The 123,663-nt window shown below is 39.5% G+C and overlaps 4 protein-coding genes across 4 annotated transcripts; 2 read left to right on the top strand and 2 right to left on the bottom strand.

The window, feature by feature from the left end:
* Nucleotides 1-2,395: 2,395 nt before the first annotated feature.
* LOC137297785 (atrial natriuretic peptide receptor 2-like) lies at nt 2,396-15,900 on the bottom strand. The gene is made up of 15 exons (XM_067829733.1): nt 15,819-15,900; nt 14,776-14,953; nt 14,492-14,569; nt 13,671-13,775; nt 12,078-12,149; nt 11,385-11,547; nt 9,633-9,782; nt 8,917-9,085; nt 8,290-8,442; nt 6,370-6,493; nt 5,671-5,739; nt 5,281-5,455; nt 4,429-4,527; nt 4,131-4,222; nt 2,396-3,010 (listed from the first exon to the last, which is right to left on the bottom strand). The coding sequence occupies exons 2-15, from the start codon at nt 14,950-14,952 to the stop codon at nt 2,948-2,950; spliced, it is 1,689 nt and encodes a 562-aa protein (XP_067685834.1). The 5' UTR covers nt 14,953; nt 15,819-15,900; the 3' UTR covers nt 2,396-2,947.
* On the bottom strand, nt 15,802-45,145 carry LOC137298589 (atrial natriuretic peptide receptor 3-like). The gene is made up of 8 exons (XM_067830885.1): nt 45,056-45,145; nt 27,815-28,186; nt 26,979-27,136; nt 21,823-21,957; nt 20,551-20,686; nt 19,959-20,047; nt 18,350-18,485; nt 15,802-15,818 (listed from the first exon to the last, which is right to left on the bottom strand). Exons 2-8 carry the CDS (start codon nt 28,152-28,154, stop codon nt 15,802-15,804), a joined length of 1,011 nt encoding a protein of 336 aa, XP_067686986.1. The 5' UTR covers nt 28,155-28,186; nt 45,056-45,145.
* A 2,742-nt stretch (nt 45,146-47,887) lies between these two features.
* Nucleotides 47,888-82,399, top strand: LOC137299015 (glutamate decarboxylase 1-like). Its single transcript, XM_067831485.1, has 15 exons — nt 47,888-48,010; nt 61,802-62,023; nt 63,278-63,514; nt 65,228-65,318; nt 65,880-65,986; nt 67,029-67,144; nt 67,917-67,996; nt 68,852-69,023; nt 70,724-70,788; nt 73,947-74,025; nt 74,823-74,972; nt 76,766-76,815; nt 77,888-77,942; nt 78,233-78,322; nt 79,652-82,399. The coding sequence occupies exons 2-15, from the start codon at nt 61,804-61,806 to the stop codon at nt 79,829-79,831; spliced, it is 1,692 nt and encodes a 563-aa protein (XP_067687586.1). The 5' UTR covers nt 47,888-48,010; nt 61,802-61,803; the 3' UTR covers nt 79,832-82,399.
* A 1,270-nt stretch (nt 82,400-83,669) lies between these two features.
* LOC137298357 (serine-rich adhesin for platelets-like) lies at nt 83,670-93,410 on the top strand. The gene is made up of 5 exons (XM_067830577.1): nt 83,670-83,887; nt 88,352-88,537; nt 90,982-91,059; nt 91,201-91,297; nt 92,209-93,410. The coding sequence occupies exons 1-5, from the start codon at nt 83,836-83,838 to the stop codon at nt 92,978-92,980; spliced, it is 1,185 nt and encodes a 394-aa protein (XP_067686678.1). The 5' UTR covers nt 83,670-83,835; the 3' UTR covers nt 92,981-93,410.
* The last annotated feature ends 30,253 nt before the right edge of the window (nt 93,411-123,663 follow it).

The raw sequence follows: 123,663 nt of genomic DNA, 5'->3' as shown, positions 1-123,663 counted from the left end.
GCTTGTCAACTGTCATAAATGTTTTACGTCTAGTACTTCATCCACTGTAAACGTTTCCACAAACACCGAGAAATGTTACAACTGCAAAATGAAAAATTCTTTTGGTAGTTTCACTGCCTTGCGTGGAGCTACATTGTACTTAATGAAAGTTGTTTAGGTGTTTTAAGGCTGACGTGAAATACATTCCTTCTGTTCTACATGGGCGGATCCTGCCTATATTATCCGTGGATTAATAGTATTTACCCTGTGCGCTCCTTTTCAAGCCATTGTGATTTATATGATCTTGGTTATTTTCAGCTATACCACACTCTGATACGTTCGTTCCAGTTGCAGAGTATTTAACCCTTGGCATTTACTGACATGTTGTTAGGGAAGTAAGTACCATTTCTCTAAACATATTTCAGTTTCTATTTCTCAAACGTATGTCTGTACTTATAAGCATCAGAATCTCTTCTACATCTCATCTACACAGCAGTCGTAATGTAATGATCAACTGATTGTCTGGTTTATTTAGAGGCCGTTGCCGAGTGACAACACTACTGATGTGCAGAATTAGGCAAAAACTGCTCTGAATTTTAGGTACATTGTGTGAATGGCAGGTACTAATGTTGGGACAGGAAATGATTACCATTTTCCGGAGCATCGGATGTGGACATTTCGAATGCAACCTCTTTCTCGCCTTGACCTTTTTCATTGTGTTCATGTCAGTTTGACTTCTTTTGCATTAGGTTCATGTGAATTTTGACTTCTTTTGCATTGTTTTTATGTCAATTTGACTTTTTGCATTGTTTTTATGACAATTTGACTTTTTTTGCACTGTGTTCTTGGTACTACGAGCATTTTGTTTTGTGTTCATGCCTTTTCCCCCTTGTAATCAGACCACTTTAACTTTTTTGCATTGTTTTCATGTCAGTTCCATTTCTCTTGCATGATGTTCATGCCACTTTTGCCTTTTTGCATTGTGTTCATGTCAGTTTTGACTTTTAACATTGTGTTCATGGCACTACGACACTTTTGCATTGTGTTTATGTCAGTTTGACTTTTAGCATTGTGTTCATGTCACTTTAATTTTCTTGCATTTGTTCATGCAACTTTCATTTTCTTGCACGTGTTCATGGCACTGTAATCTATATTATTGTTCTTGGTATTTGTGACTCTGATGCTATTCTTTTATTCTTTTATGTCTGATGAGGATGTGATGTCTGCACAGAGACACCGGTGATCTGTTTACCATCGATAAACAGCTAAAAAAAATCACAATAAAGGCTTATGGTCTTGCTCTCCTGGTATCCACGTATCAAATACAAGCTTTTATCCTTTTGCCCTCTTATCTCTTTTGCACACGACAATGTAATATGTAGAATACTTAAACGTTAAATCTGGATAGCAGTTATAAGGTGTTAACAAACTATTCAAAGACAGACACCTCATGAACGCACTACAATTTTCCCTTCATCGCCACCCCTCAACACAACGCACGTCATGCATGTGCAGAATACAGTAGCCCCACACACGCGCATGGGGTGTCATTCTTGATTTTGGAAGTTGTCGAAGATCGATAAATCACTGTAGTATGGTAGCTGATTTGGGCCATCGCTTTCTCATCGCCTTAAATTTTGGAGACGAGAAAGCGATAGCACAAGACGAGAAAGCGATAACGTTCGTGTTTGTTTCTAGGAGTTGTTTTCGGTTTGAAAAAGAAAATCGTACACATGCCAGTTTGTCACGTTCAAGAGTGATAACTGTTCAAACAATTATGGTTATCAGGAAGTGCAAGTGGTGATGCTCTCTCACAACATCCATTATTATCATATCAACACATCAACCCCCAAGTTTTTCAATCCAAAATAATCAGTAAATGTGCTCCACGTTTTAAACAGCATATAGTTACTTTATTTCTTAATTTTTATAACGTACTCAACAATCTATTACAAACACATGAAAAGTGTGACTTTACTTCCAGATTTCAACTTTGAAATGGAAAGCTTTCCTTTTTTATGTAACTTTGGAATTTACGTTTCAATTTTTAAACCTCAAATCTACTCTTTCTGTGAAAGCCACAAGAAACATTATACTAATCGGGCTAACATTGGTTTGAAGAGGGAAAAACATTCAAGAGGACATTAGTATGACCTTCAACATACACATGGAAATGTTTATAGAATGCCCAACGTATGCTATAAATCGCAATAAGACACCCAGATCTGTAACTGACGGACAGTGACTTGACGTGAAGAGAAAACTGTATAAAAAGAAAAGGGACTTTTGGAATGTCGAAGTCAAATGGATGCATTTAATTGTAATATCAGGACTTCCATCATTAGGATTTCCATCACTCGCTCACCTCATAAGCATTTACTGACAGAAATCAGTCAAAACCAATACAGTCAAACTGTTGTCTATCAACAATATTTATTCACCAAAACACAATGACAATTTCGATACATAAACAAACAGTTAGATGCACAGAAAAGTGACAATGACGAGTATCTTTCAAGGTTACTCTTCTATTGTGTTGTGCCAAATTTCAAACTCACAGCGACGTATAACATACAACATGCACACAGCGTATGCGATTTCGTAACAATATATTCGTTTTTATAATCGGACTGGGTGAAGGACTTTGCTTGAAAAATACACACAATTTCAGCTCACTGTCGAGAAGTAAAATTTCCGATGAACTAGTTCACAGCATCATTGGAGACTTGAAACCAAAAAATATTCATTATTATTTTCTTTAACCCAAATGACATTTGGTGAAATGCAACGTTTTCACCAAAGCTGGAATCGTATCAGAGCTGTACATGCATATATTCAAACCAATAAAGATCATGATGTAACAATGACCCTGTCACATAAAAAAGAAGCAAAACTTTGCAAATGTGACTATTTGTTGAAGATTCGGTGTAATGTCATGCCATACATTGCGAGATAGCAGGACAAACGTTCAAAATAGCTCCATTTTTTGGTCCTCACCAAGCAGCCAGTACGTGTCCATCTTGCCTTTTCCCTGAAAAGAAAGTTCAAAACAGTGTCATACGAGTGTTGATCAAAATGTCTTGGATCAGGACTACCGCATTGAAAGTCCCAGTGCTGCGGTCAGAAGGCTATTCTGCAGGGCGATCAAAATGATGCCCAGTGCATTTTCTAATTCTTCTTGTACATATGGTGAACACGCGCCTTTCCTTTGCGTGTGTTTGTGACACGTAGACTGACAAGCCAGGGTATGGTCAGAAAGTCGCATCATGGCATTGTGTGTTCATAGCTTTTCGTTGGAGCAGTGCCAACTCAGCCACAACATGATTAAGAACCCGTGAAGATCCGGGCTTGAATTAGTCTTCAGCAACCCAAACTACTCGTAAGGAGGTTAGGCTCGTAGATCGATACTCATGATGTTGATCAGTGAATTGTCTGGTCCAGTCTGGATATTTAAAGACCGCCACCCTATAGCTGGTATATTGCATCATGGAGACTACAAGGAGTCAGACGTCAAAGTTGCGTTCTTTCGATCAGGTGAAATTGAATCCCAAATATCTCTGAGCTTAAAACAAGTACATCATCCCTCCCTTACTGGGACAATTTAATTCCAAATACAATACACATTATATACTTGAAAATGCTTCTTAAACATATACTTATGATTCAGTAGGACTTGTGTAATAGACTCTGGTATCATCACTAACTCAAAGTGATTCAGAAACACATGCATATGCTTAAGTGGACTTTGGACAAGAAGTGACTCAACTTTAACTAGAAAAGCTGTTTGTAGTTTTTGTATGCATTTATAACGAAAATATACCACTGGGTTTGGGTTAAATATATTCAGAGAAACACGGAATGGGCATTTTATCAGCTGGTTATAGATTGTCCATTTGGGGCTACATTCTAATTTCTTAAAATTCAGATTTGTTGAAATCTTGTGTTTCAGTGTAAACAATTTTGACTCACCTATTGTTTCCCCTAGACATCTTATATATTAGTAAAAACACATTGTAGATTGTTTCAGGTCTGGGGAGTGAGCGAGTTTAGTTTTACGCCGCTTTCATCTATACCCCAGTATTATCGCGGCTGGGGACACTGGGAATGGGCCCCACACATTGTACTGTCGACGTTTTTGGAGATGGACTCACCTTTATGTAAATGTTTCCACGTAAGGCCACTTTGAACGATCCATGTTTGTCCAATATGAGCTTAGTTTCAGCACTGATGTGAATTTTGCATTCTGAAACAGAAATAGCCAGGTATGATTCGCGGATTAGTCACAGATACGTGCAATGGTATGCAGTAACGTTATCTCTCGCTGGTGTTTTCAGCTTGGAATTATCATCCATACATAACTATTTGTTATGCCGCGAACGCGAACAGCAAGAAACGAAAGAAGCAAGCACAACAAGCACTTGTTTTGAAGAAAAAGTGATGCTCGTTTACCTTCCCCATGAGATTCCATCCGGGAGGCAGTATTTACTGTATCACCGAACAGACAGTACCGGGGCATCTTGATTCCCACTACACCGGCACAGACTGGACCTAGACAAAAATGAGTGAGTGAGTTTAGTTTTAAGCTGAACTCGGCCAAATATCAGGTATGGTTCAGTGGTCTGCAGATAATCGATTCTGGACAAATGAATCCCGTCATCAACATTGATCTATGCAATTGGTATACGATGACGTGTCAAGCAAGTCACCAAGCCTGACCACCCAATCCCGTTAGTCGCCTCTAACGATACGCATGGGATATTGAAGATCAGTTTAAACCCGGTCTCCACAGGTGGACCAAGAAAAGAGTACTAGTAGAGGCGTCAAGGATTAAGAACGCCGGAATGTTTTCATGCTTGTTATGAACGGAAACTCAACAATCAAGCAATCGATACATTATGTAGAACGTGAACACCATATGCAAACGTTGCTTTGCATTATGCAATATTTCACTTTGACCACCTACATTCTGACAGTCGGATCCTTGTATTAACTCTTTCCAGCAATGCAGTATAAAACGAACTTTTACGTCCATTAACAAAGTCCATACAAATAAAATATGGGTGCCTGGTTTCGATTTATTAGTAAAGCCTCGAAACCATAGAAATAGGTTTGTCTGTAATTACTTAAGTCTCAGACAATACAGTGATCAACATCATGAGCATCGATCTACGTTATTTGGAAACAATGACATGTGTCAACCAAGTCAGCGAGTCTGACCGTCCGTTCCCGTTAAGTATGGGAAGTTTTGAAGGCTAAATATATCCCGGAAGTGTCAATAAATAAGCCATAAGCCATACACACCTGAATGTAATCCTATCCTGAGTTTGAGCCTCTCGTGAGGGAGATGGTGGATCTTTACGTTGTCAATTTCCTGGAGCAAGTTGAGCGACATCCGTGATATCTCAGCAGCATGTCTGTTTTCACTCCTCACCGGAAGTCCTGACACGACCATGTAGGAATCTCCGATTGTTTCTACCTGAACAAACACAGATCGTCAGTAATAGCAATGCTGAGATCGGTTTTCTGTGATCATATGGATAACCCTTGTATGTTCAGGAAAACATTTTTAAACACATACCTGTCTCTCATTATGACGGCTATTGTACATAAATGCACGCACACACGCACGAATAGTCACAACACTGCTTTGTGTGCAGTGGTGACTTATTAAATTGACTTTTGGCAGCATACCTTGTAGACGTCGTAGTTTTCAATGATGTCGTCGAAGCAGGAGTATAAGTCGTTCAGGAGGTCGACCACCTGACAAAATGATTGTTCAAATGTATACTAAAGCTGTGCAGCGACAATAAATTCACACTATTACGGCACACTTCTCAAAAAACCAATATTGCTTTTCTTTCATTAATACTATCAGACTCCAGTGAAGCTACTATACATCTTAACAACCCCACCACCTTTCTCCACCCACAACCCCCCAAAAAAGAAGAAAAAGAAAAGAAGTACATTGTTAAACGTAGCATCGACTCTCATGCTATTTACCGAACTATATTTCAAGCAGATCCCCAAGAAATATGTTCCCCCAAATGCTCCTTCGGATAACTTATAACGCAACTTGTGATTGAGTCCAGTTCGGCAAATACTGACAATATCGTGTGCGACAGTGTACATTTGATCCATACAGAGTGGTCGTGTATTCGGGTTGACCGTGTATTCCGTCAGATTGTAATGTCAGCCTGATAATGTGTACTCTCATCAAATATTTTGTCTGATTGTGGTTTATTCCGTCTGATGCCATATTTACTCTGATCGTTATTGACAGTTTGTACAATCCTCTTTTCTGACATAGATTCCCAAAAGATAATTTTGTAAATAATGATTTTTATGTAGTGAAAGGTGAAATGAAGATGCAAAACTCCTGTGTGTGAATACCTGCATTGGTGTGGACTTGGACGACAGCACTGTGAAGCCGCAGATATCGGTGAAGCAGACTGTGACAGATTCGAATGCATCTGGTTTTACTCTTTGACCCAGTTTTAGCTGGTTGGCAACCGGTCTGAAAAAACGTTGATATGAAATCTGTAATTTGGGATGACTTCATATACCTTTCTCATTTTCAAGGACAGTAAACGGTTCTTCAGCAACCACGTGCACTTAACGGTTCTTTATCATTTCATGAATATAGCATAAACGTTTCTTAAATTGTAATCTATAACCTCCTCCAATGGTTTTGTTGCTAAATCTAACTTTCTTAAGTGACAGTTAGAAGTTGGTGTGATGAACAACGGGTAAAGTTATATCGACATACAACTTCTCTATTATAATGTAAGCGAGGTTTCTGTATAACTGCTAGAGCCGTTATCGAGCTAGGGATGAAATAACGGTGTTATAACGCTGCTAAACGTCTCTTACCTTATCGTAAATAATAAACTCCTCTCTGTATGCTAAGTCTAATTGTATCGATTGGATTCCAGTTAGGCAGAAACAGGTTAAACAAGATATATACTCACCGCCAAAAGAAACGCGAATTCATTGATATGAATCCAATGTGTTGAATAGCTTTATGATAAGTAATTGATTCGGTTAATACTGTTTTGCACGGCAAAAGAAAAACGTTTACCCCAAACGCAACATACGCGACGTCACACATCACTAAAATGCGCGCTTAGTGGTTTCATTTTGACCGTGCAGTGACAGGTCGTGAAATTAGAATTGCATTCTGATGATGATGTTGCTCTTGCGAGCGATGCTTCTGAAGGAATGGATACCGCTTAACGTCTGCATTCGCATTCTCAGCAGTCAGAATGCCACGTTTAAGTGCTAACGAACGTCAGCGAGCAATAGGGAATATTGAAGCAGCTTGGAGCATCCAACGCCACTCCAGGCATTATGGGAGCACATCAGTCTACGATCTACAGACTGCTTGATCGCCATCAGCAGACAAACACCGTCACTGACCACCCTCGTAGAGGACGTCCACATGTAACGTCGGACTAGAAAGACTGCTACATTGTAACCTCTTATTTGCGAAATCGCTTCCACCAGCTATCACAACACCCCGTAACACCATAGGAAGACACAGTGGACCTATCAGCGATAATACTGTACGCCGCAGTCTTACTCGCTGCTTTACGTTGCCGTCGACTATACGTCGGTTCACGTTTGACGCCACGACACAGCCATGCACGACTGAACTGGGCGGCAGTCTATCACAGCTGGCGCAATGGACAGTGGCAGAACATCGTCTTCTCAGATGAAAGTCGCCTTTGCATCGATACCGCAGATGTCAGAGTGAAAATATGGCGTCTTCAAGGTGAAAGATTCTCAGAACCATGTGTTTTGGAGAGACATCGCTTGGAAGGGCCTTCCTTAATGTGTTGCGGTGTCATCAGAACAGTGGACAAGGTCATGGTAGGGGTGTTACTGCGCAGCGCTACATTGCCGAAGTGTTGAGACCAGTAATTCGTCCAATTTTGCTCTCGAAGACGTCATCTTCTGACGCGAGAACGCACACACCCAGACTGACACTGACCTGGACTCTTACAATAATATTTTCAGGAGGTTGATTCGACGTCTTTTCAACAGCACGGGGAGATCTGCAGCTACTGCTGATGCCAATAATGCAAAATTAAAGATCGTAGAAAAAATGCCATGATTTCACTCATTGTCAAAATTATTATTTCACCCTATCCACGTTTCTTTTGGCGGTGACTATAGTTTAACACCATCTTAACTATGGCCGTTGAAACAATGTCAATGGGATTAATAACGCCATATGTTTGATCAGAGCCAGTCACTGTGGGGTAAACACAAGTGAACCAGTTGTGCTTAGGCTGACAGCGGTGGTTTTACCTAGGTAATATCTGATCCAGCAAATCCTCCGTTTTCTTTTTCTCTTCCCTTAACTCGACGGTCTTCTCATCCACCAGCTTCTCCAGGTTATTGGCATACTGCTCCATCCGACGGAGAAGGCTGTCCATGAGACTCCCGCTGGCGCCCACCTGACTGTAGAGCCTCGCGAGTCAATAAATGCTGACACAATTCATAACAAACGAAATATGATAATCGAAAGTTTAAAATTAATCGAGAAATAGCACTTTGGTTTGATTGATTGATTGGGTATAGTTCAACGCTGATTATAGCAATATTCCAGCATTAGAAATAACATCAAATGATCTTCACACATTGTACTCACGCGGGGAATTGAACCCAGGTCCTCGGCACGACGAGCGAACCCTTTACCCACTTGATTAATGCATGTTGAATATGTCAACAATACATTATACTCATGTTGGAATCAATCCGAATCGTCGGCGGGAGGAGCAAACGCTTTAATCACAAGACTACCACACTGGCCCTAAATGTTCCAGTTATCTAACAACGAGAGTAACATTAATGGATAATATTATGTTTTACATTCATCGGGAAAATGTCATGCATGCAATAAAGTGATCAAAATTACTGATATATAGTATATACATTGCCAACTCGTTGATGTCTCTCTTCACGTTGGCCATCAGAGGGCGGTGATGAGGCAGCTCTGACCAGCATCGTATGGCCAGCTCCTTTACTGGCTTTAGCCGATCAGTGACATTGAACTCGGGACGAAACGGCTCTCCTTCCGTATCCATGATATTCTCGATAACATCTAAGGAATAGTTTTTTGGAAAATGTTAGAAACAGGACATGTTGAGTATGTTTAAAGCATTCAGGCTTATAACGGTTGCTTTCGGTCACTGAGGTGAAGCACCGATCTTGTTAGTCGCCTCTTATGACAAGAATGAGTTACTAAAAGCCAATATTCTAACCCGGACCTTTACGAGTCTACGTCTTGGTCAACACATTTCATGGACGCAGAATTCTGTATCTTAATATGTCTTCTCAGGTGTCAAATATTTTGGTGATGCTGTTCAATAACGGAGACGGCTAGACGGACAATGTCACGCTATCAGAAAGAGTGTTTATCAGACTTTCATGATCAAAATTATTGTGATCGAGAACAGAATTGGGTCATGAAGACCCTATTCAAAACCAGCACCCATAGACTAGGTTGCCTTAGGGCTAGGCTTAACCAGCCCGTGTATATGGATTTAAAGACTATCGTCTAAATGTGTAAAGTGTTGAAACAGTACCTACTGTTGTGACAGACAAACCAGACAAAAAATAGAACGTTATATGACATCTGCTCTACTCACACTCGACGCCCATTGTCACAGTCTCTATCCCGAAGGGTGAATCGGTGGTGAACACTTCCTGTAGAATGATTCCAAAACTGTAGACGTCTCCCTCCTTGGTGCCGACGAGATCGCCAGTCCGAAGTAGTTCCGGGGCCCTCCACAGACATTCTGTACATTTGAAAACGATTGCAATGTGTATACCGTACATACACTTCCTGGTCAAAATACAACTATTCTCGAAATATATTTATACTATGCTCAACTGCAAAAGAAACGCAATTTTCGAAAAAACATAAGTCTCATAAAACTAAGCGTTAATATTTATGTCTTATACATGAACATTTGACAAAAAGCCAGAGTTGGGTTTCTCTTGTTGTTCAGTGTATGTTTGAACTTTCAGGACAAAGAACAATCGGTGAAGTACTTAAATGAATTGCTTGTTGTCAGGTGAAGTGAGTACACCCAAAGTTCATACTTATACAGTTGACACCGAAAATAATTTATCAAGTCGTTTCTTATTCGAATAAATGCGCAGCAGCTGTTACTGTTTAATTCATTAATGAAACTGGTTAAAGAGTTTCCTAATAATTCTATATATCCGTGAAGATCCGAGGTAAAACTCATCGTCATAAGAGTCGACTTACGGGATCGGCTTGTCAGACTCACTGACTTGGTTGACAAATGCCATCGGTTCCCAATTGCGCAGATCGATGCTCATGCTGTTGGTCACTGGATTGTCTGGTACAGACTCGATTATTTACAGACCGCCGCCATATAGCTGGAATATTGCTGAGTGTGGCATAAAACTAAACTCACTCACTCCATTCTTTCCCAAATGCGTAGTTCGATGCTTACCCACACCATTCTCACCAGTGTTCCAGCTACATGGCGTCGGTATGTATATAATCAAGCGTGGGTGACAATCCGGTGACCAGGAGCATAAGCATCGAGCTACGCAACTGGCGATGAGAAGTGTCAACCAAGTCAGCGAGCCTGACCACCCAATGCCGTTAGTCGCCACTTACAACAAGCATGTGTTTGTTACGAGAGTGTATTTTCTGTATATTTTTGTTATTAATTAAGTAATAATTGGGTCAGAACGTTTAGTCTTTCGAATAATAATTATGATGGGTCACATTTCGTATGATAGATGGTCAACACTTTTAGGATTCTGGTTTTCCGGAAATTATCTGCTCTTGGGTTTCTATTTGATACTTCCGGGAAACTGCTAGAGATTTCTCCAGTGTTGGCGATGGTCGTATGTGCCCAAACTTTCGGGAAATGACTGAGTATATGTAAATAGGCTGGTCGCCGTGTTGCGACGGACATTCACTGACATCATCGCCAACAATCTGTCAACGCCTGAATCTTCATTAACTGCTGTCAGACCGATCGCTGTGTTTACATTCTGCATAAATGATTCTCTCTCGCACTAAGACTTTTGTGAGTTTGCTATGTTGCAGTTTTGTGACCCATTGCCTTAGATTTTGTCTCACTTCTATTATATTTGAAATTGGTATTGTGAAAGTGACTTGTGACTTTGTATACCTTGCTCTCGTTGCATAATAATACAGAATTTGAACGTTTATGACTTGTGTTTGTTCTGTTTTGCTGGTTCACAGGGTATTTCTTACATCGTTTGTCACGGCAAATTCATAACCGTAACAGGTTACTGAAGGTCAATTGTTACCTGGATCTTCAAGGGTTAGCGTATGGTGATGAATAGTAAGTAAGGTGCGGAAGAGACTGTTCTGCCTTTGTAAATCCCACCTTGCTTGAACTCCTGGGAGTCATCGCTGATCATGAGTCTAGAGAAAACAGTAGTGGGGCCAAAGTCTGCCAGTTTGACTCGGAACCTGTTGTCGACCAGACAAACGCCACTGGTAAGTCTTCCGTGGTGGTGGAGCAAACTTTCGTGTATGAAACACAAGCCCTAAAACAGTATATCCATTCAAATATATTATGCCCAGAAAGTTATAATGTACGCCTTCTCAATAGCCTTAGATGTTTCAATGGCGTCAACGATTTGAGTGCTTATTTGGAACTGAAATATTATAGCCAAATACATATTATTATGATAAGATTCTCATCAATTTTAAATATGCTTAATTCATCGCCTCCATGTAGCTGGGATATTGCTGATTGCAGGGTACAACTAAACACACTTACTACTTACTCATTTTCATAAATTAGGATCGGTTACTTTATCATACGAATATTAATATTGCTTGTCGTAATGGGATAGGGTGGTCAAACTCGCTGACTTGGTTGTCACATGTCACCGGATTCCAGTTGCGTAGATCGATGCTCATAATGTTGATCACTAGACTGTCTGATCCAGACATGATTATTTACCGACAACCGCCATATAGCTGGAATATTGCTGACTGCGACAAACAACTCAAAGGTATCGATGCTAAAAGGTATGACTATTTCGTTTAAGGCAAAAAAGGCTTACAATACCTTGATAACATCAATGCACAGGGCGAATTTCAGTTCGTCATCCATCTTGACTTCCGTGTTGCCAATCAAGTCCTGTAGTTAGAAACATATCTGCGTGAGAGGGGTATTCTTGTGTTGTGCACCCTGGTTTTACCCCATGTGTTGCGACTTCCCCACCGCCCCTAAATTTTGTAATTAGACGATACAAACATATATCAAAACAGAAATCTGATTTTCTGCTGCTAGTTGTGACGAGTTACTTGACGCCCCAATACATCAGCAATGACGTAATCAAGTAACAGGACACCTACAACTGACAGTTGCAGATGTTTCACTGTACAAACAGTTACATGCTCTCTTTTAAAAACCTTGTTAAAGTTAGTTGTATACTCCCCAGGGAGCTGAGATTGATAATAGAAAGTGACGTTGAGATTGACATCTTATGATCGTTGGAAAAACAAAGCGCCTTTGAGCAGTCCGGCTGGAACTCGGCGCTATATACATAGCTTGACCAGAAGGATCATGTCTGATAACAGAACACACCGCCCTCGTTCCTCTCTTAATTGTTTATATATGCCAGTCAATTCAGGAGGTAGGGGTTTCATTGAAGTGGAAGCTCTTCGTGATAAGATTTATTGTGTACTTTTGCACATATTTAGTAATCGGGTGATCCTCTGGTGATGCAAGTCAAGACTCACGATGAAAGCAAGTAATTCCACATCTATTTCAAGCGTGCCAAGATGGTTAGGCACAATTTGAAATTTGCGGTTGATTTTGTTGATGGTGATGTACTGCTGAACAGTACAGCGATGGGAGTAAACAAGGTGAAATTGTTCAACGAATCTACTCAGAGTCGGTCCTCCGGGGAGAGACAGTCTGAGGAGCCGTTACATCGTGTGTACATGCGGTGTATGGAATAGAACAACAATCCAGTCTTGATGAAGTCAGCTGGTCTCAAAGGTGAAACTGAGGGCTTCCTTTTGCTGCTCAGGACCAGTTGCAATCGCAAGATTGTAATTCATAATGAGGATATCAATCTGAAATGTCGTCTTTGAAATGAATTCACAGAGACTGTCCAACAACTTGTTAGTGGATGCCCTTCCGTGGCACAAACAAATCTGAAAAGACATGATGGCATGGCTCGTTGCTTTGACTCCGAGGTCCATCCATCGTACAACCCTGAACATGTCCAGGGCGTCATGGAAAATGACGCTTTTAAGCTTCTATGGAATAGGCCCATATACAGCGTCAGAATTCCTGCCAACAAACCTGATCTTGTCCTTTGTGATAAAGCCAGTGAAAGTTCTTGGTGAGTTCGACTAGGGAGTCTCTCCTGGGAGAAGTCCCATTCTGGGCTGCGTGTAGAGGGGGCGAGAACCCTGAGCTGATAATGAACCTAACCATCCTGTTTGTCCCAGGTTCACCCGAACCCTCTCTGCATGATTCTTATCTTAATCGGTCAAACCAAATAATATTAAAACCATAATGATAGTAAAGTCACCCGATCAACACATAAGGGCAATTAAAGTAATCAGTTACAAATATGTTCCTCTCAAAGGAGATATCTGGATACATATTTTAAGTCCCTATATATAATTTAAGAGCGATACAAACCTGCAAAGTGCCTTTGGAGCAGTATTCTGTCAGGATATATTTCTCATCACCTTGCACACAAGCACCAATCACTCGCACCAAATTGGGGTGACTAAGATTCCGTATCTGAGGACATTATGAGACATTCCATTAATTTATCACAAGTACAGTTATTTACAACAGCAGTCATGTAAATCGTTTCGATTATTCATGTAAACATACACGAGGTCATTCAAGAAGGACATCAATTTCTTAGAATTTTTAAAAGAAATAGATCCGAATTCTAAATGACGTATTTTGTAGGTAGATTGGTTATTTTGCAGTTGGGGTTGTTAGGATAAGCAACTGAGATTGTTGGTGGCTGTGCTTTCGATTGAAGTAGCGTAAAATAATTGTCCAGAGGGTAAGAGTACATTCAAAGTAAATTAAATCTACCAGATTATTAATCGTTGGATGCTTGTAATTTCAAGCGATGGCTAAATTTGAGCACAATCGCCAACGTGTGAAGGGATTGTGTAAAGCCAGCTTGGGTCCATGCAGGTAACAAAGTTACTGTCAGTCACCACGGTCCCTTGTATGGTGATCTACCTTCAGTTGCTGGCGAACTATGGCCAGTTTTATATTGCGTATTTGTGTATATAGTGCTATTATTTTATCATTAAATGGTGCTTTTAAATCTCACCGTGATGCTCTTGTTGTGTTACTGTCCATTGACGACAGGTTTTGTGCTGCATATATATATATTCCCAATTGTTAATTATTTCCCGTCACGATATGGCTATATTGCCGATGTGACGTTACATATCAACTCACTCATTCACTCATCCAGAGGGTAATCTCACGTGCTCCAACTCATCCAGCAGTTGTTTGTCATGATTTATATTTTTCATTGTCAGCGTCTTCATGCGAACCGGCATTCCCTGAAAGGTAAGAGAAACATCCCATCGGTGCAATGGTTTTCGAATTTGTAACATTGCCGAATGCGGCGGTCAGAACTAACTAAAACCTTTCTTCCTTGTTGTCTATGTACACTTTTGGATGAATTAACATCATTTGGACTGAAACTGAAAGTTCAAGTTCCCCTACGTTTTTAAGAGTGGACTATGGTAGCTGTGGGTTATTTTACCTTGTATACTGCCAGATTGGCTTTGTAGTCGGGCATGACGTCGCTCTTGGGTGTAATGGAGCTGAACTTTGACGTGAGGGACTGGGCCGACAGTGAGTCGCTGTTGGAGGCAGTAACTAACTCCTTCTCGTCAACCATCCACCACCACCTCTCTATGCTGCTAGCCCTCTTCCACATGCTACCAATGAGGCAAAACGATCAAAGTCATTTTAGCTCTACCCCGCTTTTGGCAACATTCCAGTAACATCACAGCGAGGACACCAGGAATGGCCTCCATACATTGCACATGTGTGAGGATGCGAATCCGGGTTTTCGGCCTGACGAGTTTTAAAGAAGAGACTACAACACCGCCCCAAAGAAGAAACGATCAGAAGATTGCAAATTTCGATTTGAAATGAAATATTTGCATCATTAGAATCCAATTCACATATGAACTTTCATAATGCCAGGTTTTTGTTGACAATGACGTAATGGTTTATCAATGGAGGCATTGATTTGGTGGAGTAGTTTGGTAACTGAGGCGTTTTCACGTCACTCCGATGACCAGGGTTCGATTCCCATATGGCTACAAAGCCCATGTCTACTCCCACGGCATTATTGTTCGAACAGGCTTAAAACAAGCGCAAAACAATTCTCCCTCTGAAATAAAGTTATTTTATTCAAAACACAAGAAATTGTCCGCCCTTGTGAATGAATCACTTAGACTAATATTCGTATGATAAGGTAATCGATTTTAATGTATGAATATAATTGACTGTTGTTTAATGTCACACTCAGCAGTATTATAGCTGTATGGCAGCGGTCTGATAATAATCAAGTCTGGACCAGACAACCCAGTGATCAACATTAGGAATATCGCCCGACGTAATGGGAATACGATGATATGTCACAATGAATCAGCGAGCCCGACTAGCCGATCCCATTACGATAAGCAAGATAAATATTTGTATGGTAAAGTAACCGATCCTAATTATGAAAATGAAGTTAACATTAACAACGCTTTGATTACATTGAAGATTTTGGTGATCACCTACAAATCTCACCTGAAAAGGAGCACAAACAAAATGGAGCCAATCAAAATTAGAGAGGCTACTCCGCCGGCCAGTCCACCGATCAATTTGACGTCGGCTGCTGAAACAAGGAAAGTCATCTTCAGCGACTGTGGATGTTTTACTTGCAACATACCACGTATCATGTGTGGTTGATTATGTTACGCTTTACGACGCTTTTAGCAATATCCTAGATTCTAGATATAGTCTGGCAGAAAATGTTTCAGGACGGTGTTTGGTAACTTTACTCTGAAACTATAAGTGCTATCCGTTTCCAGTTTGGTATGAGGCTTTATAATTCTTCTACCATTGAGGATTTTAATTGTCATAGTTTATCACTTGATAAGAAGAAAGTTGTCTATAAGAACTGTCATTATTTCAAGTCACAACAACACCTCCCACATCGGAGATGTTGAGCTACTTACCGGAACAGCGACCGGGTTATGCAAATAGGCAGGTCACGTGTCAAATTCTTACATTATGCTCGGTATATCATGCCACGTGACTTCAAACACGTGCATTTCACGAAGTGCACACATATTTACACATAGAGAAATGTCCACATCCAAATGGTCTGCTGACGCAAAAGACATTACCAGAAAAATCTATCATTATTTCAAACGAGAAAGTGAAAGGGACCGTCCATTTGTAGCTCCTGAAAAGTATTTCAAACGGACCCAACATGCCTTGGATCTCTCAAAGGGCGAGTTGAGTGAAATTATCCATGCCTCGTCTACGGACTTTCCCGGGACCATCTCAAAAGTTGGTAGGAAATTAAACTGGATAGTTTTGATCACAGGCTTGTCAGGGACACAATTAGAAAACTAACACGTCAAAATGAGCATGTGTCGGCATGGCGATTGAAACAAATCCTTGCTCAAGGCCACCAGCTTGATGTCTCTCGTTATACAAATTGTTGCTGAAATGTGGATACAAATATAGAAGTGTTCAGGGGATATAACTTGCCATGTGTGAACGGCATGACATCATAAAATCAAGAATAAATTACATGAGAACAATTCGAAAAAACACGCTGATGGTTACGAACCGGTGTATCTAGACGAGACATGAGTAAATACCTCCCATACAGCATCTTAACAATGGCAGCATCCTGACAGACAGGAGCCGGAGCGGAAGCTACCAGCTGGTAGAGGACAGAGGCTTATAATTCTGCATGCTGGCTCACACAAAGGATTTCTGCCTAGGTGTGATTTGGTATTTAAGTCCACCGACGGGAGAGACTACCATCCGGAAATGAACGGGGCTGTCTTTACACAGTATGTAGAAGAACAACTGATCACAGCCCTTCTATGGTACTCATGGACAATGCTCCATACCACAGTTGCGTGAGTCCGACAGTGGGTGTCCAACATCCAATCGTCGTAAAGCAGAGATCGTTGAATGGTTTGACAGAAACAACATCGTAAGACCTGACAAAGCCACAAAACCAGTGTTGTATGAGCTTGTGTTACACCACAAACCACCACCTTCCTATGCCATCGACAACATGTTGAAGAACGCTGGTTACGAGGTTGTACGACTTCCGCCATATCATTGAGATTTGAATCCAATAGAACTGATATGGGGGGATATCAACACGACATTCAAGTTATCTGATATTTAAAGAAAATTGTTCACACGGCAAAAGGGGAGATTGATATCAGTAGGTGTCAAACGTGTACTGGCAGCTGAAAATGAGTACTGGAAACTAGATGATATTACATATATTAGAGAAGGGACCATCCCACCAATCTCAATACATCTTGGAGATGAATCAGATACTGACCTGTCCGAGGAAGAGATCCTTTGCAATTAAAAAATCTTGAAAAATTCGAGGAAAACAGGTAAGTGATCAACCCCCAAAATACAAATCAAAGACATACTTCAGTAATGTGGACATGCATAGTTTTACAGATATATGATTAATGAACTATGAATAATGCCTAGAAAATAAACCTGTCCCCTAACTACTTCCAAGCTCAAAATATTTTCCTGGGAACTAAACAATTAAAATTCTCCGTTATTTACATGTGCATGAAAAGACATCGCAATAGCAATTACCAAATTGGAAACGGATAGTACTTATAGTTTTAGAGTAAAGTTACCAAACACCGTCCTGAAACATTTTCTGCCAAACTATAGCTATTAGTTAAATTCATTAAATTCATTTAGGTGAACATCCCACGTGGGAAATCGAGTCCAACGTCACCGGGCCTCGCCACCCAAAACTTGGGTTCTTTTCACAACTGCAGACTTAATGGGATAAGACCAAATTTCTTACATCTTTCGCGTAAAGTTACTGTGTACGTATAAGAACGTATTTTCACCTCTGGAAACGCCAAATCGAAGTGACGTAACATGCACAACTGATGAATAGTCCAAACATGATGGACTCAATCATAAAATGAGAAGACACTCCGCCGCCCACCAGATTTATGTCGGATGATACAAAGTAATGCAAATGAGATATAAGAGGACGATTCTTTGGAGAATCTCTAAAGGTACCTTCTGACAGCCCCTCTTACCTTTGTATTCGCATCTGTATCCCTTGAAGCCACACACTGGCACGTCCAGAGGAGGACTGCTGTTCTTGGGCCATATTATTTCCCGGTTCTCAAGCTGCTTGTAGACCCGTTCTTTACCCATGTACACTCCCACCACCTTAAAGGTAAACAAAGTATAGTTAGTGAGTGGGTGGTACTTCACTTATATCACAGCTTGTCCGATTAATGATAAGTGAATTCAAATGTAGGCAGACTAACCATCGATTTTCATCTTTTATCGGAAATCAGGGGTCCAGATGGTTATAACAAACCCAGGAAACCCAGGAGGACTAGCATTCTGATTGGCTGGGGGAATATTTCTACGAGTAGGGTGCTAGTTTTCTTTCGGGCTATGGAAAGGGATGAGTAGTTACGAATGGGCAAATCTAGCAACCAAACGCGTGATTATAGGTTTCTGGCACGACACATTTCAACAAACTACTTTGACCAAATTTCTTCTCTACATACGTGCATTCTGGTTGACTGGGGGAATATTTCTCCCAGACATGGCTACGAGAAGAGTACAGTCTTCTTTCATGCTAGGAAAAGGGACGGGTAGTTACGAATGGGCAAATCTTTAAACCAAACGCGTGATTATAGTTATCCTGACAGACACAGGGAGGCAACAATGCAGTTGTAACTCCTTAGATGACTGCTTACACCTGTGAGAGGCCTATTCTATCAATTCACAATAAGGTTGCCAATATACCTGCGAATATATCCAGGTTTTTTTCATTTTTTGTAAATATGACATCCAAAATTTGACGTTACATTGAGACATTGTCGGGGAGAAATAAGCTGCATATACATGCCTCCTGAACCCCAGAAATTGGATCCACACATTGTACACATGTGGAGAATCGAACACGGGTCTACGACGTGACGCGAAAGTCCTTTAACCATTAAGCTACTCCTTGTATCATAACGTCACGGTAAGAAGTTATAGGCTAGTTAGGCTACCATAACCGTTTAAGATTTTTAGCTGCATCAAGGAATACTTGTGCCTCAGTCACAAATATTCATCAATATCTTGGCATTCTGCGAAAGGTCTGATTTTCGATCCGCACACTCAGCACGGAGATGGATCTAGGGATTAGGCAAAATTTAATAACACTGGAAATAAACCTTGAACTGCTACAATGAGTATTTAAAGCTTCACGCTGCTTTCAGCAATGTTCCAGCAATATTGCGGGGCGGGACACCACACATGAGCTTCACCTATTATGCATCCATGTGGGGAATCGAGCTCAGGGCTTAGACGTCATGTACGCGGGAACGCTTAAACCACTAGGCTACAACACCACCCATGTACGCATGGAGGATAAAAATCTCTGTCACGCCTATAACCATTTCATGTCTGCTGACGAACACACGTCTATCCACCAAACAACAGAGTGATGTCTTGGGGCTCCTTTCGCGAAGCAACCTTTACTACAGTTACCCTTAACTTCCATTCTTTAACATTGCACTAAGGTTACCTTAGTGACTTACAATCACCATAGTGCTTTGTGTAAGGAGGCCCTGGTATAGCCATAGCTCTGGTATAGGTATATAGACTACCTTGAAACTTATGTGACACTGGAATACTTACCACAATCTCCCCTGTATCTGAGATGTCATGCAGTGCCAGGTTGGAATCTCTACCGTTATTTTCATTCAGAGTGATGGGACCGGCGATTCCTGTTGACATCAATTGCACTCACTGACACACTTGGGAAATGAGCTTTAACTGCGGCATGAATTAAAAACGTTTTACCAACATGTATGACAAGAAACATTTTAACCAACTGGACATGTCCTTATTGTATCGAATACCATATATCATGTCCACTATGTCAACTATTTTCAATAATGTAGCCCTCAGCAAGTCTCACCTATTCGAGACTCCAAAAGCTCCAAGCCAGTATCAACACCTTCAGACAGTCTAAGCAGTTTTAGCAGCCTCTACAGTTTAAGACTGTTTCAAACAATCTGTGGCATTCCAGCTATCACAGCCATTACAACATCTGAATCAATCACAACTAAATGAGCTATGTTAAAATAGCCCCAGTCTTTCTAAACAATCTTGACAATTTCAGCCAGTCACATTCAACAGTCTCAGCCAGTTGCAACAATTTCAGCAATCCAATCCAATTTTGCCAGTCTAAGTACTCAGTGTCAGCTAGGGCCGGTTTATTGAATACCTTCAAACGTCCTGTTCCTCATTCTCCTGGTCATCTGGCGTCCGTCATAGGGATCGTCGCCATCCGCCAGAGTCTCGTTCAGGACCCTGGCGTAGATGCTGAATGCGTTGTAGTACCCCGTTATGCCACTGATTTGCTTTAATGATACAAAGGAAAGAATTAAGGAATACATGAGCACTCTACATCATTTTAAAATACGACCGTGTTCTAAACATACTGACTGAAAAAAATAAGCGGCATATTCCCATAGTACCATGTTGCTGAAAATATAAGAAATGACGTATTGACAAAATACAGTCCCAGATAAAGGAAAGTTTACCGTCATGTTTGATAGTGGCTTATAATGGGGCAAACAGGAACGGCCATCCGGTAGAGATGTAAATGATAAGGGATAGGTCTACCCATCGTATTGCTGTTGTTGTTGCGTTAAAGGTTTTGACTAGGTCAAATCCCGTTTACAAGGGCATATTTCCTTTTGACGGCAGTGTGGGTCACTGGCGGAAAGCAGTCAGTGGTTCAAGTCCTGCTAAACGAAATACAAGTTGCTCCCTGAGTGAGCATCGTACGTAAACTTTAGTTCTTATGAAGTCATGTGACAGCTGGATGATTGGACTGATTGGATAGTATTGTGTGAGATATTTAAGTGTTTTCAAATGTACACTCGTCCCGTCATTAAACTTGACTCACTCCATACTGTGGATATATGAACATGTCATGGCTTTTAATGCCCTGGTTATTTTTAAAGAACATATAACGTTACTATGAAAGTCTACGGGAAAACATTTGTTTTGTCATGTCATCAGATATCCATCGCTGGGTGTAACGATATCCATGTGATGAATTTCTTCGTATCCCAAAGTGTGAGATACACTGACAAAAAAACAACCCCTTGTGACGAGAAATAAATACTCCACTCAAGGTTTCAGGAGAGTGGAATCTCCGCCATGCAAAGACTGCAAATTTGCCGTGCTTGCTTTTGAACTCAACTGGCATCTACCTACCCAACCGCCAATTTCAATGCTAGGCCATATATAGAAATATTCTTGTTTCATATTACAAAGATCTATATTTTTTACACCTGAGACAGTTGGACATAAAATAGCATGAATGCAAAAAAAACAACAACTACAACCACCCTCCCCCCCTCCCCCCTCCCACACACACACACAAAAAAAAAAACAAAAAACAAAAAAAAAACAATCCGCCCGTCCGACCCATGTTTCCGTTTAAAAAGTGTTGAGAAACAAGTGGCCATAATTTGCCGGGACTCACTTCATCCTCGCGTATGTCAATACTGTGTCTGTTCAGTGCCATCTTCCTCACTGATTCCGTGAACGTCTGGAACTCTGATTTATTTGAGTCCAACAGCGAAAGGAAGAAGGCGCTCTGAAATGCTACCAGGGCCACCTGTAACATAAAACCGTGTCATCACATGTGCGACTGGCTGTTGTAGCACAAATGGTATACAGTCGAAGCTGTCGAAACCGGCATCTGTTCAATCTGGCAAGTTGTCAACACTGGCATAAAATCTCAGTCATATCCGTGGCTTGTACTTTTATCACCAGTGCTTCAATCCGGCACATTGTCTAAACCGGACAATTTCCTCAGTCCCAGTGAGTGCCGGTTTAGACAGCTTCCACTGTATGTCATTATAAAGAAATAGTGCTAGAAGTCACAAACATTGTGAGCTTGTTGTCAGCACACCACGAATATCCTGACATCCTGACTATCAGAAAAAAAGAACATTCGGGTTAATTTATTTATTTATTTATTTATTTATTTATTTATTTATTTATTTAAAATCAGAACCTTATCTTTTACTTGTTAAAGTTAACACTTTCTCGATTTGGTTGTAGCTTAGAAGTTCGTTTTAAAGTACGACAATGATAAATTTGTGGACGTGGCCGATAATACCGCTTACCGTTATATTGCCATACGAGCTTCACAGTACCGGTTCACCCGATACGATCTGCCATTTTTGTGAAGTAGCCAAACTACTAATAATATTCGTATTTCCTTTATATCATTATATATTAATACACTCCGTATTGGGTCCTCTTATATTCCTTGTTTAGATAAATGAATCACTTATTGGAATCAAGCAACATACTTTTATTTGCTGATGATACCTCCCTTTACATAATCATACGTAACCCCACAGATGCACAAAGAATATTGAACAGTGATCTTGCTAATCTGTCTGAATGAAGAAATGAATTGCAGGTGTCGTTTAGTCCCCCAAAACCAGTGACTACGTTATTCACTGAAAAGCAATACCTAGAGCGAAAACAGATTTAATGATGGATGACTATCATAAACATTTAGGGCTACGATTTCAAAGCAATGATATATAATATGCAAATCGAATATCAAGTAAAGAAACTAGTCCTATAATATATTGCTTTTTGGAGTCTTAAATATGAACTAATAAACTAAACAGAAAGACTGCATGTATCATTCCTCCTTCCTGTCTTTGAATACTGTGACTTCATTTGGGACAACTGATCCCAAGACCAAGGATCAGTACTAGAAAGATTACACCTTGATGCTCATTGTACCTTAAGTGAGGCCATCATGGGTATCAGTCATTAAACAAATGACGAAGAAACATGTATGCCATCTCTCTTTCAAAGAAGAAAGAATCATAAATTGTTTATTTTTTATAAGATGGTACATGTTTAACGCCAGAGTACTTAACAAGATAAGCTCCACAAGAAGTGGGCAAAAATACCCACTATTTCCTTCATAATGCCAAAGATACTCAAGACAGCCAGAACAAAAACAACTGGACGAGTTTAACACTATAGCACTCTCTTCTTCCATTAGTCATACAAGGCTACAATAATCTGGACGAATATGTAAATCGGCAGTTATTGTCTAAATTTTAAATTATATCTTACTTGTTACACTCTCATTTTTCAGAGCTATAAATACTTTAATTATTGCCACGCGCTTTTTCCAAATTATCATGTCCAAACTGAGACTGGGTGTAGTGTTTTAAACTTACACCACTTCGAAAGACATATAAAAGAAAACAGTTTATACCAATGTGGCTTTTTAATAGAAGATACCCCGTACTTCATTTTTTGCCCTGTATGTCGTCATATCAGACATAATATAACCAGTACTTCTACCGCAATAGATTCTCTGTTGAAGAAATAATCTGTGGCAAAGATAACGTATCCAATATTCATGCAGAATTACTTCTTACATCCATTTATCATTTCATAATTCAACTCCAAACGTATGGTTAAATAACACATAAACTCGTTTTCTTGGTTTTGAAAATTGCCTCATTGAATTATACATCCTTTTACAATCTCTTAATCGTGTTTAATTCGTTTAAGCTGTTTTCTCTTGGGAGAGGCATCAATACAGGCCTTGTTCGATCCGTTTGCCACTCCTTTTTAAGGGTTCTCTGTTATCTTTCTGATGTCTTTTTTTTAATAAATACTGTTTAAACCGCATATTGTTAGTTTCGAAAATGTTTATTGGTCATGTGATTGTACTAGTATGAATTTCAAACCATGTGAATTAAAGAAAATAGATTGGTAGGGCACTTGTTGTGGGTATAAACAAACCGAAATGGTGGACCCTGCTGCAGACGCTTTTTGTCGAGTTCCAAACATTAGAGCAAAGCATTCAGAAACATGTTCATTTGATCTCTCCTACAATCACACCTGATTCCTAACTGGCTAGTGGCATTGTTTCAAAAGAAATGAAACAGTAATTTCATGACCTTAAACCATGTGTTCCACTTTCACAATGTATTGCAATACATACTGCAGTACGCCAACGTATATCACAAAACATCGCAATACGAACATTTTGGAAACACCCAACCCTGCTAATGACTATTTAGAGAAAATCGGTAAATATCTCAAACATTTCTACATTTAGTGTAATATTTTTTGTCCTTGTGTATGGAACAATGTGTCGACGTTGTTCCATTATTCTTTAGTTAGTGGTAATATGACGCCGCAGTTACACAGATGGTAAGAGATAAGAGATAAGAGGTACGTTTTAAATAGTAATAACCACCCAACCATTCAAATACAACATTGACATGATCAGAGAGCAAACAAACAAACATGTTTTATCTGTTTGTTTCCAAATCGTTTACCAGAGGGATCATGCTATAACAACTACAAGACCTACACTTTCTTAATCTATAAATATCTGTAGAGACAGATTGAAATCCATGTGCATTAATCATATACATTGTGTTTTATTAACTAGATGTTTCACCCCAAAAACATTTACATCCCCGTACATGTACCTTTCCAGTAAAATTCTATTGCTCTAGCCTTAACAAACCTAAACTAAAGTCAATTCCACCAAATTTTGTATCAAATTGTTTAATCTAATCATGTGTAATATTGTATCTCGGACTGTTTAATTGGGCTGTCTCCTCAAACGCTGAAGGTCATCAGTGGGTCCACAATACTGTATTCGGCGATAAATATATTTTGCTTTAAATTCTTTAAATTCTGAGAGTGACTTACTATACTTACTGAAATTAATTCATTGTACAATGTAATAGTTTCTTATTTATAGATACAAGAATAAAAAGTCTTCTACAACTTTTCTTTATGATCATATTTTCATTTCGTAAAGAAGAAAAAAAGGGACGGTATGATGCCAAATCCGTTCTGGTGAAATCCTATAGTCTACAAAGTTAGCATGACCATGGCCTGCACAACTATCACAGTTTGAAATATGTCATCACTCATCGTGCTTTTGGATGATCTATAGCTATTTCTGTAAACAGGATGGTTTTACAAATGCGTTTATCTCACATACTCCACATATCAGATTCTAAAACTGAATCAGCTTACCCGCTTTTCCATATTTCATAAATGGAAAGGAAGCAATATCGCCATATCGCAATGTCGCCTTTTCACGTTATCGCAATGTCGCTGTATCGCCATATCGTGTCTCTATATCGCCATGTCGCCTTTTCGCGTTATCGCCATATCGCAATGTCGACCAGTTTTATCGCCATTTCGTGTCGTGATATCGCCATTTCGTGTCGTGTTATCGCTATATCGTGTCGGGTTTTCGCTATTTCGTTTTCCGGCCGTATCGCAATATCGCTATATCGCGTTGCGTCGTGTCGTGCTATCGCTTTGTCGCAATGTCGCCTTGATTTTACAGGGCGATAAAGTGATGGCCCGAATCAGCCACCATAGCCTCGACACAGCGTAAAACTTACGTCACTGACTCCTTCATGAATATCATGAAAAACACTGATGTGGTATCTCTGTTAAAGGCACACTCCAAATACCAAGTGAGTGAGTGGGTTTGGTTTTACGCCGCTTTTAGCAATATTCCAGCGTTATCACGGCGGGGGACACCAGAAAATGGGCTTCACACATTGTACCCATGTGGGGAATCGAACCCGGCTCTTCGACGTGACGACCGAACGCTTTCACCACTAGGCTACCCCACGTCCCCCAAATACCAAGAGTGAGTGAGGAATGGCATGACCCTGATGGGGTATTACCACAGCCACATTCGATTCAGGCAGCAATAGTACGGTCGAATGTACAAGGCAGAAAAACACCAGACTAATGAGACGTGTTAACAAGACGCATCAGACATCTGACAGTCCTAGGACTAGACGTCAACCTGTGATCACCCCCAACATGATCTCCACTTTCACACAGGCATCCGGGCCTATCGACTATTTCTCATTAACCTGTCAACATCGACTGAATCGTCTACATGGAGTGGGAAGGTGGTTATCATCGTTGCAACTGGGTACTGTACAGTGTTTGGCAACAGGTACACAATGTTTGTTATCTTACCTCACACATGAATGTCGCTTTCTTATTGGCTAAGCGCTATTCTAGTATTTTCAATGTACCCCGCTTACAGGCGATGTATTATTTTCATTGTACACTCTTCAGGTGTTTCATGGTAGTACTTCTTTGTCTCGAATAACATTGAATCACGCATGAAGCACGGAAATTGTCGATGTTTTGCAATTGAAAATCGATCGAAGGGGGATAACTCTGAATCTGTTTACCTTGTGTCGTCTGCAAAATGGCGATTGGCCTCGCATTCAACAGAAGTGCTTCAAACAGTTCAAAATTATAATTCAGGTGTTCGGTAAGATAAATACGTTGTTCACTGGTCCCTCGGCGTACCTCCCCCCTGCCCCCTCCCCTATCCCCCAAATTAGACAACTATGTCACCAGCTGTGACAGTCAAGCCTGGATGTACACTTGGTGTGGTAAAGTAAGGCCATATTTGGAACCAGAACTGGTTCTTTATACGCTTGTCACCGGAAATCTGGTCCCGGAGGTGGCTTGTGCCCCGTCCTGCATATCACAAGTAGGCGCGCGCAAAAGGAGCTGTGAACCAGCTTTGTACCGGAAGTCGCGCCTCGCGATGCATTCTAGCCCTATACATGATAAGCGTACCTCATCCTTGCCATCGCCTCTCTTCCACACCGCCTCTGTGATGGTTTTCCTGAGGGAAATAGTGATGATGAATGCGTACTCTCCAGCTGTATAGCCCAGCTGGTGCGCCACCAGCAGCACGTCCCGTACATCCTCCAAGGTGGCGTGGATGATGAATACTGAAACGTTAGTTCTGAATCATATCTTGTCCCCAATGAACATCACATACTGTTTCCACGCCTAGAATCGATCGTTCCCAGGACGTGGGTGTGTCAGTTAACCATCCCTAATCCCGAAAATCAGTATATCTCACCCGGACCCCACCTCAGGATTGACATGCATAGGAATGTTTCTAAGGAGTTCTTCTGAAAGAGGACACGCCGCAGTCATTCGCATCTTCGAAAATATATTCTCATGTTCATCATGGCAGAATGTTTCCAGTTCACTTGTATTTATGACTTACTTGAAATAATGATGAAGATGATAATCGTCAATATTCTCAAGAAAGAATGTAAGGTTCTGGGAGACGAATTTTGACCTTATTTAGTTGATATTTAATACCCGTACACATGGAATTCTACCTTGATTTTCAACGCCAAAAGTGCAATCATTAATTCTTGTCCTGCTTTTGTGATTTTTTGGACAATTTATTGTAAGAATGAAGATTTTATGGATATCAACTTCTTTATTATGAGAACACCTGATGAAGGAGTAAGCATTAACTCCGAAACGTTGTGTTCTCACAATAAAGATATTGATATCCATAAAATCTTTTCTTATGTATTTCACTTGTAAATGCCCTTCAAAGACTTAATTTACTGTAACTTATCATCTTGTCGAAAGTAATGAAAACATACTTCTCGCATTCTCCGCAGCCTCTTTGAGGACATTCTCGTAACCCTTGCTGTTCATCTCGTCGGCTGTCATCGGAAAGTGCGTCCACTCATAGTCCGTGTCCATGAAGAAATCGACGTATGTGTCCCCCATCAGACTCGACATGGCCGTAGGTTCACTGTTGTCGTAGATGATGGCGATGTGGCTCCAGCCGTAGGAGTCGAGCAGCTGGACTGTGAATTCCGCGAACTGTTCTTGCCCAAAAGGAGAGAGTCGTGTCAGGGTGGGGAAGAGGGTCTTGTTTTTCAACGTACCCTTGTATCCGGCTGGTGTAATGACGGGGATGTTCCATTCCTTGGCCATATAGCCCAGAGTTTGTACTGACACTGGACACGCTGTGACATATTCACAAGGTGGTCATAAGTACATAGATAATTTACTTCCCCAAACCAGCAATATCTTTTGATTTGTTCTTTAGATAGGCAGCAATATTCCCCCTATATCTGGACGAATCTAGACTAGACAAACCGGCGATCGACATTACGTTGTTGATAACATGTTCATTAAGTACTTTGGAGTGAATGAGTAATTAATAATCTCGCGGCTGTTAGCGCTTACATTGCAAAGGTAAACAACACGGCCCGATGCCATAAAACGTTATTGTTGTAAGTGGGTTTGCTTGAGAGAGTGAATGAGTTTAGTTTTATGATGCACTCAGAAATATTCCAGTTATAAGACTGTGGTGTGTAAATAATCGATTCTGAACCAACGCAGTGATCAATAGCATCGATCTGCAGAATTGTGATGCAACGTCATGCGTTATCAAAGTCAGCCTGACCACCTGATTCCGTTAGTTACGTCTTACAACAAGCACGGGTTGGTGAAGATCAATACTAACCCGGATCTTCGTTTTCGGTTGAGCTCATATATAATTGGATCTGGGTCATATGACTGATATGATAATCGGCCCGAGTCTTCACGTTACCTGTTGATTGATTAAGCTTGTCTATGTGCAGGACCACTGTCGGAAACAGAAAGAAATACTTTTCTCGTAAATTTATCACTACAATTTATGCAGTTGATATGCGAAAGTGTGAAATATCTGTTAAAATACGAAGGTCCCAGGGTAGAATAGGCCTTCAGCAACCCTTGCTTGCCATAAAAAGCGACTACGCTTGTCATAAGAGGCGACGAACGGGATAGGGTGGTCAGACTCGCTCACTTGGTTGACACATGTCATCGTTTCCCAATTGCGCACATCGATGCTCATGTTTTGGTCACTGGATTGTGTGGTCCAGACTCGATTATTTACAGACCGCCGCCATACTCGGAAAATTCCTGAGTACGGCGAAAACCTAAACTCACTCACTCACTGGAGAAATACGTTCGGCCTAGCTACACTTCCAGCAGTACGGATATAGGACACGTGAAAAAATGACATTTACTGAGGAGAAATTGGTGCAGGAATGACATTTACTCCAGAGACATTGGTGCAGAAATGAGCATTGCAGTCCTAAGTGACCTATTTGGAACAGACCATAGCTTCATGCAAATTAGTGTGCAATGATATTCCAATACAAAGGACACTTCTTACATGTCCATTTTGAAATCAGACTTAGCTTCATTATAAACGATAATAAGAAAAAATAACTGCCATGCTTAAACTATTAAGGATGTAGCTACCATGGAGTCTCACTGTCTCTACAAAAAGAAACGGGTTGTCTTAAAAGCAAAATCAGGGTGGGTGAAGCAGACGATGCTTTCTATTTCCGACAGTTACTTAGTAAGATACATGGATAGATAGATAAAGTCTGGATTCAATTTGAAATCTCACTGTATATTAGTGAAAGCCGTATAGGTAAGCCACCCGATCCATTACAAACGCTAACTCCGTGATAATATATATGACAATCGTAACAATACTACTTAACACAACAAATATAAATAAACGCCGTAGCTCACCTGGTTCTATACAAACGTCGAATCCATGATAATATTACAAACGTAAAAATATTGACGTAACATAAAATCTGAATGAACTCCACAGCGCACCTGATCTAATGAAACCGCTGACACCATGACAATATGACAAGCGTAAATATATTGCTTAATGCAACATATCTAAATGAACGCCATAGCTCACCTGGTCAAATAACAACACTGACCCCATGATAATAGAACAGATATATGCATCACGATATAACAAAAACGCTGTAGCTCACCTGGTCCAATGAAGAGGCTGAATCAATGATACTATAACGAGCCTTAAGATATTAACGTAGCACATCATAAAAAGAGGTCATCTGGTCCAGTAGGTTTGCTGACCCCATGATGATATACAACAAATATAAATATGTTACCGTCACGAGAAATTTGACAGCAGCTGTATCTCACCTGGTCCAATAAAAACGCTGACGCCACTTCTATGATAGACGTCAGCTGCGATGGAACCTATTTTGGCAGCATTACATTCAATACCTCTGTACTCAAACTCAAACTCGATGTGACCGGCGTACATTTCTCTGATGTTGTCAAGCGCAATGTTGATAGCTGGACGAAAGCGACGGATGTCATTCTCGTCAGAAGTATTGTTTACTTCTATCGTTGCTATCTTCGCAACAAATACTGCATGACTCAAAAAGGGAACACTGCTGACTGCAATAACCCACAGGCAGATAAGCGAAAACGTTGCCATGTTGCAGTAGACGCCGAATATAGTCGACTGAAGAAACTCCTACTGATGGGGGTGACAAAGATAATCGTGACCTGTTTTGTAATTATCTAGTTCGCAACCACGCGTCATACACACAGGTGTATTAAACAGTTTGTCACAAATATTTAGCCCTGTTATAGTAATTTTCATCTTGCTGCAAAGTGGGGATAATTAGATATGTTACATAATGTGGTTCATTGTAATCTTACGTTTTGACACAAACGTACACAAACAGCGTTTAGTCTTCACATTTTACAAAATATATTAATCTTAATATTACTTTTCTATGAAGAGAAAAAAGACCATTCAAATGTTGTTTGTAAAATTTTCAGTAGTTTGTTTAAAGACATATCACGACCATTTACAAATCCGGTGTATCTATGGGATTCTAGAAGGGACATTGTCGCGTTATGACTCTTACAAAAACAAACAAGACGTGTTTAATGCGACAATACTTAAGACGATATTTGATAGTTTTAGCATTGTCACTTTGCCGCGCCTTAGAAATATGTTTCTACCCAACAAAAGGGCGACAATGATTCCATAGGAATCTGCAAGGAAGCAAATATCCGATTCATTGATTCTTTTTGGCAGACGGTGAAGCTGTTAGAGCGTCCGCTAGCAGAGCGGAAGATTGTGGGTTCGATCCTCGGCTGCATGCATCATACCAAAAGACGTTAAGATATGGTACTTGTTGGTCCCTACCTGGCTCTCGGTATTAATATGTACAAAAGAAAGGGCTTGTCGCTATTGTAACTTTTCGTTTCGTGATATAACATGAACTGATTTGGAATGAATATTAAGAAAGTTTGACACAACTGAAGCAACTTTTTCAGATATTCACCATGCATAAAATATGGTATACACAGTTACATCAGACTATGGGTTCAGATTAGATGAGGACTAGATTAGAATCTGTGCTTTATATAGAAGGTGAAACTCCAAATTTAGCATCTGTTGTACATCTGACCACATTTTAAATGGCATTGTGTAATAATAGCTGTCTGCTTTCAGACCCGAAATAAATACTTGTCGGGGGTTCACAAAGTACGTGATCTAGACTACCAGTTTCAGACTTTTATGGCAGCCTTGGTGGGTGAGTGGATTAAATCGCTGCCTTCCCGACTCTGACAGTGCGGGTTTTACCTTTATAATGATCTTTATAAAATGATTCAAATGCAATGTATTCTTCGCAGCGTCGTATGTCGGAAGGGGCTTTGATGGCGCTCCAACCAGCGTCTGGAAGAAGATGACCTTTTCATACACAGACTACGGTCTCTTTGCATAAACGATGTGCATTTGCCCTAAAGCGGAGACGATGGTGGCATGTTAAATTTCGCGGGTTTTTTTCTAAATATTTTATACATCATGCACACAATTCAGAGCTATAACAATAGCTGGTGGAACAGTTTTATAATATTTACATAAATATGAAATAGTGATTAGCCGAGTCGCCCGTGACGAAGCAGCAGTAAAATATCAAAGCATTTTGGAAGACAGAAATCTGAACATTTATCTATAGTATTGCCTGTTGAAATGAATACATTCAAGTGCTCCATTTTCCTTAGATTACAAATGGGAATAACTGATATTTTTCAGTTTTAGGATCTTGATCGAGAATGTAAAGGCATTTGTTCATCATGAAAATTGCAACTTTTGCATTCTATTTAAACTATGTCAAGCGTTCTTCTTGTACACAACAACAAGTCCTGTTGTGCATGATGGCCGAGGATGGACATTGCTTTCTCGCCTTCATTTACGGCCTCAAGAAAGGAACGGGTACCCGGTGGGATGTGGTGGTAATATGACTATTAACCATCAATCGTGTCTGATAGGCCGCTTGTATTGTAAACGCCAACGAGATTGTTGTTACAGAAGGTGGAGGTGGAACATCTTACATTAACATCAGTAACAGCATCAGCATCAACTTTAACATCAACATCAATATAGACATCATCACCAGCACAAACACCAGCACAGGCACCAACATCGACACCAGCACCAGCACCAGCACCAGCACCAGCACCAGCACCAGCACCAGCACCAGCACCAGCACCAGCACCAGCACCAGCACCAGCACCAGCACCAGCACGAACATCGACATCAGCACCAACACCGGCAGCGGCAATTCATTTGTTAAAGAGATTTTACGTCCGCTTTGTATGGACCGACGGAGGCTGTCGGAAGACGGCCCGAGGTTCTTCCATGTGAGAGACATGTTCACATTGAGAAATATTAATTTTTTACCATAGATAAACCGTTTGTTAAAACAGTACAGTTTTTTATATCTAAAATTCCGAGTCGTATTATCCGACTTTGATAATTACAATACTTAAGTAGTATGGTAATCTTGTAATCCATATGGCAAAACATACAAATACAGAATAAATATCTATATCTATAATGAAGACATACAGAATATCTTAATCATGGATAATGTTCCACGTTGGTACTTTGTTCAAAGTGTTGTCAAAGAAATATTTGGTAGTTTAAAAATATTCTCAGAAAAGCTGTATCTTTGACACAAGAACACTGAAAGTATTCCTCGCCCTGTTTAAACATATAGTATGACAATCTTCACACTAAAAAGAGTTTTACTGGTCATCACAGTGGGTACTCCAGAAGTATCCCTCGCCTTAACCTTGTTTCAGCCTATAGTATGACAGTCTTCACCACTACAAGGAGTTCTACTCCTTCATCACAGTGGGTACACTAGAAGTATCCCTCGCCCTGTTTCAGCATATAGTACGACAATCTTCACCACTACAAGGAGTCCTACTCCTTCATCGCAGTGGGTACACAAGAAGTATTCCTCGCCCTGTTTAGAAGGCTCGAGGCAACACGGGCTGCAGTGTCGTATAAAGAATGCTATCTCTATTTCTTCCACTCTAAAGGACACAATTGTCAGATTCCGGCAGAGGCTACAAGTGAAAGTCGACGGGGTAAGGTTGACACTTGGGCAGTAGATGGCTCGATTGGCTGGCCTGATCGTCCCCCGGTTGGCCTCTTTTGCCGGTCTGTCCACGCCCTTCCCGCAGTCTGCCGGCGTTGACTTACTTGCCTATCCTCAGTTCTTATATATACATTTGAATGATTAAGAATTTGCTTAGCCTGCTACAGTCAGCACTTCCTTCTGGTATGATCAGCCGAGGTCACCATGTTTTGATTAGCCATATCCGAATGCCACGGCTTTAGCAAAAACACATTCTTTTGCAGTGTACCTTCTTGTTAAACATTGGTTCTTCTACATCGATACCGTTCACGGCGTTGTTTTATTAACTATACCCAGATGTCAGAAAACTGATACTAGTGAGTGAGTTCTCGGCCGCACTCAGCAATATTCCAGGTATATGGCAGGAGTCTGTAAGTAATAGAGTCTGGACCAGACAATCCAGTGATGAACAAGTGAATATGGTTTTACACCGTTTTTAGCAATACTCCAGCAACATCACGACAGGGGATACCTGGAATGTGCTTCAGACATTGTACCCATGTGGGGAATCGAACCTGAACTTTTGGCATGACGAACGAACGCTTTAACTACTAGACTACCCCACCACTCAAGTAATAGAAGTGTTACTAAATAATGGGAATAGAAGGATGGAAATGACTAAATTTAGATCTGTTGGAATTAAGTGAAATCTTGAATCTTCTGGAAGATTTGTAGCGGCGGTGTAGCTTAGGAGTTTCTGCGTTCGCTTTCGGTTTAATTAAGCCGACTCAATTCACTCACCGACTAGAACGGCTATAGGTTAAGCCAATATTGCACAGAACGACCCGGAAGGTATTTCACATAATTCACATTGGCCAGCCATGTCCGTCATATTTCATGTGATATGTATTTAAAAACTAGCGGTGATATGAAAATCATTGCCTCTTGGTGCATTCTATTATCATACATGTTTGTGCTGTTACAACTGCTTCATATTGGAGACTTAATAGCTAAAATCTGTCATCCAGTTGCATCGTAATTACTTTGCATGAATTTGTGTAATTATATGAAAATAAAGAATATTATTACAATATTATTACAGTAAAATTGTTCATTGAGTAATAACCAACAACCCATTTTGTTGGGTTCTTTTACACTGATTGCTTTTGGATATAGATTTCAGGGTTTAAATACTTTTCCCATTCGTTCAACATGTAACATAAGATAGAATGGAGAAGGTTATTGCTTTTGGAAACAGATTACAGGGTTAACGTACAGTTTCAATTTGTTTAACAAATAACATAGGATAGATGACGGTTACAGCTTTTGGATATAGATTTCAGGGTTTAAATACTTTTCCAATTCGTTCAACATGTAACATAAGATAGAATGGAGAAGGTTGTTGCTTTTGGAAACAGATTACAGGGTTAACGTACAGTTTCAATTTGTTTAACAAATAACATAGGATAGATGACGGTTACAGCTTTTGGATATAGATTTCAGGGTTTACGTACTCTCTCAATACGTTCAACGCGCAACATAAGATAGATAAAGGTTATTTGGACACATTGTGTGCAGCGTGCTTGTTTTGCGAGCAGTTTGCTTCTCTTGGTGAACTAGTTCCTTGTCTGGGCCAAACTATATTATAGGGGTTGCCGTTACATAACTGTATTGTCACCGATTACCGCGAAAAGCATCAAAGAAGTAAACACGATAGGACGCAACACTGATGATCATAACATGGAAAGCAGCCTTTAATTTTGTAACAGGGAGATTCAGTCTAGATGACACTGCCATAATTTATAACTGGGTCGGGTTTCGCGTACTGCAACGCAATAATCAAACACATCCTAGTCTCCGGTGACAGATGTTTCGGAGCAGTGTATATGATTCAGTTGTCATGTGCAAACCTAAACATTTCCAACTTGCCACTCATCATTGCGGCAAACGTCTGAGATCTGTATGACTGCTGGCTTTCTCAAACATCGCTGTGATCCTGATGTAATTAACTAATTCATTTTTATCGACTTCCTGAAATAAGTTACTGTATATTACGCTTTCTATTGGCTGCTGGATCGGGGAAGTGTAGTCTAGTTGTTAAACCGTTCGTTCTTCACGACGAGCCCCATTTCTGGCGTCCCTCTCTATGATATTGCTGGAATATTGCTAAATGTGGAGTAAATGTGAGTACCTGACTCACCCATTCTGTTGGCCTCTTTTTACCAACTAGATGACGTAGGTTTGTAAATTATCGAGGCTGTACCAGACAGCATCAATCGTTTGGGATACAATGACAACAGTATCGATCTACGCAATTGGGATACGGTGATCGGGTGGTCAAGCTCGGTGACTTGGTTGACATGTCATCGTATCTCAGTTGCGTAGATCGATGCTCATGCTGTTGATCACTGGCTTGTCTTGTCTCGATTACTTACAGACCCCGCTATTGAGTTGTACTATTATTGAGTGTGACGGAAAACTAAACTCTCTCATCGCAATGAGTTGCTAACACGGATATTATAATATCTGAGAGTTCAGGGACATTACATAATACATTTTGCAAAGTCAAGGCATAAACTGAAGGAGTCCCAGGCTTTGCGAAATTTGGCACACTTAAACAGATCTGTAACACCTGGACTCCGATTCATAAAGCGTTCGTAACCCAACGATATCCGTAAATCATGACAAACTGCAGAGTTACATTAGGTCATGAACTGAAGGAAATATATAAGGGAACATGTGAAAGTTTGTTCTTCTATTTTGTGCCCTCAGTACATCACTGCTCATGCTCAGACTCAACCACCATTACCCCTGACTTTACATGTATAAGAATGGATACACCAGTGACATGTAACATGCAAATCTGTATTTTTCCCTGTCTCATTGGTCCAAAAAGTCAGCCATTGTTAAGTCATACAACAGATTCATGAGCCTGTGTACGTGTAAGTGTGCGATATAGGCCGTATGTATGTTGTCGTGGTTTAGTGCTGCAGTAAGGAATAAGTCAGTAATTGATTCTGGATCAGGCAATCCAGTGACCAGTCATCACCCAAATTTAACTAGCCGATCCAACTTGCTCGGGACCGGAGTTCAATGCTACGCTTTGTCAGTACAAAACTCAACAAAACATTGAAGGCAAATTAGCCTACGGTTATCAGCGATCGCACAGAAACAGAAGCTTCACTCACCAGACACAACCTAATGTCTCAACGCCAGCGTATTACGTCCCCTCACATAAATCCACTGAGCTTCTATATAAAATATTCCAAATGTGTTTTTGTCCAAAGTGTGCAATCCAGTATCTCCTTTTTAATCGGTCTAAATGTTCTTGGCAGATCGTTAATTCCGTTGCACACAAAAACTCGGAACCTATCGTTAAAGACAGTTGGATTTACAAATTAGATTTTAAATGTATTTGAACACCGTGCAACAAAGAAATACGACATCTAATCTCAGAGGTCTAAGAAAAGCACTCAAAGAAGGATCAAGATTGAATCAAAGGCGGCGTCTTCCCTCTGTAGCCACCTAACGCAAACCCACGCATTCCCTCCTCGCTCTGCTAATCGGCTGCTTCAAAATGCAATATTGGGTATTAATTTTTGACCTAAGAGCGATTTTCGATTTTCGAGGGATCAAGAGGCAAAGTGTCCAAACTCTCAGACTATCCTGGGACTTAATAGACGTTTCAAAAATCAATTGGACGGGCCCCACGATTGTCGCAATCGATTATGTGCAAATTTCGAGCTCGTTACCGCCGTCACAGCTGCCGCTAATGGAGAGAAAATGCCCCTTTCTCCCCCCTCACCCGGGCCTTGTGTCATGGGGAAGGATTTAATAAAGCACCTGTCTATTAATTCGATCTTAATACCCCTGTCAATGGAGATCGCTCTACTCAATTAGCTTCTGTGCATACAGCAAAAATAAAGTGACGAAGATTTTCCAATAATCGGTATCTCCATTGTAGGGACAGTCTCAAAATCACAAAATCAATTTGCGAAATATTGCAGCATCTTACTGTTGATATGAATGTTCAAAAGATCTGATTTTCCTCATAATACTACCTATCATTGAAACAGACCCGCGTATAATATACCCAGAGATATAAAACAAAATATTTTTAGATCGCAAAGGATATTTTTAACGGATGTGTGTGAACCAAACGGGCGCTCCTACTCTTACCGAAGTGATTAATGTCTAAAACAGGTTACTTCGGGTTTTCTTCCCACAAGACGCCGTGATATAACTGGAACACTGCTGAAAGCAACAACTACCTTCACACGCATGCTTCGAAGTTTGTCACGAACGAGATAGGAACATTGATATACTAGTATATCATGGTATATTTTTATCACGGTACAAATGTCGATCGACCACGTTCTGTGAACGTTACACAGATTAACCAGAAAATAGTTTCGAAGAGTAAGCGAGTTAGCAATATTCTGTCTATTTGGCGGTAGTCTGTAAATATTCGTGTTTGGACCAGCCTTTCTAGTCATCAACAGCATGAGTAACGATTTATGCAGTTGGGATACAACGACCCGTGTTAACCAAATCAGCGAGCCTGACGACCCGATCCCGTTAGCCCCCTTTTAGCCCAAAACATTTCAGAAAACAGGTTAAACTTGCAAATGAAACGATATTTAAAAATGTGTAAATGATACATATTGCTAAAAACTTTCAATTACATATCCCGATCTCTTTTTATACGTCCCCTAAATCGATACCGCCAAAGGACAACGATGTGGTAACATGTGCCTGTGTAAAGTAATTGCGCTATGAACGTCTAATATGGATCTTAATTACAGCATCAATTACAAACAGAAAGAAAGCGTTTGCTGTACTTTTCCTTAAAAAGGGGACATTTTTCAGCTCAAAGAAGTATTTCTTTTGACTATTTTCCGGATCGTCAAAGGAGACCATTTAGGTTTACATGTTGGAGGTTTGTGTCATACATTTATGCTACTCCAAATGGTGCCTGTCCATGAGAACCATCCACATGTTCGTGCCAATCACCCGACACAAGTTCTATTCAAATGATGCTGTAGATGAACAAGCTGATGGAAAATTAAATTACAAAACTATCACGCGGCACACTGAGCTGTAGATGGAAGAAACTAATGGAAAAGTAGATTATCGCCTCAGTACTCATCACTTTGAGCTGTAGATGGAAGAAACTAATGGAAAAGTAGATTATCACCTCAGTACTCGTCACTTTGAGCTGTAGATGGAAGAAACTAATTGAAAAGTAGATTATCACTTCAGCAGTCGTCACTTTGAGCTGTAGATGGAAGAAACTAATTGAAAAGTAGATTATCACTTCAGCAGCCGTCACTTTGAGCTGTAGATGGAAGTAGCTAATTGAAAAGTAGATTATCACTTCAGCAGTCGTCACTTTGAGCTGTAGATGGAAGTAGCTAATTGAAAAGTAGATTATCACTTCAGCAGTCGTCACTTTGAGCTGTAGATGGAAGTAGCTAATGGCTATTTCGATTATCATGTGTTAAATAATGTTATAATTGAAAGAGAATACTACAAATGATTATCAAGCTATCATGCGTCATATTAGGATGTAAATATAAGATTCTATTGACCAATGAGCTTATGAAGTTATTATGCGTCATATTAAGATGTAGACGGAAGAAACGAATGGATAATTTGATTATGACGAAATTGAGTGTCACATTAAGATGTAGAAGGAAGAAACGAATGGATAATTAGATTATCACGAAATTAAGCGTCACATTAAGAGATAGAAGAAAGAAACTAATTAATAATAAGATATCAAATTATTATGCAGATGGAAGAATGTAATAACTAAAAAGCTTGTAACCTTAATGCTATTCCAAATGGTGCCCGTCAGTGGAACCGTCCACCCTGTACATGTCAATTATCCGACATAAATTGCAGTCCAATAACGATACAGATGGGGGAATCTGCTGGATAATTAGATCATCAAGCTACCAAGCGCCAAACAGTGCTCTAGGTGGAAGTAGCTAATGGAAACCTAGATCATCGAGCTATCACAGTAAAGCTGTACATGGACGAATCTAAAGGACAGTGGCTATTTTATGTAGATGTACAGCAGAACTTTTTGAGCAACTGCAGCTACAGGTGGCGCTGATTTTGTCGGTATCAATGGGTCAAATAAAGCCAGTGGATCAAAAAGGGTCATTGAATCTATCACATTTACTGGATCTGAATCTACGACGTATCCAGAACTGCCACTGAATTATTTTCAGCAAAGATTTGCATAGGTGTGCAATGAGTTGTTGTACGCTGTTTTCAACCAGTCAGCCCAAGCGCCGTCGTACAAAGCGACCTTACGCTCAGGTGGCCTAAAGGTAGACTAATGATAGAGTTAGTGCTGGTTCATTCTGCTATGTCCAGTGTTTAAAAATACACATACACATGCATGTTACTTGTCCTGACGTTTCTGAATAAAAATGGCTGGAATACACTGACGTTCAGCAAGTTGTACAGCTGTTGGAGACTTCGTTCCTGAGGAGAAGCTGAAGTTCATGAGAACACTCCGAAACGATCCCCGGGGGAAACGAACCCCGTGTGATTAATTACGTCAATAAAATGACACTAGGATCCCCTCTTTGAACTCTTTTCTCAGCGTGATGACTATAGATGTCTGCAGCCTTCTCAATAAGGACGGACACCCATCTTGACCTTATTTCTCAGAATGGTTAGTAAAGAAGTCTACAGACTCCCGAGAAGGAAGGTCTTCCCATGTTTTAAAAAAGTTATACTCTATCCAAAAGTGTTGTTAAATTATCGGCTATCAGGCTCGCTGGCTCATGATATCAGTCACACAAATTGAAATTATATAGACAGCTTGCAGTAATACAGCTGGACTATTTCTGAGAGTGTTTTTCCTGTAGCTTCAACATACATTGCACACTGGAATGACAGCTGCTAAAACGAATTTAATGTAGTTTGCGGTATTCCAGATAATTACGGAAACAGGATTGACTTCACAGAGATCCCCAAGAAACTAGTACGTTGGTCCTCACAATCAAGTCAGGAGTGTGTACGTGAGGGAGATCAGGGAATGAAGCATGCCCCTTGTGCATTCGCCGTTTATTTGCTGTGATAATTGTCATGATAACTACTTGACGTCTTTCTTTGTCTCGCCTCAGACTGATTACTATAGCTGGTTATTCGACCTTTCGCAGGCGAATTTTCTGCCTAATACGTATACACCCCTCCTTTTTTCTAACCATGGTTGAAGCAGAGTCTGCGGGAAGCCAGAAACAGACTCAACACACTGACGTAGGCAGTTCCTTGGTTTGCCGTTCCATCAATATGGCATTGACGTATGCAACAACCAATTTCAGTCCTTTTATCAGGACAGTCCATAATGAAGGTTACAAAATGTATGGTATATTACTTCAGTATCCAAATTTTCATTCAAAACTGACTGAGTTTGGTTTTACGCCGCTTTTAGTAATATTCCAGCAACATCACGACGGGGAGCACCATAAATGAGCTTCACTCATTGTACCCATGTGAGGATTCAAACCCGTGTTACAAGAACGCTTTAACCACTAGGATACCCCGTCGCCCCTTTCATTTAAAGGATAGCGTTATCCATATGTAATCAAACATTAAGACGTTGAAACTGATATTGATGCTTCAATTTATTAATTTAGATAAGGCATTTATATTCTAACAATATACGTGTCTGTAGTGTAAAAATGTCTCAATGTTAAATACATGCATTGCAGTAAGCTGTTACAGTCTCCTACCTTATAAGGTAAACCTAAAGTATGGCTTTAAGATTTTAAGAACATGGTCTTTGTTATTCCTATATCGCATATTCTCTGATTGTAAAAACGCTTATTCCATATTCTTTCAAAGTCAGGCTTGAAGCTGTATACCATGTAGGTATTAGGTAATCAAAGAACTATGTCGTCTTGGGGGTTCGAATATGGATGTGGTTCTAGCATGGAAAGACACATTTTCTCATTTCAATGCGTGTCGGTATATGATGAATTATGATATAATGAGAGTGATTCGACAACCGAACTGAACCGATGCATATTGAAATGAGGTCACACAAATGAAATACACTGCGTCTCCTCACATCGACGCAATATCAGATCACTCCATAAACAGTCCCAACTGAGTTAAGACAGAGGCTACCGAAAATACCAAAGCAATATATGTCTCAGCAATGTGTTTTGAATTGCGGTGTGTCGAAAGTTGTTCCACTACATGAATTCAAACAATTGGATTCATTTGTAAGACAAACACATATTCATCTGTGTCATAAATAGCATATTTTCTAGATACAGTTCTTTTTCTTAGCGTACGGTTTATGAATGATTACAATTGTATTCATGAATCATGAATACGATGCTCACTTGTGTGAGATGAATAAGGCCGGTATGTCTGCGATATGATAATGGTGATACGGAAAGATTAAATTTTAGATCTCATATTTCCTAAACGGAAACTCACCCAAATAACAACCTTAATTTACACTCTTCTGCAAAATAGTTCCAACTAACGTGGATCATCTCTAAACAACATGTGATTTTAAGAAGCATTAGATTAAACATAATCCGTGAGGAAAACGTTGCTGCAGCGTATTCGGGTGTAACAGTTTGATGTAACGGTCTTGACTTTAAGATACAACATTCTCTCATAAACACATATGTAGGCCCTAATTGTATTCTGAGCGCAGAGGGTAAAATCAAGAAATCTTACCGAAATATTATGATTTATAATTTCATGAAGTCAAAAAGAAACACAAGGTCAGCCTTTCAGTGAATTCTGGCGTTGACATTGAAGTTGACGTTAACGTTAACCTCGATCGATACGAAAATACATTGTTATCAGTATTCAGGTTTTTAAATAAATACGCACTAATAATATTTTTGTATGAATGCCAGATATGTCCTTTTCGGTGCAAACACAATCTGAATCGTTGAAATGACACATTTCTTTATTTGGTTTTAACAATTTGAATGACATATAAAACACACCGAAGAAAGCGACTGTAATCATTGAGAGCGACAGAATTGACAGTTCACCAATCAATGAGTCAAGTTATTCCGCGTTCGTTTCTGCAAACACTCTTCGATGATGATCCCCGTTGCCAAGAGGTCAAGACGTGTTTTCTTCCACACTCCCCAGTTTTATTGGACAGAATCTTTTAGAACTTTCCTTGCACAGTCGGGAAGTTAAATTTACCAACGTTTTTACAATTTTTAATTCTCCTCCACAGAATTCCAAGCAGTTTAATCAAAATTGTCAAATCATGATGAAGAGGACTTCAAGAATGCATACTGGACACACTGACATATATGACGTATGCATAATCGACCAGAAGATATTTGCACTATTGCAAATTAATGAAGTTGAAGTTTATATGATACATGTATTTCCGATGCAAAATATGATATTTTCCGTTGTTATAGGTTAAATATTAATACGGTTGTATAGTATTATACTTGTTATACTTCAGGACGGCCATGTCCAAATATTTCTAGAGACCAAAAACTATGTGGCCAGGCTATATGATATTTAGTTATTATTATTCAATGTACAATCTTGATCGTTATCACTACCGCAGAGTACATTGTTTTGTCAGCTACCTTGTTCCTCTTTGTCACTTCCATTAATTACTGTAAATGACATTTATGGCCTTTATTGGTCATCCCCCTTGGCTATGTCTGTCATCACATCAACTGTAGAAGGAAGTGCTATTAGTTTTTTTATCTGTCCATTGTTGAATCTTTGCCTGTCTATTGTTGTTAAAAACTATATATGTGTATGCTCACATCTATATTGGGTGTGAGAGGTGAGATGTGAGTGTAGAGACCGGCATTCCGACAGTCTTTGTAGGGACGACCGCGAGCAGGATAATGCCGCTCGCTGGAAAGGCCCTGGGGTTGAACTGGAAGTCCGCTCACCTCATTCATATATACTTGTTAGTCATGTCTTGTGAAACCAACTAAAGAAGTTTGAACAACTAAACTATGCCTTCATTCGTAGTCACCAACGTAGTGTTCATCTAATCACGAGCTAATTCTCCAGTCATCCTATCCATGAGCCGATCCCCAGTCGACGCACCAACCATATATGAATCCGTTGACACGGTGAACATAACACACTAATTAATTCATACCAGCATTAACTAAATACCGAACTATCACGTCTTATGGGGCAGCAAATAAATAGAAATACTGGCCATTTTCATAATCTTTATACTGATCTCCTAAAGACCCATATACGAATCCATGTATATTCCAATATATGAACACAGGTATGTGAATTTCTTTCAAATAGAAATGATACCAGGTGCTCACAAAAAAATCGCATACCGTCAGAAAATAAAGGCATACTTTCGGCACATTCTTTTGCCAGGGATATCTGAAGAATTTTTTAAAAGCTCAATATAAATGCATCTCGTCGGAGATATTGCTACATATATTCCTCAACAGTCAACGTCAAGTATTCCACTTCCTCTGACATATTTAGATACGCAGTGATTGTCAAGGGTAATAATCAGGGACCTGATCGGACAATTTATTCAATTAAAGCATCTTTCAGACACGTGAGTGACAGGCTGGAAATGACACCTCGCCTAGCATGTAATATATGTGTCACTCTTCTGACAGGGTGTGATCAACACACTGTCACTGCACATCACGGTCTGAGACTCTTGACAACCTGTTTACTGGAGAGTATATATTTAGACTGTTTTTCCCTATGATGGAATTTACGTTTAGACAGTAAAATTTGGATGGATGTGGGCTTAGGCAACAACTTTAACTGGTGCAATTTAGAATTTAATAGTGTGAATTATGTAAATTGAAAGACTTTCTATGTTTGTTCCATCTGGTAGAAATTGCTGATCTTTCGTTCGAGTCCTAGAATATGGTCTGCAATGACTGCTGTTTTTAACAATTGTTATGCCTTTGCGTGTGATTCTGACGTGATAAAAATCTTGTATATGAGCTAGTAGATGAAGCATTTACACGCAATTGTGATATTGTTGGATTATTATTGTGGAAATATTTGGGGCTTTTCTCCTGTGAACTTTGAGCTTCTCACCTTCTTTCATCAAATACATGATATGGTATGACAGCCCTAATGTCAGTAGAATCGTTAAACAACTCTCACTCAAGTTGATTACACTTGTAGGTATAGACCGAAATCCATATTGTGTGTGTGCGTGTGTGTGAGTGTGTGTGTTTGTGTTTGTGTTTGCTTGTTTGTTTGTTCCACCACATACAAAATTATGTTTATTTTGTCCTATACCTACACTTAGTTATAACATATCTCGGAAGTATCAATGCCATTAAGCAATAATATAATTTGCAAGAATAAAATCATCATTGCCCGGGGACCATCATTTTTGTATACATGGCACCAGGTTGTAAATTTCAGAACTGGAACCAAAGAGCCACGACAAGTATTTGTCAAATATATGTGAACATTGGGAAAACTGCTACACCTTGGCATAAGAATTTGACAGATGAATTGGAATCCAGCCAGCATTTGAAGATTAGTTGATTGAATATTTCACAATCAAGCGAATAACTAGGGGCAAAATCCCACTTTGAGATCTATGCACTGAAATTAATTATCGAAGAAACTTACTTTCTGTGGGTTCTTGTATGCTTGGAGGACGAGGTCACAGTTGACTCAGATGAGCTTATCGATCTATAACTCTTGATGACTAGCGACGACAACTAGCCTACGGAAGCCCACCAGGGACACATTGAACTGTTGAAAACTATGGATAAGTGTGACGATATCTACACTTGGCAATATCTGTCTGAAAGGTCATGACTTCAGTTTTGAGAATATATCGTTAAACCAATGTCTTGACTATTGGGGCATTTTACACACAGCAGCTCGACCTTTGGGACGAAAGATCGTAGTATTGTTTCCTTCCCCCTTCCTGTAGGCCGTTTTTAGCAATGTTCCAGCAATATCACGGCGGGGGACGCCAGATATGGGGGCTTTACTCACTGTGCCCGTGCGATAATCGAACCCAGCACGCTCTGCATTTTAACATTTATTCTAATTTGTAATGCCGGAACCATTTCTTTCTTCCTCAATGAAATGTGCCCTCACGTATCTCTAATAAGGTGAATGAGTGAGTTACGTTTTACGCCGCACCCAGCAACATTGCAGTTATACCGCGACAGTCAGTAAACAATCGTGCATAAAAAAGACAATCCAGTGAACAACAGTATGACCATCGATCTCGACAATTGGGATACGAGTCTTACCACACGGAAAGCATGGGTAACTGAAGATCAATTCCAAGCCGGATCTTCACGGGCCTTACTGATACACGAGAGCAAGGTTGACTGCCGCTTTTAGTAATGCTTGAAACAGTGAGGATCCGGGTTAGAGATGGTGTTCAGTTTGTAAGAGGCGACTAACGAGATCAGATGGTCAAGCTGCATCACCTGGTTGGTTCATGTCATCGTTTCAAAAATGCGTACATCGATGTTGCGATGACAATCACTGGATTGTGTATCATATTGTGTACATATACAGACCACCTCCATATAACGGCGTTAAGCAACGAAGCAACAAAGCAATACTTAAGTGGAGATATCAGGATAGGGTACCACTGTCTTCCCATTTTCTCAACTCCTAATGTTTCGCACTTTTTAAACAGTCAAGCGAAATACTTTACATGAACAAAACCTTTTTTCTCTGTATAGCCGACTATATATAATGGGTGCAAGAAAGAGGTAAAGACAGATTCCAATATATTAAAAAGTAATTCATTTAGAAATGCAGGAAAACTATATAAATGGTAATATATACATATCTAAATTATAATACACAATAAACGAATATAATTACTTCTATAAATGATATCAGTAAATACATAGAAATTCACAAAACCCGTTGCTATTTTATTATTGCTGTCATTATTAAAGTTTCGCCGGAATAGCCTGGTTCCTATGGAAACAAAGGACCTTTCAGTTCTACTGAGTAACCAGCTGGTGCCGACAAGGTCATGCAAATCTGGTAAAATTATAAAGTATACTCAAATTGTCTCTTGGAATTTACCTTCAAAATTTTTAAGCTTGAATATTTAAACCCGCTTTTTGGAAATTACAAGTTGAACTATAACTAAACTTTCCATAATGATGAGATTTCCCAGCTTAAAGCAAAGAGTCGAACTGTAGAAGAATCAGTAAAAGTTAGGTAGGTAGGTAGAGGTCGTGGTGTTAACTGTGATGGTAGTGATAGTGGTGGTGTCTTTGGCGGCGGTAGTGATAATGGTGGTGTTGGTAGTGGTAGTGGTAGTGGTAGTGGTAGTGGTAGTGGTAATGGTAGTGATGATGTTGATGTTGATGTTGATGTTGATGTTGATGTTGATGTTGTTGATGATGTTGTTGCTGTTGTGGTGGTGGTAGTGATGATGTTGATGGTGATGTTGTTGTTGTGGTGGTGGTGGTAGTGTTAGTGTCTTGTGTTGGGTTCACTATCAGATCGGGGACCTACACGCAGCCAAGTCAATTTAAGTGCGCTTCTTACAAGAACAGCTGCCTACCAGCTGCCTAGTTGGAGTGAGTGTGGTTTTACGCCGCTGTCTCGACTATTCGAGCAATATCACCACGAGGGACGCCATAATTGGGCATAATTTATCCATGCAGAGAATCAAATCCGGGTCTTCGGCGTAACTAGCGAACGCTTTAATCACAGTGCCCCCAACTGCCCATCTAGACGTACCAACAGAGAATATGGAGACTCTCCAGGATTACTTCAATTGCAAAAATATAGATCATAGATCTTTCACATGATGATTATCTTCTTCAGATTATTCTTTTAACATTTTTGGGGCGGTGACATAGCCTAGTGGTTAAAGCTATCCCTCATCACCTCGAAGACCCGGGTTCGATCCCCCATATGGGAACAATGTATGAAGACCATGTCTGTGTCTCCTCGTGTGATATTGTTGGAATATTACTAAAAGCTGTGTAAAACTAAACTCACTCACTCACTATCAACATTTACCGTTTGTGACAATGTAGCCAGGAGAAACCAAAAGAAACAACTACCTTATAACTTTTGTTTAAAGACGTTACGAAATAATTATCATCAGTGATAAAAGCAGTGTATCAACAATATAATCACAAAATGTGATTAGAATTTTTAACCACTCTTGTCCATTCCTCTATGTGATACAAGCTGACATCCTGCCGATATCTTGTGAGCTAATATTGGAGCTTGTTTCTATATCATGCTTAAATAATATGCAGTCTGCATCAGTGTGGAAAAATACAATACAACCACGAATGTGTAATGGAGAGGCGATTTTAAGAAGTGTGTTATAAACTCATAGAAATATTGATACCTCATTCTGTGTGTGGGTGTTTGGGCTAGTTGCTTCAGGTGTGGCGCCAGTGGACTTCCATAGTTGGACAAATCGTATGCTGGGAGTGCGGTGGATTCCACCTTATAGCGGGAACACAAGTACGATCGAGAAATCGGTTTGAGATTTCGACCCCGACTCCCTCTGGTGTCGCCGAGAGATTAGCACAAACTTTAACCACGGCACATTGACTGCTTGCGGGGGGAGAGGTAGGTCCGCTTCTCTGTTGTTTGTCGACAGTTGTGCATTAACATGTGTGTAATTCTTCATGCCCTCATTAGCTACTAGTTAACTTAATGATATTGGTAATATTTGAAAGACACATTTCTCGAAAACAAGACGAGATAAGTATCAATCAGAAAACGTACGTAACGGCATTCGAAAAATAAACGATAAATATTTCTTAATATTAGAAAGTATAATAAAATTGTCACGTGGAGATTTCTTGAACATTTATCTTTTAAATGTTTAAGCGTCTTAAAACCGCATTTTGGGAAATGGTGAAAAAGCAGCAAGCCATAAGACAATTCCCTTCCCCCGACCAAATGTAAGCTATTGTTTGTGCACTGAAAAGCAATATTTATTTACCTCATGATAGGATGATAATTAACAATGAAAACGCACAAAACAAAAATTTAGCAGGAAGGTTTATCATCATTTCATGTTTCTGAATCACATTCCTCCTGAACAACAGCGTTGTTTATTGAACGAGTGAAAGGGAATTTTGCTGTTAGATGTAGAATACAATACACTTACGGTAAGTACTCTGTTGATTCATTAAACAGATGCTAGTAAACGACAATGTAGTTTCAGAAATGTCATTATTTTAAAAAAAAACAACCAAAAAAAAAACAAACAAAAAACAAACAAAATACCCGTCAATGCAAAGAAACAACTAATGTTTAACTAACTTCAGAAATAGAGTTCATTTGCTGTAACGGGCAAATATCAGTAATGAAGCAAAAGGGTAAGCATGTCTAACCCTTCTGGTAGCACCCGGTGGTCACGCTGTTGCCCACAAAATGTAGTATTTACCACACAGCAATATTCTTGGCAGCTTGGACACAAACCACACAGTCCCGAAATGAACAAACAAGAAACTGCAGTTGTTGTTTTTAATGAAAAAAACCCGCTAGTCACGTAACGCAAACTAGAAAACTTGAAATAGATTCTTGTTAGAACACAGTGGGAAAGGGTTTCAGATATAATTTTCGGACCTGATAATTCTCTCGAAGTTGACGCAGCATAGTTAGATACTATTGAGCTAGTGATGAATCCCGGACACTTCAGTCAGAAGTATTTACAAAATGACAACATATATTGGAAAGTGGACCATGATCAAAACGCATGCCTGATGTCTTATGCTCGGATATGCTGCGTCTCTTTAAATTAAACATAGTGCGAGCCACGTTTGTCATTTTGTGTGTACACTTCCAGCAAGGTGAACGTCAGTGTTTCTTTCTTTCGTCAGATGCAGTGGTAGTTGCGTGTAATATTCGGTTGATCCAATACTTACCACTTACATATAAACTTCTGAAATACGCTCGTGGTTCCAAAGGCTACGGTTTCTGTAGTTTGATTTCGTACAATAATTGTATATTAACGGGTGTCTCAATGTACAGAGTTCAGTATCAAAACATATCCACCTCGAAGGGCATTGCCGTAAACTGTACTATTATTGATATCAATTTAACATACTGGGTACCATCATATTAATTTTCTGTGCATGCGTTATCGTCTCTGGAAACATAGCATTATCTGATATATGTGTTTTTCTGCTCTAGGGTACCATTTAATAACTGGAAAGCAGTGTTTAAATTTCATGTTGCGTTACATATCAATGGGAAATGTTTTTGTCACAATGGTGATGATGTGGTCTGGTATATGGATCCAAACCAAACCTGATTATTTCATTTGTCAAATAATGATTTAGTGCTTACTCTTCATTCAACATGAAGATTCAATGGATGTAGTTTAAGCCATAACAGATTTGCTACACATGGGGGTCAAAACTATTTTCAAAGACACAAAATGTATTGTCGGTACAGTGGAGATAAAGACACCGACTCTACCCTTCCTGGTGTTCGCGAAAAGGTAATTTTTGGGACCCGCAGAGGCGAGTCTTTTGTTCACCTAAAACAAAACCCCAACAAAACAATTTTGTTCAAATGAAAATAATCACATCCATCGTCACCGTTCCGTCAAATTTCATGTCCTCCTGTGACTATAACCAAAACTTTGCTGACGCCTTGAATGTTAACACCTTAATCAAACCTAGTAGCTATATTCACACGCATATCTGTCACGACTCGCTATCGATATGTTCCTTTATACAACATAATATCACATCGCTGATTATGACTGTTCCTGCTCATTATAAGTTATAACTGATTTTTTTTCTATTTGAAATGAAGGCGCAACATGCTGAACGAATCATTCAGTAGTGGATATACGGCTCAGTGTGTAAAAGCTTTATCTGAAATAGCAACGGAATTGTGCCAACGCTCTCTATTTAAATAGCGACAAAATCCTCACCACAATATTATCCTCACAGCAGATATGTGCGGTGGAGTAGCCTAGTGGTTGAAGCGTTTGCTCGCCATGATATTGCTGGAACATTGCGAAAAGCGGGGTAAAACCTAACTCACTCACTCAAAGCAGAGACCGTTATACTATTCCGACTTCCTGATTGACTTGTTTACGAACCACGGAAATCGTATCTTGCCCCACCGATGGTAGCCGTCACAAACCCACGCAAAGTCTTCAGTTGAAGAGAACAAAACAAGATGGTATTAGGTGCAAGTCGAAGTAGGGAACTGCAACATACACTTATCACACGAAGGAACAGTATTTGGCCAGTAATATATGCGTCATTGGAAGTCCATAAGACCAACGTCTATAATGAACATATCATTTGGCCATCATCTAGTCATTGAGGTTCTGAAAGAAACCCACGTTTGAGAGACACTCACCAATGTCTTATTTTTATGACTCGTATGAATGTGTTTCCATTGAAATACATTTAATCCAAGACCCGATCCAATCAATTCCAAAGTAAAGTTGAAGATCCGGGGTAGAACAGGCCTTCAGCAACCCATGCTTGCCATAAAAGGCCACTATGCTTGTCGTAAGAGGCGACTAACGGGATCGAGTGGTCAGACTCGCTGACTTGGTTGAATTATGTCATCGGTTCCCAGTTCCGCAGACCAATGCTCAAGTTGTTGATCACTGGATTGTCTGGTCCAGACTAGATTATTTACAGACCACCGTCATATAGCTGGAATATTACTGTGTGCAGCGTAACATCAACACACTAACTCACACGCACACTCAAAAGTAAACTTAGGGTAATCAGTTTAAACCTTACACGGACAAGCAGTGTTATAGTCACTCAAATTGGAACTGCTCATGCAGTTACCAAGCACACATTATGTTGCAAGTCCTCTTAAAGAGCTGATAATGTCCACAATACATACATATTTTAACCGTTAGTTCTCACATGCAAAAGAGGAATTGTAACGACTATAGAGGTATATTTTCCTAAAATATTCACTTCTACACGGATGTCGCTCAAACAATATACGATTGCAAAAGCCTCGATTTTAGTTTTCAGAATTATTTTCCAAAGATGGATTCGAACGTCTGTGTGCTCTAACCACTACATCATGGGGACGGCCCATTTGACGGCTAGAATTGTCTCGATTGTAAGATTGTCTTGAAGAACCGATGACGTTTTAGACTAATTCTGTTAAGGCTAAATGCAATATTCAAACAATGAAGGGAAGTGACTACATTTGTTTTATCAAATATGTGTCAGATGCGAATACCTGACTGATAAAGACCATCACATTACGACTATGGCTTGATCTCATTGCGCTGTTAATTTCTCCCATTTGAATGTTACAACAGTGGATCTGTCCATGAAGATTCCGGTAACAACTGATTTTCAGTAACCCATGCTTTTCGTAAGAGGCGACAAACGTGATCGGGTGGTCAAGCTCTCTGACGTGGAAGACACGTGCCATCGGTCTCAAATGCGTAGATCGATGTTCATGCCGTTGATCACTTGATTGCCCGGTTCAGATGGCCACCAAAGAGCTGGAATATTGATCAGAGCGGCGTAAAACTTAACTCACTAAGTTAAGTCAGTTACTAACTCGCAGCAGTGGATCTGCTTGCATATTGCTCTTTATGATTTTCGAAAGGGACATATGACTCTATTAACCATATTGAATGGTTTTCATAAATATATTTATATTTATAAAATGTTGACTTTAGGGTGTAATGTAGAAAACATTGCATTTGGTTTTCACTTCATAACGTATTTCATCATAATATACTAAGCCTCTGTTCCTTTTGCCATTTTCAAAAATCTCAAATGTAACTGATTTAGGGTTGAAATGTAACGTACTTGTCAGGGTGTCCCATCACAGGTGTCAGTTTTTAGTGGTGAGGTTAGTTTACGCAATATTCTAGCAATATCATGGCGACTGACACCAGAAATGGGCTTCACACATTTTACTGATGTGGGAAATCGAACACGGGTCTCAGGCGTGAAGAGCGAACGCTTTAACCACTAGGTTACTCCACCGTATGATTGCGTAGGTATTTTCAAATTGGAATATTACATTTTAGTAGATTTAACGCATGAAACAATCTCAGAATCAAAAACATATTTTCTTATGACGTAAGCGCTTGTACACAACGGGACAATTTGATCGTTTTCACTGGATCGAACTATAACGGTTGATATTACGATGATGCATTTAAACAATTATTACTAAACATGAAATCGATCCCGGGAAGCTCTTGATCATATTACACAAAGCTTCTATACGCATTTTCACAGAATATAAATGTGGTAATCATTTAGGAGCGGGACCAATACGACAAGATAAACTGAATCAAAGTTAAACACATTTTATATACGAGGGTCGGTAAAGAGTATTCGGTCTAAATATTTTTTCTATGTCCATTGTTTGACATGAAAATGGAAAACTATCTGCCATTTGGCACCTCTTGGATATGGTATGCCTGCACATAATAAAACAATTTCAGTTTTCGATGACTTCCCGTCATTATCAACAGTCAAAGATTTGGATTGCTTGTTTTATATTTAGAAGGGCGAACCTTTGTTTAAAGGACACACCCATTTTAGTCTTTTAAAAACATTGTGTCAAGATATTCAAGCTGGCACTGTTTACAATATATTGTGAGCCAACACTTGTGTGACCATTCATTATTTAGTTTGAACCCTCGGCAGCATGTATGCTAAGTACAAACATTTATAATAAATTATGTCCTTATGGATATGTCATCTGAAATGAGGTACGTAGTGTCTCCAAAACAAACTCTTTCCGTAAGCATGAAGGGAAAGTTGCTTGAACAAGCGATCAGAGTTTCAAATTGCTCCTTATGCATTGTGATATTTTAGCTTGATGCTGTCGGACTTCTTCCTAACCCCAAAACACAAAACAGTTCTTGCATATTTTCCTTACAGACGTTTCTGATGCATTTATTGAAGATCTTGTTTTGTTTTTTTTTGTTTTGTTTTTTTGAGGTACCAAGATCAAAAATTATACAAAATATGGGATCATGAGGCTGGAACATGGCAAACCCAATTTGCTTGAGGTTGAGAGATAGTATGTAAAAACAAAAACAACAACACACAAAAAACAAACAAAAAAACCCCATGAAAACAGCTGCATTTGCATCACAGGCAGGTGGGTACGAATACTTTGTGACCGACCCTCATAATCTGAAGAATGTTATGTTCAAAAGATACTATTCATGTGTGTACTTGTAGAATCACAGATGCGATACAGGGAACAACTAAACGCATACGCACAAACTAAAAGTATAATAACCCATTACTCTTTAAGTAATACCAAGTCTTCCCACAAGTGTAATTACAATGACGAATCACCACATGCTTCTAACGAAACGACTGCTTGTAGGCAAGTGCATGGTGGTTCTCCGGTTGTCGCGATTATCTCTGCATCCAACCTGCATTCGTCAGGACGAGTACAAGAAGTCGGTGAGATTTCTTGTACAGGGAAACTGATAGGTGTTTGTTAAAGTCGTTTTATTACAGGCAAACCATATTGCATAAATCTCCGCCAAAACGTTGGATTTGAAAGACATTACGTTGCAGTTTTGATGCAAGCTACTCCAATGAGTCACGAGCTTGTTCTGGGGCAACTCTCTGGCTCATTCTGCAATCCATCATGTCATAAACAAGCTCTGTGGGATTGAACTCCGGATTCCCGGCGGACAAAGGTAGGGTTGCTATCGCCTCTTGACTTGAGAAATCACAAACGACACCGGCAAAATGTGTCTTGGCATTGTGATGTTCATGAAGACTTGCCTTGTGTTTAGAAGATGGTCATCGAAATGTGGTACAACCACCCTCTCCTGGATATCAGAGACGAGCCATTGTCCATTCAGATTTTGTCTGATCTTCGTCAGAGCAAGTTTATGGTATTGTGTGTGGCACAGACCAATGCACCTCTGACAAACGGTAGCTGCTCCAAGATATACCATTGTGCATTTGCCGTGTTTCTGCTCCGCCAAACACAAGCTCGGTCATCTTTCGTCTGACTTGTGTTCCTATCCCAATGACCTTTGTTCTAATGACGTCAAGCCTGACACCAAACCAGTTGTGCTTCGTTGTGCAGTGTTGTGCTCTGGGTCTAACAATGGCTGTATTTCAGGCGATTTCGGACCCTTATGTTAGACAAATAACGATGTGGAAGCTACTGTTACCTAGATCGTTATCTGATGACAACTTAAGTCCTTAAAATACAATGCAGAATTCCTTAAATCAGTGATCAGTCAAGGACATGTTTCAACATTATTTCTGAGGTCAAGTATGCTGATAGGAAATCACTGACCTCTTTTTATAGCCGAACCACCACTGTTCAATGTTGGAATTCTCTTTCCGGCCAAAACGTATAATAGATCTTTTAAGTACGAATTTGGTTGGTTGACATAGATCAGCTATTTTTACAAATAGCTGCCAATTGAGGTTCAGGCGGGGTTGTCACGTGACCGTGAGAAGATTATTACACCAGCTTAATTACCGTTCGTTTTACATCGGTCTGGATGTCAAATTAGCTGACGAGACATGACCTTGACACAACACAAATTGGGACTAATATTATATATTTTACTACAACTATGGTCTGGAAGTCTATTCAGTGACCATTTAGAAAGTTACTGATGCAATAAACTGTAGATTGGATTTTAAGCTGACGCGATCGGTGGTATATGGCTTGTGTTAATTATCCTCGAGAAGTGCGTTACATCAGCCTGAGCCATGGAGGCAAACAAAAGTGACATTTCATTATTAGAAATGGATGTGAACTTTTGGACAAATATATAGCAATACATGCATGCTGTAAAATATACAAATATGAAGAAATATGTCACACTAATTTGGTCTTTTTCAAAACGCTACATGAAGGGATGAAGTCTTGTGATTCTTATTGGGTCTCTGTCTTCCAGAGGATTTAACACTCGTTGTCGACCTCATTGATGATGGTCGAAGGATCACCACCATCTTTTGCAATAGCCTTCATGCCTCCATTTCGCGTACCAATACCTTCCCATCTTGAGCAATTGTCGATTGAGGAAGCCACACCACGAAATCAATTGATTTTTCAAGTAATCGAGCTGTGACAAGGGTTTTACTGAAAGCTGGCATTTACTCAATGACCTTTACACCTTTTGCAGGTGAAGCTCGACCTTGATTATAACATGTACATATCTACATTCAGTGTATGGTGTGTATGGTGTTATCATACAAACAAACAGTTTCATGACTTGAAGTAGCAGATGGCACATGTAGCATTGGCACATGTTCTAGGTATATATTATTATATACATTATATATATTATAGTTTGCCTTTGCACATGTTTAACTTCACCTGATTTACGGGTAATTCAATATTTACATTAATTTAACACCTTATCTCAGTCTCCGATTTTTAATTCAGGGCTGGTTACAACAGAAACCAGCATCAATTTAGGATTTTTAAGGAGTTTCATGCACTGACTATTGCAAGGAAATATTCAAGTTGGTGACCGAATGGAAACGTGTTCGTTTCCTTAACATGTTTTACTTACCCAGACCATTATCGGCAGAAGCTTAATGAAGTCATCTGAGCTTCGATGACAAAGGTCTCAGCATTTGCCGAAACATAAAAACTTGAACCTTGTATGTTAACCGGTTGGACATACCTGTATTCAGCTAAAATCATGTACAAATACATACCCTTAATGTCTCTATGTGGGGAATGATTTCTAAGACATAAAAAAAGAATTTACAAACGTTTTACAATCTAAGGAAATATATATATATATATTTACAACGCTAGAAACTTAGAAAAGATTAAGGAATTTCAACTCTTCTTACAGTTAATAGGAATGTATTGGAAATACTTCTTAATCCATCATTTACAGGGGACATCAAGATTTGAATGGAAGTTTGGTATGACTCTACAAAGTGCTTGTGTATAGGCTGCATGTGTATACAAAGAACACATGTATCAAAGATACAGCTTCATTTGAAATAGATCCCAAAAGACATATTTGGCAAGTAAACGCAAATCTTTTCACAGCATGTATTTTCGGCTGGTTTTTTTTTTCTTCTTTTGTTTAAATTATATAAACTTCCGTGTTTGGTACCATAACTAAATTTGAAGAACCTTTAATAGAAGCTCTTTCATCAAATATTATTTTCGTTTTTGGTAGCGTTAGATGCTGCATTAACAAGTTGCTTTATTCCAAGAAAATATGCAAATCAGCCATAGGAGCAGGTTGTAAATAGATGTGAGTTAATACCTGTCAGGTGACAGGTGGTATTTCAATGGGTATTTCTTCTGATATCACATTATTTATTAACACGCTTATTTGATACTTACTCAGCAGTGACAGCTCGTTATTTATTATTAACACGTTTATTTAATGTTTAATCGGTAGTGACAGTTCTTCTGACGCCAAAAGTTGTTTTTTTCTGACACAGTTACATATATATGTGACGTTATGGACTTTCAGCTATTATTCACTTAAATGCTGCGGTTGCGGGTTGGGGTTGAAGCGGCGGTGAGTGTGAAATGTGGATTATGATATACCTTTAATGCGACTGCCCAACACCTCGTTAAAGACAAACCCGGTATGATCGTGGTATATTCTTCTTTGACAGGCTTGTGGTTTGAGATCCATCCATTGAAAAATATGTAGAAGGTGACAGGGAAAAGGACATTGGGTATTGGCACGTGCATAACATTCTGTTTTGTTCTCAACCCACTTATGCATATCGTCCCATATTTAGACGGGTACTTCATAAAAAAACATTTCTCTCCTAGTACTGAAGATGAAAATGAGACAAAATGAAAATGGTTTGCATTTTTCCACACTCCAGTAGTTATAACACATTCCATGTTTGTATCGTTTAAATGAATTGGAAGGGAGTAATAATGTATTGCATATCAAACAGACAATGTCATACCTTAGTGGGAATGGGCACAGTGGGTCTTTTTCTCCATTTTGTCTAGAGAACTGACAACTTTTTGCAGCCTCTTAGTTATATGACGGGCTTGCAACTCCATGTTATAGCCAGTCCTGTAGGCCCGAACATTTTTCCTAGGGTATGCTTTTGCACATGTTTAATTTTACGTGACATACGGGTAATTCAATGATTACATTATTTTAGCAACTTATCTCAGGTTCCTATTTTTTATTCAGGGCTGGTTACAAGTTAACAGGACCAGCACCAATTTTGAGTTATCGGCCCCGGGGCCTTCCTGGGATATTTTAGGAGTTTCATACACTGCCTGTTGCAAGGAAATAATTAAGGTGGTGACCGAATGGAAACGTGTTAGTTTCCTTGACATGTTTTACTTACCCAGACCATTATCAGCAGAAGCTTAATGAAGTCATCTGAGTTTTGATGACAAAGGTCTCAGCATTTGCCGAAACATAAAAAACTTGAACCTTGTATGTTAACCGGTTGGACATACCTGTATTCAGCTAAAAACATGAACACATATATACCCTTAATGTCTCTATGTGGGGAATGATTTCTAAGACATAAACATATGAATATTTATAAAAGTTACAAACGTTTTCCATTCTAAGGAAAATATCCATATTTACAACGCTAGAAACTTAGAAAAGATTAAGAAATTTCAACTCTTCTTACAGTTAATAGGAATGTATTGGAAATACTTCTTAATCCATCATTTACAGGGGACATCAAGATTTGAATGGATGCCTTTTATGACTCCACAAAGTGCTTGTGTATAGGCTGCATGTGTATACAAAGAACATATGTATCAAAGATACGGCTGTTTTTTTTTCTTTTTTCTTTAGTTTCAACGATGTAAAATTCCATGGTTTGGTACCGTGACAGAAGCGTAAAAGTTTGAAGAACCTTTCGTAAAAGTTTGAAGAACCTTTAATAGAAGCTCTTTCATCAAATATTATTTTCGTTTTTGGTAGCGTTAGAAGCTGCATCATCAAGTTGCTTTATATATTCCAAGAAAATATGCAAATCAGCCATAGGAGCAGGTTGTAAATAGATGTGAGTTAATACCTGTCAGGTGACAGGTGGTATTTCAGTGGGTATTTCTTCTGATATCACATTATTTATTAACACGTTTATTTAATACTTACTCAGCAGTGACAGTTCTTCTGACACCAAAAGTTTGGTTTTTTTTGTTTTGTTTTTGTTTTTCTGACACAGTTATATTTGTGACTTTATGGACTTTCAGCTACTATTCACTTAAATGCTGCGGTTGCGGGTTGGGGTTGAAGCGGCGGTGAGTGTGAAATGTGGATTATGATATACCTTTAATGCGACTGCCCAACACCTCGTTAAAGACAAACCCGGTATGATCGTGGTATATTCTTCTTTGACAGGCTTGTGGTTTGAGATCCATCCATTGAAAAATATGTAGAAGGTGACAGGGAAAAGGACATTGGGTATTGGCACGTGCATAACATTCGACTCACCAATGCTAATAAGCCTGACCTTGCATGTTTTGATAAATTCAATGATAAAGTCTTATACCATTGAGTTGTCTGTTCCATCTGACACGAGTGTGTCTGGCACGATTCAGGAAAATCATGGATGATATTTGTTAGACTTGAATCACAAGCACCAAGTTGTTCGGCTCTGTTTTGTTCTCAACCCACTTATGCATATCGTCCCATTTTGAGACGGGTACTGCATAAAACATTTCTCTCCTATTGCTGAAGATGAAAATGAAAAAAATGAAAATGGTTTGCATTTTTCCACACTCCTGTTTTCCTCTAAAGTACCGTCCGCAAAACTGGGACACTATATAAAAAGAGTTAACTTAAATCAGGTAATACATTTGGCTCAGATGGTGGGAGATCACCTTCTTAAATCTTAAAATTCAAACTGGCTTTCACCAGCAACTATGTGTATTAACAAATGGAAGCCTGGACGCCTCATGGCCATTCTTGATCTCATAAAATGTTTCCTGATGACCCAAACATCATAGTTGATGAATGTATCCCAAAGTCCTCCGCTAGGAAAGATAATAATGAAACTTTTTCTAATCATAAGCTTCATGAAGCTCCTAAACATGCTCAAGATACTGCTGCAGGAAGTGATAACATGTAGTATCAACTCCTGAAGCACTTACAGAATCGTGTTTAGAAACCCTTTGTTTGAAAGCTATTTCCTTCTTCAGGGTGTGATGCTGTAATTGTACCAGTCCCTTAACATGGACGTGACCATTGCGATGCTTTAAATTTCACTAACCAGCTGTATTTGCAAAACCAAGGAACACGTGATCAGTAATTTATTAGCATAACACTTAAGCCCGAATGGTCTACTTACTGGCATACAGTGAGTGTGTGAGTTTAGTTTTATGAAGCACTCAGCAATATTCTAGCTATATGGCGACGGTCTGTAAATATCAAGTCTGGACTAGACAATCCAGTGATCAACAACATGAGCATCAACGTGTGCAACTGGGAACCGATGACACGTGTCAACCAAGTCAGCGAGCCTGACCACCCGATCCCGTTAGTCGCCACTTACGACAAGCATAGTGGCCTTTTATGGCAAGCATGGTTTGCTGAAGGCCTGTTCTACCCCGGATCTTTACGGGTCTACTGGCATACACTCGGATTCATAAAAAAGCCAATTTCTTTTTATTTTATGGACACTTTCAAGAGGAAAGGGTAAATTGTAAGACTTAAAGAGTTTGATTTTCTCCACCTAAGACTAATGAATTCACTAATTTAAGTTAACTCTTCTGCATATTTTCCATTTTTGGGACGCACTTCTGCAGTTTGAAAAAAGTGAGGAGAAATGCATTTACAGATAAAATAACACCCCACTGCTTGCCAAAACAATCCACACACCTTGATGAAAATCTAACATTCTATGCATAACTGGATTACTTCCTATGGGATTATGGATGAGTACCGTGATTTGCTCTTTGAAACACAGTTCTTGTCGAATGATGTGACTAACGGAATCGGATGGTAAGGCTTGCAGACTTAGTTGACACATGTCATTGGTTCCCAACAGCGCAGATCGATGCGCATGGTGTTGATCGTTGGACTGTCTGGTCCAGAAGCGACTACTTACAGACCGCCGCAATACAGTTGTAATATTGCTGAGTGCGGCGTAAAACTCACTCACTCACTAAAGCCAGTGTCTGTCAATACACTTTCGTTCCCTTTTGACAGCAGTGCGATTGGCAGGATTCATAGTAAAGTATAATAAAGATGTTGACTTCGGATTTTAAATACCTCGCTTGCATCAGTTGCCAGGGAGGTAGTACATTCCATACACTGGAAAAGTCCACTATGAAGTGGAACTGAAACCGCCAGTCGCTGTAATACAGCCCTTGTTCTCTGATGTTTAAGCGTTGCATCACCTTTTGAGGTGACATGGGGTAGCCTAGTGGATAAAGCATTCGCTCGTCTCGCCGCAGACCTGCGTTCGATTCCCATTGCACATGGGTACAATGTGTGAAACCCGTTTTTGGTGTCCACCACCCCGATTTTGCTGGAACATAAAAGCGACGTAAAACCAAACTTTTTGATCCATGCACGATAACAACTGTGATTTAGGACCCATTCATTTTATAGTTTCTAGTTTTTACCTCTGGTTCAATAGGCACTATTTATAAAGGCCTTACTTTTAGGGAACGATGACTAATGTTTACTGATTCGGATTTGGAACATATCATTTGGAAAAATAGCAAATAGGTTATCCATCTGAACTTCATGTTGTTCCCAGAAATATTCGCATTAGTCTTGGTTGGATAACCAAATTACCATCAACAATACACATCAGTAATTGATGTGTATCAACGTACAGCAAAACTGTATTAGTTCCTGTAAGCTGTGACAGCAAGTGTGAAACGGATTTTAATAGAAATTTTCTTCTTGCGTTTTTAACGGTTTGACGTGAATGATTTAGTGCGTCATGTGTGACTGTTCCATCAAGATGGACATGTGGAAACGAATTATGGTGAATTCAATGTACGTTGTAACTAAAAGCAAATGTAGAAAAAAATCATGTCCATACTATGGCAAGTGCCATAAAGTAAAATCGGTAATGTATGAATAATTTATATAATAATTTAACATAATGACAACCATAATCGATACATTGACGAATGTACATAAAAAACATGGCATTTTTAAATTTCAGTTAGCTGAAATAATGTGTGGAGTGAAACTAAATTCACTCTCTCATGAATACATGCTTTTAGCATTTTTCCACAGGTTTTATGTGTAAAGGTTTTATTTCTTTTATTCACTAATACTGGTAAGTGTAGTGGCAGGACTCACGGATTCACAAGACATATTGTGTTATACTCTCCGATACGTCACTGATGCTTTAAGCTTCAGATCTGACATAGCTTAGCCACATTATCATGTTTTGAAAATATTCCAAGATTGTATTTTTCAGATAGCAAATGCCGTGACTACTTTATCTGTTTCAGATATGGCATTTGATTGTGGGGTATTTCAGAAGTTAAAACGAGCAAGAAGCGTCCAAGAACCCAAACATTTGGAAGGAAACACCATGACGACTGCCAACGATGACGTTACCAAATCAATGGCTTCAGAGCTAACCTTCAGACCACCAATGACGTCAGAAAACAGGGTTTCCAAGTTCTGCCGAAGCCCTGATTGGTCAGAATTTGAGGGCATGTATGCAACTGGTAAATATAAAACATTGCTCTATATGCTTTTGGAACGTATAAACATTATAAACGCGTTCTTTGTGCATAGTAATTCTAACAGAACAATGTAGAAGCCTCTCCTGCTGGTAATCTATCAAAGCCAAACAAAATCTTTAATTTAAAAAAAAACCTTCCTTTTTCAAACCATACCGATAAGCAAATTTAAAAACAAGACAAAATTTGCTTAATACAAGCTTCTTATGTACCGTATTGTGCTTCCCTAGACATAGTTTCAGGCATTAGACAACGTGACAGACAAAGTAACAAACACGGATTGATTTGACCTGCAAATGATTCATCAATTCAAAAGAACATAATATATTGTACACAAATGATGTCCAATGTGTCATTTGCACTCATCGGTGTTTGCATTAACTACACTTAAACCTTTGCAAGGAACCAACCCAATAACAAGGAATCATTCTGATTTGGTTGATGGTATTGAAAACTGATTGAAGCAAAGCACAGATCGTAAACAATACTGTGGATACATGAAATAACTTCTAATGGTTCTTCAAGATGAGATTGTATCTGATTATATTCCCGTTTTACTTTTTTTTTTACTTTAGGACTATGATAGGAAATGAAATCGCTGAAGTTTTCGAACTTCAGAAAAGATACGTTTTAACTTTGTGCTCATCATGGATAAAAGATGATTGTTTACTACTTTTGCAAATCAGTTGCCAGCTTCTAAAGAAAGATCAGATCAAAGATCTGTTCAAATTACAGAAACACTGAAAAGCAACCCACTCGCCATTCCTCTACGTTTGCATTATTATGACTAAAACTGAATGTATTTTAAAGAATACAGTTTCAAAACAAATATTTTTGAAAGGATTTCACTCTAACGTTACACTTAAAGTTGAAAACAATGTGTTTGGAACTTTAAATTTGCAAACCAAGACTAAACATGCGAATTTTGTGAACAATATTTGTGTAGTTACTATATTTACATTTGCGATCGACGTTCATGGCTTTGACGTACGGTAGGACATTGGGTTAGTACTGGACTTCATCAACCCAAGCTTGTCCTACGAGCCACTTCACGGGTGACCAGGCTTGGTTCATCGCAAATGCTTATCTTGATGCTCATGATGTCAATCCCGGGATTATCTAGTCCAGACTCCATTTTATTACCGACAGCCATTACATGGTCGTAATATTGTTGATTGCGGCGTTAAATAACGATTTAAATAACATCTGTAACAGAACAGTGCATATTCCTGACAACAGATTTCCTAAAGTCTGGAGGTTCGCAGAAGATGTGCCGCTTCCTCCACGAAATAGCTGACGTCCTGCAACAGTATCTGGTGAAACAAAAAGACAGAGGAGGAAAGGTCCTTGACTTCCACCATCCTCACCAACTCCGCGAGATGATGGCGCACTGTCTCGACATCCACGAGAGTCCACGAGATCTGGAGCAGATACTCAGCGACTGCAAAGAGACCCTAAAGTACTGCGTTAAATCAGGTGTGTTTATCTTTCGTCTTGAAGATGAAGACGAAGACGCCCAAACCAGTTGTTGAACCCGTTTACGTGTCTTATTGACAGACATACGACCTTGACCGTACAAGCGACCTTGACATTGACCTTTGCATGTGATCTTGGCCTAAAGAAGTATTGTAAAAATATGAATGAATAACGTTGATGTAAAACATTCACTGAATGGAATACTCTTATCATACACATTGTTTTGGACATCATTCCACCAACTGCATGCAAAAGAAACCATAACGAGCGAAACATGACGTCCTTAGTGAAAGAAGGATCTGGGGTTTCTTGTTGCAGTCAGATGACATCTTTCTAAACCGATGCTGTTAACGTTCCTCTTATTACCAGCTCGGTTTAGAAATTGTCTATATGTACAAATTAAAACCCAGACAGTACACAAATAGACCTTCGGTGCTATTTCGTTTAGCTACAGTTGTCATGGCGATCGGAAACGTCTTGTTGAATAAGATATCCACGACAGTGTAATAGCGCTGCACTGTAACACTGGCTTTGGGGAAACCATTTGAGTTCGTTCAGTAATGTTCTGCATGAATGCTGACTCGACGTTGATAAGCATTCTTTTTCAGTCCTGATACGACTATGATCTTCAGACTCCGTCCCCTTAGCTAGACCTTTAAACGGAGTAAGGAATGTGCATTTTAAGTGGTTGTCATTCTAGAAGTATCTACATTCCGACGTAAACATTGTGTCTAATGACAAAGGCAAATTTGTATTATTTAATTGTAATAATGTCCATGTGTATTGTAATAATGTCCATGTGTACCCTATTCGCTGTGCAGAAGATACTTCCAGTTCCAGTTCTCCCCACAAAATCTGACATGACTGGTTACACCTGCAATTTATCAAAATAGACCACGGATACTCTCTGACACATCTCGTGTAATATACTGAACATCAAAAGAAACGCATTTTCGAAAACAAAATGAAATCTCATAACACTAAGCGTTCATGTTTATCTTGTTTCAAAAAAAACTTGATAAAAGCCAAAGTTGCGTTTCTTTTGCTGTTCTGTATATTTCAGCGTTGTGCCTCTGCGAAAACTAATCAGAAGGATCCTAACGTCTCTTTTTTATGGAATTTTAAATGCAAAGTTAAATAATATGTAATAATTTCTTGTCATGTTTGATGGTGATGATACAATATACGTCAATTAGAATCAGTTCCAGAACATAATCAAGAGTATTTATTACGTTATAGTATATTTACATAGCATTTCCTTCCCTAACAAAATCGGTACTAGAATTTATCTACAGTACCTAATGGCTGGAGAAAAAAGGCGAAAAAAGGTTCGGGTGGTCAAGATCAGTCACACAGATGATGCATGCAATGACACTGTAAATGTGTAGATCGATGCTCATGACGTTAATCTCCTGATTGCCTGGTCGACTAGATTGCTTTCATTCATATAGCTGTAATATTGCTGATTGGAGCGTTAAGCGACGAACAAACACAGCATTCAGAATATATCATCGGTTGAGGCAACAAATGATGATAATTCATCCAGCTGAAGAGTGCAGCAGAAGCTGACTGTCAACAAATGCTGTACTGAAATTCTTGGAATATCGTTCGTCCTTTCCATCTCTGATGTCGAAAGCATGTTGTCTGTTGTAATTGTCCAGCGTTAGCAAAGCTACGACTTTCCAGAAATCAGTCCAGAATGTCATCTTGCAGGGCATCCCAGATTTCTCAATCAGCTAGGAACTGGAGTGGACATTATTGGAGTAGCCGGGGAGTGGCTTGCTGCAACGGCCAACAGTAACATGTAAGTACAGCTAGGCCTGCCCACAGCACAGTGACGGTGACGGTTTTGGGTTAGGAAAGATTCCAGACGTTTCATGGGTTACTCGTACTACCTTGACTTGACTAGTTGGTTAACGAACAAATGTCGATCGACCACTTTCACGTACAGCGAACGTTACACAGATGAACCAGAAAAGATGAACCATATACACCACTTCTAGACCAAACAAAGAGTGAGTGGATCAGAGCGCCGCACTCAAATAATTGAGTCTGGACCAAACAATCCATTGATCAGCAGCACTGACTTGGACTAACATTTTGTGAGTAATATGAGGTTCATGACTTGCTGGTCCAGTTTCTATTATTATCCGTCGTAATAAAACTGTAACTTTGTAACTATGTGAAATACATAAGTTTTTGAAGTAATTACTTCCTTTTGGAACTAAACTTGGAAAACATGTAGAACGTATTACTGCCCATATTTTATATTCAACACATTTTATAATTAACGTATAATTTGACAGTTGGGGGGTTGTTCATACAAGGTATGAAAATGGTAAACAGAATGATCGTTGTCTTGTAGGTTTACGTATGAAGTTGCTCCTGTGTTCACACTCATGGAAGAAATAATACTGAAGCGCATGCGCAGTCTTGTTGGATGGGAAGAAGGGGACGGAATATTTGCTCCCGGTGAGTAATCATTATATCTTTCCATATATTCAGTCTATATGCTCAGTTATTCCGAACTGGAATTTTTCTGTCAGAATTATACAGGAATGTGGGAACATATAGGAATGTTTATGACTGAATTTAGACAAAGATGTCGAGGTACTGAAATTCAAAACTGTCATTCTAAATCAAAATCATCATCATTTCTAAAATACTATGGAGCAATCAAATCCGCATTGGAACCTGAAAAATACATGCTGGAATTTTGTAATAAAAAGGGATCTTATACGCATTTTATGCAAAGTCCGCTGTTTAAAACATAAATTAAATGTTCAACAACAACGTTACAATAATAATATAAATACCAAAGCACTGATATGTAACAAATGTGAGTTTAATGTTACATAGGATGAATTTCATTTTTTACTTGTGTGTCCATTCTATTCTGAACACAGACAACTGTCAAGATTTCCATCAAGATCACAATTTAAGCAACCTTTTAACAGCAACAAATGCACATCTGTTGAAGTATATTGCAATATTTCTCAAACGTAACTTGACCGTATGAAATGAACTAATTACATTATCCTTTTCTGCCCATCCGCTAAACATTGTCTCTACATGTTTGCACTCTGGGCCATGTGGCCTCAAATACAGAATAAACCTCTTCTTCTAAGATACGTTTTCAAATTTTGATAATTTTCAGCTAATTCAATGAATCAAAGAACAATGACAGGAACACTATGATGAATTGAGGACATGTATTTCAAGCTTCTGCCAATGATATGTCACCACTTTAGGACGTGTTAAGAGTGAACAATCGAAATCGTGCATCGAAATATTAAGAGCTTGACTGTCTCATCCTTTCTTGTCATATCCTTCTCTTTCTGTCAGGGTTCCAAATGTAATTAATGTAAATATGTATTTATATGACGATGACCAAGCAAATAATTGCATAGTTTTTGGTGACCATCGATGACAGTTTAACTTCACTTTTCACGTGGTACAATGCATCCAACCGCTATTGGTTCCTGCTTACATTATCATGCATGTATTCCGTAAGGTGGCGCTGTGTCTAACTTTTACGGAGTTTTGATGGCGCGACACCGCACGTATCCGGATGTGAAGAGAGATGGGATGATTGGCATCAGGCAGCCTGTTTTGTTTGTATCTGAACAGGTGAGTTTCAGCTGCAAATTGTGGATTGTATTATGCACTTCTTGTCTTTCCTCTTCGTGGTGAGGAATACATTATGCAATTGGTGGCTCATACGCGTCGAAATGTCAGTCAAGGACAAAGTGAGTGAGTTAATATTTGTCGTCACATCGGCAATATTGCAGTCATAGCGTGACGAGCAATCACAACTTGAAATTGTTTTTACTCCAAACTGTGTTTGACAGTTTGAAACAGCTGAATTTCGAAAGCAAACAATAAAAACAACTCGAATTACCTGCCTATTTAACTTAAATTGTCTACTATGTTTCTTGTGGTTTCTCAAATAACTGAATCAAAACTCAGACGAAAAATCGGGGCCAAATCTTAGCAAACCTTTATAACGGCTTGCTGAGGTGGGTCAAGTCTTATAACCATATTGAATGTTACATTGAATAAATCTGAAAAAATAAAACCGTATGAAACCGTAGCTTATTTACATTGTGTACCATTAGAGGACGCTTTGGTAAACACTTAATACAACCCCAGAGCGTGCTTCTCTTACGATTTTCTTCTTCTTTCTGCTGGTATTGTAGCAGAGTCAGTTTTAGCAGAATTTTCTCCCCCCGTGAAAAGATTTTCTCGAAGTGCCACAGGTGTTTTGGGAGAATATTTAACGTCAGTGATGGTGCCAAGGTGGTTTCTTTGGAACTTCTAAAAGTGCATGTTCCTATTGCGTAGACGGTCTTGCTTTGAGTTGAAATATGTAAACATGAGTTGATTCCATTCTTCATTTCAGAGCCATTATTCTCTGAGGAGAGCAGCTGGACTTCTTGGAATTGGTACCAACAATGTCATATCAGTCAAATGTGACCAAAGGTATGTTCGAACATTCGGAGAGCTTACTATTACCTGCAATATATGTGACCATTTCGATCGACATGTTGGTATTCCAGGAGAATATTCCCAGTCTCTATTGGTGTTCTTGAAGCCAACGACAGCTCATCCAACCAGAGCTAGCTCGTTGCCATCGCGCACCAAATGTTTTGCCATAGACTTCTAGAGTAACGTCATATTTTTCTTTAAATTCTTAAACAAAATCACCCAGGCTGTAAACAGCTATTCCATGTACACATGCGTACAGTCAGACCTTTAAACTACAATAAAATCACAAATCCCGGCTAACTTATCTTGCCAATTTTCCAAGTACAGTAAGTTGAACATATCAAGCCCGGTTCCGCATCAAATGTCACCAATTGGAAAATTCCTGTACACACAATATGCATAGTCATGGTGATGAAAATGATTGTAAGATTGTAGCCAGTTTTGATTACTGGATGGATATGCCTTTAACAACCATAAACATCTTACACTATTTCATCCAATCACAGGTGTCACACGTCTCTACCTCTTCAGATGTTTACATACGCTTCTCGCTTAGGAAGCATGCTTACTCCATTGTCTGTACCACCATGCCATGCAATGCTATGCTATGGCATTTATGGTGTTTGTGGATATATCACTGTAATTATGATGTATATTGAGTCATGATTACTCATTGTATTCACCTGTTGATTGATTCATTTTTTCATCACTTGAATCAGACCAGTGACAAACCACTCACTTCCATCGCTTTGTTCTTAAGTCACAGTGACATAGACAATTAGCATGTTCTTGTGGCAATTTATAAACTTCGTTTTCCTCTGTCAAAATTGGATTTTAATATTTTCACAGGGGTAAGATGATCACTGAAGACCTGGAGAAGAAGATTAACTTGGCTAAACAGGATGGCAAGATACCTATGCTTGTCAATGCAACTTGTGGGACAACTGTATTCGGTGCTTATGACCCGGTGGAAGAAATTGCGGACATTTGTGAAAAATATGAAATGTGGTTGCACATCGATGTGAGTAGCATTCACATTAAATTGAGAGTACAAGACAACTGTATTACAATTATATGTGATACGAAACTAGTGAGTGAGTTAGTTTGGTTTTTCGGAGCATTTGGCAGTATTCCAGCAATATGACTGCAACACAAAACTAAAACATATGACAAGCATATATGATTCTCTCTTTAGCGTCAGATATTTGTCATTTCTAAAATTGACTGACACAACGTACCCGTGAAAATCGGGGTTAGAATAGGCCTTTAGCTTTGAGGCGACTAACGGGATTGGTCAGGCTCGCTGATACATGTCATCGGTTCCTAATTTCGAAGATCGATGCTGTTTATGCTGTTGATCACTGGATTGTCGGTCAAAACTCGATTATTTAGAGACCGCCTCCAGGAAAACTCACACACTGAAAGAAGGGATAAGGTTTTTGCTATGCCTAAAGTGTTGTTGTCACCCTTTGTCTGTTCCAATTAGTTGAAATACAAAGACTTGTACACAAACCCATCTAAAATGTAATCACTGATATTATTTAGAAGGTATGTTGTGTTTCTGAAGGTTTATGCATTATGTAAATTAGCTGACGATCTCGATAGGAAAGTAAAACATTCTCAGAACGTTCTTATTATGAATCCTGGTGGAAAGGTTGTGAGCCAAGTCAAATTAGAGTTGATGAAGTCTGCCCCTAACTGTGTTTCATCAAACGCCTTCGTACACCTCTTCGAGGCGTCCTCCTCGTGAGATAAAAAGTCCTCAACAGCAGAAATGGCGTCACCACCCACGAATGCCGAGCAGAACAGATTAGCGATTTTGCAATATTGATCATTAATTGTCTGGTCATTCGGTAGGCAGTCGAACGGCAGGATTTCATTGAAGTTCCGGAAATCTGAAACTACCAGTTCTTGGAACAGCCTTTGCGTTCTTCTGTGGAGATGAAGTTTGATGTTTCCCCTGTTTTGAGTGTTGATAGACTGTAAAATAATGCATCTCGAGAGTTTCTGATCGTGAATCCGAAGAACCTTTGTCATGATAGCCTCTGTTTTCAACATGTGGTCCCTCACTATGCCTAATGTATTGGCTGATCCAAAGTCATATCACCTATTGTAAGACCATATTCCTTTGTGAGGGCAACTGACTGTTCTTTTGGTCTTGGATGTGGTCGATGCCTCTTCCCCTTCCGGAAACCTGCCGTCTTCTAAATAGTGGCAAAGGAAGGGACGACATCCCGTAAAGTTGGCGCAATGTCGTGATGACTACCGGGTGTCTTTCTTTCAACTGGACATATCATGTAACAAGAAGCCCATCCTATTGCCAATATTTTCATCAACAGCGAATACTGAGTTGCTTTCATGCTTGCGTAAATGTATTCCATGGGGTTCAAATGGAGACTGTAAACATGGCTGACATTGGACTTGTAGATTATAACTTCAGAGGATGTGGTATTTAATTAGGCTCAGGACGTTTTAGATAACTTCATACTAGATGAAAATCTGGGTCGGTAGATTCTTCTACTTTTCAGCACGAGATTGCATCAGGAAGTTCTGCTATCTGGTTACCATATTGAAAATGAAAACCTGAGTGAGAATGTACATTGGGTTTACTCTTGGTCTTTTGATTCGGGCCCAACTAGGCGTATTAGGCTGTGGTGAAGTCAAGCTTTGATTACAAACATCCTACAATCACTATTTTTGGTTCGCATCCTCCTTTTTCAGGCAGCGTGGGGAGGATCGGCTTTGCTTTCTCGCAAACACAGACATCTTCTGCAGGGCGCACACAGGTAGGGTATTGATCTCTTCTATGATGTAGCGAATGACAGTAGCATCCAAAATTTGGGTTTTATTTGTAAGGGATACATTTTTGTTACATATAGTTTTGTGTTTTGGTAGGTAACGTTGGTCTAGTTCTATGCACAAATTTAATAGTCATGGACAACAGTTTCTTCCTATTCTTCATCAGAGCTAATTCTCTCTCCTACATCAGGCGGATGCTGAGAAAGTGTAGATATTGTGGTTCAAAGATTCGAAGGTTTTCAATTCTCAACTTCCACCAACACGATGCTGTGTTTGTGAGTGTGTGAGAGAGAGAGAGAGAAAGAAAGAAAGAAGAAACAAAGACAGGGAGAAAGACATGGGAAGGGAGAGACAGAAAGCGGGAGATGGAAACAGAGAGAGGTCATGTTTAGAGATACAAGGTGTTACAAGCTCTTGTGCCTACGACTTACAACGCCATAAAACAAAACTCATTCATAGACTCTCTTTACGCTCATATCATCTGCATATAGTGTAAGGATAGGACTGGCTAGTAATCTGTCCAATCAACCTTGGCACATAATTATATAAGACGAGTATACATCGATATACATGATTGTCGAAATACAACCGCCGCCACTGACGTAGAAATCACAACTGTTCTCGATGTGTTCCAGATCAATAGGTGTCAGTGATGTCTTCTTTAACATTCTTCATGTCTATTAGTAATGTGAACAGTAGTTTCGTGTCCTTCAGGAACCCACCATTGATTCAAAACATCTCTACGGTAAAATATCGCGTGCTATAGATCAACGGCTGTTTCAAGGCTGCTGACACTCATTTTCAAAGAATATTCTTCCGGGCACAAATCAGGACAACCACTATTGCTTACAAATCACCATCGAAATCTGTTTTCGATTTCAATCTTAAATCTGAGCAAAATGCAAACTGTAGAAACAAATGTAAAATTACGAGTTACTGTTTACAACAGTTTTCGATTTCAATCTCAAATCTGAGCAAACCGCTAATCGTAGAAACAAATTCAAAATTAAGAGTCACTGTTTACAACAGTATTCGATTTCAGTCTTAAATCTGAGCAAAACGCAAATTGTAGAGACAAATTCAAACTTAACGAATTAGAGTCACTGTTTACAACACTCTAGCTTTATGTTATGGACAGAAATATAATGGACGGCTTAACTGAGAAACTAGTACGTTCATGTCACTTTTAAATGGAATGTTTGAGTGCCAGGGAGAGGACAATTTCTGGACAATATCATTGCAAGATTATCGACGGACTATTCCAAATTATCGGCATCCTTTTTCCCAATAATCTGGACATGTGTAGTACTTATGGACGTGGACATTATGGACATCCACGTTTAGTTAACATATACACTCAGTTATAGCCGGAACACGATTAACGTATACACTCAGTTACAGCCGGAACACGATTAGTAACTGCCGACCTGCAAGTTCACTCTCACAGATATGATCTGCACTTATACACGGCTTTGACATAACCGGTTTTTTAAACTGGAAGCTACTCTATACACAGTTTCAGATTGCTAGGAAGCAACAGGCCATCAATTTACTTGACATTTCAAGAGACAGCATGTTTACAATTTTGAGCTGTAGACTAAATTATATAATGATGGATACATGTTTAAGATAAGCTGTCACAGAAAACGTTCGTTTGATGAGAAGCAAAGCAAAGCTCAGAATCAAAGCATTAAATGTTCCTTCAGACCACATTAGGAACATTACCGAAGGAAAGTCGCTCGACAATAATGGATATTACACAATAGCTCAGCGCGTGATAAAACCGTGCATATAAAACTACTAGAATTATTTTGGACTCATATATCACAATTTTATGTGAATCCATTGCAATAACTCCATACAATGAACTGTATGGCAATTAGCCCCTTTCATAACTATAGTTAGAATCACAGCTCGTTATAATGACTCCACGGGTCCATATTTGCTTCTCATGCAATCAGCTCTCTATCTGGCAACAGATTAAATCGTGATCGATACGGGTGTAATCGATACCCTCTCCAGAGCGGAATATGCCTCCGATCCTTTCCCTAACCTCTTTCACGACGAGAGGGCCGTGTTTGGACTTCTCTGCCGCACAATCACTTGTGTGGACTTAAACAATTGAAAAACGGTGACACAGGAGATTTCGCCGATAGAAAAGTAATGATCCCTCGCTCCTGAGAAAATTATGCAGCACTTTATCATCCGGGAGACAGGTGGTTGTGGAATCTGTGAAGAAAATTGAATAATACAGGCTGAGATCGAATCAACTGTCGACGGGGGATGGCTGAATTAACCTTAATATCAATGGTGGCTTTTTACCCTTCAGCTACGTCAGTGGCCACATTTTTGGCGTTAAAAACATGGAAATAATAGATGGGAGAGCTTCCGTCGAATCGATTCCTAACTTCCTGCTTTTTTAGTCTGTGATTTACCAAACACTGCGCTTATTGTATTGACTGGCGTATGACATGGTTGAGAAATATCCAATTTCGTGAGAGACAAAAAATTGATATAACATACATAGATATACATATAATAGAATGTGCAATATTACAGTACACCCACGCGTCTATTGCAGAGTCGAAGACATACTCGTTGGTGAAAATGTTTTGAGGCTGTTTTGTGGTTTATCACACGACACGTGCAACGCTAACACCGGGTGTCATTGTTGCACCGGTTTTTATAAATTCCATTTTGTTTATTGCCTGTTACATAAAACTAATATTTTTTATGAAGTGGTTACATCTTACCGGACTACTTAGCGCGTGTACAGAGTATTCAGTTAGTGTTTCTCCAAAGATCCAGAATGGACAAAGCGATAGAAATCTAAAAGGGGCACCCCTGTTCCCAAAAAGGCATGCAATGACAGATTACTATGTCAAGTTATTTATACTTATGGTTCTTAAAGATCAAACATAAAATAGAAACTAATAAGATGTTATTATGGGTTCTTGTATAAAAAAGAAGGGCAGGACGCCAAAGAAAATGAAAGGGTACCAAAGTATAAGGACAGGGTGCCAAATATACGGACAAGGTTGCAGGTGGCGCCAAACAAATACCATTGGGAAATACTATCAGTCATGGAATATAAGTATACCTTTGTGCACAGTTTTGTATCTTGACTTTGATTTGTCTGTTGCAGAGCTGACTCGTTAACATGGAATCCACACAAGATGATGGGTGTGCCCCTCCAATGCTCAGCCATTCTTACGAGGCACAAGGTACCAGTTATACAGTCATACTCTCAATGACGAATAACAGAGCAACACTAATTCACTGACTGATGACACACAATATAACATACACATATTGACTAGACACTCATACATTCATTAGATCGACACGATGTAACCCTTCTTGTCATTTAGTGGGCACTAGTACACCTGTACAGTCACTCACAAGGTGTGGTAACCTAGTGGTTAGAGCTTTCGCTTGTCACACCGAAGACCCTGGTTCGAATCCTCACATAGGTACAATGTTTGAAGTCCATTTCTGGTTTCCCTCCTGATGTGATAGTGCTAAATATATTTCTAAAACGGTGTAAACTTGTCAGTATATTCACTCACGAGCTCGGAAGGAGGTAACGCTGACTCACGGTGACTGAATCAAGTATAAGTTCACAAACTAGACACAATGGATCACTCAAACACGCATTGACGTTAAACAATGTGGCACTCATACTCTCACTGACTTGTCACAAAGTAACACTCATACTTTCATTGACTGTACACAATGTAGCACTCATATTCTTGCTGACTATAGACAATGCACCCATGCTTTCTGTGACTGGACACAATGTAACGTTCATACTCTCACTGATTATAGACAATGTAACATTCATACTGTCATTAGTAGACAATTTACATGATCTTTCCAATACAAACCTAGGATAAGAATCAAATAACTGGACAAACTGATAAATGGAAACACTTCTCTTCATGTTCGTTGATTCTCTGGTTAATTTCATTTCGGATCATACCTTGTCGAACCCATCTAAACATTTTAATGTGACTTGCAGGGTCTTCTTCTCGCTGCCAATCAATCCAATGCGGCGTACCTATTTCAAAAGGACAAGCTGTATGATGTCACTTACGACACGGGTGACAAGACTGTTCAGTGCGGCCGTCACAATGACATCTTTAAACTGTGGCTTATGTGGAGATCCAAGGTACGCTGGTGTCCAGGAATTAGTGCAATAAATCATATCAAAATAATTGTCAAGTTATTATGCTATCAATGAAGTAAACCTGCTGTGGTGTGATGCTGCCTCTCACTAGATTGATCGTGACATAACCTAGTTAACGTTCATTTGTCTAAGCTCAAGTCAAAATCGCCGAAGCTGCTCTATGGCTGCTTGTAGAACCTCCTGTTGTTTGTTGAAGATAATTTGCATGGCATTTTTGCGTGTTCCAAACCAATTTCTGCTGACTTTTTATAATCTAATCGCTATATTGATGGCACGCTACATATTTCGAAGTGCCTGATCGACCCTTAACGAAGGATTTATTGACTTATCTGACAAGAATGTGCATCTTGATGGAAGGGATCTCTCCCTGAGCAGGTCTCAGGTCCAGCAGTAAAATCGTCATATAGAGTGAATAAGATAATGAATGCAAATTTTAACATCGTTTGTGACATAACTGCCCCGTTAGAACTCTTTTCAATGCTCACTTGCCGGCAATACATTTCCGAGGCAAGGTTGTATTGCGGGTGTTGTCTTGAAGACTCCGTGATGCCGGTGGTGTCACACCCGTTATTGCATTGATTATCGAGTCGGGCTGTATCACCGTTTCACAATAGTGGACAGGATGACGTGAAAGCACCAGTGGTGTCGTCACAAATATCTCTGTAGTCAAACACTAGAGGAGTAGTCGACTTAAATATATTGAAGAGAAAAAAGAAACGCAAGTTTCTAGAAAATGAAATCTTATAAAACCAAACGTTCATCTTTATGTCTTCTGTTTAAACTTTGATTAAAAACTTTTGCTTTTCAGTATACTCAAGGTATCTGAGGTTCAATACACCCGTTTGGCTTGAAAAATATAAAACCCCACAAGCGAAAAGAGAAAATTATATTCATGTCCGAAATTACGTATTTCATTGATAATTAGTGGAATATTATTTGACTGGGGGAACCGGCATACACAGTGCACAGTTAACAGTGTTAACATACACGCAATAAAACAAAGCAGCTCACATATCATACTTCCTCATCATGAGTTCACGGAACACGTAACGTGAGCATAAACGACACTTGAATGTCATGTGAGTCAATAATGTCGAATTCGGTTCAGTTCAATGTTTTCAACAAGACGTTTTGTAAGGGAGGTTGGCCACTCTACGGGATAAGTAACTAAACATTTACGTTTTCAAAGTAAACTTGAAGAAACTATAAGACAATCCATATGAAAATGCTTATACATTACATACTTTAAGAATATGAACTTCACATCAAATATAATGTAACAGATAATGCAAAGTTACATGGGGTACAAGACTGACGAGATTTCAGTAGCTCGTGTACAGGCAGAGTCACAATATTGTGTTTATCACGACACCAAAGGTTCTTTTCGGGTAGAGTTACTACCGAGTATGTCCTCCTCGATACTCAATACTGGCTTGGGCACGACGATTTCTTGCAGTTGTCAATGGTCAACGAGAAGTGATGAACATAATTCAAAGACTTTGTGGTTCCATCTTCTTTATTTGTTAGATCCGACGTTTCGCAGTTAATTCTTTCGCCTCTTCCCGTCAAGAAGGGGAATGAATATATACCGAAACGTCATGTGAAGGGGTAAAACTCCATAACGTCGAGTTTAACCAAATTTCACTAGCTGACTTTTTATCTGCGATGTCCAATGAAAGGAAATGCAGGACACATTTGTATATCAGTCAACGTCTTTGTACTATTTATGAGGATAATAGATGTATTCAACAGTAACGTCCTTAAATATTTCACAGGGTGATGAAGGGTTCGAAGATCAAATGGACCGAAACTTTGAACTGGCAAAGTGAGTAAAACAATTTTACTTTTTTTTCATCTAACTGCACGACGACAGGTTTTCTGCCTCAGTAGACTCAATGTTTGTTGCCTAAACATCCGGGTTAGAACCGGTCTTCAGTAATGCATGATCGTCGTAAGATCCACGTGATGCCACTTTAACGAATTTACTTCCATATAAGGCTTAAAAATAACCTTTCAAGGCTAGATAAATGTCATTAGAATGAATGGAGTTTACTCGTCTTTTGACAATATCCAAGTTACATCTTAGCGGATACACCAGATAGATTACAGTAGAATGTTCAGATCATATGGTAAACTCTACTTCCTGTTTCGAGGCCGTACTATAATACGTTCCGTTTTCCTGACTGCCTATAGAGTGAGTGAGTTTAGCTTTACTCCACTTTTATCATATTCCAGCAATATCATAGCGGAGAACATCAGAACACAGACTCTACCCATGTGGGGAATCGAACCTGGGTTTTTGACATGACGAGCGAACACTTTAACCACTAGGCTACTCCACTGTTCCGATCGCCCATGGAACTACTGTCCTCAACTAACACCAGCCACTAACCCCTACTTACTCTGGGTTGTGATATCATTCACGTGTTTGTTTCATCGATGCACGGTTCTCTCCATGGCTACAAGGTGTAAATATGTACAGACTGTTAAAGCGTTCGCGGCTCATCGAGGACCCGGGTTAGCTGAATTCCCCATATGGGCACACAATGTCAACCCTATTTCTGGTATCTCCTGCCGTGATATTTCTGGAATGTTTCTAAAAGAGGTGTAAGACTAAATTCACTCGCATATCATATCTATATATGTGTATTTTCTAACGGTACAAGTAGCCAACAACTTAGTGTATATTTTATCCAACTAGTTGTCATATGCTAAGGCAATTGTCTCTTTTGCGAAGCACTTTTTGTGTCTACCAACGTGTCGTTATTATATGTCATCCATTTTTATTATTGAAAGCCAACAGGGGTATTCATTATGCTCATATATTGTTTGACGACTTGTTTTATCTAGATGTACGCAGTGTTTCAAATGTGCTGACATTTCATTTCCAATAACAGATATCTTCTTGGGAAAGTGAAAGAGAGGGAAGGCTTCCACCTTATTCTTGAAGAGGTAAACATCTATAAAATTTCTGACACTTATGTATAACATGATCATAATTAGCAACGTCAGTAAGTTTCATAGACATATTTTACAAATTGATAAATATATGTTCTAAATGCAGAGATAGATAAATGATTTAGTTATATCCTTGTGAGGGGGCTTGTGATAAGGAGGAACATAATGACTAGTCTCCAATGTCAGTTTCAGTGCACGACGATGATGACTTATTGGGAAAGGGTTCGTGTTACTTTACACAAACACATGTTCATACATGTAAATATAAATGTATCCTCTTCCAGATTGAAGGACCTAATGTATGTTTCTGGTATATACCACACAAATGGCGATCCTTAAAACGGGAGGACATTCCTGATGAGGATCTCCACAAGGTAATAACTTTCTTTTACGCTTGTCATTTGTACCACTAAAAATGTCCCGTTTGCTGTATTTATCTTCACAGAATATTTTCAAGGGATTTTGTCAGAAATGATTTTTCGTCTTGGACAGTTTGGCTTTTGAAACACTTAGACAAGAAGTGGACATGTCATGCACAATGAGAACAATTTCTTGCAGATTTGATTCTTTGTGAACCGGATATTTTGGTGCGATTCACAAAATGAAACTAGATATATAGTGACTGGTAAATAATCGGGTCTGGACTAGACATTTAAGCAGCTTGAAATTCAATCTTGGCAATTGGGATACGACAGCATGTGTCGAGCAAGTCGGCGAGACTGCCCACCCGATCCCGTTAGCCGTCTCTTACGAGGGTTATTGAAGATCATGTCAAATCCGGATCTTCACGAGTAGTAGTCATACATGTGCATGACATTGTTCAAATATATTATCCGATGCAGTTCCCTATTTTGGGTGTGTACAGTGTGTTCTATGTGTTTATAGATGAAAAAAAATTATTACTCTGCCATTTCGCTCACCATCTTGGGAACACCTGGTGTCATTACTTTTTATAATGGTTAATTTATATGGTGTTGTATAGTATCTTGGTATAGTCGTGGACTGACTTTAGCGTTAGGCTGATTATCGATATAGGCAACAGAGATTGATTATCGTTAACCAAATACTGATCAATTATTGATAAATATCGGAGAGGCTAGTTGCATGAAAGAAACACATTTCACATCACTGGTTAGTGTTGACATGTTTTGCATGAATTATTCTCTACACATAATTTAGAAGCAGATCATGAAAGTCTTAACCTTGTATACTGTCTGTAAAAATACTGAAAAACAATTTATCATAAAAAGTAAAGTGCCATATTATCATATCGATAATCATCACGTTTTCCTATCGACGATATTACCGATTATCAATCAGTTTAGCCAGCCCCAAGTAGCGTTATAATTTTTCACTGCAAATATTGTTACGACATCACCGCACATAATGGTATCGTCACGGTGCAAAGTAGTGCAGGCGCTGGTGTTCCTGGCGATGGGATAGCTTTGAGGTTAATGCGGTTGCTGGTCACGCCGAAGACCCGGGTTCGATTCCCACCATGGATACAATGTAAGAGGCCCATTTCTGGTGTCTCCTGTTGTGGTATTGCTGGAATTTTGGCGTAAAACCATACTCACTCAATCGCTATGGTGACAAACCCTTAGACGTTGTACCTTTTCGTATACACCATCATACAAAAAAAACTACGAGTAATATGAGTAACGTTCATTTAATAGTTATCAAACACCTCTTCCTTCTTGCAGGTTGCACCAGCCATCAAAGCCCGGATGATGGAATCTGGGACAGTTATGGTTCAATATCAGCCGCTAAACACGATGCCAAACTTCTTCCGGGTCGCCATTTCCAACATGGCCGTCAGCACACGTGACCTGGACTTCTTGCTGGATGAGATCGAATGTCTCGGGCGAGATCTAAATCTGTGATCTTCTTCCTGCTCCAGGAGAGAGATTCGACTGAATGCTCACACATGAGCTGGGACTGGGAACCATATCCAGTGATGGCGTTGATTTACAAGAGTATCAAGATGACCCGTTTGTGTGTTGGCTGTGAACGCGATTCCACATTCGAGGCCATGGAAGGACGTTAGTGAACGTAATTCAACCTGATTCCGTTGAAAAGCATTCTCTGTCTTGATGTGACCATATAGACTTTGCATCGGTAGCCATTGGAGAGAAGACAGTCAATGATTATGTGTAGTTAGAGCATGTAAGTGCCATTAGAACCGCCTGTCTTTGGCAGTAACAACTTAGGCACAATTTCCATGGCGCAAATACAAGTTGATAGTAGACGAATAGTGGTCAGCTGACATGTAGCTGGACGTTATGACGTAATTGTGTGGTCTTGCTCATTAGAAGACATTTTGTGATTTGGTAATCTAGATTTTGAGCATGCTCGTATCACGATATACGGTTAAGCGCATGAATATATCCATTATCACATAACCGTATTATTCCGCCATCATTCTTTATTATCATTTTTTCATTATTAACGATCCCTCGGGAAAACGATATGAAAGTTACTTGGCCCCTATGCACTGGCATATATACACGCTGAGTGAAATTTATGTTCTTGTGGCGTCATGAAAAACTGGAATAATGTTCATAAAGACATTAACCAAACTCACTAACTCAACCTATGTATGTATGTTACGATATACAACTGTACAACCGAATCAAACTTCGGAAATCAGGGACAAACGGGCATGAAACCTATTACTGAAATTGTTTAGAAAGTCTGTCTGATTGGATTTATTCGTATCGACTTCTTTATACAGGTCCAACTGATGTGCTAGGTGTTATTTGCTATTTGGTTTTGTCTTAACGTGTCTCTTTCACGTAGAAGTTAAACTCGATGGATTCAACAGTTATACATACCTCGAAATTTCCATTGAGTTACAATGTCAGTAGATTTCCTTTGGTAATTGTCCTCCTTCAGCTTGTGTTGTATTTATTCATACTGACTTTGTATACTTCTCTGTACAGGATCCACTGATGTGCTAAGTGTTTATTTACTCTTTGTTTTTATGTTACCATGTCTTCTTTAAGTGGAAGGTAAACGCCGAAATTCAATTTGATTGATTCAGCAGTTATACATTTCTCGAAATTCCCATTGTGTTACAGTGTCCGTAGATTCCCATTGAGAGTTTATCTCCAATTCTCCAGCTTATTTTGTTATTTAGTTCTTGCGTGCCGTGTCTTTCATAGTTATGTCAAGGTTAAATAACTGCAACTACACTTCATTGTTTATAACACATGATCGATGGTGTCTGAAATTATCATAATATACATGAATGCACAGTGTACTTGCAGATAGCTATATATAGGGTGGGCTGGGGGTTGGGTAGAGTGTCGAGTTGAGTCTCTCAGTGATGTTAGACGCTCAGTTCACTCTACCTGAATTGCATATCTGAGTCATGTCGATAACGGTTCAAATAGCTTGAATCGCTGTGAAGATCCTGGTCAGAACTGATCTTCAATAATAATGTGAAGCGACTAACGGGGTCGGGTGATCAGGCTCAATGCTCAGACTGTCGATCACTGGATTGTCTGGTCCAAACTCGATTTTACAACCATACAGCTGAAATATTGCTGAGTATAGCGTAAAACTAAACTCACTCACTTACCCGTGACGCTCGTCAGTATTCTTGGCTTATCATAACAAGGTATCACTTGAAGATCCCATAAAACGATGCTCTCACACTTACCTGTACAATTAGGTACCAGCATGATCAATATATTCTTGTTGTATTTACAGCAACGTGATAATATAGAAAATAGACACACTTGGCTATATCATGTATCTGTGTTGATGTTGTTATGTACATACGTTTGTATTTCCAGCGATCATTGTGATATAGAATCTGTGATTCCATAACATTACCCGCAGCAGTCAGTGTGATAACATACACATTAGATGTATGTATAATGTTTGTTTTCATAAATTAAATGACTTTTTGTGAAACAGTTGACGTACTTCATATCACATCACTACATAAAGTGGAATAATAAGTGTTTTGAAGAAATATATATTTCCCCACACACAAGTAACATTTGTCTTTGCTTCATGCCCATCAAAATCGACAATGGTCTGAGCTGAAGACGGCAATAATACATATATATATATGTAAACACACACACACACGCGCGCGCGCGCGCAACGTGTAAATTTCCATGCGTGTAAATAGAAAATTGTGAAGTACTCTCTTGGAGTATACTTCTTAGATTAATCGGTCGTGACGTAACGCAAAGCCGGAATCGTGGAGATATCCTTTTATGGTCAGTTGCTGTTAGTCTTGACGAGATCCCTGCGGTCATAGGCATTAGTGTGCAGAAACAACTTTCAGCGTTCACCTTGTATGTATAATGAGAGTATACTTCGTATGGTTGTTTTGGAAAAAAGATATTTGTGCACAAATATTCGGATCTCTGCTTAGGAAGATTTTAACAAGCAGATTGCTTTTAGAATTAATAAATATTATATTTAGCTAGTTACAAGGTTGTTTGGGTTTTTTTAATTCAACATCACGTTTGTTTGGTGTTTAACGCCACACTCAGCAATCGTCCAGCGTACACGGGGCTCGTACTAGCGTATATGTATATGTGCGTATCTGTGCATGTGCGTTCACGTGGGTTTGTACACGTGTGTGTACCTGCGGGTGTATGCGTGTGCGTGCGTGCGTGCGTGTGTGACTGCTGGGACGCAGGTCAACAACAATTACCAGCGTATATAACTTTCAGTGACATTGTTGATGATGTGACCTCCGACCATCCACACTTTGGACAGACATTCGATGCCAATGACCATGGAGAGAACGCGGCTATCATATTTAAATGGTCATCTAGACACACCTACATATGTTTTACATACAACGTTGCTTGTAAACTGTCAGTCACACACTTTACACTACCAGACTACTAGTTGCCAGACACCCATATTTGTGGAAGCAGAGTTGGATAAGTGGGTTAGACGGCTAACTAGGTGTCTGACTCAGAGGATGTTGGTTCGAATCCCCGCATCCCAACAAAGCACTAGAACCTGTAATTTAATGAGAAAGTATAATCCCACATATAACAAACTCTAAATTTGACCACTTTCTAAATGGCACTGTGTATTCATACACTTATCATCATCCAAATCTCCATTTGTCTGTCAAATTACCGGTTCCCAGTTTGTTTGCTAGAGAGAAATATCGTGCACGTTTTGTAAAGTTTCGAGTTACTTCCGGGTACCGCCTGTTTTTGTTTTGGGGTTTAAACAAATATATGCGTGCGTCTGCATATGTCTGTTTACCTTAGCGTTTGTGCATTACTCAGCATCAATCACACAAGTTATCATTTCGTGTCAAAGTCCTGCAAAACATCCCGACTAGCGCTCAAAATATTCTGCATATGCTTGCATGAATGCATATTTGCGCGTGCGTGTCCTTGTGGGTGTGAGTGTGCGAGAGTAAATTACTCAACTTCAATCACCCAAAGTGTCATTCTTGACAAACAATACCACCGCTCGAGATATTCTGTAATGCCGGTACGAGTTTAGTTTTACACTGCACTCAGCAACATTCCAGCTATATGGCGTCCGACTGTAAATAATCGAGTCTGGACCAGACAATCCAGTGATGAACAACATGAGCATCGATATACGCAATTGGTGTACGATGGCATGTGACCACCCGATTTCCGATAGTCACCTCTTACAACAAACATGGGTAACTGAAGATCAGGTCTAACCCAAGTCTTCTCGGATCCTGTTATCCCGGAAGCTGACATTTCATGAGATACAAACAGGACACATACAGTCCCGCCAGCGGATAGATGAATTAGCAGAGGAAAGTAAAGCTGGTCATGTAAATATAGTACTGCCTACTCAGATTTACAATCACGTGACTAGAGACGAGATTTCACTGGTTTAGTCAGATCAAGAGACAATCATGATTGAGAAGAGGACATGTTTTGCGGTCTGCAGCCTTCTGTACTTAATGAGTAGGTAGTCTCTTTTTCATTTTTATGATTTCGTCACATTTTGAAGCACGATAAATAAGTTATTGTGTGATAAAGTGTGGGTATTATTTCATAATTCATGTTATATTAAGGCCGGATGGGACAACTTAGGAATGGCCAACGAGTCCTAACTTGACATACAGAAGGAAAGGACATATTTTATCACTCGAAAGATCTCGAGGAGATGAACCCAAAAAGTTCATGTGCCAGTGTGCTCACGTGTTACTAAGCTCACAAATTGGCTCTAAAAATGCGTTTCTGCAGACATTTCTGGCATAATATATTTTCGCTGCAGAAATTTCAGGCAGGAATTTTTATTTCGCCACCAGAATTATCTTAATTAAATAGAATTATAGACTATAAATTATGACAGGCCTGCATGAGTGGTAGCTTCTTGTTGATTTCAATTAATAAGCACTCAGTGTGATCAACTGATCGGATGTGTTTTCTTTCAATACCAGAATTATCTTAGCTGCATAAGATTAAACACCATCTTATATAATTTATTATAGACTTTCTTTAAATGATGCTGTTTTCCCCTGTTCGCGCGGCTGGAACCGGGAAGGCCACACCAAGTGGTGCGCGCAAGGATTATCGCTGTGTTTGAACTTGGAGAACAAGCGATGTTTCTTGTGATTACAAACATCTTGGGTGTGCAGTAATAACATAACTATAGTACACTGGTACCATACCTGCATATTTGCAAACCATATTTTCAAAAAAAAGCGTGGCATTAGAAATGCTAGTTTCATTGCTAAAAATTGCTCAGCTTGAAAACTGAAATGTTTTCAGACGTGTATGGAAACAGAGAAAAATATATTGATTGTGACAAGCAGTCTCACCGACAAAACTCAGAGTTTCTTTATTGACACCTATGTGTCTGTCTGCTTGTCTGCTAATGAGAATATGCAATACACAACTTCAATCGTGGACCACATTTGCCTACCAAGCTATACACAGGTGTCGTACCGGGAAGGCTAAAATCTATTTTTCAGAAGTCTCGGGAAGACTAAAATGTAAATTTCGGGTTTCCCGGGAGATCTAGTTACGGGAGTACCTCCAAAGCTAAAGATGCGGTGTCGGGAAGGATAAACCACGTCGGGGGTAGAGAGATATCTTTTCAAAACATTATTATAATCTTCTTCGTTTGTTTTGAACTTTATATAAGTGGCTTCTTCGCTTGTTTTGAAAGACATTGGAAAGAGATCTAATTATAAAACATTGTCATAACCTTCTTCGCATTCTAAATGTGTTTAATTAGAAATAATAATAATTTAAAAAACATTGGAAGAAGATTAAGCCATGCTATTACATGTAAGTTGCAAACCGAAGCCTAGCTATCATGCACATATTCGCGATGGCTGATGCACATGTTTCATTTCAATGAGTCAACTCGAGAAGGAAGGAAGAGGAGACGTGGAAAAAGGAAGAGGAGGAAGTTACAACAGTTGCGGTTCAACTGTCGCGTGTCTACTCAGGAAAAGGCGTTACACGAACATTGATTCCCAACTCCAAACCTGAGGGACAATATTGTAAACAACATCATCGGGAGCATCCCCTACACAGACCACGTGTCCGAACTTCTTAAACTGTCCTAAACTCAAAGTCAGCGAATCTGATATCACGGATAATGACGGCGTGTAAATAACTTTATTTATATTTTACATGAATCAGTGAAATGTTTATTTACTTCTCACCTGTGTACATAAAATCGGATTTGTTAAAATTCAAAACAAATAAGTACACATAATCTCTTTACTTGCCATTTTCATATGTGCCCAAATTAAAGAGCGTCCACGTTCATCCTTGTTTGAGAGGCTTTTAGAAGTTGAGGTGTACAAACAGGGCAAATCGTTATGGACAGCTTCTTTATTGCGTGAGTGCGACGTTTCGATGCAGATTCTTGTACCGTTGTCAAGCAGCTTGTGAAGCAACTTGTACAAGTTGTCAATAAAGAAGGTGTTATCCATAACAATTTGTCCTATTTGTACACGTTAATCCTGTTTTCTCTGTACTTTGTCAGAGCCTCTGAGTGGGGTGCGCTGTAATCATTCAGCCATAACATTGCGTTGGAAGTACCGTGAAAGCTACGCTCAATGAACCGAGAAGCGTTACGATTTTAGCCTTCCCGGTGGTTTGGTCTAGTAATGCCTACAGGGACAAATAGCTACAGGGAATAATAGCTACAACAATTCTTGTGACAGCGATACGCTTACCTGCACACGCGTGGACTGTACCGGTTAGTGTCCACTAATGCATCCAACGGGATTAGGGGAGTAGAGGACAAAGCGCACTTAGCGGAGGCTATACTCCATCTCACACAGTCGAAGGGTAGAAAACATATTGAGGGATAAAACAAAGTGAGAAGGAAATGTTTAATTTATTGAGAGAGATTTTTCTTATTGAGAAGGAAATGTATTTACTTAAAATGCTTGTAACCAAAGCTTCTTTCCTAACCACGGCAAACCCAAAGAAAGTCGAGTACTTCACATCACAGAAAGGAAGACAGCAGATAATACTAGATGGATACAGGTACAGACTCAACAACCAACCACAGACCTGTATACACTGGAAGTGCCTTGGTAAGTGTCCACCTCTCTGGACTTCACTCTCTGGAGGAAGGTTCAGTCTCTCGGCTTCAGTGAAGCCAAACCAGAAGGATTCTGAAGTCAGCAGTTGGGTGCAAAGAACAGCAGCACTTCCCCTCCTCCCAGTGGCCATGGTTCAAAACACCTGGATCGAGATCATGAATGACGCCCCTGCCATTGCACAGAAGGATGCCTTCAACGACTACGTCATCGGCACCTGGGTTGATGGCCATGCCAAGTTCCTAATCGGAATATGGAACCACCACGAGACGCAAGGCCCGAGGACGAACAACCATCTCGATGGTTGGAATTCCCACCTCAACAAGACTGTGCAAAAGGGATCACCCTAACATATTAGCTTTTGTAAAAGTGCTGCAGAAGTTGGAGAAAACTGAGAGAAACAAGGTGGTGCAAATGTCGCACGGTGTCCGTCCCCCACCCCACCAATTAATAATTCAATAATATGTAATATTATGTAATTTTGTGTGAAGAAATGAAAGTGATATGATTAAACCTTATAAAATATCATTTAATGTCTGTGTTTTGTATTCCCTGTAGGCAATAGTGCACACTGAAGTGGGACCAACCACTTCAGTGAAAGGGTAGAGGCAGTATAATTTGTGATCACTGGTGCGTAAAATTGTTTATTTAAGACTGTAGCTGTTTGTCCCTGTAGGCATTAGTGACCGGGGGTCATGAACCAAACGAACGGGTGCTGATTGATAAAGTCTACTTCATCTGGCCTCTTGGCCAAGAAGAACGCCTGAAACAGTGTATGGAATAAGTCTAACACAGAACTGAACCGAAAAATCTAATGTCATAATGCAATACATGAAAAACATCATAGGTGTATTTTATACACTCAGAAGTGTACATACTGTTTCTTCATGATGAATCAGTTATTCGTATTCTGATGCAAATACCCCAAGCCCAACAATTCAGATCAATTGATCAAACTGATCGCTATTTACTTGGAATAAACGAAAAACGACCACACATCCAGGTGTGTCATAAATTATCTGATACACACTCTTCCAAGTATTTAGCCATTACAGGTATTTACACAGAATGGTACTTGCCGTGATAGTTTTATGACTATGTTCTATCAGGAACACTGTCTTGTTTTCCTACCTGCAATACGTTATTACATAAATTTCACGTTTTTTCATGATTTGAAACGCTAGTTACAATTTCAAACTTTATATGATATGGCATTACATCAGATCAAAAATCAAAATTTCTTTTTTCTAATTTTCATTCGTCTTGTTGAGATGTCTTGTTACAAATGCCATCTACCCATCCACCCATCCAACTTGAAATTGTTATCAAGGGAAAGAAACATCATCTAAAGAAAGTCCATAATAAGGTATCCGAAGATCTAATTTTATTCGATTAATATAGTTCTGGTAGCGAAATGAAATAGTATTTTGCCAGACATTTCTGCAGAAACGCATTTTAGAGCCAGTTTGTGAGTTTATTAAAACGTGAACACACTGGCACATGCACGTTTTGGGTTCATCTCCTCGAGATCTTTCCAATGATATAAAATATGTCCTTGTAGCTTGATTCCTTCTGTGTGTCAAGTTAGGACTCGCTGGCCATTCCTAAGTTGTCCCACCCGGTCTTTATTGCTTAAGGAACTGAGCGACGACATGGGCAAACCAGTGCCGTGACTGAACACTCCTTTCTTAGTGATTCTTAAGCGCATGCTAAATGTTAAATCGGATTCGTAAACTGGGCTCTGCTATAGGTAGTATAAGGGAGGTGGAATAGCTAAATGGCTGTAGAATTCGTTTAACAACAAACAAGCCAAAACAAAAACCGTTTTTCATAAAACAAAATTGTCTGATGTTTTCAGGTGTTGATGGATATCCTATTTACGGCGAACTGAGCGTGTATGTGTCTGATACACAGACGACATGGGAACAAGCGAAGGCCGAATGCCAAAAAGGCGGACTTCGTCTTACAAATTACTTGACGGTGATTACCTTAGGACACATTAAAGCCGACCGGGATTACTGGGTTGGGGGAAAAAAAGATAATGGTAAGACACTTTGTTTAACTAAGTAGATTTGACTAGTTATGACTTTAGTGAGTGAGTGAGTGAGTGAGAGAGTGATTGGTATTTTTTTGCAATATTCAAACAATATCACCACACAAACTGGCCTCACACATTGTTACACATATAAGGAATCGAACCCGGACCATTGGCCTGTCCACTCGGCTACCCAGCCTCCTTCTCAGGCCCAAGTTTAAAGTGGGTGTATTTTATTTGTTGTTTTACTGAGGACTAACCAACATTATTGCTATATAACGTTATACCTAAGTGCCTGACTTCATAAGAGTCAAGTACTGCAGCTGAGATTTCATGCGCCGACCAAGTCAGTTAGCTTGCCCCAAGCAGCTAACATATCTCTATTTGTTGACATTTCATGATACAACACGTGCAATAAAGCGTGCATCGATTTCCAATCATCTGGTCCATACGTTCAGTTCCAGGAATCTGAGATTTGCCTCGCTGTTCGATTTCCAAAAACTTACATGCTTGTATTTTGGACCAGCATGCAACTGTTGATTCTGAAAAAAATCTGTTTCCTTTGTGCGCAAGCTAGGACATACGAAAGCCTAATGCGCTTCTTTTGCGGTTTCCACCCAAGTGAGACTTAGGCTGTGGATATGAGGATGTGATGTTGTTCGGGGCAGATTTCCTTAAACTATACATGCTAGCTTCATCAAATTTGGCACACATGTAAAGCATGATCCATAGATGTGCTATTTGATGGTTCTACACAGATATGAATTTTACTTTTTGCTGTATCCATGGACACGTGACTTAGGCTGTGACTATGTTGTCCTCTTGCTCGGAGCAGATCTCCTAATATATACATGCTAAATTCATCACTTTTAGAAATCAAGAGAAAAATCGAAGCAACGAGAAATTAATCGAAGGAACGAAAACCTATTTGAAATAACCAGAAAATACTCGAGATTTCAAGTTTGTTACTGTAACTTGAAGTAACTACAAAATCTCGAAGTAACGAGAAATTAATCGAAGCAACAAAAAAATATTTGAAATAACAAGAAAATACTCGAAGTTACGAGAAAATTAATGAAACAACGAGAAAATACTCGAAGCAGTGAGAATTGTCTTTGAAAAAAACACTTTATGCTACAAAAGTGGCAGCATTAGGCTTTCGTAAATACAAGGGGAACATGTTCGCTATTTCTGGCTTAATTCTGACAGTGGCACTGCACGCAAATAGTCCTAATGGGTTGCACAAAAGGTATTGTCAATCAGGAATACTGCATTAAAGAATAAGTAGAGTGTGTGCTTTTATAGTGCTGAAAATATACAATGTTAATGGGTTTTTTTCTTTGAACTGTCACGAATGACCCCTTACCTACGTGTGCGATAGAATTGTATGGCCCCTTTGGTTTGTGTTGTGCGAGTTGAAGGTTACACTTGGCCTCCGACAGAAACCGCTACGTCTCAGGCAGTCTTTTCCAGCTGCAATCATCAGATCATCATGAAATACTGATGACATATTCTAATTACAGACCTCACTTCATCATACTATACTCATGACATATAGTGTGAGTTCCAATTACAACCTTCAAAATTAATGATAATGATAAACTCGTTACATCTAGTTTGGCTTCAATTACAGTCTTCATCATTATATACTGGTGACAGTATATTGTGGCTTCAGTTATAATATTCAAGTCATCATGATATACTGGTGACATCTAGTCTAGGTTCAGTTACTATATTGAAGTCATCAGTATATTCTCGTTTGGATGACACCATGCCTGCTACTCTCACTTAAGGTGACAAGTGCCGTACCTTTGTTCAACGACACTAATGCAAAACTATTTTCTGGCAAAGTATTCCAAAAGCTAGATGTGTATGAATAAAGTCAGAAATGTCTATTTGGAAAACGAGTCGTGGGAATATTATGTAATCGTTATTGTATATATGTGAGGTCACGCGGGGTAGAAAATATTTGGTATTTTCTTATGGGCATAAATCATACTGCTGTAAATACATTTTACTGTGCTGAGCTGAGCTTCTCAAAGAAGTGTTATTTGAGTTGAAGGGGGTAATTATTGCTTGAAACCCACGTTAATCATTCAGCCCTGGTTATGTTTTATTTTGTTTGTTTTGTTTGTTTGTTCAGGTTTCTTTTTGATAGTTTTAATTTGTATTGTTTTTGTTTGCCTTTTCTGTTGCTGTTTTGTTTTGCTTTTTGTTTTGTTTGTTATTTTTGTTTGTTTGTTTTTTTGTTTTTGTTTGTTTTTTTGTTGGGTTTTTTGGAGGGATGTTGATCATTATCATTTTTTTAGGGGGGGGGAGTACGTGGGGGAGGTGTTTGTTTTTATTTTACTTGATCGGCGTTAGCAGTCGATTATTTATGTTTAATTTTGATATGGTGGACGAAAGTTTTTAATAAGGAATTTTGGAACTTGATACTAGCAACTATTTTTCAGAAATGAAGTGCCCTGTGCTGTCTAATCATACTCAAACAACTGATGGATGCAACAAAGAGCATTATTTTCTTTGCAGCCGTAAGTCGAATTTATGTTTCAATATCGTTTTGTTTTAACAGATTCAGTCGTTCAATATTAATCTGTCAGGTCTGTCTTTGAATAAAACTCTAGGTCAATTTTTTATATGTCAATATACTAGCTGAGATTCTTCTTTTCCAGCAAAAGAGCTAGCGGATATGAATCACGTCATAATGATCGCAGTCGGGACTTTCACCATCATCAACATGATTTTGGTCACTATCTGCGTTCTTAGGAGGTACACGTTTGTATTTACTACTTAATGTCAATTTTATGACTTTGAATAGAAGCTATCAGAGCAATATATGACCTCTATTTATTGTTCGTCTGCAGTACATTATTTCAAATACATGGTTTTTATTGTTTTTCATCCATGGTCATAGTAGGGTTCCCTGTAGCAGCCCACTGCAAATATAGTTACCTACGATCACCTTAGTGCTTTGTGAAAGGAGGTCCAGAGTGATGCTGAACTGAATTCAAAAGTGAATCTTCAATTCTGGCACAGCGGATGTGAGGATCCGTGACCTGATTAGACGTCATCGCGATTAGACTTCAGAGATCGTTGCCGTTGCTTCCAGTCATTTGTTTGTCCTGTACAGACTGTTTTCTTTCCAACCGGCTTCAAATGGCTGTCACGCCAAGATAAGAATCGTTGAATAGTAGTCGATCTATCCTGTACCCGGAGAGTATTAACATTATGCCGCACCGGCCCTCTCTTAAAACGAAGATGACCAGATCACTGTCTGCAGTTGTATAAACTCATTTTTGATTTGGGTATGGTTGTCTACATGTGGAACTGCCATAATCCGTCATTCGAGAAAATCTACGTTAGCACTGGTCTTCAACAACCCATGCTTGTCGTAAGAGGCGACTAACGGGAGCGGGTGGTCAGGTTCGCAAATCTGGTTGACACCTGTCAGCGTAGATCGATGCTGATGCCGTTGACCACTAGACTGGTCCAGGATTGAGCATTTACAAACTGGCCATATAACTGGAATATTGCTGAGCGTGGCATTACACTCAGCAACAAACCATGGCATTTCATTTCGTCTTCCTCGCAAAAAAGCGTTTGCCCACATACCTGCTGATTATAAGTAATCAAAGTATTTTGTACCGCATCTAATGTATACGACGCCTTTTCCCTTTCAGGTTACGGAAAAGGCAGGCTCGACTTCTAAAGAAAGAGAAACCCACGGAATCATCCAAAAAAGATAAAAAGGAACGAAAGAAGAAGGACAAGAGACAAAGGAAAGATGAAAAGGTGTCAGAAAAAGCTAAACAAGAACCTCCCGCTGCTGATGATACACAAGCCCCTAAACAGACTGGTGACGATGCACAGACAGTGCAAACCACGGCAGTAGTGGAAGCTGGAGCGACCGGAACTGCAGGGACTGGAACTGCAGCGACTGGAACAGCCAATATGGATACTGCATCGACCACTCCTGCTGGTGCTCCAGCACCTACTGCTGTGGATACAGAAGATGGCAAAGAAGAGGAGTTACCTGACCCTCCAGAGTTTATTCTGAATGACACGACCTCTGCAGCGACAACAACCGTTACAAATGTCTCAACGGCTGTCGCTGCGGTAACATCTACTGCTACCACCGTCTCTACAGCCACTGGGACTGGAGCTGCTGACACCGGCATTGTGTCAAGCAGCATCACGACCACGGAAACAAACGTAGACGCTGCAAAAGAAGTTGTCAATACGGACATGAGCTGTCAGGAAGCGAGGAAGGGCGACCCTAAGGAAACTGTTGTCACCACAGGCGAGGATAAACCATCACTGATGGCTGAAATGGAAGCTATGCTTCTGGGACAAAGCAGCGGGAACAATCCAGGGGAGGCTACTCCGATGGAACCACCACTTCCTCCTCCGCCCGAGGAATGTCTCAAGTCAGACACCACAACGGAGACTTGAATCAAGGGTATCATTTTTTTTCTGACATCTTCTTTGTGCTCATATGTGCTTCGATTTGCAAATGCTCTCTCGCCTAGTTCTGTGACGAAGCAAATATCAAGGTGATGTATGACGGAGCTTATTTGTGTGAACTGAATTTAAATTTTTTTTTGTTGTTGGTTGTTCCTTAAGGGTACATAAAGTGGTTTTTCGAACTTAAGAAAGCAAACTAATTAATGCATCATTAGTTCTGACCTTTACATTTTATTAATGGTTTGATTTGCTACTTTACATTCCTATTATTTTGTTTTGCTTGTCATAATCTTGAATTTCTGTTCAAAGCAATATTTACATATTGCTCCAATATTTACACCAAATGGTCAATTTGATGACACCAAATAATCTACTTGATGACCGAATGTTTAATAAAATAACCACATGATTCAGTACAGCTTGTTCTTTGTGATATCTGGATCGGAAATTCAATGCAGGAGTGAGTAAGGTTAGTTTTACGCCGCTTTTATCAATATTCCAGTAATATCACGGCAGGGACAACAGAAACGCCTTCACTCATTGTACCCATGTGCGGCCCTGAACCCGGGTCATCGGCGTGACGGGTGTATGCTTCACAAGTGGCGTAAAACTAAACTCACTCCTACTATATTTACTCCCAGTGTAAATCAGCAACGCTAAGGACACGAATCTCTGGTTTCTTGTATTCAACAACGTTTCGATGAGTTTGTTGACCGTTTTTTATCGCTGTATTTAGCCACATTCCCTGTACTTGTGGTGGTCTGTAAATAATGGGGTCTGGAACAGACAATGCAGTGATCAGCAACGTGATGATTGATCTGCGCAAATGGAATACGATGGCATGTGTTAACCAGGTCACTGCTTAAAAGGTTTTGAGTGCTTGGACCATGGCACTGAACTAGTACAGAATGTAAGAAATTACGGACTAGTATATACACTCACAGTTATACACTCACGTGCATGCAAGGTGCTATAGGTTGGCGACCACGCCTGGCTACATATCAGCTGAACTCAACGCACAATTTATAACTGCGCCCCACTTTCACCACATCTCCTCGCCTCGCCTCGCAGTGTAACTCCACTCTCACTGCACTGCACCGCACCACAATTCACACCTCTCCTTGCCTCACCTCACCTCACCTCGCCTCGCCTCGCCTCGCCTCGCCTCGCCTCGCCTGCACCACACCACAATTCACAACTCGACTCGTTTCGCCACAGTTCACCCCGCCTCACTCTCATCTTACCTAACAATGTAACTCTCAGATTAACACAGCTACTTGCCTCGCCTCCTGACACATCATCTGACTTCAAGCAGGTCAAACCAGGAATTTTCTTTCTTTTCTATTTCGTGTGAGTGATATGTACGTGATATCCCCCTTGAGGTATGTAAGTGAATTTAGGTTAAAAGTCACGCCGGTAATATCAGATCCTACACTTCAGCCAACCTGCGTGAATCAAACGATTCAATTCTTGCATCTTGCTGTTTTCCCGCAAGTATTGCATTGTGTAATTCCCCTTCTTAACATTCACATCATCTATATTTGACCGTTTTGTCACAATTTATTCACTGGAATGCGAGACAAAACTTAGCCATGACTAGACTTGGTACACGGCACAAGAAAAAGATTTAGAGTTCTTCTGTCGATCTGCATTCGCAAAACATCGGTAATTTTCGTGCATCATTGATTCAGTATTATTCGAGATAAAGAAGTACTACGACCGAAGTACCGAATGAGTTGCCAGGGGTACATTGAAAATAATAGAGGAACGCTTAGCGAATCAGAAAAGGACATTTGTGTGTGAAGAAAGGTAATTAAAAATGCACTTCAGATCTCCAACAATCAAACATAAGCCACCATACTAGGGATGATGTGTCTTTCATTCTCGAAAGATATTATCCTCTGAGAACAGAGCCTTTTCCACTAAGAAGAATATCCAGCTATATATATGTTATTTTATAACGTATACATACAGCGTGCGAAAAGAGTGTGTTGTGTCATTTTTGTAATACCCGACACGTTAAAGTGGTTTAATTTACACTCTGACCCAACGAGATGCATCAAGCCCGGGTCATAGTCGTGAAGGGTTAACACGAGGTTATCCCAACATTTTAATGAACAAAATCGTTTATTTTATGACTTTGTTGCCGTTTATCAAGTATCACGACCTTTCAAAAATACGAACATTTACTCCAACTGAGAGTCAAGTCGTTTATTTTGCCAGATGTACATACATCCAAATAAGAGCCATGAGCTCAAGACAAGGCAAGGGAGATAACTTGTATTGCATTATCGAATTGAATGTGTTTGAAGTGTTACTAAAATCTCTGTGAAACGTACGTGTTGACAAGTGTATGATCAGTCTTCCCCTTGTGATCTCTTTCACCGAGTGAGTATTTTGAGTTTTTTTCAGTTGTTGTTGTTTTTTTCCGTACTCAGAACTATTTCATCTATATGGCGGAGGTCTATATGTCGAATCTGAACCAGTCAATCCAGTGACCAGCACCATGAGCATCGATCGATACGATGAAGTGTCGACCAAGTCAGCGTGTCTGACGACCCGATCCCGTTACTCACCTCATACGACAAACATGGATAACAGTTGTTACCCCGATTTTCACGTGTTTCCTTCACAGACGTAAAACAAGCATCACATTTGATCCTCAGATGCACATCGTTTACAAGAAAACAAGAAGTGTTTATACCCTGTACCTGTTTCTCAAACGCAGTAGTGAACTCTAGAAATGGTCTTACACAATGTACTCAAATGTAGAATCCAACCTGAGTGAATGCTTGAATCAACCTTTTGGACCATTTTTTTTGTTAAAAAGAGAAGTAATTATGGAGGTAGACGTTCGAAACAGACAAACACAAAAAAAACCAAACTGACTTGCTGTTTGCTTCATACGACATGGGGAATTTAAAACATGAATTTATTGGTAGTAAAGGTGGATCCACCTGCACGCATTCCTCTAAACATGAGATATGGGGCTACATCTGTAACACAAGTTACAACACCGATATCGTAGATACAACACTCAGTCCACTGCGGTTCTTACCTTGTGTGTGTGTGGTGGTGGTGGTGGGAGGTGGGGGAGGGGGTAGGTGGTGGTACACATTTATTGGAGGGGGTTGACTGATTTTGTACACTACAAGCATGTAGGTCACCTACTTTGTGCTTTATTTTGAGGGGATGAGGTGGGGGGGGGGGTCATTCACGTTGTACATGTTACACAAGTGTATTTCTGGAATTTGTATTATTATTGATTAAGCATCGGTAATAGTGTTTCAGCGGCACTGCCTCCCTTTTGTGTGTTTTCACTTTTGGAAAACACGAGTCCGATCGCCAAGGTTCCATACTTAGCTGGAATGCTCAAGAATCAGTGACTGATATAAAAGCTGGTTGTTGTGATGACAGCACACATCTGCCTGCCTCTTTGTCTGATTGTCGACATCGACCCACTTACAAGACTGACCGGTCACGTAACATTCAGTAGAATTGTTTCTCACTGAAAACCAAGACTATGGTGAGGTCATATTATATTTGTGACCCGCTACTTTAGAACTGACCCAGCTGTGTTGTACCAGAAACCTCTATTGTGAATCTTTGTACCTTGCTCTTGTCTACTTAATACGTAATATTGAATATTTAAGACTTGACTGTCTTATGTTTTACTGGATCTTAGGGATTTCTTATGCATTTTGTCACGGCAAATTATTAACCGTAACACATGCAACTCCGCACGAATCATCATAACCCCTAGCCGCCATCAACTATGAACCAAACTGACTGCTATGTCTATTTTTGTGGTCTTAAGGTAGATAGTAGTCGAAATCTCTGTATGGAACTGATGTGTATGCAAATTCTACATCTAGTGGATATCTCCGTCAGTTTCTGTTTAAAGACACGAGTAAGAGTTGGTCTTCAGGAACCCATGATTGTTGAAACATATGAACGTATCCCAAATGCTATTCATCACCTTGTTGTTTGGTCCAGACTCGAGTATTTACAGAATCACTGTTTAAAACTGAATCAAATCATCACGTCGACCAAGATTTGGACCAAGATTATTTGTAGCTATTCATTTATTTAAAGCGACTTCATTAATGTATCAATCACACGTACATGAAATAGATAACACTGAGGAATACATTCCTTATTTAACGCAAGTAATGACAACTTCAAACAGACCAACAACATCAATCTGTCATTACTGATATCTGAAATTTGATTAGACCGAGAAGCCTCTCAGGAGTATACCGCTTACCAGACTTCGGCTTAAATTGACAAGTCTTCCCGTATTAACGATGACCTGATCAATGAGTTTCGCCTTCATTTCCGTATCGTACAAAGAGATTCCCAAAACATATTAAGGTTTTAGTGATACAAATGTCTTAGTAATGACATGTATCACATGACCCCACGGTTAACAAGATGGGATTGACCTTGTTTTATGTAATGGGAGAGGTGACATGAATTGGTTCTCGTCAACGGCGAACCGGTGAGTACGTGTTCTGTGTAACACGTCGTTTGGAAGATATTGGACGATAATGACATTACTTAAAATAGTCAGACGTTGTTCCTGTGGTGGAGTACATCACAAAAGATGCCCGTGAGGTGCATTAAGCAAATGAACTGCATTCATATCTCCATATGTTACTGGTAAACATATCGGAGAGGAAGGTCAAGGCCACGAGCATGTTTTATTTTCTGGGAACTGCATGTTGCACCAAATACATATGATATACTGGGGGCGGCACAGTTGTCCCTGGATTCGCAATTCACAGTGCAGAGTTGCCCCTAGCAACCGTGCCAGGATCCGGTGATGACAGTGACCTCCATTGCTTTTCAACCTTTCTCTTTTAAACACCAGACGCGTGACCATCACCCTGGAGCTTAAAGGTCGGGGTCCAAACCTCCAAACGACTCATGGGTTTCGAATTAGTCTCCCATTGGCTATTCCTCTGCAGTGTCAATGTCATCTTTCTATGAGTGACAGGACTAAGGGATATGGGTGCCTGGCAAGATCCTGACGATGTCACAGGTTAACCTTGGAATTAACTACTAGAATAAACACTTGCCTTATAGTAAATGTCCAACAACCCTTTCACTACATATTTTGATTACCAAAGGGATTAATTTTATTAGCTCGTCTCATGAGAAACTGTGCACTTTATCGTGTGCCATCAACTTGAAAGAAATCATCATGTCGCTCTTCCACAAAAACATCTTTTGCGAAACTAAGTGTGACGTTTACCCAAGTAATAGAGATATTATTCTAATAAGATTTGTTTTTATTCGTTTTGATAGGTTTAAAAAAAAAAAAACACTGTCGCTGTCAAAATGACGTTCTTCGTCTATATAATCTCATGTCTTCACATGTGCATGACAATGAAAAGCATTCTTAAATGCCTCCACTGGAGTTCCCATCCCTTTGGCTAGAAAAGATGACAAGCGTTCTTCGAAAAGGTTTGTACAGCTTCTTCAATTTGACCCGAGCCACTCATATGCGTGACCCAGTAAGTTGGCACAAACGGCAGGTCGAGTCAACTTCAATAATGTTAAATTCCGACCTTGTCTCGACTGTTCGGACATGTTGACAATAGACTAACAAAAGTGCTCCCGTTCACAATAATAGACCCAACCAGCATTAGTATTCACTTGATCAGGTCAAGCTGAAGAATCTGCACGTTTACAATTACCAAAGGCCCTCTCGAACCTTGTAAGCCCACAGGGGATCTGTAGTGCTAGGGAAACGAAACTAGCTCTTCCGTCGTGTACGCGGAACAACGATCACCAATGTGATTGTAATAGGAACCTGTGGACCAGTAAGTACACGGGGAGTGCTATGGCGGAATTGGATGGGATTTCCATGAATTCAATTTCACCCTGTATTGGAGTCATCACACTTTATCCTCTTAAATCTGGAACGAAACGCATTTTCTATAATTATATGACTATTTTTTTGCATTAAATGTGCCGGCTTTATTTTAATACAAGGTTTTAATTGTAGCATTTAATGAAATACCAATATATTTTTAGACACCGGAAAAATATCAAGGTTGATATTCAACTCTAACAGGACTCGTCCAACCCCCTCATTTGTTCGCAGAGCCAAGTAGATGAGTTTTATGGTTACTGATTACAAGAACATTAGGCATCTCCTACAAGGAGGTCAATGAGTTTTATACCATATCCTCCAATCTACAAGGTTTGGTGCCTCCCCTGAAGAGTGAATTGATTTAGTTTTAAGCCGCATCCAGCAATATTTCAGCTTGATGGCGACGGTCTCTAATCTATGAATAATTGAAACTGTAAGGAGTAAGGATGTACTCAGAAACGTTGTGTTCCTCGTAATAAAGAATATAACATCCGTGAAACTCTCTATATGCATTTAAGTGATTAAAAAAAAGTTGACGCTTTTTTTCACGTCTGATGTATCTTTCTGCGTCTATTAAAGTTAAAAAGAAAGACCAAAATAATTGTGGTAACACGTGATGCATGCGTCAGAAAATATATTTTGTCTTGACAGGAAGCTATAGCATGAAAGAAGTACATTTGAGTAAGCCCAATTAAGATAAACGAGGACAGCCCATGGCGAACAGAAGGTTTAGTTTTTCACAAAGTCAGGAAGAGTGTCATGGAACCGTTACCGTAATGAAAACAACAGGAATACATCACAGGTATAAGGTTCGGAACCACGCGATATTTTTCCTAACATCTTTACACAATAACGGCTCAAGGACAGTATCTCCATCACTAGATGACGACGAGAAATATTTTGGGACAAAAATGCTCGGAAGAAAGAAATGGTACTTAAAACTAATGATTGGAAAGTTAAACGTAATTGTTATACCAAGGAGACAATATATTGTTGAAATGTTTATTATCAGTACTCGTGTCCTCGGCAAAACCCACTTGAGACTTGTGTCTATGGTGTTCTATAGATCTATGATAATTGCAGACACAACAATGTGTTTCCCTGAAAGGTTATATCTCTTGGGAAACGGTAAACTTTAGACTGTAACATTGACTGCATCTGTATAACCGAAACAGCCAGTCACATGTGTATACAGGGTGCCAAATTGGAAAATAATAAGGAATCATTATATAGTAAGCCCAATCTGTAAGATCAGCCACGTTTATCTTTTTAATGGCAAACTAAAAGAAAAGTACACTTTTGTTGCATAAAACAATGTTACATTTTCAAAAAGATGTTAGATATGGTATAACCCATCTGTACAAATATCATATGGCGGGATGTTTATGATGAATGTGTCACAAATATCTACGTGATAAGTACTCTACAGTTTTTCAGCATAAAGAATAACGTGCATTTGGCTTTGATTTCACGTAAATATTCTACAGTTTGCTATACTTGTTTATGGTACTGAGAAAAGTTCCCTTATATTTTGTAAAAGGAGAATACGAGAGAATAAGAGAATATTACAACAATGTGCAAGATAAAGTCATCAGAAACCTATACCTTAATTTTCAGTTAGAGAAAATATGTATCTTTATGTTTTAATTGCGAAATATACCTTTCAAAAAAGAGTAGAGGAACCTGAACTTCGAAGTCTTGTAGAAAGAAAACTCATTGATGAACGTTACAATGATATTCATCTTGTGTATGCAGCATCATTTCACGTTATCACAACACGCAAACACAATGCATGGGAAGCACGTGTGCAACGTGGGAGCCTCCTACACGTGCATGGGCTGTCATTATGAATCTTGACGTTTTTCAGGCATGTCGATAAATCACTGTAGACAATTTTTTCCGATAACTTTCTTGTGTCTGTGCATGGTCAGGGTTTTCAGGGTCAAATCACCCTACTGACTGAAAACAGTAAACCTGAAATTTCCATGTCATACTCAAGTCACCTAACAAGGGGGGTAACTAAACAGACAGATTTGCTTTCAATGAAATCTACGTGGTGATGCGTTCTCCAAACATCCATTATTATTGTATCAGCATTGATTCGATCCCACATATCTCCCAATTTCGACAATCGTACATTGAAAGGACAGTTCCGCTACTTTTTTCAAAACTATAAATTCCGGCTCTGTGTGTTTATGTCTAAGCGATTAAGTTACGTTTTCGTTTCTGGATCTAGAAACATTCTAGTGTCCACGCGTACACATGTACATCATGCCGCCGAAAACGTAAGCACTGTTTCAGGAGAAGATGGCATTTAACTGAATGTTATACTACTGCATAAACACAAGGAGTCAAATGTACATCCATACATATTAAGGTGGCTGTATCTGGCTAAAGAAAACCATGTTATAAGTGCCTGCAAGGCTATGTTCCCACAGGTTCTATTGAGGTATCGTCTTACAAATGCTTGCTTGGCATTACACTATAACACCATAGGTATCGCCAACAATATATGTGTTTCGGCTGGTAAGTGGGTAAGTTGGACTTTACTTACATTTTGTGATGAACTCAGATACGATGACATCTGTCAACCAAGTCAGGCCCTTGTAACCTATCGACATTCTTTGCTTATTTCATGGTCCATGAACTTGCATACGATGGCATTTGTCAACCAAGTCAGATTCTTGTAACCTATCGACATTCTTCCTCAATTTCATGGTCCATGAACTTGCATACGATGGCATTTGTCAACCAAGTCAGACTCTTGTAACCTATCGACATTCTTGCTTAATTTCATGGTCCATGAACTCACATACGATGGCATTTGTCAACCAAGTCAGATTCTTGTAACCTATCGACATTCATCCTCAGTTTCATGGTCCATGAACTCACATACAATGACATCTGTCAACCAAGTCAGGCTGTTGCAACCTATAGACATTCTTTGCTTATTTCATGGTCCATGAACTTGCATACGATGGCATTTGTCAACCAAGTCAGACTCTTGTAACCTATCGACATTCTTTGCTTATTTCATGGTCCATGAACTCACATACGATGGCATTTGTCAACCAAGTCCGACTCGTGTAACCTATCGACATTCTTCCTCAATTTCATGGTCCACGCACTCACATACGATGGCATTTGTCAACCAAGTCAGACTCTTGTAACCTATCGACATTCTTGCTTAATTTCATGGTCCATGAACTCACATACAATGGCATTTGTCAACCAAGTCAGACGCTTGTAACCTATCGACATTCATCCTCAATTTCATGGTCCATGAACTTACATACGATGGCATTTGTCAACCAAGTCAGACTCGTGTAACCTATCGACATTCTTTGCTTATTTCATGGTCCATGAACTCACATACGATGGCATTTGTCAACCAAGTCAGACTCTTGTAACCTATCGACATTCTTTGCTTATTTCATGGTCCATGAACTCACATACGATGGCATTTGTCAACCAAGTCAGACTCGTGTAACCTATAGACATTCGTCCTCAATTCCATGCTCCACGCACTCACATACGATGGCATTTGTCAACCAAGTCAGACTCTTGCAACCTATCGACATTCTTGCTTAATTTCAATTCTAACCTGAACGTCCTTAATCTGAGATAGTCACTCGTCAGTGCATGGCTTTTGTACTACTCGACTTCTTCTTTGTTAGGTATCACGGGAAAGCCCTGGACTAGCCAATGAGGAGTAAAAGTGCTCTGAATGTCCCATTTGCGTGACAAGAATAAATTGACACTCGAGACATAATTGTCCCTTGAGTCAGACAAATCATTTGCCCTTATTCAATGCTCAAAATGCATCTGCTTTAGAAATGACAGAATAAGTGTCAGTGGAGAGTCATGGAGGATTTACCGTAAATCCTCGTTGTTTACTGTTCATTGAAGATGAGAATCAGCAGTACACGCGCGTCTAATTGCAGTGAAAGTGAAGGTGAGATTCAGTGGTACTTTCACGTGTAATTACAGTGAAATGCCAAGTTGGAAATTTATTAAGAAACATGGTAATGTGGTAATTTTCTCTAAGGTGGGTTGGAATGATATGGGCTGATAGTTGTAGCGATCGGCAGTTAGGGAAATATTGGGTGTTAGCAGGGAATGAATATCACTGGCAGTGGTGGGGATTTGTTCCTCTAGAGTGGTGGGCTTTGGAATAGGTGCCCTGATGGAGATTGGTATTGCTGGCCTGGTAAGGATGGGTAGACATGGGTGGTGGAGTTTGGAAGAGGTACATTTTGGGGATTGGTGTTTGCTGGTATGATCGGGATGGGTAGACGTCGGTTGTGGGGATTGGAAAAAGTAGGTGGCTGGGATTAGTATTGCTGTTGTGGGGACTGAGGAGTGTTCGGGATTGGCATTTGCTGGTATGATTGAGATAGGTAGAGGTGGGTGATGGAGTTTGGAAGAGACGAGTGCTTGGGATTGCTTTTGCTGATCTGGTATGGATGGGTAGATACGGGTGATGGGGATGGGAACCGAAGATGTGGGTGGTTGGGATTGGTATCGCTGATCTGGTATGTCTGGGTAGATAGGTGATGGGAATTGAATAGGTAAGTGGACGGGATTGGTATTGCTGGTATGGTAGGGATGGATAGACGTGGATGGAGGAGTATGAAAGAGATGCCTTAATTGAGATTGGCATTGCTGGTATGGCAGAGATTGATAGACGTGAGTGGTGGGAATACGTGGTGTTTGAGATGATGATGATTGGGGTGGACTGCTCTCATCTCACATCAGTTAGTGCTTCTAGTACCGCAGTCACTCCAACCTCCTTAACCAACTTATGCTCTTGTACCTCTTGTCACCCTCCAACAGATGCATCTTTAAACCCATTAATGCATAACCTGCCGTTGTGCTTCATACGATGATATTCTGTCATATATATCATATAGTTGTAATAGCTAAACAAAACGTATGCCTACATATCACCGGGAATTCAATATTACAAGTTTACAAGAACGCAAACGCTATGATTACAAGTTGAAGGATGTATTACGAGTGTTGAGAAGTTTCCCAGGTGTCTCGTTGAGATGACGGGTTGTGTGATATTAATGAATACAGTGTAAAGCAGTGATACAACCTGAAAGATAAATTTAGTTCGAATACTGGACGATAAAGGTCATTTTTTAAAAAACAATATCACAGTTGGCGTCTCATTCCAACTAGAAATGCCTATTACAAATTTTGTGAACTTTGCAATTATCATCAATTATTTATTAATGAATGCAGGAGATCCTTTTTACAACTGGCGATGGGACATGATCTTTGTACGACCACGAACAAAATGTGGAGGGAACTGATGAGTGTGTCATTAAGATGCATTACGATAAGACTAGAGGCAATCTCAGAGACCCCATATGGATATCGATGCACGTCGGCATTTTGAAACTCCACAAACCCAGAATACATGAAATTCCTAGGTATTCATTCAGAGAAAATCGATAATAGGTCTTTCTTTATTAAGACGGGTTCAGTTCATGCCGTGCGTTATCTTTCTATTTAAGTTGTCACTTCTTTAAGCATTGTGTGTTTTCGTAACTAGGAACATCTGGTGATCCATTTGAATGATAACAAACGGAACGATGCATGGGAACGAATGTTGAAGACTTTGCTCTGGTACTTCAACGTGGACTTTGTACCGAATAGAGACAAGGGTCATGAATTTACTCTCTCTCTCTCTCTCTCTCTCTCTCTCTCTCTCTCTCTCTCTCCCGCTCTCTCTCCCTCTCTCCCTCCCTCTCTCTCTCTCTCTCTCTCTCTCAAGGTGGCAAACAACTGAAGGTAGATCACCAACACGAGAAATCACATAACTTGTGGACTTTGAAGCAATAACTGTCTCGTTCTGTATGTACGCTATGACTCAGCATGTGAAGTTCTGTCCCCTACAAACAATATACAGTGAAAGCTGTCAAAACCGGCATCAGTCCCCTGCATGGCCTGTACATTATCATGAGCTCTACAATCTGGCACATTGACTAAAACGGATTCTTTTCAGTCCCAGCGAGTGCCGGATTAAACAGATTCCACTGTACTGGTATTCTATATTGTGTTCCTCAGTGAAGCGTCAGAAAATCCAAAAAACTTTATTTCCAGTGATAAAATAGCGCTGAAATGTTAATTCAATTACCTTTCTTGAACATCAATATTTGATAGTTTGTAAAGCACACTGTCAGAGGCGTAAACCTGATGCAGCTGATTGAAGTTGACACTAGTTCAATTATTTGTTCCTCAAATGCAAGTTAAATGATGTACAGTTTTCTTTCAGTCCTAAATTGCTCACACCATTCCCGAAAACAAATGGCTAAGTCGTTTTTTTGTTTTGTTTTTCTATAATAAAGCCTAGCATTAACTGAATAAATCTGCCTGATTACTTCAAGTAATGTGATTTTATTATTTTTGAACAACGGCACGTCAAAATATCTTCAGAAAGTGGTTTAGACAAGGCTACTGTGGCCTTCAGTCTCACGTTATGCTCAGTGCCTTTCAGCTTTCCTCCTTCGAATGGGTTGATGTGGTAGTCTTGTGGTTAAAACGTTCGCTCGTCACGGCGATGACCCGGTTTCGATTCCCTACATGGGTACAATATGTGAAGCCCATTTCTGGTGTCCCTGTTGTGGTATTGCTGGTATATTGCCAAATGAGGACTAAAACCAAACTCAACCACTCTTCTTGGGAGTAACAGTTGTCCGGCTTGTAATATGACGTAATACATCATACATTGTTCGGAAGTATATCCTCAAAGGGCGTTCACTGGTATAAGTCTTCCTATGTACCTTAAAACAATCATGTTGATCCCTGATTTACCTTTTTCAAAAGATAGGTGACGGGTTCTGGGCAGCAAACTGAAAGCTTTCTGTTTCACTTTTCAGGCCAGTGTAGTCTAGTCTAAACGCATCCTTAAATTCAATCATGAATGCTACTAGGTCATGCACAATGTACGTGGGGCGATTCTCGACAAAGCAAGAAAGGTACCAGTTGACAAGGTCTTCAGCGGCCCTGTTTAATTGTGTGGGTGAAAAGACGGTTAGTGCTTCTAATCAGTTTCCATGTAGTTGAAAGGAAATATAGTGGAACAAATAACGTTGAGGGGAAGCTCCCCAGCTCCCCACTGTACATCCCACATGCAAAATATTTTGGTTTCACATTGCGACTCTCTTCCATATTGTACTGGATAAATAAAAGCATTGTCAATTTAATCATCACAGCTAGCGTCAAATATGAAACAATGAATGAGACTTTAATAAGTAATAATACGTTTTTCTTATTCCGGATTACCATATCAACCTCAGTAAAAGTCGTAAAGAAACTGAACTATTGCTGTATGCTTTTTGTGGTAACTGTCCTGGTTGGCAATTGTCCGGATGGCAATTTACCTTGGCCCACAGTAGTATATACTCATATAGGGCTGTGTATTGGAAACAAAATTGTATTGAAAGTCTGCGATATGGATAACCATATTGCGATAAGCATTGCGATATTTTGGGACCTTTAGTGTTTGACAGTGAGTGGCACTAACTGTGCATGTCGGTCCTATTTTCTACATTATAAATCCCTAAACATATGTTATGTTGCTGATAAAAGCAGTCTCAAAAGTATGTTGCATGGCCGTGGATACTATTTTCCTTTTCATACAATGTATTTATTTTATTTTAGTTTGTAGTTTTGTCATTGATTAACGAAGGAATAAAGTGAATAAAAATATGTGCAGATTTGAAATGAAACTATACAGATTATCACAAGAGCGTCGTATATGTTCTCGACCCACTATACCGTATCTCAGAAAAATATTGCAATACGTATCGTTTAAAAAGCGTGTTGCGATATACCGATATACCGGTATACCGGTAGCCCTATACGCATATATACATGCACAGACAGGCAGTAACTTCCACTGGTGAAATGAACCTCTGATAACCACACGTTAATTAGGCATCTCATTCTTGAACATATACTGGCCATCTTTCTATGGTATCGTAAGCAGTCAGTATTTACTGGATTTTCAACGGCTCCACAACCTACAACGTACAGCAGTTGTTAAGCCCAACGCACCATGCCCAACGGTACATTTGATTTTCATAACCTTCTTCATGTAAACATGGATCTGTCAAACATGACACTTTATACTAGTATTTGACACAACACTTATCAGAAATCAATATACGTTGGACACCTTGGCATTTGCCACGAACAACATGATTTCAGAAGACATATTTACATCACGAAAAGGCTTTCAGCTAACATATTATGTTCATCTGAATTTAAATGACAATCATATCCTGGCCCGAAGGCTCAAAGTCGAACAAAATCATTATCTGTGCATATACCTAAAATCTCAATTAAAGATGAGCATCCAAAACCGCCCTTTGACACTCTTGTGCATTGGCATTACATTAGGGTACGTATACCTAGACACATTTCTAAAATGTTATGCATAGGTATATTTTCCTAAAATTCCACTGTCCTCATTTGGATCCACTAATCCATTTTCATAAAATACGAACAGTCTTAGGTCGATGTAGATCAAAAGTATCGTATTTATCTACACTAAAACTGCATCCTTGTAGAACTGTTGCATTATTAGAAATAAGTATCATTTGTTACAACAAAACGAAAGTGAATTCCCGGAAAGCAACCGTTTTCTATTTGTCTGTGGCGTCAGTACGTTGTGGAACCTCAGTACACAGTTGCACAGTCACGCACCTTGTTCGTACCCCAGCTGTCTCAGACACAGAGTTCCTGAAAGCCAAGTGCTCGGGTTTAACGGGTCTGTCCTGAGATTGCATCCTCCTCCAAAGCTCGGCTCTGTCTATAGATCCATCCATACACGATTTTGAACCCAGCGCCGAGGAAGTCTGCAACCAAATTTTAACCGGAAGTAGGATGACTGGTTCCAGGCGCTCTTGGCGCTCAAAAGTCGAAGACTTCTGGTGGCTGTTCACCTCAAATAAAAGCCTCCTAAAATACAAACACGATGCAGGGAGTTTTAAACACGATGAACACGATAAACAAGTTCGATGGACGCTGAAAAGACTTTGGAAGCCACCATCCATTATTGAATGGCACGTCTAATCTGGGCTCCGTCTATACTAACCCAAATCATTTAGTTCACTTCCGTCTCCACGTTTCAAAAATGTAGTTTGGGGGACCTTTTACCTCGACTAAAGATCGATGGTTTGACGCGTCACCCGTGAGCATATGGACTGGGACAGGTAGTCACAGTTCTTCGTCCATGTTTACTGCACGATGCTGTAGCCGCAACTAGGTGCATATATTCGTGTGGCCACCATCTAGTCATCTACCAACGGATTCATGGGTTCTTTTAAGTGCACAGGGTTATGTACTGCACACTAGGCTTGTGACAACACTGACAGATTCTGCACACAAAGTTGACTCCAAGGTTTTTCACACCCGGTCACAGGTGGGCTCGATACCGGCACCTTCAAGCTCGCTGGATTAGTAGCCTGGCGCCTCAGATAGCCCGCCCACGGCGCCCCCGGCGCCCCCGGCTATCGTCCATTCGTCCTCGTCGTTGCGGACGAGGTCATATTGCTGTTCGACGTCGACAACAGCGAATAGGTTGCTGAGACGCGTCCAGGTGAACGTCCATGGATTCGATATGTACGCCACCATGCGTCGCGCCATCAGTCGAGGGAAAGTTCTCCAGCCTATACGGTAGTTTAGGTCTCGTGGGCACCAAACGATTACAGCTTCTAATGGATAATTACGTTATCCGGTTATAGTGGAGGAGTTCATGGCAGACCCACAACTTCATCAAGTCGTCGCTGAATATTACGGCCACCTTTAAACCAAGGACTCAATTCGGGGCACATCCAAGTATGACTCGCTTCCCTCCCTCTCTGTTTTTTTTCTTTGGACTAGGAGGCTTAGATCCCATCAGTAAGCCTCTAAGTCACATTTTCGGCAAAACTATCATCGTAAGACTACTCCCATCAACCTCTTCAAACCAATTCCTGAGTTATTGAATTAAGTTTCACGTTGCTTATTCGCAGTATGTCTGTTATATCTTGGTGTTTCATGGTAGTAAGAGAAACGGATGCCTTTCATCTTCGCGTCCGAATCTCTTCAACGTAAGCCCGCTGTTATTCTTAATTTGCCTTGAACCGTGCTGAAACCGATGGTTTCACCAGATATATTCCTAATAGCACTGCCATGGCATAACACATAAAGTCTGTTGACTGAGTTTATATGGTATGACATGACACCATAGACGATTAATCTACACTTTCCGGAACACTTTACAAGAAGCGTGTCGATTAAGCGATGCAGACACGTTATTCTACAGAATTTCCGGAACACTTACCTCAAGTTTGTTTGGAGAGCGTGGTAGTTTTTACAAAACGAGCGTGTTTCAAAACGTATCTAATCAACAAAAGCCCTTACATGTTGTAATGTATATATACTCTTCAAAAACGCAGGGGATAATGAATTTTCAATTTGGATAGGAAGTGTAAACGTTAACAAACGTTTCAAGAACAGACATCTTATGAACCCACCACCATTTCCTTCTGTTACCACCACACAACGCATGATATGCACGTGCACAACACAGTAGCCCCATACTCGTGCATGGGGTCCCATTCTTGATTTTGACATATTTTCAAGAAAGTCGAGAAATCGCTTAGAACTTTAATTTTAACACTCATCTTGCATCACACATTTGTTCATGTTTGCTTCTAGTCGTTTGTTTTACAATGAAAATCGTATACATGTTACATGCCATACACCAATCATCTTTCCAAAGCGAGTACATTCCAAATAAGTATGGTTTAAGGAAGTGCAAATGGTGATGCAGGTTCAAAACATTCAGCAATATCATACCAATATTGACTGACTCCGATAAAGCTCCTAAATATTTTTAATCGCAAAACAATGATAATCCCCTGCTAATTTAAATTAGAGTAAATTACTGGCCTTAACGTTCAAAACGATCCAGTTTTAAGGTTGAAATGAAGATGCCATGGTATAAGGAAGGCATGCATGCATAAAGTGGACATTCGATGCTGATGATGTCACCACAGACTATTCTGTCAAGTAGTTGCCAGGCAATACAGACCGCAGTTTCTAAGAATACCCAAGACTTTCCAACCACACAAACATGTTCAAATTTTGAATGTTCTTTTTTGTGGTTTCTTTTCTAGTTACATCGATTATTTTCTAGTTGCTTCGATTAGTTTCGGGTAATTTCAAATTGTCATGAATTTTTAACAAAAGTAAATATTCTCGCCCATGGAGCAAACTGTTTTTCGACCATAGCTGAATTAAGTCGAAATGATGGTAATTTTCTGTCATGATACTTAAAACCATTTATTCATTTACAAATTCCAAAACATGATAAAATAGTATTTTGGGTAAAAATAAATATTCTTGTCCATGGGCTGACTTATGGGCGAACAACGTTAAATTTTGAGTTTTCATTTTTTTCATATTTTTTCGCCCTTAGCATATATTCATAACAACTGCATGTTTAATTCCGTCAAAACCTTTGTCAGAAAGTGTCCACTGTGAGGAGACTTTGGTGTCCAGAATGAAATTGTGACGTGTTCAGTTAACTTCGTGCAGTTAATTAAATAACGAGTAACGTCTGAAACAAAACTGGTGGCATTGTGCTTCCGTAATCATGTACAAAATAGCATTCACTATAAAATCTTCATAATATAAAAACTTCTCCCATCTGAAGAAAGGAAAGTGTGAGTTTATTTCAGACTTGGCAAAAATAAGTTGACATTTTCAAGGAAACACTTTCAGCTTTCCCCGTGCAATATTACATCAATGCACATGTCCCTTAACATGTCCCATTCCGCCCTAAGCCAAATTATTCTTGTAAAGGTTTCACTGAGAAATCAATGATGAACCCTGGGACTTTGATGGACAGATACTGACGCCGCAAATAGATACCTTTCTTTCATTGTCAAGTCCAAACGCGGAGAATCGAAATAGCCACGTATGAAATGATTCCTTTGTTATGGTTTGAACACATCTGGGTGCTGCTTGTCTGGCTGTCTGACAAGTTTAAATTGCTTTGTTACAACACATTCTTGTTAGCGCCAGTATTGGACGGTGTCGGAACTGTATAAGGGTATCATTCATGTTTGGTTGAATCCAGTGTTCTGCAATTTGTACCTTGAAAGCGATGTTTTTAAAACCTAAAGTTAAACCTGCAGACGGAAACGTGTTGTTGAGTATTCAGGCATGCCTGATGCACCGCAGTCCTGTGTCTACTGTCAACACCCTTGTGCATGATGAAGCAAGGCATTGTCACAGTATTCATTGTGTTTATAAAACGTAAATAGAAACAATAACCTGTTAACGTCCACAAGAAATGAAAGCGTCAGTTGTACAATTAAGACCTTATCACGAGTATGTGTTTGTGTGACGCAGCATTCAGAGGTATAACAGCTGTACAACGATGTCCATAAATGAATGAATCTGGACCAGACAATGCCGTGATCGATAACATGTAAAACATGCATATATTTGTATATGCTCTTGTGAAAGGTGTCACTCTTGATGTTCTGCCCAGCTGGCTCACAAATTCCACGTTTTCTCATCTACTGCCACCAGTGCTGAACATCTTCAACTCTTCTCTCAGATGTGGAGAAGTACCAAGTGTCTACAAACAGGCTGTCATCACACCGCTGTTGAAGAAACCAACACTTGAAGCAGACAACTTCAGAAACTATAGGCCAGTGGCAAATTTATCCTTTCTGTCTAAATGAATTCAGAAGATGGTTGGAAACAGAATTGTGGAACACCTTCAGTACCATGACTTGATGGAGCCTTACTATCAGCGTACAGGTCAAAGCACAGTACAGAAACTGTGCTGGTCCAGGTACACAATGACATCATGACTGCCATGGACCAGTGTCAGGTGACTCTCCTTTTTCTTTTGGATCTCTCCAGTGCTTTTGATACTGTTGGTCATCAAATGCTACTACATGTTCGAAGGTCAGAGTCGGTATTGTTGCAACTGTCCTTGACTGGATACGTTCTTACCTATCCGATAGGTGTCAGTCTGTCAAAGTGGAGTCTGTACACTCCACTGCATCACCACAACACTAGGGTGTCCCTGAAGGATCGATATCTTGGCTCGTCAACCGCCTTGCAGCTTACACAGCCTCACGTCACAAAAGCCATGGGATGAAGAGCGTTCTCTGCTACAGCCCCCTCTCTCTGGAACATTCTGCCCCTCTCCCTAAACTAGATAGAATCTACTAACGCTTTCAATTCAAAAATGCCCCCAAATTCCCTATCTTTTCAAACTCTCTATTCCATAGGCATTGTCTACAATCTTTTCTGTCTATAGCGCAACTGAGCATTATTATTTGGAAATATGTTCGGTCTCCAGGTAGATTACAGCCACAATCCTGAAATCACCCGGATCGTTCGACTTTGTGCAGTGCTGCCTTTGGTTCCATTAGTCGATGTAAGCATACATTTCTATATTCATTTATTTTCAACGTTTAGGTTTATGTAAAAAAATTTTATAAGAATTCTATTATGTAAACTCGTGTCTAATGCTACATCATTGGAATTAATATGTAAATAATTAATATGTATTTTAGTTGTTAGATGGACGATGTATGACCGCAGACACTGGCAGATATGCCCCAAGACCGAAGGTGTGACCAATTAGCCGACTACGTTACCACCCAGTTTAGACCAGACACCAGCAGTCTGAAACCACCATGACACCGAGGGCCCCCGCACCAATAACCATCTCGAGGGGTGGCATGGTCGCCTTAAAAAGATTATTGCCAGGGCACACCCAGTTGATCCGGTTCCTGATAGCAGAACGAAAAACATGAGATCCAGCTGGTCCAACTGCCGCTGGTCAACGCCTCCCTCCCAAGAAGAAGTACCAGGACGTCCAGAGAAGACTTGGCGACTTGAAAGACATCGATGTCCTACACTACGCTGATACTGCCTCGCACATTGTTAAACTTCAGTAATCCCTTTTGAATTGCACATTTGTACATTGTCTGTTTTATTGTTAATGATGAAATGCCCATCAACAGATATCTTAGTTGGTTTATTTTTTTTACGATCCCCCAAACACAAAGGATTAAATTGCTAAACACATACTGACCGTCTATTGTTTACCATAATTGGCTACCAGTTGCATTTGCAGGAAGGCGACCTGCCGTTATCGTGCTTTGTTTTTATACGACTCGAGGGGTCGACGTCATGCGAACGAACCGTTTCCAGAACCTTTCATTAGCATCCATGGGATGCCGTATATTATTATTTATGATACGTTCATTGCGCCTGGCTTCAACACTATTTGATAGTCATAAGTAAAAATCTCTCGAAGATATTCAGTAATCGAAAGCATACTCTAGTCTTTGCTTTCAGCTGAACCCTTTTATTCTTACATAGCTGTTGATATTCATGTACACGTGATAGACTCTTTCACATTTTCAAAAGCTAAGAAACAATAACCGTTCACCCTTTTAACGGGTATTTTTAGATCCAATCAGAATTTGTAGATCCGATCAGACTACTAACTTGATCAGGTGGTCAGGCTCGCTGACTTGGTACATGCATTTCATCGTATTCCAATTGCGTAGATCGATGATCATGCGGTTGACCACTAGACTGTCTGGTCCAGTTTTGATGATTTACAGACCACCGTCCTATGGCTGGAATATTGCTCAGTGCGGCGTAAAAATACACTCACTCACTGAGTCACTCATTCAACGTGTATTCTGAACATAATATAAAATTTACATAACGTGTATAAAGAACATTCCACTTAACGTGGCAGAGGACAAATGATTTCGTGGCATTTAAATGGCTGATCAAAATATGGTTACGATTTTACACATTAAGCAATATTAAAGTGATAATAAAGCAACTATTCATCCCTTAGGTAAACACATTATGACTGTGCTCGTCTAACGACAAACATGTCAGCACTGGTTTCGTCTACATGTTATGCTGTTACGAGACCGCCTCTTCGAGGTTGAACATAATTACCTCTTTCATAATACAAAAATAGGCGTGTGATTAATTTTTCCCACAGTGAAAGAGAGAAACTGTGTCCCACAGGAAACGTACCATTACAGACATTAATCTGTCCATGTATTGTTTCGCTTAAAACATTACGTTGGGTCAGAAAGGTCTGCACTGATGTTTGTTGAACGTTTCCTCAAACGAAAATAGTGCAATAAAGCCAAACTGATCGTATCTTCAGTTTATAAGGAGGTGCTATTATGACAAAATAACAACGCCTGTTTTTTTACAGGACAGGAATAATTCATGATTTCACCGATGGCACTTTATAAAGGTTAACGCGAGTTCTTATTAAAGCATGTTTGACGCCAGAAAGCTAAACGATTCCAATGAATGCTTTGTCAAGTGCCAAAGGGTTGTTTGTCGATTTCACGGACTCACGATCAGTTTCAGTTGTGATAAAAATTACATGCAAAATCGGGTGTGTTTAGATTTACGTCGCTTTAAATAATATTCTAGCAATATCACGGTGGGGGATACAAGAGAAAGGCTTCACACATTGTAACCATTGTTATATATATATATATATATTATTATATTATGTATATACAATTCTGAAAAATATCGAATAACGCGTTTGTTATTAGAATCCGGAACATGTTTAACTCGCATACGTATGTAGACACGGGTAGCCCTCGTGTACACTTCATTGTGATGCTGACCCCCAGTTTGCTCCATACCCGTGTTCGTCAGTGTCACCCAAGAACTGAGACACCATAACATCTTTCCATTCTTTGCATTTGACTAACTTCTTAAGGAGAGCACTTAAAAATATCCGGAATACAATACCTATCTCTGTGTCTGTAGCGTACACAAGGCGGTTACATTGCATGCATGTTCAAATGTAAATACATTGCGAAGATGTATATAACAGTTCTCGCTCTCACCACGCTCTCACCACGACCTTGCGCTCAACTCGTAGTTGCATTGTCTGGCTTCGGAGCACTCGCAGCTGTTCGCCGAACATGTTTGCGCGAACTATAAACAACATCCATGTATGTCAACACATGTGATGTTTCTAGTACTTGTATCGTACATATGTCAGCGTTCTGAATCGTCAATCTCGAGGAGCAACACCAAAAAAAAGAAGAAAAGAAAACAAAAAACGACAAAATCTAATTTCTAAAATCAGGAATATGTATTGAGGCCGGGGGATCTTTTGAAACCATTCGAGTACTTGGGAAATAACTACTTACTTTAAGTAGGTTTCAGTGCACACAGGGTGTTCACCTGAGAGGATCCGTACTAGTACTGGTCTTCAGCAAACTTGTCGCAAGAAGCGACTGACGAGATCGCGTGGGCAGGCTCGCTGATTTGGTTGACACATGTTATCACACGTCAGTTGCCTATCTTGATGCCTGTGTTGTAGATCATTGGATTGTCTGGTCCAGACTCGATTATCTACACATCGCCGTAAAGTAACTGGAATATTGCTGAATTAACCAGCAACAGCACGCTATAATTAGAATACTGGTCTAGAGAAATAAAAAACAAACAATTCACTAAAATACAAAAATGACGCTGAATGATACAGTGAGTGTCTACAGTTCTACGCTGGTTTTAGCCCAATTCCAGCGAAATCACCTCAAGGGCACCAGAGATGGGCTTAACACAATGTGCCTATGTGGGGAATCGAATCCGGGTGTTAGGCGTGACGAGCGAACGCTTTAAGCATTAGGCTACCCCAGCGCCTCAAAATACTTATGACTCACAAAACCACATACATAATTGGGCATTTCTTGGCGTTACTCTACGGTGCATCATGAAGACTGCAGCTGGACCTGACTCCCTTGTAATAGCAGGTTTCACAGAACGTGTACTTATGGAGTGATTTGACAAAAAGAGTCTACGAATGTGGTAGTACATCTGGAGAAACAGGTGACCAACAAATGCATATTCTGGGGATGACTCGCTGAAGCAAATGATTTGAACTGAAAATATACCCCCGACCCTCCCAACACAAAATTGACCATTTAACCATCTGGACGCTCTGCAAACATAATGTGTTGTGAACTCAAAATGCTATTTGACAGGTCAAGAGGAAAGCAATGGTTTTGCATTTTAAGCTCTGTTTACCATATTAGGAATTCCGTCTCAAACATAAATTCTTCGACGTTCAAATTCAGTGAGTGAATGGGCAGATATTTAGCGTCACATCGGCAATATTGCAGCCATATCTTGACGAGGAAATGTACTATATATCAATATTAAAATCAATCAACTGAGAACGTAATATCTGTCATCGAAGGACAGTAGAATTACAAGACTATCACATACTAGTATATGAACATAAAACTAGCACGTAAAACTAAAAAAGTATAATTAAAGAAGTCAATACAATATATAACACGGGCTATAAATCACCAACACCTGAAGGTAGGTCACAATACTTGTTCAAATTCCGATTTACAGTGAATACATCAGTAGTCACTCATTGAAGACGATATACTTACAACGGAGTGAAAGTTGAAGGTATTTTTGGATAGACAACATATAATCAGTGTATCTTTAATCACGCAATTCAGAAATATAAACATCAACGGTTGCATCCCTAAAACGTTTTGTGTTAATATGGCTGACAACAATACGGTTGATTGGAATTACCTTTATTCCCTTCGTCTAAACAACATTACAACTAAGTATTTACCTGGTATTTACCTAGGATGGAAAAGTAATAAATATCATCATGTTAGTCAGTTGGCAAAGATAGTTCTGGCACAGTATGTAGCCAATGCCATGGCATTTTAAGAAGTCGTATAGAGAAGCCTCTCAAGTCGTCAGTGGAGTGCTCTGTGAGACCAATTAATGTCCGGCTATCACAATGGACTTCATTTGTCATCGCTGTTTCCCTACGAATGACAAAACATCGTTTGTAGTTTGTGCAACGAACATACTAAGTTGACATGTCATAAATATATGAAGAGAATCTCAACAATAGTCTGACCAACTGTCTGTATGTGGTTTTACGCCCCTTTTAATCAATGTTTTCATCAATATCACGTCGGAAAGACAGCAGAAATGGACTATACACGCTCTAACCAGGTGGGGATCGAAATCAGACTTTTGGCATGGCAAGCAGACTCTTTAACACTAGGCTACCTGAGAGATTTGTGATATCAGTTATCTGAGGTGGATGTATATTAAAGATATCACCAAAGGAAAACATTATTCGCATTTGCATAAAATATAAGAAGAGGTAAGGTACGTCCTTACTACTAAGCGCTGTCTTTAATAAGTATGTTCTCTGATGCCTATTGTCTCTACGCATGCTAAACAATGTGTGGGAAGACAAAATATAGAGTCACAAAATATACTCCTTGTCCGGACATAGATGACTATAGGAAAATGTCACACACTAGAACGAGTTTTAACATTAAGAAAATTATAGCGAATATTTAAAACATAACACAGCATATTTAGTTTATGTGCATCATTTGTGTAAATTCACATAGTAATGAGGTCGTACCGAATGTGTAACGGTTGTTACAGCGTTTTACGTATACTAACATTTAAGAAAAAGGATAGCGACTATTTTATAGGATACCACAGATTGTAAAAGCGCTTTCCAAATTAAGTGTACAGATTGTGTAAATTCTCATATTAATACGGTCGTGAGATTGTAGATTATAACTAAATGTCTAACGGTTGTTTGTTCTGAAATCCTTCGACGGTTTTGTGGTCGTCATCGATATAAAGGAGACCCATTGTGTGACTGTCGCCAGGCTTCATCTGTCCAGTGCTACATAACGCTACGGCCTTGACATGACCTCTTCAGAACAGTTTCTAAAACCAGCAGGTGTCAGCACTGTACGCGTCAATCAGTAGACAGGAAAGAAATGACACATCGAGGACATAAGGATGTTGCCTTGTCAAAGTCTGTTCCAACTATCATTATATTAGCTCTGTTGAGTGCTGATGGCAAGTAACAGTAGTTTCCTGGTGCAGATAGGGTTGCAGTAAACGCATAAAAATGTCGAAACATTTTTCCCTTTTTCTGTTTCATTTTTGCGTGAGTAGGGGAGTGGTGTTGGCTGTGCAGATATTGTAACCATCCAGTCCGTATAATTTGTTCACAGGGATTCAATCTTCACGACCATACTGTTCGCCACAGGGTCCTGCGTCTCCCTTACATGTACTTAGTAGGTATGTTGCAAAACCAATTTAGGGCCAACACTTTGCTTTAAAATACAACGTCAAGCAAAGCTGATAGGACTTTCTTTCGTAGATCTCAGCGTTACTATCGACCTCGTCGACAAGTGTCTTTGTCCAAGCATGATACAGTTTCCGTTCAACTAATTAGTAACTGGTTAGTGACTCAGTAGAGAGGAGAGACTAAATCTATCAATCTTTATTCCGTACTAAAGAGGACACATGTCTATAGTACATATGCATATATGAGGGGGAATTACATAAATAAATATACTTACATCACAGTGATAAAATGTTTGTTCAATAAAATACTGCATTGTGAATGAATATGGCAACATTTTGAGATATATTTTGATTTTGGCTACTACTATGAGTGTGCAATTTTATGCTTAGGTAGATGTAAAATACCTTTAATATATTTACAACGTACTGACTTATAAGATGGACGGATGTGAACACATTCTACACTTTTACATCTATCATTGAACACATCGGAAGATGAACATCAGGATCATAATTATATCAGGTTTATGTGTAGGAAAGGCATTTCGGCGTCACTTTACTTCCTTTAAAAAGAAAATGGCGTGTATAACAAACAAAATTAAAAGTGATGTTTTGAACATGCAACCTTTGTCCCTTGTTCATTTCTTGCAAATATTTTGATAACAATGAATAGTGATGCAACATTTTGAATATTATTCTTTCCAAAAGCAGACGACAAACAATTACCGCACACGTTGACAGTTTGATCACAGATGGCAAGAAACTAACGCGTAGAAATCTATTTGTGCAATTGTCTCGCACATTTACATTCAGCATTGCGCATTGATTTTGTAACTATCATTGATGAGTTGTTTATGGTTAGCTGATAAGCTTCAGCAAAAGGTTATTAACAAATTTAAGATACCAAACTTCTATTTATTGTAATGACGTTAAGAAAGGCTGATGGGGTGAGAGACTGATGAGTCCTATTCCGTTTCGGAAAAGTATTCCACCTAAATCGGAGCTCTGCAGTTTAATATGGAAGGGCAGACAAGACGTTGTGAAGAAACCCACGAGCCCGGGATCCTGGGATCATAGGTTTCTCAAGTGTCCACGGAATGAAACTGACCTCCACGAATCGCACATCCTTAGACGACGTATCTCCAAGAAGTTCGATGGGCTGTTGGATACAATGGAGTCTATACAGATTTCCAAGAAAAGGCATTTAATTTCAGAATCACTGTGAATATGACAAAGAGATTTACGTTTACAGAACTGTCGATAGTATCACATAAGCCGTTTCTTATGAACCCTTTGGTTTCTGAACTAATTCCAACTTGGAATCTTCACTGCACATAGGCGAAGACAAATGAATGTTCTTCCTGCGTTTTGATTCCCAATCGTTCGCAGCACATACAGACTCAAATTAGGAGTAAATTATTGATATCATTGTCCTAAATTTTAGATTTTCGTCAGGAATAAATTTACAGTGACATTTGCGACATAAGTGTTCCTCGACTAAGACAATCAATTTGCCCTTTGTATCGCAAATAAAGTCTTAAGACAGACACAATGAACGAGTCCAGACTAATTTAGACGCATTGTTCGAAATGCAACCGTCCCTATAAAGAAGGACTAAGTGTGAGCAGAGAGTTGTGAAAGAGTGATCAGGGTCTGTTTTCCATTGTTCATTGAGGGCGAGATTCAATCGTTACTACTGGTCTCTTTTCGGTGCAAATGCCAAGTTGGGTCTTAATTAAGAAACGTGGATATTAAGTTGTGAAAGTTCTAAGGTGGATTGAAGTGGATGGAGACTTGTTTAGTTGTAGAATTTTGGCAGCTGCGAATTAACGGGGAATGAAAATCACTGGTACCGACGGGAATGGTGCTGATGGAGTATTGGGGTCGATTCTGAACACTTCATGATCAATTTTGGCCTTTGACTGATTTTGTTAAAATCCAGGTCCTCCTCAACACAGATCACCAACACCTCCGATTTACCATTTCATGGAGGACCTTGTCCTTGTTTGGCGAAAGCATTCCGAAATGTTATCATCTGTAAGGACATGCATTTCCTTGTATTATGTCGGCTTTACTGACTTAAACATGTCAACTTTAGATTGTAATAATTGTCAAATAATGATACTTATTGGACTCATGTGACCAGGAACAAACGCTATAACATTCAGATTTAACAAATATCACAAAATTCGCGCAACCCTTCCGGTTATTCGTATGACCAGCACATCAGGCTGACTATTCTCGAAACGTTCGTTGCCCAACGAACTTCTTGGCACATTGGTTACGATTCAAGTTAAGAATTCTTAGGCTAGCCACGTTTCGAGAATAGAGCCCCTGTTACCACCACCAGGTGCAACGAAGTAAATTTATTACTAAAAAAACCAAAAAGACAATAACGCTGAACAAATATAATACCGAAGGGTCATATTCCTAATAAGACTAATACTAGAGCTTTGATGGTGTGTATATGAATACACCTTTTTTTATGCATAGCCGTTTACAATTACTGTATACTGAGATGTAAATGCAGTTTTATGTAACAAACCTTAACATCTACATGCGCACATCTTTTGATATTATTAAACAGGAATTTGCAATTGTGACCATACGTTGTTTCCACAACCTCAATCCTACATCCATATCTTCAGACGTTTGTAAACATCATTTCATACTTTGGAAACTAGTTTTCAGACTGTCGTAGGGTACATGGAGATAGGACCAGACATGATTAAATCGACAGACTCAAATTTTGTAATAGATCGTACAGTCTTTAATTACTTTCCTTTGCTTTACAGTTTTATTTTAAAATTTGTTGTTCTTTAAACAACTGTCTATAACTCATTGGATGTGTGATATGAATACTACCTTGAAATGTATACATGTTTATCACTGCGTGTATACCAAACGTGCGTCGAACGCCCGAATTGTGACGGATCTTCCTTGCTGAAACCCATGAGCATGATGACAGCGCTAAAAACACTAGACATAATAGTCAAGAATCTGGATTCCACTTATTATTCACGGGTGGCCCACAGTCATACACTTGGGTTCCACATGCCCATGATGCCTTCTGAATATTGATGAGTAGCTTCAGGTCAGGACACGTCATATTTTCTGTAACTAACAACTGCATAGAAATGTCATTAAGAGTTAACGGCATCGCCTGGAGAGTCTAGTGGTGGTTATTGCTTTGAGTTGTTAACCATATCTAAAACAAAATTTGAGCATGTAACATATGTTATATTTGGAATTACACTCTCTTAGTAAAGTACAAATTCTATTACTTTTTTGAGTTGAGTCCCATTCGGGATTCGAAACCACACTCTCAGACTCAGGCACCTAATCGCCAACATACAAAATCACGCGCCTATCCCGGTGACTGAGCGGCACATGGCACAACAGATCACGAGAAGCCTGATGTGTGTTATTTTCAAAGGCCCAAGACAGTTCGGCTAGAATGAAAGCCAGTGTTATCTACAGTTTAGTTAGAAAGTATTTTCTTCACATATGATATCTCTTTGAAGTTTTTCAACGGGACATTTAAGCAAGAATTGACATGCCCACCGGCATCAATTATGCTCTACTTCATGTTGTTCTATGTGTGCTTGAATTTGGCAAAGACGGTGAATTGAAGCTCTCTATGATCTGAATCTAAGGGTAAATGTTTCGGGTATATGTGTGTGTGTTTCCCGTGGGAAACGTCCATGGTTAAAGTCCAGATTTTAAAAGTGTGACAATCTAATATTATTATTTCAAACCTTTCTACTATTATTATTTCATTGTTCTAGAGATAACTATGTCACAGAAATTTTAATACACTTTAGTTTAGATATGAAGACATGACATATCTATCTAAATCGGAAATTGTCCTACTAAGGTCCGTTGCAAATTATATAACAAGAATATTTCTGCACTCAAGTAACATGTGTCACTCTATTCAAAAACCACCAATCCTCACTCACTGACGAATAACGTCCAAATACATCACTGGAGGCTAGGAACCGTGTTTATAACTTCTTCACATAAAAAGTGATAAAGGTTCACGGACAAATTCTCCAAGAGAAAAAAACGGTGAATGTTCTGTGATAGTAGTTACTTGATTGCACAGATTTTCTTCAAGCTTGAATCACAATCATTTACGAAAATGAAACAAGAAATACAAAAAAGTGCAAAAAGTAATTGGATAAAAAGAGTGAAAAAAGAATATGTACAATGCAAAAGACTTTGAGTTATCATTGCATTGGTGCATGTACCTTCTTCATGCAACCACCTGAGACTTACGGGTTTGTTATTTATCATAACAGTTGACAATACACTTTGTTTCCTTGAAAGGCTATTCCGTTGGGAAGAAGATAACCTTAACCTTTTGATATAGGACGCATAGCGATGATGAAACTGCCATTCACATGGGTACCATTAGTGACATATGTGAGAGAAACTATTGAAACATCGAGTTACAACGTTTTCATCCGGCTACATGTTCCTTATGCATTTCAGCGTTTATGTACATGTCTCTGTATACGTACATATATCTACCGATTGGCTCACCATTTGGGACTCGTACAGTGGAGCCTGGTTTTAACGTGTCTCCTAATTATTATGGGAATATTTTTGTATCTAATATTTATGGATACAGAATCTTTGATTGCTAAATTTGATAGCTTAAATGTGGAGTATTTCATTTAAGCAAGTTTGTAACTCGAAAATATAGTTACTTTTTATGTATATTCAGTGTATTGACTGTAAACTATTGTATGTGTAGCGTATTGCGATAACGATGAATTGGGTACACATTCTCAATGTCCTTTGGGCACTGGAAAATGGGTATTGCTCATCTAGCTATGTTTGCATATCATATTTAGTCAACCCAACATTTATACAGTTAAGTACAATCGATGGAAATAAATATTAATGTATCCTTTATATATAATTAAAAGAAAAGCATTCCATTAGTCTCATTTGGAATGAGTACAGGCTGCTTTGAATTACATTACGAGTACACTGACGTCTGATGCGGAAAGCGTGTATGACGGCTTGGAAGTGTTAAGCTTAATAAATTGCCGTGACAAAAGGTACAGGAAATCATCTGTGAACCAGCAACTATAACACAGACAAGTCTAAAATCTTCGATACTATATTGAGCAAACACTAAGCAAGTTACAATGAGTTACAATACAGATTTCTAGTACAATGCATTTGAGTCACAAATCTAAGGTAATGCGTCACAAATGTAAAATATCACCTCACCAGAATCTTGGTATTACAGACAGGGAGTAGAAATTCTAAGTGGAGCTTGTTTACAAAGTCAGCAGTCTGGCACACTGTCAAACGATGGTGATGTAGATCAGATGATGATGTTTACAAACTGACAAACAGGCGCCGATAGGGACAGGCTGAACTCCAGAATAATTCCATGTGTAAGCCCATGTGAGGCCCTTAACACAACAAGCAACTTTCTTTACTCACTACGACACACAGTAAAGAATATTCCAGCAAACCGTGACCATATCATCAATCACTCAGAATCTTCGCGAACAGTAAGTAAGATTGCCATGGGCAGGTAACTGGAGCGCTAACAAAAAAG

Source organism: Haliotis asinina, chromosome 10 (genome assembly GCF_037392515.1).
Source record: "Haliotis asinina isolate JCU_RB_2024 chromosome 10, JCU_Hal_asi_v2, whole genome shotgun sequence".
Lineage (NCBI taxonomy): Eukaryota > Metazoa > Mollusca > Gastropoda > Lepetellida > Haliotidae > Haliotis > Haliotis asinina.
The sequence above is the reverse complement of the archived record's forward strand: the minus strand, read 5'-3'. Positions and strand labels throughout refer to the sequence as shown.

Bases quoted from the DNA above. Each gene is read 5' to 3' on its own strand.
- LOC137298357 (XM_067830577.1), top strand. From the start codon at position 83,836: ATGATTGAGAAGAGGACATGTTTTGCGGTCTGCAGCCTTCTGTACTTA. The intron at 88,538-90,981 runs GTAAGACACTTT...ACTATTTTTCAG, and splicing joins TGGGGGAAAAAAAGATAATG to AAATGAAGTGCCCTGTGCTG. The intron at 91,060-91,200 runs GTAAGTCGAATT...CTTCTTTTCCAG, and splicing joins GCATTATTTTCTTTGCAGCC to CAAAAGAGCTAGCGGATATG.
- LOC137297785 (XM_067829733.1), bottom strand. From the start codon at position 14,952: ATGTGGAAGAGGGCTAGCAGCATAGAGAGGTGGTGGTGGATGGTTGAC. The intron at 11,548-12,077 runs GTATTGTAAGCC...ATACTGTTTTAG, and splicing joins TGTGCATTGATGTTATCAAG to GGCTTGTGTTTCATACACGA. The intron at 9,086-9,632 runs GTGAGTAGAGCA...ACTATTCCTTAG, and splicing joins TGTGACAATGGGCGTCGAGT to ATGTTATCGAGAATATCATG.
- LOC137299015 (XM_067831485.1), top strand. From the start codon at position 61,804: ATGGCATTTGATTGTGGGGTATTTCAGAAGTTAAAACGAGCAAGAAGC. The intron at 62,024-63,277 runs GTAAATATAAAA...TCCTGACAACAG, and splicing joins TGAGGGCATGTATGCAACTG to ATTTCCTAAAGTCTGGAGGT. The intron at 65,319-65,879 runs GTAAGTACAGCT...GTTGTCTTGTAG, and splicing joins GCAACGGCCAACAGTAACAT to GTTTACGTATGAAGTTGCTC.
- LOC137298589 (XM_067830885.1), bottom strand. From the start codon at position 28,154: ATGGCCAAGGAATGGAACATCCCCGTCATTACACCAGCCGGATACAAG. The intron at 21,958-26,978 runs GTACGCTTATCA...TTTATGTTACAG, and splicing joins GAGGCGATGGCAAGGATGAG to GTGGCCCTGGTAGCATTTCA. The intron at 20,687-21,822 runs GTGAGTCCCGGC...GTATCATTAAAG, and splicing joins TTGACATACGCGAGGATGAA to CAAATCAGTGGCATAACGGG.